The sequence below is a fragment of the Vicia villosa genome, linkage group LG4, assembly GCF_029867415.1.
Source record: "Vicia villosa cultivar HV-30 ecotype Madison, WI linkage group LG4, Vvil1.0, whole genome shotgun sequence".
Lineage (NCBI taxonomy): Eukaryota > Viridiplantae > Streptophyta > Magnoliopsida > Fabales > Fabaceae > Vicia > Vicia villosa.
The window spans coordinates 146,285,261-146,428,831 of record NC_081183.1 but is presented as its reverse complement, the minus strand read 5'-3'; the positions used below and the strand labels follow the sequence as shown (position 1 = coordinate 146,428,831).

The window sequence follows — 143,571 nt, the reverse complement described above, 5'->3', positions numbered from 1 at the left end:
TCAAACCTCTTGAAGAGAAAATTGATACTATGCAAAAAGATTTCGATATTGAAAAGAAACAATATGTTGATAAAGAAAAACAAAAATCTACATGTAATAATTGTGAATCTCTTTCTTTTCAAATTGTCCAATTAAAGAGAGTCCTAGAAAGATATAAAAAATGATAAATTGGTTTAGAGGGTGTCCTTAGTCAACAAAGATATTCTAATGATAAAAGTGGGCTTGGTTATTCAAAGTTCTCAAAACCAAGTTCTAACAAAACTGTTAATGTTAAGGCTAGTGACCAAACATCCCATGAGAAAGTTAACAAGCCTAAAGTGTTTCATCACCATCCTAAGAAAAGATTTCCAAAAAAGAAACTTTATGTTCCTAGATATAGAAGTAATTTTGTTCCTACATGTTTTTATTGTGGTATAAGTGGCCAAACACCTAATGCTTGCTATGTTAGAAATTTTAGTGTGGCAAGTGGTCATTATGTGTGGGTTAAGAAAGAAACTAACTATGATGGACCCAAAGCACATTGGGTACCAAATCAAACTTAATTGGTTTTGTAGGTTTGCTTGAGGACCACTTAAAATCTATGGTGTTTTTTGGTAAGTGGTGGTTCTAAGCATTTGATGGGAGACATAAACTAACTTTCAAATCTAGTTCTATAATTCCAAGGGTTATTTCATACGGAGAGTACCTTAAAGGAAGAAATCTTGGCATTGGCAAAGTTGGAGTACTAACTTTCACATCCATTTGAAGATGTACTTGATGTTGAAAGACTAAAGAAAAATCTTCTAAGCAAAACCCAACTTTGTGACAAAGGCTTCAAAATCATATTCACCAAAGATGAATGTTTTGACGAAGTCATTCATGAGGTAAAACTCATAGGTAAAAATTGTTTTTATTATCGTAAATTTCTCTACATTTAAAAAAAAGTCTTTTCCCATCCTTTTTGCCGAAAGAAAGATACAAAATCTATATGAATTAAGGGAGACCTTTGATCAAGGGGGGTTATCAAAGATAGGGGAGCGTTCAGATAAGAGATTCAAATTATTCAAGAGATCCAAGCACTTCAAATTTCAATAGTTTGTCATCATCATAAAGGGGGAGAATGTGAAGCCAAGACACTCAATCTATTTTGTTTTGATGAAGACAAAGTAATAATCAAATGATCATGATAAAAGTATGGAAAAATTCTCAAGTGCATTTAATCAAATCAAGTACTCAAAATTGATCATGTGTGAAAGCTAGCATCAAAGAAATTATATTTTGAAGAATAACATTTATCTTGATTTATTAAGGTATAAGCATGCAATTATATTGATAATTTTAGTGCTCAAATTATTCTCCAAAAAAATCACTTGCATGCATTGGTCATTTGTGTTCAAAATCACTTTCAAATATTTTTTTTAATCATATTTGAATCATGTTAAATCTCTTTTAAATATAATTTTTTTTTATGTTTGAACCTTGGTAAATCACTTTAAATTATAATATATTGACTTCAATAAATCAATGGATGTTGCATTAGGATGGTTCAAATATTTAGACAATTATTTAAATTTTTTTTTTCAAACATGTAGTTTTTGGTAAATTATGGCGTTTTTAACAGCCGTAACAGCACAAAAACCGCCACAATTTACAATGATCAGAACCAGTTTTTTTTATATTTGCAATTTGAAAAATGCTGCTGTTATACCCCAAAATTTGCCCACTTCTTTTTTCAGGAAAGTTTCAATATGAAAATTAAGAGTCTCATATAAACATGGATTTTTTCAAAATATCCTGACATATGAAGAACTTGGTTTTCAGAATTTTTCTTACACAGTAACTTGGCTTACAGTGGAATTTATTCTTACGCAAACGCCAAATACTGTTCTTTACTTCACAAATACTATTTATTTATTTTACAGATAAATAGTACTAACACAGTTCATGCAGGGTTAAATCTTTTTGCAGGCGCAAAAGCAGGAAACTCACACTGTACTGGTAACAATTGTTTTTGTTTTCCCACTAACTTTTGTGCTATATTCCATTATTTTCAAAATCTTTTCAAATCTATCCTTTCAAATTCAAATCTCAACTTTATTCTATCCATCTCTCTTTTCCCAACAATACCTTACACTTTCTTTCAAATCTCACTACCACTCAAATTTCCTTTTGTACGGAATCACATCATTCCCCAACGTCTCTATCATCTTTCCATTCTATAAATACCTCTCATTCTTCCCACAAATCTCACATCAAATTCTAAATCATCTTTCAAATTCCTACCTCATAATCCATCATTTCTTCTTCCCTAGCAAAAATGGCAAAATGGATAGAAACACTGCTTCTTACAGTCGTCACCATTGCTACGGTGATCACAACTTTCTTCTGCCTACACAGTCCTGAGAAGTGTGGACCTGCAATGGTTGCACTCCCACTCCTCTACATGTTATTAATCATAGCATGGTTCGTCAACCGTCATTTTTAAAATTTGTCGTGTTTCTTATTTTCTTAAACGTACCGTTTATTCGTCGTACTTTTCAATATAGTATGTAATATTTATACTGTCAGTATTAAATGTTGTACTAGTTGTCATAATATTGCTTAATTACTAAGATAATATTCTGTGTATTTTCTGCCAGTCAAATATTTCTATTTCTGTGCATTAAATAATTTCAGGTTATTATCGGTAATTTTGCCCGCATACCGTAAATATCAGTTATTTATTATGTTTCTGTTTTCTAACAAGTCATGTAAATAAATTTTCATGCTTCACACCAAACAAAAACAAAAATAACAACAAAAAAAAAAGAAAATTAACTTTGACGGTTGATTTTTCACTTTAACTGCTGCTTCAGTACACGAACAGTCGGTTGACAGACAAACTGCAGACAGTACAATTCACAGTGATTTGTACAATCAATCAAATCAATCATTCACAATTCAAATTTCCAAGATTTTTGTGTTAGAAGTCTTCTGAATATCACATGATTAGCAGAAACTCAACACTGCACAAAAATCAGGTACGCTTAACTGCCTCCTATACAGACAGTCCCTAATCAGGGTTTTTCTTGTTTTAACAGGAGCAACAAGTTTTGAGAGCTCAAATGGATTTCATATACATCCATACATCTCAAAGTACCATCATACAAATTTTCAAACTTCAATTCACTCAGACGCACCGTCAGCAGCTCAAACAGTCAACAGACGACCCGTTTGACCAAAAAAGTCAACTGACAGTCAAAAATGAAATTTTTTGTCAAAGTCCATATTTTGTCAAAGGATTCAACATTTGATCATTGGATGATCACAATTCATCAAGGAAAGATCAAAAATCAACAAAACCCTAAGATTCAAAATTAGGGTTTTTGCCTGAAAAGTCAACTCAACTTTGACTGATCATAACTCTCTCATCCTTCATCCAAAAAATGTCAACCAAAGCTCATTTTGAAGGAAATTCAATTATCTTTCAAATGCAATTGATCCCATGGTCATAGCATTCACCATTTGAAAAATATGGCCAAAGACATTACAGGTCATTTTCAAAGTCAACAAAAAGACACTTTTTTCAAATGAACACACAAGGAGAACCAAAAATCATTTTGATATGAGACCAAAGACATTGGTTAGAGGACTCTTTGAGGTTTCCAAAAAGTGCAAGATCTCCTTCATATGACAAAAATTGAAGGATTTACACCTTGTTGAAGTTGGCTAAATTTTGGGAAAATGCATGAAATCAACATTGCTCAAAAATGTTTTTTTTCCAAATGAGTCCAAGTTTTTATGGTCCAAACATCTTTGCCATGTTACTATGGGCCTCCCACGACCAAGACAAAGCCCACATCTTTATTGGCCATTTTTTGCATAATTTTATCTTACTTTAAGATTAAAATTAAAAGGAAAATGCATGGATAATGGTTGCTTGGCCTCCAAGTATGACTCACTTCAAGGAATCTTCATTTTTTCTGCAAGAATTGAAGAGCAAGACAAGAGCATTGAATGGAGTCAAGCTTGGTCAACAATTCAAAGATTTTTAATATTTTAAAAATCAAACTTTCAACAAAGACAACAAAGCTTCTTAGCTTGAGTTCCAAGCAACTTTGGGCTATAAAAGAAGCATCATACTTCAGCAAAAGAAGGGACACACGAAATAGGGCAAGAGTATAGCAAGAAATATCACAAAAATTCTCAAAATTTGCATATACTTTGTAATTTTCAAACTCAAATTTCCAATCAATATCAATACCAATAAACACTTCTAATCATCTCCTCAAACATTATAGAGTAAGATTGAGCTCTAAATATAGACATATGAGAGTCGTATAAAGCACTTAAAGCTCTTCATGTACATATGAGTTTTATTTTCGTTTTTGTATATGCAACTAATTTCACTGCAAACTAACCACCCTAACATCCTTATGGGGACCTATATGTGTGATCTGGGCCTTAGCATGAGTGTTCCAACGTGAGGATCAGGCTCCACCATTAAAACGAGTCCATGAGTGTTTAAGCTTCATCTTCTTCGTATCCATAGCTAGGAGCTTCAAACCTTAAAACAAATGACATATTTGGATTCAGGACACTCTAATTAGTGGATCTGGGTCACTTGTTTCTATTGCTAACTCGTATTTTTTGCAGGTTCATAGGTTGTTAAAAAACTGGAATTTTAACGTCCAAATAGGGGAGGTTAAAAACCCCCGCTATTTGAAGCTGAAAACCTCACTTCTGGAGGTTGAAGACGACCACGCGTCCAAGCGTGGTTCGTCTGACTTTTCAGCGCGCCAAGGTGGCCCTTCCCTCAAATCTTATTCGCTGGTCAATCCAGCGTGGGCCCCTGCAAAGACTTTGAATCCCCTTGGATTCAGTGTACACCATCATACCATGCACCTACAAATCTGTGCCCTTGGATCAATCTCAAAGCCAATCCAACGCCTCACACATGCAAGCTCACCATGCTCCTTCATTAATTGCCACACCAGATCAGTATCCTTATATTTTTAATTTTATTTTCTATTTTTATTTTAGTTTCTTTGATAAATTAATTAAAAATAGTTAAAAACTTCCAAAAATTCCACAAAAAATATTTTAAACTTCTAAAATAATATATTATTTTATGAAACAAAAATATTTTATTTTTCTTCAAAATTTCAATATTTTTCATAATTAATTAGTATGTATTTGTATATTTGCTTATTAATTATTTTAATTAGTCAAAAAATCATAAAAAAAAAATTGTTCTTTGTGTTAAATATTGTTTATATATCATAAACTAATTTTGTACATATTTAGGATAATTTTCTCTTTAAGTTTTAATTATTTGTGTAATTATTTGCATAATTATGTTTTGATTAACTTAAAATATCCAAAAACAAATTTCAAAAATTCCAAAAAAATTAGTTTTGTTCTAAAATCAATTAACAAACATTTTGTACATATTTTTAAACTTATTTGCTAGGTTTAATCATATTTCCATCTTTTCTTTATTTTAAATTAATTAATAATGCATTAATTATATTTAAAATAAATCACAAAAATACAAAAATATGCCTTTTATTTCTTGCAATTTAAAATTCCTAGATAAATGTATAGGATGTCAAATTCATGTAAATAGGCTAGTTTACATTTCCCGCACAATCGATGTAATAGCGTAGATTTACTTTCTGCACTTTACATTTCCGCATTTTAATTTCCAGCACCCATATAAACTGCGTGTATGTCAAAGATAAAACTGAACCGTCAGATCACTAACTTCAAAAATAAATATCTGAATTCAATCACAATCACATTTGCACCTCCTAGGGTAACCCCTTTTCACTCTTTTCAAAATCAAAGTTACATTTCTACTGTTTCGAGTACAAAATCGAACCTTTTGTTTATATCCGACGAATGGATAGATTTTTAAAGGGAACAAGGATAAAGACCTCCTAACTCAGGGTAGACCTCCTAGTTTGCTTGCTCAAAATCAAAACAAACGAAATTCTCATACACTGTTGTTTTTTTAAAACGAATTTTCCAAAAGACAATATTTTGTATACATCCAAACACGGATCATTACAAAATTAACGATCTTTTCAAAACATCTTTCGAAAGATAAACAAGCATTTGTATATATCCGCACAAGGATCATTACAAATTCTATTTGCAAAGGTATTTCAAAAACACAGGTAAAGCATTCCGAATCAATTGAAAAGTAAAGCAAATGAGCTAAGCAAACTAAAGAGCCCATGGATAACCATGGATACAAAGGGTGCTAACACCTTCCCTTTGTATAACCTACCCCCTTACCCAGAATCTCTCAAAGGTCTTTTTTCTGTTTCTTTTATAAACCTTTCCTTCATTGGATAAAATAAAAGGTCGGTGGCGACTCTGTAAACTTTTTCAAAAGTGACGCGAAAGCGTCCGATCGACAAAAAAGAGTCAGTTCACGTATCCCACCCACGGAGGGGTATGGCCCGAAAGGACGGTCCACAGAACTGGCGACTCTGCTGGGGAATACAAATTCAAAATGTTTTCAAAAGGGGTTACCTTTAGAGTATAGATCATTTCGATGTTTTCAATTGTTTGATCTGATTGCTTTACTTTTCACAGGTTTGCTTGGGTACTTTGCTTGTGTGAAAGATTCTAACCCGAATCTCGAGATACCTTAAGTATATGACAATAGACCAAGGAAACTGTACGGCATGTACCGATACGGTTGATCTGGTAGTCATCGTTAGTGTGATACTTTGGTTTATACTGATGTCCCTTGAAAGCGATCAAGGAGTATATTAGGCTTCCGAAGTGTCATTAACACTAATTTGTCTTAGAACCTTTTAGTTGAACTTGACTTGTGGCCTATTAAGTGGCTAGCTTTGAAATTGATCGAAGCTAGTTATCCTCGAGGAATATTCTTGATCGGCCGTCCGAGCGCCGTATTGAGATGTTGTCTCCAAGGATCATAGAACCCGAATACTATTCTAGGACAGGTTTTCAACCAACTCAACTTCAGAGGGGAGGGTATCACCTATCAACCTCATGCAAGCCTTTAAACCTAAGGCTATTGTTTGATTTGTTTTTGTGTGCCACATGTTTGCATCATAAACACATCATTTTTCACTACACATTTCAAGGATCAAAGAGTTTACTTTTGTTTTTGCAGGTAATGGCTCCCGCCACCAGAGATTACATCCGAATCAATATCTCAACGGTGCCATCTGAACTCAAAGTCTTGGTAGCAGAATTCCCCAGGAATGCTCAATTCACTGAAAAGCATGGTCACCTACTCCATTTGGTTACCTCAAAATTTGAAGAAGACATGATACGGGTCCTGTTCCAGTTCTTCGACCCTGAACATCATTGCTTCACATTTCCTGATTACCAGTTGGTACCCACTTTGGAAGAATTCTCTGAATTAATTGGATTACCAATCCGAGATCAATTACCTTTCACTGGTTTAGAAAGAAAACCAAAACCTGAAGTCATTGCTGCTGCTTTACATCTGCAAAAGTCAGAAATCAAATCCAATTGGGAAACAAAGAGTGGAGTTGAGGGTTTGCTTGCCAAATTCTTACTGGAAAAGGCTCGACTACTGCTAGAAAACAAAAGTTATCCAGCTTTTGAAGAAGTTATGGCTCTTTTGATCTATGGGTTGGTTTTGTTCCCTAATTCCGACCAGTTCATAAGTGTACACATCATCAACCTTTTCCTAATTCGCAACCCGGTACCAACATTGCTGGGAGACATCCTACACTCTCTACACACTCGTACCACGAAGAAGCGAGGAACTCTCATGTGCTGTATACCACTGCTGGCTAGGTGGTTTACATGTCATCTTCCCCGATCAGTACTGAGAAATGAACAAAGAGCACAATGGTCTTACAGAATCATGTCTTTATCTCATTCAGATATCCGATGGAACAACTTCTTTCAAAGAGACATTACTATCATTGATCATTGTGGAGAATACCCTAATGTGCCACTCCTTGGCATTAAAGGAGGTATCACTTACAATCCCTCTCTAGCTCTACGCCAATTCGGATATGCAAGAAGCAACGGTCCTCATGACATGATTATCCGTGGCATTGTGTTTGATTACGAGAATGATTCTCACAGACACCGACGAAGATTCATACAGGCTTGGGACAGTGTCTATAGAATAGAAAGCAAAACTCTGGGGCAATGGAATTCTATTCCTATGGAACTTTACCTCAGATGGGTGCGTACTCATGCTCAAAAACTCATGATGCCCTATCCCGCTGTTCTACCTGTGACTATCGAATCAGAAGTCGAAGGTTACGAACCTCAAGTTATTCTACACCCGGATATGCCAACTGACTTGGAAGAGTTGCAAAAATCCTGGGTTCAACTCAAAGAGGAAAGAGACACCTTCAAAGAACACTGTCAGGACTATGAGAGAAGGCTATTCGAGCTCACCAGACAGCTTCAAGAAGAACAAAGAATCAACGCATTCCTGGGGACAAAGAAAAAGCGCCCACGGGAGACCTGAAAGATCATTTATTTTATTTTCTGTCTTGTAAGCCCAAATGAGGCAAATAAAAAAGAAGCAAAAAAAAAAAGAAGCAGAAAAAGAAAAAAGAAATAAATTGATTAACTAACGTTTGTTTCTTCTTTAACAAATCTAAACTCTAAGATCCTTGAAACATTGCACACACATTTCACTTCATGCATTGCATATACATTTCATACATTGCATTCATATACATTGCACATACATTTCATACATTGCATACACATGGCATCCAGTCATACACATTTCATAACAGGTTCACATGACGGGTTTCTCATCTCTTCGCTGTTTATTTCAGTCAGAAGAGATGGAATCTGAGGCAAGCATCAAGAATCTCGAAGTACAGAATGCCCAAGTTCAAGTGGCAATTCTGGAACTGGCAAAGGGGCAACAAGAGCTGAAAGCCCTGATACTCAAGAAGAAGAAGAAGCCCAAAGAATCTGCAGGCTTGAGTTACCTGAGAAGGAAGATCAAGATCCCTGTCAAAAAGATCAAAAAGCCACCAATCCCTGAAATAGTCGGTGATGGTGAACAAGAAGATAATCAAAGCAACCAGGGTTCTGCTAAACCCTCTCTCTCTTCAAATGAAGAAGAAGATCATTCTGGAGACGAACAGGATGATGACAAATACCAACAGTTGGAGGATCGTATGAAAGCTATGGAAATACAAAAAATACCTGGCTTAGATTTCAATGATCTGGGACTCGTGTCGGATGTTGTCATCCCTCCAAAATTCAAAGTTCCAACCTTTGCAAAGTATGATGGAGTTTCTTGTCCAAAACTACATTTGAGATCTTATGTGAGGAAGATACAACCTCATACAACAGATAACAAATTGTGGATTCACTTTTTCCAAGAAAGTCTGTCAGGTACACAACTCGAATGGTACTACCAGCTAGAAAATACCAAGGTTCATACTTGGGAAGAATTAGCTGCTGCTTTTTACAAACAGTACCAATACAATGCTGATCTTACACCCACTCGTACTCAATTGCGAGGCATGTCTATGGGACCAAAAGAAAGTTTCAAAGAGTATGCACAAAAGTGGAGAGATATGGCTGGAAGGGTTCAACCACCCTTATCTGATCGCGAACTAGTCGACATGTTCATGGGCACTTTAACTGGCCCATTCTATAGCCATTTGCTGGGAAGTTCATCATCAGGTTTCACTGACCTAATACTGACCGGAGAACGTGTCGAAAGTGGCATTCGAAATGGAAAAATTCAAGTAGGATCCTCCTCTGGTACTACAAAAAGGCCCATCAGAAATGAGGTCAATACAGCGCAAATTCAGACAAGTCACAAAAGTGATCAGCATCAATCTGTAGGGGCAGTTATGATCTCCGCATCTGCACCTCAAAAAGATCAACAGCCAAAATATACGCATCGACCAGATGCACCAAGAAGAACTTTCACCAAAATCAACATGCCAATCTCTCAGGCATTGCAGCACTTGCTTAAAGCGGATCTGATCACATTAAGGGGTCCTCCGAAGAATGTCAATACTTCTTCTCTGAATTATCGCCCTGATGCAACATGTGCCTATCATTCAAACTGTCCAGGACATGACGCAGATCACTGCTGGGCCCTGAAAAATAAAATCCAAGACATGATAGATGCTGGAGAAATTGAGTTCGATCCTCCAGAAACTCCAAATGTCATCACAGCACCTATGCCAAAGCATGACGAAACTGTTAATGCTATCATAGACACAGTTTACATTTATGATGTGAACGAAGTATCAATTCCACTCCTCGAAGTCAAAAGAAAGTTCATCCAAGCTGGTTACTTTCCAGGTTGTGATCCCGACTGCTTTTATTGCTCACGCCAACCCAATGGTTGTGAAAATCTAAAGATGGGAATTCAAAAACACATGGATCGCTGTATCATTATGTTTGAGAGGCTCCCTTCTATGGACATGTTGGGCAAAGTCTTTGCCAACGGGATAAGAATGGAAGACGTCTCAGTGATCTCCAGCTTACCATTCAAAATCTCTACCAAGGCTCCATTCAAACTTTCTGCTACACTCAAAGTGGCATCAGTAGTCATTGCTAGACCAACTCCATTTCCATACTCCTCAGACAAAGCTGTCCCATGGGGATATGACACTAATGTTTACATTCATGGAGTTAAGCAGGATCCCTCGACTAAAGAGGACGCAACACTAACTACTTCAGCTGTAAGTAACATTGCAGGCACTAGCAAGATCACGAGAAGTGGAAGAATCTTTTCACCAGAAATTTCTCCAAATATTGCTGCTAGTCCAATCCAGGTTCCAATTCCTATTCCAGATATCAACACTCGAGGCAAAGAGCCACTGATCGAACCAGTTCAAAATCCGGTAGAGATCACTGCTGAGGATCCATCAAAGCAAGAGATGGACGAAATATTGAAAATCATCTGCAAAAGTGATTACAATATTGTCGAACAACTGGGGCATACTGCTTCAAAAATCTCAATGTTATCTCTGCTAAAATATTCAGAAGCTCATGCTAAAGCTCTAATGAAGTTCCTTCAAGCTGCGCATGTGCCTCAAGAAATCCCAATCGACCAATTTGAGAATTGTGTCGCCAGTCTTACAGTGCCCAATGGTCTTGGTTTCTCTGATGTGGATCTAACTCCTGCTGGAAGAAATCACAACAAGGCCCTGCACATCTCTATCGAATGCAACGGCACCACTCTGTCTCATGTGCTAATAGACAATGGTTCCTCTCTAAACGTGTTACCAAAGGTAATACTGGAAAAACTTGACTTCAAAGGAGTTGTGCTACAACCAAGTGATGTGGTTGTAAGAGCCTTCGATGGGTCAACAAGAACGGTGTACGGAGAAGTTAAGCTCCCAATCAGAGTGGGCTCTCAAACTTTCGATGTTATCTTTTCCGTAATAGACGTTCTTCCAACATACTCCTGTTTACTAGGACGCCCTTGGATACATGGGGCAAACGCTGTAACTTCTACCCTGCATCAGAAGTTAAAATACCCAGTAAAAGGAAAGGTTGTCACAGTCTATGGCGAAGAAGAATATATGGTCAGTCACTTGAGCAACGACAAGTATGTTGAGATGGAGGGCGAATCCATCGAAACTCCGTATCAAGCTTTTGAGGTTGTATCTCCAGATATCTCTACCACCAAGCATATTCCTGCTACTCCAGCTACAACTATGGCTTCTCTCAAAGATGCCAAAGCCATGATTGAACAGGGTGATCGCACAGTGTGGGGACAACTCCCTGATATACCCTACAAGTCCGACAAGCTAGGTCTGGGCTATAATGGTGAAAATCAAAAGAATGATCAAAATCCTCGCTCTGAAGGGTTAATATCACACTTCGCCAGCCAAGAAGTAAACGCCATTGATGATGAAGGGACATACTTGAACCACATCATTCAGCCATATCCAGACGAAATTCCACCCATTACCATGGGAATGTGGGATGCTGTGGGAGGACCAAATGACGGTTACAACTACCAGTATATCACACCTCAGAATTCTTACATTGCTCTGGAAGATCTTACTCCAACAGAAGAGGGTAATCAAAATGACGGAAGTATCACAAGTCCCGTCACTCAGCAATATCAAAATCCACCCAAAGAAGTATGGGACACGCTAGGAGAACCCAGCGGCAAATACGACTATATGGTGAAATATTCCGCTCCTCCGAGCTTTTCAACTCCCATCAAAGACATTGTCCCGACTGGATGGGACGAACAGTACGACGACAACTTCGCTCTTGAAGAAGCCAGGAAGATGCCAAACAACGAAGGTTATTTTCTGTCACAGTACACTCCTTATCAGGATGCACAAGTCTCTATTCAAAACATCATTCCTACTGCATGGGACGGCCTTATCGAGCATCTCGCTCAGCCAATAGAGGGACCTCCACCTGGATTCTCATATCCAACAAATCATCCAACTTATCCTGAGGAATTACCTACGCATTTTCCCACTAGCGGAATCAATGCTACGGAAGACGAAAAGAACAACTGCAACTGGAACAGCTGGGTGCTCCCTGCTAACAACGGTGGATTGAACAACTGGAAAGCAGAGGATGTGATCTCCTTTGATCAGGAGTAAATGCCATTTCCTGTTTTCTTTGTGTATATTGTGCAAAGATAAAAGTGGTTCCTGAACAATCGAACCATGAGCTTGAAAGCCGTGTGCCTTAGCACAACGGTCCTTCTATAAAAAGGGTTTGTCATATCATGATTATGTGCATTCAATAAAATCATGGGATGCTTGCATGTTCAAAATTTTGTGATCCTTTTTCTTTCTTTATTCGCTTTCAAATAGCTATGTTTTTCTCTTCATACACACTCACATATCTACCATGCAGATTCACATACACGCTGGATCCAGTCAATAACGACTCTGCTATTGCCCGTCATGACTTTGAAAATCCGATCTACCAAACTGAGGACGAAAGTGAGGAAGATTGTGAAGTGCCAAGAGAAATTGCAAGACTTCTAGAACAAGAAGAAAAAGCCATACAGCCTCATGAGGAGCCGATTGAGGTCATCAACTTGGGCAGTGACGAAGAAAAGAAAGAGGTCAGAATTGGGGCTGACTTAGAAAACAGTGTCAAGCAAAGACTGATTCAATTGTTGCAAGACTACGCCGAGATATTCGCCTGGTCTTATCAAGATATGCCTGGCCTTGACACGGACATTGTAGTTCATCGCCTGCCAATCAAAGAAGGAAGCACTCCGGTCAAACAGAGACTGCGAAGGAGTAAGCCTGATATGTCAAAAAAGATCAAAGACGAGGTTGAAAAACAATTCAATGCCGGATTCCTAAAAGTTGTAAGTTATCCTCCTTGGATAGCTAACATCGTGCCTGTACCCAAAAAAGACGGGAAAGTCAGAATGTGTGTAGACTACAGAGATCTGAACCGGGCAAGCCCTAAAGATGATTTCCCTTTACCGCACATCGATGTACTAGTTGACAATACCGCACAATGCAAGGTATTCTCCTTTATGGACGGATTCTCAGGGTACAATCAAATCAAGATGGCACCCGAAGACATGGAAAAAACAACCTTCACAACTCCCTGGGGAACCTTTTGTTACAAAGTAATGCCCTTTGGTCTAAAAAATGCTGGAGCTACCTACCAACGAGCAATGGTAACACTATTTCATGATATGATTCATCAGGAAATAGAGGTGTATGTCGATGACATGATCGCAAAATCCAACACCGAAGAAGAACATTTGAGTCATTTACACAAGCTGTTTGACAGACTCAAGAAATACAGATTGCGACTGAACCCGAACAAGTGTACCTTTGGAGTAAGATCCGGTAAACTCTTAGGTTTCATCGTCAGCAGTAAAGGTATTGAGGTTGATCCTGCCAAGGTCAAAGCCATTCAAGAAATGCCTATACCCCGTACCGAGAAACAAGTCAGAGGATTCTTGGGACGTCTAAACTACATAGCCAGATTCATTGCCCATATGACTCCTACTTGTGTGCCAATCTTCAAATTACTGAAGAAAGATCAAGTGGAAAGATGGAATGACAAATGCCAGTTAGCCTTTGATAAAATCAAAGAATACCTTCAAAAACCGCCAATCTTGTTACCTCCTGTGGAAGGCAGACCTCTGATAATGTACCTAACTGTGTTAGAAGATTCAATGGGGTGTGTACTCGGACAACATGACGATTCCGGTCGAAAGGAGCACGCAATCTACTATCTTAGCAAAAAGTTTACCGATTGTGAAACAAGATACTCACTACTCGAAAAAACTTGCTGTGCCTTAGCATGGGCGGCTCGCCGACTAAGACAGTATATGCTAAATCACACCACTTTCCTGATCTCCAAGATGGATCCAATCAAATACGTGTTCGAAAAACCTGCTCTCTCTGGAAGGATTGCAAGATGGCAAATGATCCTAACAGAATATGACATTCAATACACTTCGCAAAAAGCAATCAAAGGAAGTGTGGTAGCTGATCATTTAGCTCATCAAGCAGTAGATGATTATCAGGCATTGAACTTTGACTTCCCAGACGAAGACATTATGCTAGTCAATGACTACAAACAACCAGGATCCCGATGGACTATGGTTTTTGACGGAGCTTCTAATGCGCTCGGCAATGGCATCGGAGCTGTGATCATTTCCCCCACAGGAGGTCATACACCCTTCACCGCCAGATTGTGTTTCAATTGCACCAACAATATAGCCGAATACGAAGCATGCATTCTGGGTCTCAAAGCTGCAATTGATCTAAAAATCAAATTCCTTGAAGTCTACGGAGACTCGGCCTTGGTAATCTACCAAGTCAAAGGGGAATGGGACACAAAGCACCCAAATCTAATTCCATACAAAGAACATGTGTTGAGTTTGATTCCTTACTTCGAGGAGATCACTTTCGAACACATCCCACGCGAAGAAAATCAACTAGCTGATGCCTTAGCTACCATGTCATCCATGTTCAAAGTCAATTGGGACGACGAAGCTCCTATGATCACCATTTACAGGCAAGACGAACCAGCCTATTGCAATGAGATCGATACCAAACAAATGGAAGACAAATCATGGTTCCATGAAATACAAAGGTATCTCGAAACCCAGGAGTACCCTGAAGGGGCATCTATTAACGACAGAAAGTTTCTAAGGAGATTTGCCTCCAAATTCTTCCTAAGCAATGGAACTTTGTACAAGCGCAACCATGACTCGACTTTACTTCGTTGCGTAAACAAGAAGGAAGCAGAACAAATCATGGAAGACATACACAATGGTACCTTCGGTACTCATTCCAACGGACATACAATGGCTAAAAAGATCTTGAGAGCAGGTTACTACTGGTCTACCATGGAGACAGATTGCCATCATCATTCCAAAACTTGTCACAAATGCCAGATATATGCCGACAAAGTGCATGTACCTCCAGTTCCATTAAACGTTCTGACGGCTCCTTGGCCTTTCGCAATGTGGGGTATTGATATGATTGGAGAAATCAAACCTACTGCTTCCAACGGACATCGCTTTATCCTGGTCGCTATTGACTACTTCACAAAGTGGGTAGAGGCAGCTTCATATGCTTCTGTCACCAAGAATGTGGTAGCCAGGTTTATCAAGCACAATCTCATTTGTCGGTACGGCATCCCCGAAAGGATCATCACTGACAATGGCACGAATCTAAACAACAAAATGATTACTGAACTCTGCACGCAGTTCCAGATCAAACATCATAATTCTTCTCCATATCGACCAAAGATGAACGGCGCTGTCGAAGCCGCCAACAAAAACATCAAGAAAATCATACAAAAGATGACAGTAACCTACAAAGACTGGCATGAGATGTTACCTTTTGCTCTTCATGGTTATCGCACATCTGCGCGTACTTCAACAGGGGCAACTCCATTCTCGTTAGTCTACGGTATGGAAGCAGTTCTCCCAATCGAAATCCAGATTCCTTCCTTAAGGATCATGAAAGAAGCCGATCTAGACGAAGACGATTGGATTCAAACTCGATTCGACCAAATACACTTGATCGATGAGAAAAGACTTGCAGCTATCTGTCATGGCCAGCTATACCAAAAGCGCATGATCAAAGCATTCAACAAGAAAGTCAAAAGTCAAGCATACCAAACTGGTGGCTTGGTTATCAAACGCATCATCTTACCACAAGGTGATCCCAGAGGCAAATGGACCCCCACCTACGAGGGACCATTCATAATCAAGAAAATATTCTCCGGCGGTGCCATGTTGCTTACCACCATGGATGGCGAGGATTTCCCACACCCTGTGAATGCGGACATAGTCAAAAAGTACTTTGCTTAAAAAAAAAAAATACAGCTCGCTAAGTTGAAAACCTGAAAGGGCAACTTAGGCAAAAATGAGCGTCTCGGTGGATTGAAAACCCGAAAGGGCGATCCAGGCAAAAATTAGAGACAAAACAAATACAATCCCGGTAGGCTGAAAACCTGAAAGGGCAGCCTAGGCAAAAATTAGGGAATAAAGCATACAACTATGTCCCGCTCAGCTGCCTACTCACCGACAAGGTTCAACACCTCAAAGACACCGATCAGTCCAATCACTTTCTTCCAACAAGTGAGGGATGAGATGCTCGAAGACAGATTGGCAATAGCAGAATTGAAACTTGACTGGATCGTTCTCACATAGCTATTTCTTTTCATAAATACTTTTCAAAACTTTCTGACAATTTCCTACTTCTAGGATTGTTGTCTCCCTATACTAATCCGCCTATCACGGCACCTTTTCAAAAATCAATGCAGCTTATAACTAACATTTTCATTTTTTCTGTTTTGAATACGCGAGCATCCCAATGATATTTTGAATGAACATATGCATTTGAATATGATTGATGTTTACCAGGAAAAACAGGAATAGCATTCCGGACATGTCCCAATTATTTGGACATTATCCTAAACCAGCATCAGAAGGAAGTTTCCCCAATGGAGACACATTCCTCAACAAATCCCTCAAAAAGATTTTTCTTTCGAAAGAAGTCTTATTCCCCAGCAGGGTTGTTCCAGATTACTGTCTTCAGAAGGTGTGATCTCCGCACCCAAACTTGGTCAGATAGTGCATCGGAGGATTATGCATCTTCCTCATTCCCACTCCAAAGGGCGTCACAGTCCGAACTCTCAAAACTACTGTTCATCCCCGAGCAGTAATCAAAGATCCTTCAATAGAACATCCTGGTTCTCAAAGAATTTCCCCAACCCAGGGTACTCAAGCGAGACAGAAGATCATCAACAACCACGATGCCTTCACTTCCAAATGGCTAGCAGGGATTTATTTTCCCAATCACAATGCCTTCATTTCTTGACGACTAAGCTGGGATTTATTTTCCCAATCAGGAGCTTGACACGCTCTAAGCTGCATAAACCATGCATCACATTCACACTCATATTCACATTCACAATCATGCATCATACGCATATTCATACACAACATAACTTGCATATTTCTCCTCTAGCTCGAGGATCTCATATCATACATGCATCATAGACATCGCATATTATTAACTTGATTTTTCAGGTAGACAGATGTCTTCAGCAAAGATGTTCTCACTCACATGCAGTGTTCATCCTGAATCTTATTCAGACAAGCAGTCCTTTCAGATACAATCAAACCAAAGATTCACTCTGAAGAACTCTCATTCTCAACTCATTTATCATCTAACATTGCTAGTCTAAGGCGATACCTCAGACGGTTCCAGAACGATCTAGCATTTCAGATCTAAGGCGATACCTCCGACGGTTCCAGAACGATCTAGCATTTCAGATCTAAGGCGAAACCTCAGACGGTTCCAGAACGATCTAACATTGCAGATCTAAAGTGATACCTCAAACGGTTCCACAATGATCAACTTTCAAATCCTTCATCAAGATATAATCAACAGATTCATTCTGATGAACAAACCATCAACACATTGTCCAGGTGGCATCCGAAAGCCCATCTCAGGTAATGTTTCAATCTGCCAACAACATTTCACAGACAACATTCAAATGCAACTTCCAACATCTCTGCTGATCAAGGTAAGTGCAAATTTTCAGGGCATCTATTTATTCAATCATCTTCTACCCTCAGATTTCAGACAATCTCTTCAGGTTTAAGAAGATTGAATAGGGGCAACTGTTATACCCCAAAATTTGCCCACTTCTTTTTTCAGGAAAGTTTCAATATGAAAATTAAGAGTCTCATATAAACATGGATTTTTTCAAAATATCCTGACATATGAAGAACTTGGTTTTCAGAATTTTTCTTACACAGTAACTTGGCTTACAGTGGAATTTATTCTTACGCAAACGCCAAATACTGTTCTTTACTTCACAAATACTATTTATTTATTTTACAGATAAATAGTACTAACACAGTTCATGCAGGGTTAAATCTTTTTGCAGGCGCAAAAGCAGGAAACTCACACTGTACTGGTAACAATTGTTTTTGTTTTCCCACTAACTTTTGTGCTATATTCCATTATTTTCAAAATCTTTTCAAATCTATCCTTTCAAATTCAAATCTCAACTTTATTCTATCCATCTCTCTTTTTCCAACACTATCATACACTTTCTTTCAAATCTTACTTCCACTCAAATTTTCCTTTTGTACGGAATCACATCATTCCCCAACGTCTCTTTCCTTCTTTCCATTCTATAAATACCTCTCATTCTTCCCACAAATCTCACATCAAATTCTAAATCATCTTTCAAATTCCTATCTCATAATCCATCATTTCTTCTTCCCTAGCAAAAATGGCAAAATGGATAGAAACACTGCTTCTTACAGTCGTCACCATTGCTACGGTGATCACAACTTTCTTCTGCCTACACAGTCCTGAGAAGTGTGGACCTGCAATGGTTGCACTCCCACTCCTCTACATGTTATTAATCATAGCATGGTTCGTCAACCGTCATTTTTAAAATTTGTCGTGTTTCTTATTTTCTTAAACGTACCGTTTATTCGTCGTACTTTTCAATATAGTATGTAATATTTATACTGTCAGTATTAAATGTTGTACTAGTTGTCATAATATTGCTTAATTACTAAGATAATATTTTGTGTATTTTCTGCCAGTCAAATATTTCTATTTCTGTGCATTAAATAATTTTCAGGTTATTATCGGTAATTTTGCCCGCATACCGTAAATATCAGTTATTTATTATGTTTCTGTTTTCTAACAAGTCATGTAAATAAATTTTCATGCTTCACACCAAACAAAAACAAAAATAACAACAAAAAAAAAAAAAGAAAATTAACTTTGACGGTTGATTTTTCACTTTAACTGCTGCTTCAGTACACGAACAGTCGGTTGACAGACAAACTGCAGACAGTACAATTCACAGTGATTTGTACAATCAATCAAATCAATCATTCACAATTCAAATTTCCAAGATTTTTGTGTTAGAAGTCTTCTGAATATCACATGATTAGCAGAAACTCAACACTGCACAAAAATCAGGTACGCTTAACTGCCTCCTATACAGACAGTCCCTAATCAGGGTTTTTCTTGTTTTAACAGGAGCAACAAGTTTTGAGAGCTCAAATGGATTTCATATACATCCATACATCTCAAAGTACCATCATACAAATTTTCAAACTTCAATTCACTCAGACGCACCGTCAGCAGCTCGAACAGTCAACAGACGACCCGTTTGACCAAAAAAGTCAACTGACAGTCAAAAATGAAATTTTTTGTCAAAGTCCATATTTTGTCAAAGGATTCAACATTTGATCATTGGATGATCACAATTCATCAAGGAAAGATCAAAAATCAACAAAACCCTAAGATTCAAAATTAGGGTTTTTGCCTGAAAAGTCAACTCAACTTTGACTGATCATAACTCTCTCATCCTTCATCCAAAAAATGTCAACCAAAGCTCATTTTGAAGGAAATTCAATTATCTTTCAAATGCAATTGATCCCATGGTCATAGCATTCACCATTTGAAAAATATGGCCAAAGACATTACAGGTCATTTTCAAAGTCAACAAAAAGACACTTTTTTCAAATGGACACACAAGGAGAACCAAAAATCATTTTGATATGAGACCAAAGACATTGGTTAGAGGACTCTTTGAGGTTTCCAAAAAGTGCAAGATCTCCTTCATATGACAAAAATTGAAGGATTTACACCTTGTTGAAGTTGGCTAAATTTTGGGAAAATGCATGAAATCAACATTGCTCAAAAATGTTTTTTTTCCAAATGAGTCCAAGTTTTTATGGTCCAAACATCTTTGCCATGTTACTATGGGCCTCCCACGACCAAGACAAAGCCCACATCTTTATTGGCCATTTTTTGCATAATTTTATCTTACTTTAAGATTAAAATTAAAAGGAAAATGCATGGATAATGGTTGCTTGGCCTCCAAGTATGACTCACTTCAAGGAATCTTCATTTTTTCTGCAAGAATTGAAGAGCAAGACAAGAGCATTGAATGGAGTCAAGCTTGGTCAACAATTCAAAGATTTTTAATATTTTAAAAATCAAACTTTCAACAAAGACAACAAAGCTTCTTAGCTTGAGTTCCAAGCAACTTTGGGCTATAAAAGAAGCATCATACTTCAGCAAAAGAGGGACACACGAAGAGATAGCAAGAGAATAGCCACAAACCTCTCAAAATTCTCAAAAAAATCTCCATACTTTGTAATTTTCAAAATCAATTTTCCAATCAATATTAATACAAACCAAGCATTCTAATCATCTTCTCAAAGATAATAGAGTAAGATTGAACTTTAAACACAGGCCCATGAGAGTCGTATAAAGCATATAATACTCTTCATGTACATATGAATTTTATTTTCGTTTTTGTATATGCAACTGATTTCAATGCTAACCAACCATCCTATCATGCTCATAAGGTCCTATGCAAATGATCTGGGCCTTAACATGCCAACTCCCACGTGAGGATAGCCATATGCCATTAACATAAGCTTATGAGTGTTCATACTTTAACATCTTCGAACCTATAGCTATGAGCATCAAACCACGAAACTAATGACATATTTGGATTCAGGGCATCATGTTTAGTGGATCTGGGTTGTTTTCATATGTTGCTAACGTGTGTTCTTGCAGGTTTGGGAAGCTACCGAAAATAACGTTTTTGTATCGTGAAATAGAGGGGGTTAAAAACCCCCGCTATCTGTCTGAAAAAGTGCATGGGACGGAGGTTGAAGACGACCACGCGTCCGAGCGTGGTTCGTCAGTCAACTTTTCAACCTTCTCTCCTCTGTTTCCATTGGTCCATGCAGGCGAGGGTGGGGACCAGTCTGACTTTGGTCTCCCACTAATCCCATGCCTTGCTTTAATCATGTGCTTCATGTGACCTCAGATCTGAACCCTTGGATCAATTCAATCTCCAATCCAACGCCTCACACACGCAGCTACACCATGCTCCCTCAGTCAACTTCCACACTGAATAAGTATCCTTTTTTATTTTCTATTTTATTTTAATTTCTTTGATAAATTAATTAAAAATAGTTTAAAAATTCAAAAAATTCCCCAAAAAATATTTTAAACTTCTAAAATAATATATTATTTTCTGAAATAAAAATATTTTATTTTTCTTCAAAATTTCAATATTTTTCATAATTAATTAGTATGTATTTATATATTTGCTTATTAATTATTTTAATTAGTCAAAAAATCATAAAAAAATTGTTCTTTGTGTTAAATATTGTTTATATATCATAAACTAATTTTGTACATATTTAGGATAATTTTCTCTTTAAGTTTTAATTATTTGTGTAATTATTTGCATAATTATGTTTTGATTAACTTAAAATATCCAAAAACAAATTTCAAAAATTCCAAAAAAAATTAGTTTTGTTCTAAAATCAATTAACAAACATTTTGTACATATTTTTAAACTTATTTGCTAGGTTTAATCATATTTCCATCTTTTCTTTATTTTAAATTAATTAATAATGCATTAATTATATTTAAAATAAATCACAAAAATACAAAAATATGCCTTTTATTTCTTGCAATTTAAAATTCCTAGATAAATGTATAGGATGTCAAATTCATGTAAATAGGCTAGTTTACATTTCCCGCACAATCGATGTAATAGCGTAGATTTACTTTCTGCACTTTACATTTCCGCATTTTAATTTCCAGCACCCATATAAACTGCGTGTATGTCAAAGATAAAACTGAACCGTCAGATCACTAACTTCAAAGATAAATATCTGAATTCAATCACAATCACATTTGCACCTCCTAGGGTAACCCCTTTTCACTCTTTTCAAAATCAAAGTTACATTTCTACTGTTTCGAGTACAAAATCGAACCTTTTGTTTATATCCGACGAATGGATAGATTTTTAAAGGGAACAAGGATAAAGACCTCCTAACTCAGGGTAGACCTCCTAGTTTGCTTGCTCAAAATCAAAACAAACAAAATTCTCATACACTGTTGTTTTTTTAAAACGAATTTTCCAAAAGACAATATTTTGTATACATCCAAACACGGATCATTACAAAATTAACGATCTTTTCAAAACATCTTTCGAAAGATAAACAAGCATTTGTATATATCCGCACAAGGATCATTACAAATTCTATTTGCAAAGGTATTTCAAAAACACAGGTAAAGCATTCCGAATCAATTGAAAAGTAAAGCAAATGAGCTAAGCAAACTAAAGAGCCCATGGATAACCATGGATACAAAGGGTGCTAACACCTTCCCTTTGTATAACCTACCCCCTTACCCAGAATCTCTCAAAGGTCTTTTTTCTGTTTCTTTTATAAACCTTTCCTTCATTGGATAAAATAAAAGGTCGGTGGCGACTCTGTAAACTTTTTCAAAAGTGACGCGAAAGCGTCCGATCGACAAAAAAGAGTCAGTTCACGTATCCCACCCACGGAGGGGTATGGCCCGAAAGGACGGTCCACACCCTCCACACAAGCTTGGATGCCCGACAAGAGAGAAGAATATGAAACAAAGATTCATTCTCAATCTCACAAAAAATGCATAAAGAAGAATTGGGAAAAGACAAACCTCTAGCTTCCAATATATCCATAGTTGGCAATCTATTCAAGAAACATCTCCATCTAAAACATTTAATTTTAAGAGGAACCAAAGTTTTCCATAGAAGAGAAAAAGCATCCGAAAACTCCACACGAGGACCAACCGGAATATGAAATTTACCATACAAAGAGTAGCAGCTCTGAACCGAAAAAACTCCCTCCTCCCCACCGATCCAAGACACAGAATCCCTGCACCAACGCTGCCCCTGCTGCAGCCTCACCGAAGTCAGCCGCAAGTGCAGCTGCTGCACTTCCAGCCCCGCCTCCACATCACAATTCATGCTAATCCCCAAGTCCCCCCACTTCCACTCATTATTTACCCACCCTCCCATACAAGCAATAGACACGAATTTCATTTCCGATAACAAATAAGCCACCGGAAAAACATCCTTTAAAGTGATGTCCTCTAGCCAACAAGAATGCCAAAAAGAAATATGATAACCATCTCCAACCTTGAACTTGCAATTATTAATAAACACCTTGTCTTTGTACTCATTATCAACCGAAAGCATATCCCTCCACCAAAAAGAAAAATTAGACTTTTTAGAATAAGAATCCACCTCTCCCATCACTTGAAGATTAATATCACCATATCTAGCTTTTAAAACATCATACCAAAGCGATTCCAAACCTTCAAGAATCCGCCAACGCCATTTGTGGAGAAGAGCTAAATTGAAATCCCCAATTCTTCTTAAACCGAGGCCTCCTTCATCAATTCGATAGCAACACTTCCTCCAACTCACCCAATGAACTTTCTTCCTATCTCCTCCTCCCCCCCAAAGAAAGTTACTTTGAATCCTAGTTATCTCCTTTAGAATCTTCTTCGGCGCTTTATAAAAAGATAGCATAAAAATAGCTAAACTACTAAGAACGGACTTTAGAAGAGTTAGTCTACCCCCCATAGATAAAAACCTAGCCTTCCAATCCAATAACTTCAACTTGATTTTGCCAAGAATAGTTTTCCAAGAAGAGATCCTTCTAGGATTAATACCTATGGGGATTCCAAGGAAAACAAAAGAACTATCCTCTCTTCTACAAGACAAAAAGTGAGAAGCACAATCCAAGAAGTGATTTTCTATATTGATTCCAATTAGCTTGCTTTTATGGTAGTTTATCCCAAGCCTGGAAACTAATTCAAAACCTCTTAAAATTGCCTTTATAGTCCACACTTGTTTCCAAGTCCCTTCCCCGAAAAGAAGTGTATCATCGGCGAATTGGAGGATGTCTACCGAACAAGACCTTTTCAATTTAAAACCAACATAATCACCCGATGCAACCGCCCTCGCCACCAACCGCCTCAAACCCTCCGCCACAATCACAAAGAGGAACGGGGATAAAGGATCGCCTTGTCTTAAACCCTTCTCCACCTCAAACTCCTTCGTAGGACTACCATTCACTAGAACCGACATCTTACTAGAGAAAATCAACGCCTCCATCCACTTCATCCAAATGATCCCGAATCCCATTCTCCTTAACAAGTATCGAAGAAAATTCCAAGACACCTTATCATAGGCCTTTTCAAAATCAACCTTAAAGAGAAGACACCCTTGCCCTTCTCTCTTAGCCATATCCACCACCTCATTAGCAACTAATACACCGTCGAGAAGTTGCCTACCCGGAACGAAAGCACTTTGGCAATTTGACACTATGGAACCCAAGACCAATTTCAACCTAGAAGCCAACAATTTGGAAATAGCTTTGTAGACGCAACCCACCAAACATATCGGTCTATAATCGTCCAAACCCAAAGGATTGGAAGACTTCGGAATCAAAGATAAGAAAGAGGATGTGATCGCTCTAGACAATAACGCTTCCCTATGGAAACTCCGGAAACAATTGAAGAAATCCCCTTGCATAAAATCCCAACAATTCTTAATGAAAAAGAAAGAGTAACCATCGGGGCCCGAACTCTTCAAACCGTCGCAATCCCAAATTGCCGCTTTAATTTCCCAATCCTCAAAGGGCTTCTCTAAAAAAGCCTTATCCTCCTCTCCCAAAACATCAAAAGATATTCCATCTAACATCGGCCTTGACCTAACCTCCCCTATAAACTTCCTCTTAAAATGATTCTTCACCTCCTCCTTAATCTCCATAACCGAGTTTAAAATGGCATCCTCGGTCACAAGAGATCCAATATGATTATGGGTTCTTCTAGCTTTCATAACCCCATGAAAAAATTTACTATTAGCATCACCGTCATTTAACCACTTCAACCTTGATTTTTGAATTAACATATTTTCTTTGATTCTCAAATTCAACCAAATATCCTTTGAAGCCTTCTCTTCCTATCCAACACCTCATTAGTCTCTATAAAATCATCCTCCCCAACTTCCGTGTCTCCTTCGTTCAAAATGCGGACGTTCTCCTTCACCTCCAAATCAAACTTACCAAAAATATTAACGTTCCACCATCTCAACTTTTCTTTAAGAATTCTCAATTTCTCCTTAAGAATAAAATCACCCCTACCACACACTTTAATAGAGAGCCATTCTTTTTTCACGAAAGGAATGAAATCTTTATTCGAAAACCACTCCTTATTAACTTTGAAAGGCTTAGGTCCCCAGTTAGATTTGTCACAAACTAACCACACCGGGAAATGATCTGAAATATCACGATCCCCCACTCTTTGGCCCACCACCCCCCAATCTCTAACAATATTGCTAGACACCAAAAAACGATCAATCCTACTCTTCGATCTCCCATTACCTCCGAACCACGTATATTTTTTGCCCTTACAAGGAACATCCTCCACTTCACTCTCCCTGATGAACTCCTCAAACTCCGACCACTCCTTGCTCGAATTCAAGACCGAATCACCAAATCTCTCCCTCCTATTACAGACTGCGTTAAAATCCCCACCCAAGACCCACTCCCCATCAAGAAAAATGGTTTTCAAGAACAGTAACATCTTCCAAAGAATCCTCTTCTCAGCCAGAGACGAAGGCGAATAAATATTCACTGCATAATATTGTTTCTCCCTCCAAACAACCTTCAGACCTAAATAACCCCTTCCACCAAAACTAAAAAGGACCCTCACAGTGTTAGAATCCCAGAGAGACATAATACCACCCGCTGCCCCAATTGAAGAAAAAAAAGAAAATTCCACACCTGGTTTCTTCCAAAAACTACTAGCCAAGGAAACAGAAATGTTCTCCATCTTAGTCTCTTGAATAAAAAAGATATCAGGATTACCTCTACTAATAATGTTGTTGATTCTTCTTCTTTTAGCACTGCTACCACCCCCTCTTATGTTTAGAGTTCCTATAATCATGGGCACTAATTGAAATGCTCCTTCCTACCTTCCTTGTTGACACTATCATTCCTCTCCAGATCTTCTAACTCCACGCAACAGTCTTCTGGATCCGCAGGTCTCTCCACCCCCAATTCTGAAAGAAGCTTCCAAATCTTCTTACCCACTGAGGAGCCAAAATTCTCCTTCAATCTGATGTTATTTCTGCCGATAAGAGAATCTTCCGATTGCATCCCATAGGCCGCGCCGGAACTTTGCTGATCTTCTTTATTCTCACCTCTCGAGTTTTCTACAGAGAAATTGGATATAGGGTCCGAAATTGAGGGACCCTCAGCCACTTCTCCCTTCCGCTGCAAAATAGATTTTACCCCTCGTTTTGGTTTTCCTTTTGTCTTATGCAAAAAGCCTCTTTTGCCCCCGATCATTTTATATTTTATTTTCTTTCTCCTTCCATTAGCCAGCTCACAAGTGGGCCCCTCTTTTAACTTATCCCCCAAGACTGGGCCAATGACAGACTCATTAAAACCAAAACCACCTTTTTCCAAAGCAGCCGCATAATCCGTCTGATTCTTACTCCCCATGCACTCAACAGATGAACAAAACTTCCCTTTTGCTGCAATCACCGCCTGGTCAAACGATAAAGGTACCTTCCCCTTTTCATCATTCCCTGAAGTAACCTTACACAGTCTCGAAACTCCCTCCTCTCCTTTGTCCGCTGAACAAACCTCCTTACCGTCAACGTTTGCTCTTACGTTTCCGGAACCTCCCTCTCCCGGCTCCTCCCTCAGAGTTTCGCCAACCCTGACCTCACCTCCGTCACCGTCTTCCTCCTCACCTTCCTCCGAACTACATGAAACACCCCCCATGGATACCGAATCCTCTGATTCAGATTCATCCGCTATTACCACCTTGCTGCTCACCTTACATAAAGAAGTGAACTCTTCTCTTAGTCTCAATCTATAGAACACACCATCCACCTTGACTTTTATGAAAACTGGCACCACGTAATCCACCGGAGTCCTGATCAACACTCTAGCTACGTCCAGACCGGTTCTATTTTGAATGGATTCATCAGAGCATATATACGACCCGAAAGAATTCGCAAGATTCTCAAAGAAATCAATACTCCAAGCGTGACAGGGAACGCCAAAGAAACGAATCCACGCCGTCCTATCTTTATCCACGTCCATCTCGTTCCATGGTCTAAGCACAACAAGCCACTGCCTCCACCATGATTCAGCCTCATTAATCAACGCCTCAATCTCCCCTTCCTCCGCTTCTTCTAATAGGCACATGTTTGCCCCCATCGGAGTAACTTTGATCTGAAAGTATCCCTCAGAGAAGAAGTGATCTTGAATATTGTAAGTGGTTCCTGGATTCGCAACGAAACCGACATAAGCTCTTTTCAATGACTCTTCCATCGCACTAGGCCTCACTACCACCTCCGCAAAGGATAATCCCACCGAACCTCTGCTCCCGCTGCCTCCTTCCTTTCTCTGCTGAGACTTATCGCCCTCCTTGACCAAAGGAGAAAACGAACCTGCCACAGCAACGTCCCCCTCCAATCTTCCATAAGGCTTTCTCTCAAACCTGGGAATATTTGCATGAATCTTCACACCATCAATCTGAATCGCGTTCAATCTCAACGCAAGCAACCTCACATCGCCATCTTCACGAAACCTCCCGAAACCAAAACGTTTCCCCCACTTGTTCCTCCTAGGAGAGATAGCAACCTCCACACACTTGCCTACACACCCAAACAGACGAAACAAATCTTCCGCTTTCACTCTCTCTGAAAAATTGGAACAAAACACCGACACCACACTGCTAGCTTCATCCTTCTTCGACCTCCAGTTGAAAGGGAAGGTATCCCATTTAGGTTGGATACTCTTGAAGTGCTTCCTTTGAACTTGCTCCCAAGACATTGCCCTAGAAAAAAAACTAGAGAGAGAGGCTCTCCCTTCTCTCTAATAAGATTTTTTTATCCGATTATGTCGAATTTTTTCTCTCTATGTATATTGTATGTATAAGGAAAAATGCTTAATATAGAGCTCGTTTGTTTTGGGTTTTTTAAAAAATAATTTTTAAAGTGTAACATAATTTTGTGGAAAAAAAATTATAAAAATTTTTTTTATAAAATTTTCAAATAAAAATTTAGTTTGAATAGTTATTCTTAAAATGTTATTTTAGATATTTCATCATTTTAATAAAAAAAATTTGGATATCAAAATTTCAAAAAATCACTTAAAATTGAAATTATTGCAAAAAAAATTCATAAAAATCATTTTTAAATTACAATTTTTTTTTAAAATATTGTCATTTTGACTATGTTTAATCTTCAATAATATATATTTATGTTATAAGATGTCAAAATTAATCTTTCAATTAAAAAAAAACAAATATAAATAACTTATAATATTTTAATAACAATTTTATAAAACTAATTGTTAAAAAATAGAAAGAATAAAATTCATTTTTTCAAAGCGGAAACAAACATACTCATAGTTGTTTGGAATTGTAAAAAAAATCTATAACACTCTAATTAGTACTTTGAAATTGCAAAACTTGGACAATTGTATCATCTAACTTTACAAAGACAATTTCGTATTTAAAGTGAAAATCAATTTAATTATTCTTTGTCTGTTAAGATGATTTAAACTACTAATAAAAATAGTGGAAAGAGATGCAATATTGGTAGGAATGAGAATAAGATAGTCTAATTAACACGGATCTATGGTCTAATTTATATAGGTCAAGAGTAAGTCAGACTTTTTTTAAATAAAAAATGTCTAAACATTTTTATATAAGCCTATTTAGTAGGTTAGACCACAAGCCTATTTTACTGACCTATTTTAATAAATATTAATAAAGTTTATTAAAAAAATAAATATTAATAAATTTATTACTTTTATATTATATTTTTTATTTTATATTAAAATATAAAAGTAAAGTTTATATATTTTAGAGAATTTGTGAAAATATTTTTTTTTTTTTAATAACGTCCTATGTTATTTTCATAAATTTTTCTAAACAAATAATCTCACAAAATTCATGCTATTATATAAGCTCAAACAATATATATATATATATATATATATATATATATATATATATATATATATATATATATATATATATATATATATATATATATATATATATATATATATATATATATATAGTATTTTATGATTTAAATTGAATTAAGTATTTGCTCAACTAAATTAGTCATCTTTTTATACAGAATTACTAAATAATCATATATGAAAAATGAATGTGTTTATAAGCATCCATTAGATAATTAGTGGTTTACTTGTGAAACAAATGTTAAATAACTGATTATATGTATCACATGATAAATTGATAATTTCAAACATTACAAAATGCATCCATTAGAAAGTATTATAGTCATATCCGACCATAACATTATTCAACAAGCACAAAACAAACACCACAAATATGCTTAAAGAAGAAAATCAAACATGCATCACTCTTATAACTATAAGTTACATCAAAAACCTTTGAGTAACATTAACCTTAAATCCATATTTCATACGAAGCACAATAGCAACACTAGGAGTAACAGAATGACCTTCCACCACTTGTATATGAAAGTTCCTTAACACTGAAGCTGCAACCATTTTCATTAGAACCAAGGTTATATCTTTCCCAATACAAGTTCTAGAACCTGAATTAAATGTTATGAATTTGTAAGATGGAACATGAATAATCTCTCCTCTATCTGTTATCCATCTCTCAGGCTTAAATTCCATGCAATCTTTTCCCCATATTTGTTCCATCCTTCCCATTGCATACAAAGAATATATCAACTTTTTATTCGGACTAACATGGTCTCCACTAGGAAGTATATCAGACTTTATTGCACACTTTTGTTCAAATGGTACAGGAGGATATAACCTTAATGATTCACATATAGCTCCATGAACGTAAACTAGGTTATCGAGATCTTCGCCGCGTAAAAAGTTATCTTTCATCTCTTGAATAATTCTAGCATCCACAATAGGATGAGTTGCAATAAGCCAAAAGAACCAACTGAGACCTGCACCAACTGTTCCATTACCTGCAGCCAAGAGATTGAGTGCAGTGTCTCTAATATACTTGTCAGATTTTTCTTGCTTCATTAGATACTTTACAAGGAAAGAATGTGATTCATCAGCATATTCCTTGCTTTTCAATATACATTTGTCTAAGACTTGGTGTAAATTTACTTCTGCTGCTTTGGTGTTCTTCTCTTGACCAAATTGTAGCCATTTTTGTAGCTTCCAGATACATTTTGGAATATAGTGTCTGGACAATAAAACTTCTTCAATGATAGAAATAGCTTTTATAGCAATATCTGTAAACTCATTTGTTATTAGGCCCAATAGAATTAAAGTCAAGCCTATGTGGATGAAAGACTATGTGACAAAATAAGTCTAGTTTTTATTTGTAATTTTCGTTTTTGGGCTAGGCCCAATTATGGGAACAACCTTTAGGTCTAAGAAACCCTAGAGTATTTAAAGGGTTGTCTTCCTCTTTGAGAAAAAAAGAAAATTTTCACAATCTATTTCTTTATTGTTGCTGCAAATCTATTGTCTTATGTTTGTTCTTAGTTACCTTAAATTTTAGATTTATTAGTTGCTGAATTTCTCTTTATCAAATTGGTGCTTTCATCTTGAATTCATGGCTCCTCCAAAACCACCCAACCCCAAAGAAATTGTGGATGAAGCTGTCCAAACAGCCCACCTCCATCTTGACACTGCTATGCAAGAAACTCAACAACAAATGGATGAACGATTTCTTAAGGCTCATTGCGAAATGGAGGATCTTCATACTAGATTGGACAAGGAAAAACAACTTTCAGACTCTAGGTATGAGAATATGATGAGTTTGCTTACAAAGTTAGCTTCACAAAGTGAAAAACAACCCGCTAACACTACCCCAGCCGCTACTGTTCACGGATCTGCCACCCACAGCGGTACTGTTCACGGATCTACAAACCCTACCGCTACTGTTCATGGCAAAACAACCCTTTCACCTTCTGCTGTATCTGCTGCTACTGTTCACAGCGGGTATCTCTCCTCCGCAAACTCAGGTACAACCCAAATCCCTCTTTTCACTACTGCTACTCATAACCCTCACTCATCCCCACAAACACGTTTCACCCAACCTCTTTCTTTTACTCACACCCCTTCCCCCCACAGCCAAACCCCCGTTCCCTCATTATCCTTCCAAACGGCTTTTTCTCCCTACCAAAGAATGTTTACAACCTCCCAATACATGGATCCACCTTTCTATACAGCACCCCCAGTTTACACTACCATACCCCCTTTCTCTATTGCTCAAACTCCCCACACTCTTTACCCCCAACAGCCCACTACTTCCACACTTCCAGCTTTCCGCACCCCCAAATTAGAACTTGCATTGTTTGACGGATCTCAACCGTTGGAATGGTTGTTCCAAGCGGAACAATTCTTTACTTTTTACAATGTACTGCCTGAAAACCGCTTAGCTATGATGTTTTTTTACATGAAGGGTGAAGCCCTAGCTTGGTTTAAGTGGATGCATAAAAGTCATGAATTAGTGGATTGGACATCTTTTACAAGGGCATTAGAGTTACGTTTTGGGCCTTCCACGTATGCTAATCACCAAGCAGAATTATTTAAACTTAAACAATCTGCTTCTGTTGTTGAGTACCAGGCCCAATTTGAGAAGTTGGGAAATCTGGTGGTGGGCCTTTCTAAAGAAGCAATCCTGAATTGTTTTCTTTCAGGGTTAATTCCGGAAATTCAGAACGAATTAGCTATTCTAAAGCCCACTTCAATATCTCAAGCTATCGGGCTTGCAAAGCTTGTGGAATCCAAATTAAGGGATGCTAAGCCTAAATTTCATAAAACCTTTTCCCACCCCACCCGATCCACACCCATTTCTCCCACCAACCCGAATCCCACCCTCCCCACAAAACCACAAAATCCCGCTCAACCTACCAAACTTCCCATTCGGAAGTTGTCCAATAGTCAACTACAAGAACGTCGTGCCCAAGGCTTGTGTTTCAATTGCGATGAAAAATTTATTCCGGGGCATAAATGCACCACAGGCAAGTTCCTACTTTTGGTGGAAGATGAGGAGACACAAGTATTGGACTATGTTGATACGGGTGACGAAGAAGAGACTCCTTGTGAAAAAAATGACACTTACTTCCAACTTTCACCACAGGCTGCCAATGGGTACTTTTCTCCCAAAACTCTAAAATTCAAAGGTTCCATAAATGGACTTGCTGTTGCGGTTTTGATTGACACGGGTAGTACACACAATATTCTACAACCACGCATTGCCCAGCACCTCAAAATCCCAACCCACCCTATCCCAAATTTTTCAGTCATGGTTGGCAACGGTTCAAAATTAGACTGTTCCGGTATCTGCCCGAAAGTTCCCATCAAACTCCAAAATACTTCTTTTTCCATACCTTTTCACTTATTTCCAATAGAAGGGGCAGACGTTGTACTCGGAATGGAATGGCTACGAACCTTAGGACCTATTGTTGCTGATTTTTCTATCCCTAGGATCTCATTTACCTACCAAAATAATGAAATTACGATCACCGGCGACACAAAAACTCTTATCACACACTCAACTTTCAACAATGTCTGCCACCTCATTCAAACAGATTATGTTGCCTCAATCCACCTTTTACTTTGCCAACCATCCAATGACCCTCCTCCAAAATCCCAAACACACCCTAATTCTACCCTTGAATCTTTACCAAGCTCAATTCCTCATCAGATTTCCTCCCTTATAAAAACCTATTCCAAAATTTTCCAAACACCCCAAGGCCTACCCCCAGCCCGCGCCCATGACCATCATATCCCTTTACTACCTAACACTCCACCAATCAACGTTAAACCATACCGTTACCCACACTCTCAAAAAGACGCCATGACTACAATTATCAAAGATATGCTACTTGAGGGGATCATTAAACCTAGTAACAGCCCTTATTCCTCTCCGGTTCTTTTGGTTAGAAAAAAAGATGGCTCTTGGAGATTTTGTGTGGACTATCGAGCCCTTAATGCAGTTACCGTCCGTGACCGTTTCCCTATACCAACTATTGATGAACTTTTTGATGAATTGGGTTCAGCAACTATTTTTTCTAAGATTGATTTGCGATCCGGTTACCACCAGATCCGGGTGACACCACAGGACACTCATAAGACTGCGTTCAGAACGTTTGATGGACACTATGAGTTCTTAGTGATGCCCTTTGGCTTAACTAACGCTCCTAGTTCTTTTCAATCGGCTATGAACGATTTGCTGCGACCATATCTGAGACAGTTTGTGTTAGTTTTCTTTGATGATATACTTATTTATAGTTCTTCATTATCTGATCATGCTCATCATTTAAAATTGATTTTAGACTTGCTTTTATCTAACCAGTTTTATGCCAAGCTTTCAAAATGTGTGTTTGCTGTCCCTAGTGTTGATTATCTAGGTCATATTATCTCATGTGATGGTGTAACCCCAGATCCAGAGAAGATTCAAGCTATCCTAGATTGGCCGAAACCTTTGATGGTACTTGAAGTGGCTGATGCTCTAAGCAGAATACAATCGGACGACGACTCCTTGCTGTTATCCATCTCCTCACCAGTTCCCGTCCTCATAAAACAATTAAAACAATACTATATGTCAGATCCAGAAGGGAAACGTTTGATGGTCAAGATTCAGACAGAGCCAACGGGTTGCACAAAATTTCAGAACAAAGATGGCTTGATTTATTTCAAAGACAGAATTTTCTTACCTGAACATAGCACCTGGCGAAATCAAATCATCACAGAATTCCACTGCTCTCCAGAAGGCGGCCATTCGGGGCTGCAACCAACACTTGCTCGCTTGTCCTCTTCATTCTTGTGGCCAGGAGCTTACAACGACGTCAAACACTTTGTGAAAGCTTGTACAACCTGCCAGCAAAACAAATATATGACAAACCGAAAACAGGGCCTCCTTCAACCCCTCCCTACACCTACTGAAGTTTGGAATGATTTGAGTATGGATTTCATTACCCACTTACCAAATTCAAAGGGTCACACCACGATCTGGGTCGTATGTGACAGACTATCAAAGTTTTCCCACTTCATAGCGCTTCCCTCCAAGTTCTCCGCCAAAGATCTCGCCATCCGCTTCTCTGTGGAAATCTGCCGCTTACATGGTATCCCAAAATCCATAGTTTCAGATCGAGATCCCTTGTTTCTCAGCGCCTTCTGGAAAGAGTTGTTCCGTGTCCAAGGTACAACTTTGAAATACAGCACCGCCTATCATCCTGAAACGGACGGTCAAACCGAAGTCATCAACAGATGTCTTGAAACGTACTTAAGATGTTATACGAGTGATAATCCAAAAAGATGGTTTCAGTACTTACATTTGGCTGAGTTTTGGTACAACTCTAGTTATCACTCAGCTCTGCAAATGTCGCCGTTCGAAGCCCTTTATGGCCGCTCTCCCCCTGCTTTTCCAAACTACACCTCTGGATCTGCCACCATTCCGACTATCGAGGAGTCCTTGCAAAAGAGAGAAGACTTAAGACAAACTTTGCAACGGAATCTGTTGAAAGCGAAAAAGAAAATGGAAATCCATAGTAACAAAAGAAGAACAGACTGTACCTTTGCCGAAGGCGACTTTGTGTGGCTCAAACTGAAACCGTATCGTCAACTATCGGTGGTCCGACGATCTTCGCAGAAACTGGCAAAGAGGTATTTTGGCCCTTTTAAGATCTTGCAACGCATCGGTAACACAGCTTACAGGTTAGATCTTCCACCCTCGTCGCGAATCCACCCGGTTATCCACGTTTCCCAGCTTCGAGCTTTTTATGGAACACCACCATCTCATTTGTTATCCCCGATTCCGGCGGACGTCGAACCACCTGAAGATCCGGAACCTGCAGAAAATACCGATGGGCTATCAGATTCGAGAACTATGCTTAAGAACACATCAACCATACCTTTATCCCTTACCCCAATCGTTCGCACACCGGTGGAAAAACAGATCGAACAATCAAAACCTCATGGCGGCGAGGCATCAAAGGAGAGGCGCACAACTTCAGCTCAGGATGAGGCAAATGCAAAAGGGAAGACTGAAGTTTCAAAAGAAGAGGAGACAGAAGTGTTTCAAAGAAAAGCGAGAGAAGTTTCTGAAGAGTCAAAACAAGTGAAACAAGGTTGCTTTTATAGCAATATCTGTAAACTCATTGCACTTGTAAGGAAGGGAATTAGGATCGAATCCGAATAAAAAAGTGCAAGTAACATCAAAGGTGAACCGCAGCATAATATCGTGTAAATCAATTACTTGTATACCTTTGGATGCATGATCAAGATATGGTAATAGGCAATTCTCTAGCTTCTTCTGAATGTTTTCTTGATGGAATATCTCCATGTTTTTCATTTTGAGCAATGACTGGAGGAGTGATCTTTCTTGTTTCCATTCACTGGCATCCAAATTGAAAATACCAACACCAAGAATTTCAAAAATGTCATGAAAACCAGACCCTTTACCATAGTTTTTGAAATTCCTGCTAAGAATGTAGTTCACATTCATGGTATCAGTAGTGATGATAAAGTTGGCAATGTTTGTGAACCAAAGTCCTTTGCAATGAAAAGTACCTCCATAATGTTTCAAAAGTAGGGTTGCATAATCATGAATATTGTTTTGGTGATAAATAATTGATGGTAGCATGCCAACTATTGGCCAGTTTGGTATAACTATTTTTTGTGGCGTCTCCATATATGGTAGAATATGAACAAGAGAATGGCTAGAAATAATGTAATATACTGAAACAAAATTATACTGTGATATAGAAATTGGCCTGAAATGAAATAGTTACCTTCTTTGCGGCAATGAGCTCTATTCCACGGCATCCACACGACAAACTGCAGCTTTCAACAGCTCCTCTTTCTCAGCACTAGGTTCGTCTTGTGTCCACTTTCTTAGCACTACGTACGTTCAGAAACACAATTGTGTTTTGCATGTTTATATATAGTACAAATTATACAAGCTGTTTTGCATGTTTATATTGAATGCTATATAGTAAATGAAAGTGAGAGAGTTGTTGAAGCTTCACCATGTTGTGTTCTCATATTTTCTTTTAATATTTTGTTACAAGATTGTTTGGTTTTAAAGTATTGTAATTTGTAAACATGGGTATATGGAAGCAGACATTGTAATGTAGGTAGGTCATTGGTGTAGGAGAAATGGTGGGTAGCAGAATGTAGTCCCACATCAATTAGTAGAGAGAAATAAATGTTTATAAACAAATGTAAAATTTTGGCTACTGTATTGATAACAATAGTAGAGTATGTGGATGACATTTGAATCTAAATAGGTAGAGGCTCATATGTAATATTTTGATAACTTCTGAAAAATATTAATTAAATCATTTTTAAAAAATATTAATAAAATTAAACTAGAAAAATGAAAAAGGAAACTAATAAAAAGAGGTAACAAAATATAATATATAAATTTTTTTTAAAAGTAAATAAATAAAAATTAAATTCTACGTGGCAATTAAAAATTAATTTAACAATAAAAAAATTATGCTGGACTGCCACCTAATCGCACAGTCAGCCAAACAATGAAATAGGGTGTTCTGCAAAGGAAATCTTTGTTTTATAGAGGGCGGATCACAAAATAATTCTTAAAGGAGGACTCTATATTTAACTTAAATATTACATTGATATTCTAAAAGGATAAATAATTTGAGATAAATAAAAAAGAACACCTATTGTAAGACAGAAGGAGTATATAGTATATAATTTATAAATATATTTTATAATATAAAATATTTTATTTAATTAAATTTAATATAGGAATAGATATACAACTTTGTATATATATATATATATATATATATATATATATATATATATATATATATATATATATATATATATATATATATATACACACTTTTTTCTTTCACTTTTCTATAACTTTCACTCATACTAAACAACTAAATAATATTTTATTTATTTTTATTCACTTTCATTTCTTTCATATTCTTTTCTTTTACTTTAACTTTCATTTTCTTTATTTTTATTTTCTTTTCAAATAAAAAATCATAAATGGATTATTTTCCCTCAGTATTACAATTTACAAGTCCATGTCAAACACCATATATTGATTGGTTGGACTTCGTTTACCAACCAATTAATGTCAATCATTTATTCAATTAGTACTGTGCATGAGGAATATATATAAATTAATGTAATGCAACCATGTTGCTCCAATCAATTTTTATAATGATCAATATTCTTTTAAATTTAACTAAATAATCATTGCTCAAGTCACGGAGGAATATATTATGATCATGATAACCATAACATGGTTACTTTAATATAGGTCGCAAAAAATTTGATTGAAATCTTCACATAATAATTGTTCTTTCTTACTACCATAATATCACCGTTCCATTTATTACTTTATTTCTCCATTGACCTATACTATATTCCAACTAAATTTTTAGAGTTCAGATCTTCTCCATTTCTTAAAAGAAATGGAGGAAACAAGTACTCCTAATGTTTTCATGAAATACATGTTAAATTATATAAAATATATGTCACACATTTTTAGTTGTAAAGTGGTGGACCTAATTTGGAAAGATATAGCGTTGTGGTTAGGTAAACCGGTAGGAAAGGAGGAGGATTGTTTAGCTAATTTTTCGGATTGGTATAGTTTTTGTAAAGTCAACAAAGTTAGGAAGGGAAAGTGGGGGCTTTTTTGGATGGCAACCACGTGGTCCATTTGGTTAATTCGGAACGGCATTTGTTTCCGGAATGACGGTTGGAGTGTTGATAACACGGTGTGGAATGTAAAGTTTCTTGTTTGGAAGTGGTCTTTTTTGGGAGAAAATCACAAGTCCAATTATAGTTTCTATGACTTCATTAAGGATCCCTTATTGTTCCTTAAATAGCTAGAATTGGTTGGTATTTTCTTTTTTCTCTTTTTTGGGAGGCTTTGTCCACTTTTGTGTAAAAAGGATTGGAGAACCCTTTGTTCTTCCTTTTATTGATTCTTGATTACTCAAAAAAAAAAAAATATGTCACACATTTCAATAATATATGCATTTATACACAAATATTTTAGTACTTGTGTTCTCCATTTCTTTTGAGAAATGGAGAGGATCTTCACTCAAATTTTTATCATTTCTTATTAATCCCTTATTCTCAATAATAACTAAACGTGTATTAAAAAATAGGGATAAATATCTGTTACCTCCTTGCCATTAGGGCGAATTTTGGTTTTCCTCTTTATTAATTATTATTTTTTGAATTACCTCCTTAAAATATGAAAAGTTCTATGATTTACCCCCTAGACCCCCTGTAAACTTGTTTTTTTTGATTTACCCCCTGAGTTTTTACTGTTTTTTACACGCTTAGAGGGTACCCTAAAAATACAGGGGTAATCCAAAAAAAATAATTAATAGGAGGAAAACTAAAACCCTAATAGCAAGGGTAAATGTCAATTATCCTTAAAAAATATTAGGAAATTTATTTATAATTATGGAGTTTTGTTGGGCACTATTACTTTATATGTAAAACTACGTTGGTGCAACCAATTAATGAAAACCGGAGCATCAATACGTCATGGCATCTTCAAATCTAATCTTTGTTTAGGTCAATATTAGGTGCTGTCATGTTGGCTTAGACTTCCTTCATTACAAAATTTAAATGATTTCATTGAGTCTAAACACGGCGGAGAACATTAATAGAATATATTTTCCATAATTTTCCCTTTATGCATTCCCAATCCTACATCAGGTTAATTCTCAAAAAAGAAATCCTACATTAGGTTAGTTCAAAAAAGTAATCCTACATTAGGTTAGCTCAACAAAAAAATTCCTAAATTTGGATTAAATATAGGTGAAACCAAAGTTCGTAGTACTACTTTTTAATTACAGCCACTCCTTATCCAATAAGTTAATCAAATTTAAATAACAATTCTGACATTTCTTTAATAGGTTTTTATCATTCTTTTTTACAAACCACCTACCAAAGTTATATATATTTTTTATAAACAAAAGAATTATATTGATAAGAGTATCAGGGGTGCTCAACCCAATAAATAAGAGGGAGAGAAAAAAATATAATCGAGGCTAACTCGATAAGACTTATATAAACAGGCAGATGAATTAACATTCCAATCCTCCCACGAGAATTCAATCCTACCGTTATTATTAATGCTCAACCAATCTCACAAAATAGACTTAACTCGAACATTAAAGGAACATCCAACATATGATTTTTAAATATAATTGCATTCCTAGCTAGTCAGCTAAATACTCCAAGTCACTGCAAACCACAAGATTCTCCAGAGTTTATTCTCGATCTTTCATAACAAGAGAGAATCAAAAGCTTCGAAACTCTCCAAAATAGGCCGCAACATAGGTAATGCCGGAATACCCAACTAAGTTAACAAACCCGACCAAATTTGAACCGAAATACTACAATGTAAGAAAAGATGAACAACCGATTCTTCTTCTACTAAGCAAAGAGGGCAGTCTAAGCCACTAGAATTGAAAACACCTCTTTTGCAAAGCTGAGTACGCATAGGAAGATGATCGATAAATAATCTCAAACTGAAAAAACAAATATTAGAAGGAACGAGGACTTTTCATAACTTAGAAAACAAATGAGGATGAGTGGAAACTTGCTATGACCCTGTCGACCTCAAATAATTCAGCCTCAAATATGCCGCTTTAATCGAAAATCCAAGCGGATCCCTCCAACAAATGAAAGTGACCGACTCCCGCGGAAAAGGATGCAAATCTACCAAAATACACAAAAGCTGACGCAACTCATAAGACGCAACTATCGACAACGTAACGACACCGAAATCTAAATTCCATGACCATTTTCCCTCAAACCAATAACCCAACGATACTATGTTGGCTGCAGAATTCAGAACAACCCCAAATAGAGCATGAAAGGTAAATTTCAGTGCTTGCACTCCTACCCAACGATAACTCTAAAAGTCAATCAAATTTCCGTTTCCCAGCTTACAAGAGATACTTTTACCGAACCAATTCTCATCAACACGCCAACGACCCATTATTTCCTTCAAGTCCCTCCACCATAAAGATGATTTTATCGAAGAAGAAGAAGACTGGGAAGGCTCGAGCATAATACTTCTAGTATCATGCGAAAAGTAAGAATATAAACCCATATAATAGAATTATCTGAACAAAGTTTCCAAGCCCGTTTTACCAACAACGCCTGTTGAATAACTCACAGTCTTTAATTCCCCACACTCCATTAGATCCTGATTAACAGATATCCACCCATGAAACCTAGTTAATCCTACGCTTGTGCTCCTCCATTTACCAAAGGAAATCCCTCTGGATATTAATAATCTCCTACAAAATAAATTTCGAAACTCTAAAGAAAGAGAAGAAATACAGTGGAATGAAGTTAAGAACCACGTTAACAATACCAAACGACCATAATAAGATATATGGTTTCCTCTCCACAAAGAGAACCTGCTATTGAGCTTCACTAAAATTGGATCCCAAGTGACTCTCCTTCACGGACTTGCACCAATTGGAATGCCCAAAAAGATAAAGGGAATATGTGCTATAGTGCAGGAAAGAAAAGCTGAAGTCGAATCAGAAAACTATCCTCCAAATTCAACCCAATGACCTTACTCTTATAGAAATTCACTCTCAAACCAGAGACTAATTCGAAACTCCGAAGCAGAAGTTTTACAACCAAAATATTGTCTCAATTTACATCCCCTAATATCATCGTATTGTCTGCAAACTGAAGCAAGCTAAACTTAAGATCTTTTGAAAGCTTAAAAGGATGAAAAGTCGAACTAGAAATAACATTCTTTATCAAACCAACAAATCCTTACGCCGCAGTGATGAAAACCAATAGCGATAGAGGATCACCCTGACGTAATCCTCTTTCCATTCTAAACTCCTGAGTATGGCTTCCACTAACCATAACTGACAACATACCCGAATTTTGAAAAAAAAAACTTATTTAGGGTCTTTATCATTCATCAAGTAATATATTGATTTATACTTCTTTAGGATTTTAGAAAAAGGGACAAATATTTTTGAAAAAAATGAATGATTGAGAGAAAAACATAGAGAAATTCAAGTGGAGAGAGTTTTGAGACTTAAATTTATTCATACTATAAAATTTTAATAATTTGAAGGAACTAAAAATGTATTGGAGGAGAAGTTAGGAAAATTTTAGAGGACTAATATAAACTTTTTAATTAAAATATATGCTGTAATAATATATTAAAAATTAAAAATTTATTAATAATAAACATTCATTTATCATTCTATACAAAATTATTCTTTAAAAAAGTATCATATTATAATTTTTTCCTTGTGTTTCTTCTAATTTCTTTCTTATGAAATCATCTATTTTCTTTCCTTCATAATTCGCAAATAGAGTTTTAGATGTTAAAGTGTTTGCAAGTAAATTCTACCGTCACCGTCTTTTATAAGGATTACACCCCAAACATTTATTAACTAGTGTTTTCTTCCTTCAATTCTAAAATACTTTAAAATCTTCTATCTTTACTCATAAATTTGAGATCTTGATTAGAACAATAGTTATGCTTTTTTAATATATTTTTTTATCAGTTTAAACATATCATAGTTTCTTATCAAAAGAAAAAATATGTGATAATTTTCAAGCTAGATTTTTTAGAAGAAAAAAATTGTGACAAAGCAATGGAGCTTGACCAATATGGCAATTATCGTCAAGCTAAAATTATTGTTTTGTAATAGTTTATAGTCTTTTGAGCATGAGATGTACATTGACGTGTAATTCAAGTTTAGATTGTGTTAATTAAGTTACTTGTTACACGGGTAACTAACTAATTAGGTTGATTATATTGTCGACTCTTGTTAGTGTTTGTAAGTTCAAGTAGTGATGTATAAATAACCATCATTATTGAATGTACACAAGAAGATAATAAATCAATGTGAATGTGAAGTGCAATATACACAAATTACTTTAATTTTCTCCATTTCTCTTTTATGTGGGAGTATAGTTCTAACAAGTGGTATATAAAGCCTCAAGCTCTTGGGTTCTTTAGTTATCAATATCTGGTGTCCATTCTACTTATTCATAAAGAGAACATGACAAGTTCTTTTGAGAATTTGGATGCAATTTCGGTAGGAAACTACTCGTTCTTGACATAAAAAATTGGTATATTTGGAAAAAGCAAATGAAGACAATCTTTGGGTTCTAAGATGTGTTGGAAATAGTGCAAAAAACTCTGAACGATCTTCTCAATGATGCATTATATGTTCAGGTTGTTTCTTATAAAGAATCGAAGAAGAAATATTTCAAGAAGATGTTCTTCATCCTTCAATGTGTTGATACTATCAATTTCAAGAAAATTGAGAGAACTCTTCATTGAAGAAAGCATTGGATGTTCTTTAAAAAGGTCATGTTGGAGATGACAAATTCAAGAAAGTTATCTTTCAAACTTTGATAAGATAAATCGAGTTGTTATAAATGGAGAATAATTATAAGGTTGCTGAGTATTTTAACAAGATTACAACAATCCGTAATGAGATGAAGAGATATGGTGAAGCTATTTCTAATCAAACCATCATGAACAACAAAGTGATGTACACTTTCTCCTTTAAATTTGATTATATTACACATGAATTTGAGTAATCAAATGATCTATATATAAAGAGGGATGAGAAATTGCAGTGTTACTTGGAAGCACATGAATGGACGATGCTTGAAAGAACCAAAGGAAGAATGCCTCAACCAATTGAAACATCCAAAAAAGACTGTGGTTCAAACTTAAAAGGAAATGAAAAAATCAAGAAAGCAAGGTCTCAGCAAAATAACTCTAAAAAAAATTATTAACCTGAACCTTCTTCAAAAAATAACAATACTCATTAAGATAGAAAATGAAAGGAAAGAAACCAATGAACAAGAAGAATACTAATTGTTATAATTGCCAACAATTTGGATACTTTGCATATGAGTGTAAAACAAAATGTGTTCCCAGAGCCAAAGGCAGTGCAAATAATGAGGCACACATGGCTCATGATGAGAGTCACTTAGATTCATACTCCATCCTTCTGATGGCGACAAAAAATGATAAACTGTGAAGCATAGACAAGTGGTATCCGGATACATGTTGTTCAAATCATAGAGAATGACTAGTAAACTTTGATGATTCAAGAAATACATAGATAAGATTTACGAATATCATAACCATTCCATCAGAAGTTGGTAATATTTTGTTAAAAGGAAGGAAAAGAAATCAAGCACTCATCATTGTTATGTTCTTCTAAGCATGATGAGTAACTTGTTCAACATAAGTCAATTTCTTCATAAAGGATTTTCCATGCACCTTGCAAACTATTCCGTTTTGAAACTAGAAATAGAGAGAGATGCAGAAGTTGCGACAGAGTAGAGCTTCCAACATGCACTCCTCAACATAAAGGTATTTTTGATATTAGAAACAAAGATATTATGAATATGACCATACATCTGCTAATAGAAAAGCAACGTCCACATAGATTTTTGGTGGTGAAGCTGTCAAAATTGCATGTTGCATGCTCAAAAAGAGTCCAACAAAGATATTAAACATGGTCCTAGAGGAAATATGGCCATGTCACACTCCATTTGTCAAACACTTGAGGGTTTTTTCACTCTTCATATTTCCAACTCATCTCCGACCAAAGAAGAAAGAAGCATGAAAATAAGAGTGAAGTAATGATTCTTATATGATACCATATTGTAGGTTCTTAAAAGTTATACAATCTTGTTACCTAGAGGATTAAGCAAGAGTATGTGTTACAATGAATAAACATGAATATTGGAATTGGGAAATTCAAGATGTTATATCATCTTTAAAAATGTTGTTTACTTTCCATGATGACCAAAATGAGTGTTATTTATAAACAAAAGGTGTTGTATATGTAGATCAAGCAAGAAGATCCCATAGGATTATATTCCTAACTAAAAGTCTCCAAGAATATGATTTCATTCTATATCAGAGGATCACACTAGAGGGAGATCTAATGCACCTAATTTTATTTATCAATAACGAGCCACTCAATTTTGTAGAAACACTTATATTCTCTCTGTGGATTATTGCAATGGAGGAAGAAATTAAGGCAATAAAGAAGAATGAAATATGTATTCTAATGGTATATGTGGCTAAATTTTTGCAATAGAATCTTGTTCAACTAAATGTCAAGTTTACATCTTGATCACCTGATTGAAGAGCCTTGGAGATTCATTGTCAAAAGTGAACAAGGTAACTGGCCTAATTGTTTTAGCTTTAAAAGAAATCGATTTTTTCGTTGTATTTTCAAAATATTACAAGTTTTCTTATATTCATTTTTTTTTCAAATTGAAAGACTAATTTTGATATTCTATAACATAAACATACATTATTGAAGATCAAGACATAGTCAAAATCGCAAACATATATCTAGAAAGTTGTGTCTAAAAAATGATTTTTTGAAAAGATATTTTAAATAGCTTCAAAATTAAGTGACTTTTTGAAATTTTATATCAAATTTTTTTTCAATAAAATGATAAAATATCTAAAATAACATTTTAAGAATAACTATTCAAACCAAATTTTTATTTGAAACTTATATGAAAAGTTTCTTTGTAAATTTTTTTACACAAAAATATGTAACACTATAAAAAACATTCTTAAAAAAATGGTGAAACAAACGGTCCCAAAGTCTAGATGCTTAATAGGGCTCTATGGCTGAAATATTCTCCAAGAGCCTCGTATAAAAGGATTAATGAGTTCGTAAAGTAGATTGGATATTCCAAGCGTACAATAGAACATTAAATCTATGTGAAAGAATTGAATTACGACAATCTTAGCATAATATATCTATTTTTGAATGACCTACCCATCATAGGAAGCAATCACAATCGAATTGAGAATCTTACATTCAACATGAAAATTGAATTTAATATGGACTGACTTAGGTGGCCTAGGTTACTTTCTTAGCCTTGAATTTTCTGCAACCATGAAAGGATTGGTAATTCATAAGAGGATATACATTAGCAATATCCTTAAGAGATTTAATACGAAGAACAACAACTTAGTAATTACTTCTATAGAAGCAAATTCAAAATTAAGCAAATATGAAGATACAAAGGTTGTTGCTAGCACTTTATACTAGCAAATGGTTTAACTTTTTAGATACACTTGCAATTTGAGATCCGATGTAAGTCACAGTGTAGGAGTGATGAGCATATTTATGCCAAAATTTAAGTTATCACATGTGCAGGTAAAATAAAGGATCATAAGATATCTTGAAGGCATAGTAGGCATTAGAATTGTATTTCCAAAACTGATGGCTGGAGGGATAAGTTGACAAGTTTTTGTGACTCTTATTGGTATGTACACAAGGTGGAAAAAAAAAGAAAAATGGAATATGTGTTCAAGATATTCAGTTTTCATATTTTATGATGCTCCAAGAAGAAAACAATAGCGACATTGTCTTCTTATGAAGTTGAGTATATCTCATCATTCAACGTAACATGTCAAAGAGTATGGTGAAGGGATAGATACGAAGTATGCTCCATGCAATAAATGTAAAGACTTTAAATTAAGATGGATTGTTGTGTAATTCAAGTGTATAAGGTGTTAGCTAAGTTACTTGTTACATAAGTAATAACTAACTTAATTGGTTAGGTTGTTAGTTTTTGTTAGAGTTTGTAAGTCCAATTAGAGTTATATAAATAATTACCATTGGTTCATTAGTGAATGCATACATATGTAAATCCTTAACTTTGTAATCCACTATACGGTTTGGTTGAGGCTAGAAGGAGATATTGGCTTCCACTTCAATCGTATCCAAAAGGATATGATGAAACGAATCCGGAATGAACTTCTGAAGTTGAGACACATGGTAAACATCATGAGTTCTGGATAGTGAGGGAAGGAACCTAACTGGTACGCCACTTTGCCTATCCGTCTTATGATTTTCTAGAGTTTGATGTATCTCAGGCTTAACTTTATCATCTTAAATTGTTTGTTTAACCTTAACTTTGAGGTAACCTTCAAGAATACGTGAACTCTCTCTTCAAAGTCCAACGACCTTCACTGTTGACCCACATAACTCTTTTGGCATATTGAGCTTTATTCATCTGATCTCAGATCATTCTTACCTTCTTGATGGTTTCTTGGATAATCTCAGGTCCAAGAACCCCTTTATCTCCAACTTCCACCCTACACATAGGAGTTATACATCTTCTTCCATACAAGGCTCCATATAGAGCCAAACCGATGCTTGCATGGTAACTATTGTTGTAGGAGAATTAAATAAAGGGTAAATGATCTTTTCAATTTCCCTCGCTATCTAAAACACATGTCCGTAAAATATCCTTCAAGGTTTGAATCATCCTCTCGGTTTGTTCATCCGATTGAAGATGATCTAACGAGCTTAGGTCCATAATCGTCCCCATCGCATGATGAATCCTTCCTAAAATCTCAAAGTAAATGGGTTGGTTTGGTTAACCTATCCATAATCACGCACATCAAGTCGTGACCACCAAGTGTACGAGGTATCCCTACCACGGAGTCTATCAACACGCTTTCCTATTTCCATTCAAGAGTCTCCAACGATTGCAGCAACCCACCTGGCCTCTAGTGTTCAATATTTACCTATTGGCACACTACACCAGTGGCCACATATTCAACAATATCCTTCTTCATCCCATATCAGCAATAATTCTTCTTCATATCTTGATACATCTTTGAAGAATCAGGATGAATACTGAACCCACTCTTGTGCGCTTCCTCTAGGACTGATCTCCTCAATTTCAAGTTATTCGGTACACAAGTTATCTGATTAAATAGGATAGTTCCATCCATATCTCGAACGAAACCAAGATGACCAACCCTAGGCTGTAGCTCTAAATTTGACAACTGACTCTACCGAATTCTCTCCCTCAGATTAGATACAATACTCATGTTGTCAATCAGAACACCAGCCCGAGTCCATGAAAATTAAAGATGAAAATTCAAAAAATTCTCCAACATATCATACTCTTATACCATTAACTCAGTTGTGCGCACCTCCCTCTGACTTAACGCATCTTTCACCCTATTTGCTTTTCTTGGATGGTACTTCAACTCGAAGACAAAATCCTTCAGATATTCCATCCATCTCCTTTGCCGCATGTTCAGTTTCTTCTGATCAAAGAGATATTTTAGGCTTTTATGATTACTGAACATTTCAAAATGCTCCACACAAATAATATCGCCACATTTTGAGTAAAAAACTATAACAACTAACTCAAGTTCACACGTCAGATAGTTCTCTTCATGAGGTTTCAATGGCCAAGATGCATACATTACACCTTGTCCATCCTGCATTAGGACACCTCCTAACCCTTTCTTCGATGTATCGCATAATACTTCATAAGAACAATTAGGATCCAAAATTATTAAAACGAGAATGATGGTTAATTTCTCCTTTAATTTAACAAAATCCTGCTCACACTCTAAATCCCAATGGAATGAGACTTCCTTCCGAGTGAGTCTCGTTGATCACATAGTGAGTGAATGTGATGTGCAATACTTCGACTTTCTCTCTATGTGTATTGTATGTATAAGAACAAAATGATTGATACTCCCCCGTCCTACAATGAGTGACTCATTTGGAATAAAGTAGTGTTCTAAAATGAATGATCAATTTCAATTTTCAATACACTTTTCTAATTCTTTATCATTTCCAATACATGATAAAGGATACTATAGTAAAAATATTATTCTCTCTCTTATTTTTATACATTTTTATTAATAGGTGTGAAATGACTCATTAAGTCACTCATTGTGGGAGTGCTGGAATATAATTGTTTGGGATTGCAAAAAAATATATAACACTCTAATTAGTACTTTGAAATTGTAAAACTTGGACAATTGTAACTAGGGCTGTTCAAAAAAACCGTCGAACTGAACCGAACTGTCGAACCGAACCGAACTGGAGTTAAATTACCTGAACCGAACTGGAGTTAAATTAACTGAACCGAACTGGATTTAAATTAACTGAACCATTATTAATGGTTAGTGAACCTAACCTATATTTTTTATTAATGGTTCTAGAACCGAACCGATAAGCAATTAACCATTTTGAATTTAATTCCGAACCGAACCATTAAAACTTTAGTTTCAAAATTCTAACTTCTAATAACTTCAAAACACTTAAGCCTGTACCGTGAAACTTTCTAAATCTGGTGTAGAACCCTAAACCCCCAAATTGGTGAAGAACCTTAAACCCCTAAATTGGTGAATATTCCAAATCGTCAGACCCAAAATTGGTGAAAGAACTAGGTTACTCTCTCTAGATTCCAAATCGTCTTCTGAATCTGCATTCTTCCTAAGCTTATTCATAAGTGCTTATTTTTATAAGCACTTGTGCTATAAGTTGTTTATCCAAACAACCCTAAATATTGTCAAAATTGACTAATTTGTGATTTTTTTAATGAGTTTGGTAATTTTGAATTAATTTAAATTTTGATTATGAATGTAGATTAAAAAAAAATTAAGTTAAAAATTATGTATAATAGTGTATTAAAAAAGTTTATAAAAAAAATGCTAAAGATAAATTTAAGTAGATTTTTTATTACAAAAATTCAAAACTAAATATAATGGTTCGGTTCTTTAGCAAATGGTTCGGTTTGGAAAAATTGTTTTCTAATGGTTTGGTATGGTTCGAAATTTCGAACCATTATGTCAAACCAAAACTTTTGGTTCAGTTCGGTTCTAAAAAAATTGAAAAGATTCGGTTCGATTCAAATGTCTTTATATAATGGTTTGGTTCGGTTCAATTTTCTGAACCATGAACAGCCCTAATTGAAACATCTAAGTTTACAAAATGACAGATTCGTGTTTAAAGGAAAAAACGCTAATCAGTTTGATTATTATTTGTTTGTTAAAATTTGGAGTGAGGAGATGGTTGAAACTACTAATAAAAATAGTGGAAAGAGTTGAAACATAGGTAATAACTAACAATAAACAATTAAATGCATTCAATAAAATATACTTCAACTAAAAAACATCTCCTACAACATTGAACCAATTCAACATTTTTGTTTTATTTTGACACTAAATTAACACACAATGACAATATATATCTCGATCTATATCCCTCTTTTACTTTTATATATTTCATAATTTCATTGAATAAAAAAAGATAATTTACTCTTGTGTTGATTTTTATTTTATTTTGAAACTCTTGTGTTGACGATGGAGTGTAATGAAACTAAAGTGTGTTCAAGAAAAAAAGAAAAGATTATTCTCCAAGTCCTTCGCCGCAAGAATGCAAATGGCATTTGGCCAAAACCTTGGTTGCTGTGCCGCCTTCAATGGCTTTTGACTTTGAGAATGCCGGCAACAAAGCTACGACACCCATATACAAACAAGTTAAAAAAAATATATATTATATATTATTTTATTTTAAAATTTGTTGGAGATAGACAAGAAATACGTATAAATAAATAAAGAATTTTTATTATAAAAAAAGTGCTACTAAATATATTTTTATGTTAATAAACTAAATATTAAAATTAAAAAATTTTGTAATTAATATTTTATAAATATAAATTATTTTTATATCTAAACAAATATCATTTTTAAAATTTATTGAATAACTAAATCAAATATATCATTCATACAAGAATTTTAAAAATTAATATTTACTTATATATAAAAATGGGGAGGAAGTATTTTTAACTTTTTTTTATTATTCCATTTCAAAAGAAAGATATGTTTGCAAGATCTAATACAAAGAATTCAAGACAAGAAATAAAATTGTCCGACTAAAAACTTTTTCTTTATACACAGTTTTATTAATAAATCTTGAGAATGTCAAAAATAATTAAACTTTCGAGAAACAACATATCCTTGCATAAACATTAAGATATTAGGTATGCAAATAATCTCACTTTTATAGGGTTTAACCTCTATTTTTTTTTTTTTTTATGAAATGCGAGACTTTTAACTCACATTTGTATTACAATGATCTCCCTTTAAGTGTGAGTCATTCACTTATAAGTTCACTCTGAAACATAAACTTTTTCATCAACATATACACTTGTACCATCGCTGACAATCTTACCTCGTCACAAATACTCCAACATGACACACACTTGACCGCCACTTTGTCAAGAAGATATTGTTAAACTGATACGACACTTTCATATATTTCAATTGTATATTACAAAGGGAAATATGTTATATTTATATACACAGAAAACCATATTTCTAATTATAATTAAATTAGGATAATTATAACCAAATAAGGGTAATTAACAATTAATAACTATATTCCTATTATAGTTCCTACAATCTTGTTGACAGCTAACGCCAACACTCCCCCTCAAGTTGGTGCATAGATATCTCGAATGCCCAACTTGTCAAGTGCGTTGTAGAAGTCTCTACTACATATAGCTTTTGTGAGTATATCAGCTAATTGATCTTCAGATTTAACAAACGGAAATTGAATTATCTTTGTCTCCAAATTTCGCTTAATAAAGTGTCGATCTACTTCCACGTGTTTTGTTCGATCATGTTGAACCGGATTATGAGCAATTTCAATTGCATACTTGTTGTCACAAAAAAAGATTCATCGCACTATTCGGAGCAAAGCCAATTTCAATTAACAGTCTTCGAAGCCAGAGAAGCTCACAAAGACCTTTAGCCATCCCTCGAAACTCTGCTTCAGCACTTGATAATGCTACAACCTTTTATTTCTTACTTTTCCATGTAACCATATTTCCTCCAACAAAGGTAAAATAGCCTGAGGTGGATTTTCTGTTGGTGATATCTCTTGCCCAGTCAGCGTCTGTATAGCCTTCAACTTGTACATGATTATTCTTTGTGAACATCAAGCCTTTTCCAGACGATGACTTTAAGTACTGCATGATTCGAATTACTGTGTCCATGTGATCTTTACTCGGGTTGTGCATAAATTGGCTTACTACACTTACCGCATACGCTATATCAGGTCGTGTATGAGATAAGTAAATAAGTTTGCCAACCAATCTCTAGTACCTTTCTTTGTTTGTTGGCACTTGGTCTGGATATTCTCCAAGTTGGTGGTTCTGGACAATTGGAGTATCTACGGGTTTACAGTCTAGTAGCCCAACTTCTGATAAAAGATCTAAGATATATTTTCGTTGAGATAAAAAAATGCCTTTCTTCAACCTAGCAACTTTAATACCTAGAAAATATTTGAGTCCACCTAGATTTTTCATCTCAAATTCGGTTGCCAGTTGTTTCTGAAGTTTTGCTATTTCCTCTCAGAGTGATCTCCTGTAATAATCATATCATCTACATACACAATCAAAGTTGTGACCTTACCTTGACGGTGTTTCAAAAACAGCGTATGATCTGTGTTGCTTTGTTGGAACTTGGAAGCCATATTTTTCATTGCCAGGTTCAATATCCCAAACCACACTCTAGGAAATTGCTTCAAGCCATACAAACTGTGTTGCAATTTACACACCACCTTAGTCTCATAATTTGTCATGTATCCCGGAGGGATATCCATATATATACATATATATATATATATATATATATATATATATATATATATATATATATATATATATATATATATATATATATATATATATATATTTCTTCTTTCAAGTGCCCCTGGAGAAAGGCGCTCTTCACGTCTAACTGATGCAATGGCCAATCAAGATTTACTGCAAGAGATAAAAGAACTCTGACAGTGCTCAACTTGGCAACAGGAGAAAATTTTTCTTGATAGTCTACGCCATATGTTTATGTAAAGCCTTTAGCTACTAGTCTTGCTTTGTACCTTTCAATAGACCCATCAGCTTTGTATTTGATAGAGAAAACCCATTTACACCCTACTGGTTTCTTTCCTTTTGGTAAAGGGACAAGAGTCCATGTCGCATTCTTGTTTAATGCCTCCATTTCTTCATTCATAGCTTGAACCCATCTAGGGTCTTCAATGGCCTCTTCAACGTTGCAAGGTACACTTTATGAAGATATCTCATTTGAAAATTTCTTAAGGGATTCAGATATTTCATAGAGACATAATTAGCAATTGGATACCTCGATCTATGATCCTCTTCTTCAAGAGAGTAACGCTTTGGTGGTTTTCCCTGATTATGTCTGTGAGGTAATTCATAGCTAACAAAGATATCACCATTATTATTATCAGGAGATATAGGAGATCTTACCTCAATGATATTCTCAGGAGATGGATCGTTGAGTACTAGAAAGGGGGGACTCCGATACTTCAACTTCGGGACTCATATGGTATGTTTCAGTTTGACAAGAATCACCAAAAACTTCAGTTAATGGTATATCAATATCTTTGAACCAATCAAATGTCGACCAATTCGACTCTTCTTCTGGTGTCTCTCCTTGAAGAGAAGAATTGGGTGATGCCGAGGAGTAGAAATGGTCAAATTCCAAGAATGTAACATCCATATTTACATAAATGCGTCGAGTAGTAGGGTCATAGCAATGATACCTTTTCCGGTGTACACCATATCCCGAAAATAGGCAGCGAATGGCACACGGATCAAGCTTTGTTCGCTGGTTTTTATGTAGGTGAACAAACGCAACACACCCAAATACACAAGGTGGCAACATTTGTATTGTAGGCAGCGGTACATATGTGGAGAAGGTCTGCAGCTGAGTTTTAAATTCAAGAACTGTAGACTACATTCGATTGATGAGATATACTGCTATAGTAAAGGCATCAGTTCAATGGTGGTGAGGCACATGTGCTCCATGTAAAAGAGCGCGAGCACTTTCAAGGATATGGCAATTTTTCTGTTCTCCAATACTATTTTGTTGTGGAATTTGTGGACACGTGGTTTCGTGAATGAGTCTGTGTTTTTTGAAATACTCATGGAATTGGTGATTTACAAACTCCCCACCATTATCAGAGCGAAGGATCATAATCTTCTTTGAATATTGAGTCTGAATCATTTTATGAAATTGTTGAAATATGTGTACCACTTCATTTTTTTGTTTCAACAAATAAATCCAAGTCATTCGAGTGCAATCATCAACAAATATCACAAACCACTGATAACCAGAGATAAAAGGTTTTGGGGATGGACCCCATACATCAGAATGGATTAAAGCAAAAGGAACATTACTTTTATTCATACTTAATGTAAAAGTGACTCAATGACTCTTGGCTAAAATACAAGCTTCACATTTGAAGTTCAACAAGGATGTATCTGAAAATAAATTTGGGGACACATGCTTCAGATAGGCAAACGAAGGATGGCCTAATCGACGATGCCAAAGTAAGACTTTCTCCATTATGTTGTTTCTTGGATAATGCATGTGATGCGCTCGGCCTACACTAAAATCCTCCATATAGTAAAGTCCCCCTCTTTTGGTACCACGCCCAATGATCACCTTCGTGAGAGTATCCTGAAGGAAACAGAAAGAAGGATAAATTAGCACAACACAGTTCAAGTATTTTGTAACTTGACTCACAGACAACAACTTATGAGATAGAGAGGGAACAAGTAGTATATTTGAAAGCAAAAGGGTTGGTGATAACATCATGGTTCCAGACCCTGTTACCGCTAATAAACCACCATTTTCATTGGCAATACTTGAGCGCCGAGGGGTTGAACGTTCAGAAAAATCAGCAGCATTAAACGTCATATGATCGGTAGCTCCGGAATCAAGTATCCATGCATTAGAGTCATCATCATGATTAGAGCAAATTAGAACATTACCTTCAGTGGTGTGGGAACTTGATTTCAGAATGAGGGAAAGATGTGGTTCAGCAGTAGCTACTGCAGCTTTTCCCGGGTTGTTCTCAGTTGTTTCACGATGCTTTTGAGCCTGAAAGTCTGGCCACCAGACTGGATAGCCATGAAGCTTAAAACATGTCTCACTGGTATGTTTGTTACCTCCACAATGAGAGCACTTAGTGCCATTAGATGGTTCTTTTTGTTTAGATTGAGAAAATATCTTACTGTTCTGTAATTTGAGGCCCTTAGATGCGAGAACTGCTCCAGATAATTCATTGGAGTTGTCTGTCATCACTGCCTAACGAAGAGCTTCCCTCCTAACATGTGCATATGCTTGCTCCATTGTTGGAATTAGTTTCATTTGTAAAACATTGCTTCTGATATTATCTAAGCGGTCATCAAGTCCATCCAAAAACACATACACTCGTTCTTCTTGGACAAGTGTATTGTAGTGTTGGATATCAACTTGACATGTCATCGGATTTGGACAACGAAAATCTATCTCATGCCAAAGTCCTTGGAGATCGTTATAATATTTTTCAAGAGAACCACCAGCTTGTTTAAGACGTGTCACCCGTCACCGAAGGTCATACACCTAGGAGGTATCATAGCCAGCAAAGTACGTGGTCGCAATTGCATCCCACACCAGCTTGGCAGTGGAGAATCGAATAAATTTGTTGATTAGAGAAGAGTCCATTGAGTTGATTATCCACCCCTTAACAATCGCGTTGTCAGTCCGCCAACGTCGAAATGTAGGATCTGTTTGAGTGGGTTGCGGGAGATCTCTGTTGATATATTCCACTTTGTCTTTGCTCGAGATATACATCTCGACCACTTGGGACCAAAGGGGATAGTTGCTGCCATCTAACTTGATGCCAATCGGTGCCACCGTATGGTCAGAGCCAATTTGTGACGGGGCTGAAGCACAGTTCAGAACTTCCATCATTTTCGTCGTCAACTCAGCAAGAATAGAAGACGATGTAGCCTCATCGGAGTTTGAATCCCATTCGACCATGGAAGAAGGATGGAAAGTGTTACCGTATGTCTGGATTAAGACCTGGCGGCTGATACCATGTTAAACTAATACGACGCTTTCATATATTTCAATTGCATATTACAGAGGAAAATAGGTTATATTTATATACACAGAAAACCCTATTTCTAATTATAATTAAATCAGGATAATTATAACCAAATCAGGGTAATTAACAATTAATAATTATATTCCTATTATAGTTCCTACAATCTTGTTGACAGCTAATGTCAACACATACAAGGATCAAACCACTTAGTTCAACCATCAACTCTATACTACTAATGGAAAAGTTACTATAGAAATTGAAAAACTCAACTACAATATCTAGATGAAAAATTGTAATTTCTCTCAACAATAATTTTTCATCAAAAAGTTACAAACCTTCCCAACCATAACTTTTAACGGAAAAATTGTAAATCCTCTCTAAACACATAACTGTCCAAGCTCCAATATCTCTCAAATACCAAAATTGTTATGGTAAATAAACTCAAATTAACTCTTCGTATTTATAAGAACATTCCACTTCTTTTTTCTTCATATTATTCAATGTGAGACTTGGATGAGTACTCACTTTAAGACAACATATCTCTACATTCATTTAAAGTTTCACATCTCTTCACTTCGTAGTCTCCTCCATCCTTACAAAATAAAAAATTGTCTTCATAACTAATCATGTTTGCATAAAGAACGATCTTCAATTGCTCAGTCTTCTTCTTTATGCTACGCAAATCATATGTGGATTAAGGGCATCTAACTTTTATGTCACCAAATTATTGTCAATAATGAAATTTGAAAAAACTCATATCTATTGGTTGAAAAATTCTATAATGTTGATCACCATAGTTCTTTTCTTGTACTTCTTTGACTATTAGTATTTGATTGTCTTTGGGAGATTAATCAATACCCGTAATTTGTTGAATCTCCTTTAATAATTTCACAATTTCATCTAAATATAGTGTGCTATTTCCTTCTAACATTAATTGTACTAGTGATCTGTAAGATTCGAATAGTGAAGCCAACAGAAATAACACTTGCTCTTCATCTTTAATATATTTCCATGCATTCATGATTCTAAATAACGAATCATTAAAATTATTAATATGATAAAAAAACATTACATTCATCTTCTATCGTGAAGGAGTATAAGCTTATTTTTTTTCATCAATCAATTGGTTAATGTGATTGATGCAAATTTGCTTTCTAACAAATCTCACATTGTCCTTAAAGACATTTATTTCAAGAGACTCACTTTAATCTATAGAGCAAGTGTCAATCAAATTATGTTAACGTACTTTTTTTTTATTGTATTCCAATATGATTTTTCATCTCACTTGAGTTTTTCATTTTCAAAGGACAATCAAAATTCGATTGTACTAAATAATTTTAGATTGTGCGTTGTATATAAATCTTTACCCTCATATTTTTAGTAGTATATTTTATTTTATTTTTCATATATTAATTTTATCGAGTGTGCAATTTTGTTATATAAATTACTATTAAATTATAAATATACTCCCTCCGGTTTCAAATATAAGAAAAAAAATTCATGGTCTGAAATATAAGCAAAAAAAATCAATATCTATTACATTCAATGTCACTATTCCAAATATACCCCTACAATTTTTTACATTTTAAATGTTTGCAACAATTTCCAAAGCAAAATATAGGTGTAAAATTAGAAAGAAGTTAAGAATTAAATGCATTGAAACATTTTCCTTAAAAGATAATTTTTTTTGTAAATTTATTTATATTTGAAACCGGAGGGAGTACATTGTAACGGAATTTCAGACCTTATATCTAATTAATGTGATAGGTTAACTTTTGCCCTAGACCCAATTTATGTTAGTGTTCTTAATATTTTTATGCTTGAATCTATTATAATATATAAAAAGTAAAGTACCTGATAATTACACTTTAAGCCCTCTGACTAAATAACTAAAACCGTTCAAATTCCATGGTTAAATTCGTCTTTTTGATAAATAAAGCCACCATATTCATTTGACATTAAATGCTATCTATTGTGTCACTTTTTGATTGGTGGATTTTATTTTAATTTATTTGGTTTTTCCTTTTTTTAATTCTTATTATTATATAATGGATTATTTTATATTATAATAGATTATAGGTGCAATAATCTATTCAGCTGCATTGAGAATATAATTGGGTTTAAATATCCAAGCAAACCCATTATTACTCCCCTGGCCACAAAAAAGCCACAAAATCTGGCTTGGAAAACACAGAACTCCATTACTTCAATTACTGCAACCTTTCATTGTTCAATAAACCTTTTGTGTTCCATAGGCTGCATAAAACATGAACAAATGCATAACCATGTCAATTCTGCTGCATCTCAATACCCTCCGATTTTCGCTCCTCCTCCATCTCAAGACAAATCCTTCGTCTCCATCACCTCCGCCGCGATTTTCACTCCTACTTCATCTCAAGACCCTACCTTCGTCTCCATCACCTCCGTCTCTAACTTCTGTTTAACACTGTTTACATTCATCTCCATTTGATTCATCTTTGATGATTAACTGATATCTCTACTCTTCTTGTAGTGTTTTTATGTGAAACATGTCTCGCCCAATTGAGCCATTGAAAGAGATCAATGATTCCAAAGATTTGTGGAAGATCGCAGTTAGATGCAAACATCTATGGACTGTCACAAGTTATTCAAACAAAGAACACATGGAGATGGTTTTGGTTGATTCTAAGGTACTGTAGTAAGATATGGTTCCCCACTGATTACTTATAAATGTTTTTTGTTGATTAACCACTAATGATGAAATGTTGATTTCTTGCAGCGTGATATGATTCAGGCTGTTGTCCCTGCTTATTTGCTTTCGAAATTCAAATATGAAATTGAAACAGGAAACTCTTATATCATGCAAAATTTTAAAGTTGGGAAGAATGATTTTGCTTTTAAGTCGACAAATCATACATACAAATTGGTTTTTTGTGGGTCAACTTCTGTTAAGAAAGCAGAATTTCCTGACATCCCTCATAACTACCTTAACATTATTGGTTTGAATTTCATAGTTGAAGGAAGGTTTCAATCAAATGTTTTGGTTGGTAAGTTCCCTACACCCTAATTTCATGTGTTATAATTTTTTTTTGTTGAAAAACTTTAACCAATCCATCTTTTTCCTTAGATTTGATTGGAGGAATCACTGATATCACTCAAACCCAAGTTAACAGTGACAACAGCAAGAACAGAATAGTTTTTTCAATTGTAGATGCCAGCAAAACAGTTGTACAATGTACTCTTTGGGGGCAACTTGCAGTTCAGCTATGTGAGTATTATAAGAATAATAAGCAAGCCTCTGATGTTGTCATTGTGCTAATCAATGCAAGGGTTAAAGAGGCTCAAGGTAATTATGCATGATACAATAGTTTACATGTAACTGCATATTTTCTTTTATATCCAACAGTTGTAACTGTTTCTTCAATTTCTTGTGATTCAGGAGGATTTCCAGTTAGTGTTTCCAACACATGGAATGGAACGAAATTGTTGATTAATGACCTTGCTATTGAGGAAGTCAAGAATCTAAAAGAAAGGTACTAAAGCATGTGTTTGTTTCTTTATTATATGGTTTGGAATGCTTATTGCTCTTCTTCTTAACTGTCTTGCAAAAGATAAATTTAACTTGATGTTAATTTGAATTGAATTAAATATTGTGTTTACATTTTTTCAGACTTGGTGTTGATTTGCCTTTGTTATCATCTTCAAGTGTACAAGTTGAGGCAACGCAAAACTCATTTTATTCTGACTATGACAAATTTGTTTTGAAGGCTGAAATAATGAGTCTCTCTGAAATAACAAATCTGCAGCATGTAAGAAAGATTGATTGTTTCCTTATATTGTTATCATTCTTAAAGCCTCATATAACTGTAGTTTATATTGGCCAACTTTGTAGGAAACAACCTGTGTTACAGTTGCTACCCTCAATAAGTTTGATGCTGGGCAGATGGGATGGTACTATGATGGATGTGTGGAATGCACAAGGAGTGTAACTGCCAAGGATGGAAAGCTGAAGTGTTTTAAGGACCATATTAGCCCAGAACCTGTGCCACGATATACTTTATATTCATTTTCCATTTCCAACTGGTAGTGTCTATATTCTCTTACAAACAGTGAAGATTGATGTGTTCTCCTGTATGCCATGAATCATTTAGGTATAAGCTTGATAATTATAACAGCTGTTGACGGCAGTTCGAAGGTAAAGTTCGTCTTTTGGGACACAGACTGCGTGAAGTTAATTGGGAAGTCTGCTCTTCAAATGAAGATGGATTTAACACAGGTATGTAAATATTGCATACAACAATATTTGAATCAATTTTTTTAAGGTGTCTAATACTTTTTATTCTCATAGTCTAGTGATTACGATCCACTTGAATTCCCTTACGAACTTGACTCAATACTAAAAAATGAATTGGCAATTAGAGCTGTTTATCAGCCTAAAAATGGACGACTTTCTGTCATTGGCTTCAAAACTGATGAAGATGTGCGTAATAAAATTAAGGACAATTTCAAATTTGAAGAGCTAACCTTTGTAATCTTCGTTTGATGCGTGCTTAGTTTTCTTAGGTTGTACAATAACTGTTTGTTATTTTCCCCAGACCTCAAAACTTCGAGCACCAGAACCTAAGCCCCAGGATGATATGAATAGCATTTCTGTATGTATTTTTTACATGTGATATTCTTTTTTTGCTGAGCAACATAACAACTGTGACATAATTATAAATCTTATGGTTGCCTTTCTTTATTCATGATAGGAACCTGTATCTGCATCTGCAGAAAATGACCTGACCATTGAAAATTCAGGACTCACTCCATGTAAGAGACTTATATATGATGCAATAGAAGATAATGATAGTGTACAACAATCATCAACCAAGATGGCCAAAGATATTAAACAGGAGAAATTGTTAGCTTCAAATTTTCTAAGTTTTAAATTTACATTGCCTTATGATCAAGACAATTACTTTATTTAAGTTGTTGAATGATGTTTTTGTTTTGTTGTTATGATACTGAGTTTATTTCTATTGTTGAAATTGAGGTTTTATAAAGACAGAGTTTTTCGCAATTTGAATTGCTCCATTTAGTTATGATATAGACATGGGTTTCCTGTATTTGAGTTTATCATGATGTGCATTATTTCAAATATACCCCTGTTTGAAATGTTTCTAATGAATTTAAAATTGAATTGCTTAAACTCTAATTGATTTTAACTTAAACTAATCTAATAATTAAGGACAAATTAGTCTATTTGTTAAATACTGCAATATGGTTGATTGTAATCTTAATTTTGCTGACATGACATCACTACAAAAAACTGCACGATTAATTTTTCCTAGTCTTCAATTTCCTTTTTTTTATTATTCCACATTGCATGCATTGAGAATTACAAAAGATAATGATGGTAATATGGTTGTGCTTCTGATTAATGCTCGGATAAAGGAGGCTCAAGGTATATGCTTTTGAATTCTTGTAAATTAGTGTGATATCGATATATGTAAAAAAACTATATTATCTGATATTAATTAAAATAATTTTGTAGGAAACTTTCCTTTAAACGTATCAAATGCGTGGAATGGCACAAAACTGATCATTAATGATATTAGCTTTGAACAAGTTTCCAAACTAAATGAAAGGTACTTGCATCATGCACTTTGAAAGAATGATTTTCGTGCATTATCCTTTATCTTATTAACCGCTTGATAGAAAATATAATTCTAAATTGCATTATCACATTATTGATGCAGTTTTAAAGGTGATTTCCAAAGTTGTCAGATTCAAGTGTGCAAGTTACTGCATCACAAAATTCATACTACTCAGACTTTGATAGATTTGTATGGAAAGCTGATATATTAAGTCTTGCAGAAATAGGGAGTTTGCAACAGGCAAGAGATTACATAATTTAAATGTATATTATTAATTTTGTACCGCTCATCAGTAAATCTATATTGGTTTTATTTGTTAGGAAACTACATGTGTAACTGTTGCGACGCTGGATAAATTTGATGTTGGCCAAGCTGGATGGTATTACGATGGATGTGTTGAATGCACAAAAAGTGTGACTCTGAGGGATGGAAAACTTGAGTGCTATGCAAAACACATAAGTCCACGTCCCGTGCCCAGGTATTATTAAAGATTTTGCTGTAGTTTTTTATTTGTTTTGTATATTTTATTATGGCTTATGAGATTATAACTGTTGTAGGTTTAAACTCGAAATATTGGTTGTTGACGGTAAATGCAAGGCAAAGTTTATTTTTTGGGACGTCGATTGTGTTAAGTTGGTTGGCAAATCCGCTGCTGAGATGATAAATGGTCAAAAAAAGGTACATGAGCCGGCTTCATCATTCTATCCGTCTATAATTCAAAAAATATTATTCTAACATTTATTTTTTTGAAACAAGGCTGGTGAATATGATCCGCTTGAATTCCCTTACGAACTTGATTCAATATTGAAGCGGGAGTTGGCTATCAGAGCTGTATTCTAGCCCAAAAATGGACGCCTCTCCGTGATTGGTTTCAGAGATGACCAAGAAACCCGTAATAGAGTTAAGGAAAATTTTAGAGCAGAAGAGGTAAATGTCGTTTTTTGTATTTTATATCTTGACATTTAATTAAAGTGTTAAATACTAAAACATTGTTATTTCTCATGCAACCTACATCTAGGCTTCGCATAATGGAACCTTCATCGCAGGACGATTTCCCAAGTGTTTCGGTAAGTTTTTCATAATGCACACTCTGATTATAGCTAATTGTTATCGTCCGTAAATGTTGATCTTGATTTGAATGTTTTTTCCATGCGCATAACTTCAGGAACCTCTGTCTGTCTCAGCCGATTATGACCCTTCTGTTTCAAATACTAATCTGACACCTTCTAAGAGAATTTTAAGTGATGCTGTTGAGGAAATTGAAGGTGTCCAGCTTTCGTCGACAAAGTTACTCAAAGATATCAAGAATGAGGAATAGTTGAAGGCTTATTTTTTAAATTGTGTTGTACCCAGCTTTGTAGGATATTTTCTTTTGGTTGAAGATTTTATTTTGCTTTATTTTCTGTGATTCTTATATTATGGGACAAATTAAGTGTTTAATTTTAAGCTATTGTATTTCCTGCTAATTTCGGTACGAACTATGTTTATGTGGTATTTTCTTTATGAAATACTATTTTTTGAGCTGTCTGAAAATTATTGTCTATTTATAAATTGGTTTAATATATATATATATATATATATATATATATATATATATATATATATATATATATATATATATATATATATATATATATATATATATATATATATATACACACATATATATATATATGGAGAGAGAGAGAGAGAGAGAGAGAGAGTAGTTTCATTATGCTTATTGTGTGAAGACTCATTCTATAATAAACTTTTCAAGATGGATAAAAAAAGATAGAAGTATTTTTTCTTTGTAGCACATGAACTAATTTCTTAAATATACATTGTTTGCTGTCGACGTCTAAAAACCTTCCCTTGCAACAATTCATTCTCTTAGTCATATTGGATGATCAATTTGTCTCAAACGAGTAGTTTCTTCTCCTTTGCAAAACGATACCATCTCATTCCTAAGTACATTTACACTGAGATCCTTTTTTTTCCGAATGATTTTACATTCATATGCATTACGCGTCTCAAGATGCATCATGTTGCAAGAGGTAATGTCAGGACGAAGTGCCTTCGGATAACTTATGCTGGAAAATGTTGCATGTAAAAAATGATAAAACAAGCAATAGTTACTTCATGTAAGTATTGGGTATAAATATGTTAAACATAAAATTGGATGTTTTATTACCATAACTTGAATGCCTTTTTTTGCTGTTTTAGTTATTTCTTTTTTCCCATGCAATGTGTTTGTGCAGGCCACCAAGCATGGTATCATCAATTTTACTCAGATCCAAGACGAAGTCAACAAAAGATGTCAACAACGACCGAGGTTTACAGCATATGGATTTTTATTGTAATTTTTAAATGGTATTGAAAATTATGTTTATTTCATTGGTGTATTTGTTTTTTTGTAGACTTTGTAATGTTTAATCAATTAGCAATTAGCTTCATTGTGTCTTTTTAATCATTTTGACCTTGCACTTGCACTTATCTGGGAATTACTCAAATTTGGATTGTATCCTGGAGATTGAAGAAATATTGAAGTAAAGGCAAACTATAATATACAACAAGGCTTTAAAAAGGTTGCCCTGTATTATATTAGATATCTTATATAGATGGTTGATGCACTTTTGTGAATCCTTACATGGGTAGCTCTAAAACATACGTGAATCACAATCTCCTTCGATGTGGGAAAATTGTATTTGTTGCGAAATAAACTGGAGTTTACTCTAAGTTTTTCTTTTATCCTAATGCTTGGCATAATTGGTCCAGTAACAGCTTGGTAGAGTACGTCTAATCTATACTGGTATATGGTAAAAGACTAATGTTTGCATAAATAAGATAACAAACATGAGGTCTGTAACAGCCCGAATTTTATTATTTGACTAATTAAATTAAATAAGGATTTATTTACTTAATTCGAACGAAGTTTGATAATTAATTGGATCGTCGGTGTTATTGAGAAACGTGTTCGGATTATTAAGTGAAGTTGGGATTTATTCGGTTAATCGAAGAATTAATAAAGTGGAATATGTAGAGAAATAATATTATTGTTGGATTTTTATTTATTTGAGACAAAGTCGGATTTAATTGGATTAATCGGAAAATAATATTAAGGGTAATAATATTATTTGTTGGAACATAATTATTTATTTGACTACTCTATTTTATCAATTGGGCCTAATTAGTTAGGAAGTGGAATTATTTGGGTAAGCCCAATATGAATAATATAGTAAGGGTTGGAAGAGTAGAGGTATCATAATTTTCATTTGCAAAAGAAGGGGAGAAAGGAGACTAAGAGAAGAAGAAAGGGGAAGAGCAACAAGGGGCAAAAGCTAGGGTTTGAAGCACATTGAAGAGGTAAGGGGGAGAATCCATAATCATTGTGGGCTAGTATAATGGGGTAATTGGTAGATTAATATATTTGTCTTTGTTCATAGCTGAATCGTATAGAAATTTATGTTTCAATTCGTCCGTATGATTTCTGTTTGAAATAATTGGAAGTTGAAAATGAAGTTCATACATTGTTGTTCCGTATTCTTATGATTCTGGAAAATGAAACTGGGTGTGGTGCATAGTAGGGCCGAGTGATATCCCTGCGTGACACTCCTTTCCATTCCCTCACCTATGACGAGTGTCATTGCCAGCCACTTCTTTTCTTTTCATTTCCGTTTCTGTTTTGTTTCTTGTAGAATGCCCTGTTCATACTCTTTCTGTTTTGGTTTGGTTTGGCTACCGTTAGTGAATCCGTTGTCAATTTAAATGGGCATACTATACTACTTAAGTACTTGAATTACATGCAGTTAAATATATGTGTAAAGTAATTGGTAAATGAGTATAATTTATGGAATTGAATTGGTATTAAAACTGTAGGTTCCTAATGGCATTGATATATGAATATAATAGTACTTACATATATGATAGCATATATATGTAAGAGTTATAAGAATGAAATAGATTAGTATTAAAAACAAAACGTGAAATTAAATTATATTGGAAACAGTAATATGCTAGAATGGAAATAAAACAGTCCCGTTTGATCGAAATAGTCGAATTAAGCGGTATAATTACTTATCCGGAATTTGATGAAAATTTACGTGGTAGCTAAGTTTAATTAGTAGATTAACGTGGTGGTGTTATTTTGTTGAAATTGTGATTTTTACGAATCGAGTGAAATTGTGTTTTATTTAAATATTCTTTATAAATAAATTATAACAATTTAATAGAATTGTCAATAGAGTTGTTAGGGTTGTCAATAGAGTTGTTAGAGTTGAAAATAAGTTGTCAGAGTTGTTTTAAGTTATTAGGAGTCGTACTTTTATTTGTTTTACGTAATTTTGACATGTTTAGAGTTGTTAGTTTATGATGTCGGTGTTTGCTTTTCGTTGAAACTTTAACAATTCATATCTTTTGAACCGTAACTCCGTTTGAGTCTCCGTTCGAAGCGTTAGAAAGCTAGCGCGATATCCTTTTCAATAAAAAAGGTCTTGAGCAATAGAGTGCTAGAAAGTGGAAATGGAATAGAAATAGAAGTGAATTAAATTAATATAGTTTGATATTAATTGGTTAAATTAATAGTTAAATTAATTGCAATGAGTTTAATTGATTGAAATATACTTGAAGTTGGATCAATTATTCGGTTTGTCGGTAAATTACGGTATTTTGAGGATTCGTCCGTAATTGTGTTTTGGCTTGAATATGTATGTTGAGAATAATATACGTATATGCCATGATGTTGTGTTAATATTGATTCTCTGTGGTTAGTTGGTTAGCATTAAATTAATGATTAATTACTTGATGTTGAAAGTGTGTGTTTATGTATAATTGGCAAAAATGAGAATTAACATGAGATAGTATGGTTACTAGTGTTAATTGGATTGTGTGAATCGTAAATGATTAATTGGCCTCTTATATGTTAATGATGTGTGTGTGTTGCGAATGTTGTGTACAATTGGTGGATAATTCATAGAGTTGAATTATTGTGATATGCGGAAAGTTAAGATGGTAGAGATGATCTTAATTGCATATATTTGTGATATTGTACATACATTCATATCATAGTGTGCCTTGAAACACAGGTGGATTTGCTTTGAAACACAAGCGGGCTTGGATTCTAGAGTGAATCGGAAGCCGTAAACTATATGTTTACAATTGGTGGACTTTGGTCTTGTCCGGATCGGAAGTGTGGCTTAGATTCTAGAGTTATGAATCGGAGGCCGGTGAAACTTAGAATTTCACATTGGTACCACATGCATAGTGTCACATGTTTCATTGAGTCACATTAGAGTTATGTGATAGTTGATTATGTGAATTATGTTGTTATGATATGTGCTTGAATGTGATAATTGATTATGTGCATTATGTTGTTGTGGTAAGTGTACGAGTGAACAATTGATTATGTGCATTGATGTCGTGATGCTATGTGTGTGAGTTTGGTAATTGATTATGTACACTTGGTGTTGTAGTGAAAATCGTATTAGTTGATAATTGGGAAGGGGTGATGTTTGAATACGTAATTGGTTAAATGCGAGGATATGTGATAATTATGGCTATGTGTATAATTGAGAATATAGTATTGAGGTATTATACTCTTATACTTGGTGTATGTTTAATATATGTGAATTATTATTAGTATTAATTTCATGATTAGGCAAGTGTATGCATTCCTATAATTGTTGATTTAACCATTGTATCTCATTATACTTTCTTCATAATGGTTCGTATTCTCACCCTTCTGTTTTAATGTTGCCCTCGTTTGGCGACATGCAGGTTTTGACGATTAGTGGCTGGCGTGTGATCTAGTCTGAGTTTCTTCCGAGTTGCTTGGTAATTAAGTAGCGAGTCGATGCTCTGGTCATGTAACACTGGGTAGCTTAGAAGTTGAACTCATGTTCTACTTGTTTATGTATTTTGGTTATAACTTGTGAACATGTTTAATTGGTTACTTGTTGTTGAGAGGCTTTAAGCCAAATATTATGATTATGGTTATCTTATGAGTTGTTTATGGAAATATGATCATGGTATGGGACATGTATCATTTATATGAAACACATGAGTATTACTTTCCGCTGTTAAGGCATATTCTAGATGAATTATGATTATATGTTAGGTGTTATTTAAAATGACCAGGTGTACCGTGTCGTGTAGATAAATGCTGTCAGTTTTTTTAAAAAGGTTTTTAGTTCTTCTAAAAACATCGATGTGACGCCCTTTTGAATTATATGCATGCTATTCTCTGATTATATGTTAAATATTTTGGGGTATAAAAGGGGTGTTACATTAGTGGTATCAGAGCATGGTCGACCAGTTGGTCAAGGTTATTAATGTCTTTTATACTGTTGTAATTGATTCGTGTATCTGACACGATCGATACTGTTTTGTCTGATTGTTTGGTTGTTTAGGACGATGGCTGCAAGAAGGAATGTTGACATTAATGTTGGGGCAATGATGAGGTGGACTAGTGCGATTGGACAAGCGTCGCAAGAGAAAGTCGGTTATGAAGGAAAGGATGAGTTCCGTGCTTTTGGAGACTTTCGAAGGTGCAACCCGCCGATCTTTGATGGAGGGTATGGACCGGACAAAGCGCACGCATGGATGAGAGAAATTGAGAAGATATTTCGAGTCGTGAGTTGTACTGATGTACAGAAGGTACAGTTTGGTACTCACATGCTGACAAAAGAAGCTGACGTTTGGTGGAGTAATACTGTGCGGAGACTTGAAATAGAAGATATTGAAGTTACTTGGACTCTTTTCCGTGATGCATTTTTGGGAAACTATTTTCCAGAAGATGTGCGTGGAAAGAAAGAAGTGAGGTTTCTACAGTTGAAACGAGGAGGAGAACAGTTCCATGGGAAATCGTATGATGATATGAGGGAACAATCTGGTCTTGGCAAGAAGCCAAGTGGGGGAGGAGCTTCTATTCCGATTAAGTGTTACAGGTGTGGCGAGACGGGTCACAAAACTGTTGATTGTGGAGTTGGTTCGAGTAGGACTTGCTACAGTTGTGGTGAGCAAGGACACAATTGTGCCATGGGCGATAAGCCAAAGAAGGATCAAGCGAAAGGAAAAGTGTTTGCGTTGTCTGGTGCTGAGACTACTTCTATGGATAAGTTAATCTGAGGTACGTGCTTTATTATTGATAATGGTGCAACGCATTATTTCATTTTTTGGATTGTGCTATAAGATTGGATCATGTTTTATCTGTTATGCATCAAAGTGTAGTTATTGATACAACTGCGGTGGCTTTGTTTCTATTTCTTTTACGTGTTTGAGTTATCCTTTGAGCATCTTGGTAGAGATTTTGGGATTGATTTAGTTTGTTTTCCGCTAGACTAATTTGATGAGAATTTTGGTATGAACTGGTTGGAGTTGAAGCAAGTAATTATAACTTTAAGAGAGATTTTGGGTATTGGTGTTTTAAGTGATTTCGAGTGCGAGTTCTGAAGGAACACTATTATGGTTTAGTAACGGTGGTTTATGTTTCATTATGATTGTCGACTGTCTATTGACAAATTGAGGACTTGATCACCCTTAATCTATTGTTGATAGAAGACGAGATCGTATTGGACGAGATAGACTTGTCTTACTAACTTGGTAGCGTGTAAAGCGACTAAGGAGAAGTTGAAGAGTAGATTTAAAGAATTGTTTGAGAAGAAGTTCATTGTCTGAGTGTATAGTCGTAGAGTTACCCCTGTTCGTCGAGTAAGAAGAAAGAAGGTTCTATGAGGTAATGTTTCTTGAGGATATTTGATTCAAAGAGCGACGATGATCATGTTTAACATTTAAGGATTGTGTTATCGGTGCTGAAAGAGAAGAAGGTTATGTAAAGCTTTCTGAATGTGAGTTTTGGTTGGAAGAAGTGAATTTTCTTGGATATGGGATTTCTAGTTGAGGTGTGTTGATGCAGATATCGATAAGTAGTAGCTTACGCTTCAAGGTAACTTAAATTTCATAAGAGGAATTATTCGATGTATGTATTGGAGTTGTTTATCGCTGTGTTTGTTTTGGAATGTAAGAGGCATTGTTTGTGTGGATCAAGGTTTGATGTGTTGAGTGATCACAAGAGTTGAATATGAGGTAAACAAGACGAGTAGAATTTCGAAGGATTTTAATCTTTGGTTTGAATTACCACCCTGGAAAAGTGAAGGTTGTGGCCGATGCATTGAGTAGGAAATAATTTTATATAAGTTATGTTGAGAATTTAAGAATTGGAAATCGTTGGAACGATTTAGAGGGTTGAGTTTGGTTGTGAAGCGACGTCTTCGTGTGTTAAGTCGGTATGTTGAAGCCTACTTGGAATATTTTGACAAGATTTGAGAAGGTTAGAAATTGGATTTTTCAATTAGTGGACAAGATGATATTGATTAATCAAGGAAACAAAATTAGTAACTTTTTGATTGTCGAGAATGGTGTCGTGAGATGTTGTGATCGAGTTTGTATTCCTGATGGTTAGAATTCGGACAAAGAGAATTTTGGATGAGGAACATCGTAATGATTTGAGTATTAATCATGGTGTTAATGATGTATCGAGATTTGAGGAAATGTGTAATGGTAAAGTATGAAGAGGGATATACCGGAATTGTGTATTTCAGTTGGATTTGTCAGGAACCGTTTCATTTGGTGCAACAGTTATCTATTTTCGAGTGGAAGTGAGATAGTATCTCTATGGATTTTGTTTCGAAATTGCCGAGACATCGAGTAATTGTGAAGTGAGTTGGGTCAGTGTGGATAGTTGACGAAATGTGCTCGTTTTATTCCAATGAAGATGGACCATTCGATAAGAGACTTTCTAAGTTGTGCATCGAAAGGATTGTGTGTTTGCATAGTATTTTCTTCGGATGTTGGAATGACATCTTTTGAAGCTTTGTGTGGTCGTAAGTGTAGAACGTCTTGTATCGGTATGAATCGAGAGAGGGAGTGGATGTGGTTTTGGTGTTGAGATGGTTGTGTCGACTGAATTTTCGAGGATGAAAATATTTTAAGTGGGGGAGAGTTGTAACAGCCCGAATTTTATTATTTGACTAATTAAATTAAATAAGGATTTATTTACTTAATTCGAACGAAGTTTGATAATTAATTGGATCGTCGGTGTTATTGAGAAACGTGTTCGGATTATTAAGTGAAGTTGGGATTTATTCGGTTAATCGAAGAATTAATAAAGTGGAATATATAGAGAAATAATATTAGAAATAATATTATTGTTGGATTTTTATTTATTTGAGACAAAGTCGGATTTAATTGGATTAATCGGAAAATAATATTAAGGGTAATAATATTATTTGTTGGAACATAATTATTTATTTGACTACTCTATTTTATCAATTGGGCCTAATTAGTTAGGAAGTGGAATTATTTGGGTAAGCCCAATATGAATAATATAGTAAGGGTTGGAAGAGTAGAGGTATCATAATTTTCATTTGCAAAAGAAGGGGAGAAAGGAGACTAAGAGAAGAAGAAAGGGGAAGAGCAACAAGGGGCAAAAGCTAGGGTTTGAAGCACATTGAAGAGGTAAGGGGGAGAATCCATAATCATTGTGGGCTAGTATAATGGGGTAATTGGTAGATTAATATATTTGTCTTTATTCATAGCTGAATCGTATAGAAATTTATGTTTCAATTCGTCCGTATGATTTCTGTTTGAAATAATTGGAAGTTGAAAATGAAGTTCATACATTGTTGTTCCGTATTCTTATGATTCTGGAAAATGAAACTGGGTGTGGTGCATAGTAGGGCCGAGTGATATCCCTGTGTGACACTCCTTTCCATTCCCTCACCTATGACGAGTGTCATTGCCAGCCACTTCTTTTCTTTTCATTTCCGTTTCTGTTTTGTTTCTTGTAGAATGCCCTGTTCATACTCTTTCTGTTTTGGTTTGGTTTGGCTACCGTTAGTGAATCCGTTGTCAATTTAAATGGGCATACTATACTACTTAAGTACTTGAATTACATGCAGTTAAATATATGTGTAAAGTAATTGGTAAATGAGTATAATTTATGGAATTGAATTGGTATTAAAACTGTAGGTTCCTAATGGCATTGATATATGAATATAATAGTACTTACATATATGATAGCATATATATGTAAGAGTTATAAGAATGAAATAGATTAGTATTAAAAACAAAACGTGAAATTAAATTATATTGGAAACAGTAATATGCTAGAATGGAAATAAAACAGTCCCGTTTGATCGAAATAGTCGAATTAAGCGGTATAATTACTTATCCGGAATTTGATGAAAATTTACGTGGTAGCTAAGTTTAATTAGTAGATTAACGTGGTGGTGTTATTTTGTTGAAATTGTGATTTTTACGAATCGAGTGAAATTGTGTTTTATTTAAATATTCTTTATAAATAAATTATAACAATTTAATAGAATTGTCAATAGAGTTGTTAGGGTTGTCAATAGAGTTGTTAGAGTTGAAAATAAGTTGTCAGAGTTGTTTTAAGTTATTAGGAGTCGTACTTTTATTTGTTTTACGTAATTTTGACATGTTTAGAGTTGTTAGTTTATGATGTCGGTGTTTGCTTTTCGTTGAAACTTTAACAATTCATATCTTTTGAACCGTAACTCCGTTTGAGTCTCCGTTCGAAGCGTTAGAAAGCTAGCGCGATATCCTTTTCAATAAAAAAGGTCTTGAGCAATAGAGTGCTAGAAAGTGGAAATGGAATAGAAATAGAAGTGAATTAAATTAATATAGTTTGATATTAATTGGTTAAATTAATAGTTAAATTAATTGCAATGAGTTTAATTGATTGAAATATACTTGAAGTTGGATCAATTATTCGGTTTGTCGGTAAATTACGGTATTTTGAGGATTCGTCCGTAATTGTGTTTTGGCTTGAATATGTATGTTGAGAATAATATACGTATATGCCATGATGTTGTGCTAATATTGATTCTCTGTGGTTAGTTGGTTAGCATTAAATTAATGATTAATTACTTGATGTTGAAAGTGTGTGTTTATGTATAATTGGCAAAAATGAGAATTAACATGAGATAGTATGGTTACTAGTGTTAATTGGATTGTGTGAATCGTAAATGATTAATTGGCCTCTTATATGTTAATGATGCGTGTGTGTTGCGAATGTTGTGTACAATTGGTGGATAATTAATAGAGTTGAATTATTGTGATATGCGGAAAGTTAAGATGGTAGAGATGATCTTAATTGCATATATTTGTGATATTGTACATACATTCATATCATAGTGTGCCTTGAAACACAGGTGGATTTGCTTTGAAACACAAGCGGGCTTGGATTCTAGAGTGAATCGGAAGCCGTAAACTATATGTTTACAATTGGTGGACTTTGGTCTTGTCCGGATCGGAAGTGTGGCTTAGATTCTAGAGTTATGAATCGAAGGCCGGTGAAACTTAGAATTTCACATTGGTACCACATGCATAGTGTCACATGTTTCATTGAGTCACATTAGAGTTATGTGATAGTTGATTATGTGAATTATGTTGTTATGATATGTGCTTGAATGTGATAATTGATTATGTGCATTATGTTGTTGTGGTAAGTGTACGAGTGAACAATTGATTATGTGCATTGATATCGTGATGCTATGTGTATGAGTTTGGTAATTGATTATGTACACTTGGTGTTGTAGTGAAAATCGTATTAGTTGATAATTGGGAAGGGGTGATGTTTGAATACGTAATTGGTTAAATGCGAGGATATGTGATAATTATGGCTATGTGTATAATTGAGAATATAGTATTGAGGTATTATACTCTTATACTTGGTGTATGTTTAATATATGTGAATTATTATTAGTATTAATTTCATGATTAGGCAAGTGTATGCATTCCTATAATTGTTGATTTAACCATTGTATCTCATTATACTTTCTTCATAATGGTTCGTATTCTCACCCTTCTGTTTTAATGTTGCCCTCGTTTGGCGACATGCAGGTTTTGACGATTAGTGGCTGGCGTGTGATCTAGTCTGAGTTTCTTCCGAGTTGCTTGGTAATTAAGTAGCGAGTCGATGCTCTGGTCATGTAACACTGGGTAGCTTAGAAGTTGAACTCATGTTCTACTTGTTTATGTATTTTGGTTATAACTTGTGAACATGTTTAATTGGTTACTTGTTGTTGAGAGGCTTTAAGCCAAATATTATGATTATGGTTATCTTATGAGTTGTTTATGGAAATATGATCATGGTATGGGATATGTATCATTTATATGAAACACATGAGTATTACTTTCCGCTGTTAAGGCATATTCTAGATGAATTATGATTATATGTTAGGTGCTATTTAAAATGACCAGGTGTACCGTGTCGTGTAGATAAATGCTGTCAGTTTTTTTAAAAAGGTTTTTAGTTCTTCTAAAAACATCGATGTGACGCCCTTTTGAATTATATGCATGCTATTCTCTGATTATATGTTAAATATTTTGGGGTATAAAAGGGGTGTTACATTAGTGGTATCAGAGCATGGTCGACCAGTTGGTCAAGGTTATTAATGTCTTTTATACTGTTGTAATTGATTCGTGTATCTGACACGATCGATACTGTTTTGTCTGATTGTTTGGTTGTTTAGGACGATGGCTGCAAGAAGGAATGTTGACATTAATGTTGGGGCAATGATGAGGTGGACTAGTGCGATTGGACAAGCGTCGCAAGAGAATGTCGGTTATGGAGGAAAGGATGAGTTCCGTGCTTTTGGAGACTTTCGAAGGTGCAACCCGCCGATCTTTGATGGAGGGTATGGACCGGACAAAGCGCACGCATGGATGAGAGAAATTGAGAAGATCTTTCGAGTCGTGAGTTGTACTGATGTACAGAAGGTACAGTTTGGTACTCACATGCTGACAAAAGAAGCTGACGTTTGGTGGAGTAATACTGTGCGGAGACTTGAAATAGAAGATATTGAAGTTACTTGGACTCTTTTCCGTGATGCATTTTTGGGAAACTATTTTCCAGAAGATGTGCGTGGAAAGAAAGAAGTGAGGTTTCTACAGTTGAAACGAGGAGGAGAACAGTTCCATGGGAAATCGTATGATGATATGAGGGAACAATCTGGTCTTGGCAAGAAGCCAAGTGGGGGAGGAGCTTCTATTCCGATTAAGTGTTACAGGTGTGGCGAGACGGGTCACAAAACTGTTGATTGTGGAGTTGGTTCGAGTAGGACTTGCTACAGTTGTGGTGAGCAAGGACACAATTGTGCCATGGGCGATAAGCCAAAGAAGGATCAAGCGAAAGGAAAAGTGTTTGCGTTGTCTGGTGCTGAGACTACTTCTATGGATAAGTTAATCTGAGGTACGTGCTTTATTATTGATAATGGTGCAACGCATTATTTCATTTTTTGGATTGTGCTATAAGATTGGATCATGTTTTATCTGTTATGCATCAAAGTGTAGTTATTGATACAACTGCGGTGGCTTTGTTTCTATTTCTTTTACGTGTTTGAGTTATCCTTTGAGCATCTTGGTAGAGATTTTGGGATTGATTTAGTTTGTTTTCCGCTAGACTAATTTGATGAGAATTTTGGTATGAACTGGTTGGAGTTGAAGCAAGTAATTATAACTTTAAGAGAGATTTTGGGTATTGGTGTTTTAAGTGATTTCGAGTGCGAGTTCTGAAGGAACACTATTATGGTTTAGTAACGATGGTTTATGTTTCATTATGATTGTCGACTTTCTATTGACAAATTGAGGACTTGATCACCCTTAATCTATTGTTGATAGAAGACGAGATCGTATTGGACGAGATAGACTTGTCTTACTAACTTGGTAGCGTGTAAAGCGACTAAGGAGAAGTTGAAGAGTAGATTTAAAGAATTGTTTGAGAAGAAGTTCATTGTCTGAGTGTATAGTCGTAGAGTTACCCCTGTTCGTCGAGTAAGAAGAAAGAAGGTTCTATGAGGTAATGTTTCTTGAGGATATTTGATTCAAAGAGCGACGATGATCATGTTTAACATTTAAGGATTGTGTTATCGGTGCTGAAAGAGAAGAAGGTTATGTAAAGCTTTCTGAATGTGAGTTTTGGTTGGAAGAAGTGAATTTTCTTGGATATGGGATTTCTAGTTGAGGTGTGTTGATGCAGATATCGATAAGTAGTAGCTTACGCTTCAAGGTAACTTAAATTTCATAAGAGGAATTATTCGATGTATGTATTGGAGTTGTTTATCGCTGTGTTTGTTTTGGAATGTAAGAGGCATTGTTTGTGTGGATCAAGGTTTGATGTGTTGAGTGATCACAAGAGTTGAATATGAGGTAAACAAGACGAGTAGAATTTCGAAGGATTTTAATCTTTGGTTTGAATTACCACCCTGGAAAAGTGAAGGTTGTGGCCGATGCATTGAGTAGGAAATAATTTTATATAAGTTATGTTGAGAATTTAAGAATTGGAAATCGTTGGAACGATTTAGAGGGTTGAGTTTGGTTGTGAAGCGACGTCTTCGTGTGTTAAGTCGGTATGTTGAAGCCTACTTGGAATATTTTGACAAGATTTGAGAAGGTTAGAAATTGGATTTTTCAATTAGTGGACAAGATGATATTGATTAATCAAGGAAACAAAATTAGTAACTTTTTGATTGTCGAGAATGGTGTCGTGAGATGTTGTGATCGAGTTTGTATTCCTGATGGTTAGAATTCGGACAAAGAGAATTTTGGATGAGGAACATCGTAATGATTTGAGTATTAATCATGGTGTTAATGATGTATCGAGATTTGAGGAAATGTGTAATGGTAAAGTATGAAGAGGGATATACCGGAATTGTGTATTTCAGTTGGATTTGTCAGGAACCGTTTCATTTGGTGCAACAGTTATCTATTTTCGAGTGGAAGTGAGATAGTATCTCTATGGATTTTGTTTCGAAATTGCCGAGACATCGAGTAATTGTGAAGTGAGTTGGGTCAGTGTGGATAGTTGACGAAATGTGCTCGTTTTATTCCAATGAAGATGGACCATTCGATAAGAGACTTTCTAAGTTGTGCATCGAAAGGATTGTGTGTTTGCATAGTATTTTCTTCGGATGTTGGAATGACATCTTTTGAAGCTTTGTGTGGTCGTAAGTGCAGAACGTCTTGTATCGGTATGAATCGAGAGAGGGAGTGGATGTGGTTTTGGTGTTGAGATGGTTGTGTCGACTGAATTTTCGAGGACGAAAATATTTTAAGTGGGGGAGAGTTGTAACAGCCCGAATTTTATTATTTGACTAATTAAATTAAATAAGGATTTATTTACTTAATTCGAACGAAGTTTGATAATTAATTGGATCGTCGGTGTTATTGAGAAACGTGTTCGGATTATTAAGTGAAGTTGGGATTTATTCGGTTAATCGAAGAATTAATAAAGTGGAATATATAGAGAAATAATATTAGAAATAATATTATTGTTGGATTTTTATTTATTTGAGACAACGTCGGATTTAATTGGATTAATCGGAAAATAATATTAAGGGTAATAATATTATTTGTTGGAACATAATTATTTATTTGACTACTCTATTTTATCAATTGGGCCTAATTAGTTAGGAAGTGGAATTATTTGGGTAAGCCCAATATGAATAATATAGTAAGGGTTGGAAGAGTAGAGGTATCATAATTTTCATTTGCAAAAGAAGGGGAGAAAGGAGACTAAGAGAAGAAGAAAGGGGAAGAGCAACAAGGGGCAAAAGCTAGGGTTTGAAGCACATTGAAGAGGTAAGGGGGAGAATCCATAATCATTGTGGGCTAGTATAATGGGGTAATTGGTAGATTAATATATTTGTCTTTGTTCATAGCTGAATCGTATAGAAATTTATGTTTCAATCCGTCCGTATGATTTCTGTTTGAAATAATTGGAAGTTGAAAATGAAGTTCATACATTGTTGTTCCGTATTCTTATGATTCTGGAAAATGAAACTGGGTGTGGTGCATAGTAGGGCCGAGTGATATCCCTGCGTGACACTCCTTTCCATTCCCTCACCTATGACGAGTGTCATTGCCAGCCACTTCTTTTCTTTTCATTTCCGTTTCTGTTTTGTTTCTTGTAGAATGCCCTGTTCATACTCTTTCTGTTTTGGTTTGGTTTGGCTACCGTTAGTGAATCCGTTGTCAATTTAAATGGGCATACTATACTACTTAAGTACTTGAATTACATGCAGTTAAATATATGTGTAAAGTAATTGGTAAATGAGTATAATTTATGGAATTGAATTGGTATTAAAACTGTAGGTTCCTAATGGCATTGATATATGAATATAATAGTACTTACATATATGATAGCATATATATGTAAGAGTTATAAGAATGAAATAGATTAGTATTAAAAACAAAACGTGAAATTAAATTATATTGGAAACAGTAATATGCTAGAATGGAAATAAAACAGTCCCGTTTGATCGAAATAGTCGAATTAAGCGGTATAATTACTTATCCGGAATTTGATGAAAATTTACGTGGTAGCTAAGTTTAATTAGTAGATTAACGTGGTGGTGTTATTTTGTTGAAATTGTGATTTTTACGAATCGAGTGAAATTGTGTTTTATTTAAATATTCTTTATAAATAAATTATAACAATTTAATAGAATTGTCAATAGAGTTGTTAGGGTTGTCAATAGAGTTGTTAGAGTTGAAAATAAGTTGTCAGAGTTGTTTTAAGTTATTAGGAGTCGTACTTTTATTTGTTTTACGTAATTTTGACATGTTTAGAGTTGTTAGTTTATGATGTCGGTGTTTGCTTTTCGTTGAAACTTTAACAATTCATATCTTTTGAACCGTAACTCCGTTTGAGTCTCCGTTCGAAGCGTTAGAAAGCTAGCGCGATATCCTTTTCAATAAAAATGGTCTTGAGCAATAGAGTGCTAGAAAGTGGAAATGGAATAGAAATAGAAGTGAATTAAATTAATATAGTTTGATATTAATTGGTTAAATTAATAGTTAAATTAATTGCAATGAGTTTAATTGATTGAAATATACTTGAAGTTGGATCAATTATTCGGTTTGTCGGTAAATTACGGTATTTTGAGGATTCGTCCGTAATTGTGTTTTGGCTTGAATATGTATGTTGAGAATAATATACGTATATGCCATGATGTTGTGCTAATATTGATTCTCTGTGGTTAGTTGGTTAGCGTTAAATTAATGATTAATTACTTGATGTTGAAAGTGTGTGTTTATGTATAATTGGCAAAAATGAGAATTAACATGAGATAGTATGGTTACTAGTGTTAATTGGATTGTGTGAATCGTAATTGATTAATTAGCCTCTTATATGTTAATGATGTGTGTGTGTTGCGAATGTTGTGTACAATTGGTGGATAATTCATAGAGTTGAATTATTGGGATATGCGGAAAGTTAAGATGGTAGAGATGATCTTAATTGCATATATTTGTGATATTGTACATACATTCATATCATAGTGTGCCTTGAAACACAGGTGGATTTGCTTTGAAACACAAGCGGGCTTGGATTCTAGAGTGAATCGGAAGCCGTAAACTATATGTTTACAATTGGTGGACTTTGGTCTTGTCCGGATCGGAAGTGTGGCTTAGATTCTAGAGTTATGAATCGGAGGCCGGTGAAACTTAGAATTTCACATTGGTACCACATGCATAGTGTCACATGTTTCATTGAGTCACATTAGAGTTATGTGATAGTTGATTATGTGAATTATGTTGTTATGATATGTGCTTGAATGTGATAATTGATTATGTGCATTATGTTGTTGTGGTAAGTGTACGATTGAACAATTGATTATGTGCATTGATGTCGTGATGCTATGTGTATGAGTTTGGTAATTGATTATGTACACTTGGTGTTGTAGTGAAAATCGTATTAGTTGATAATTGGGAAGGGGTGATGTTTGAATACGTAATTGGTTAAATGCGAGGATATGTGATAATTATGGCTATGTGTATAATTGAGAATATAGTATTGAGGTATTATACTCTTATACTTGGTGTATGTTTAATATATGTGAATTATTATTAGTATTAATTTCATGATTAGGCAAGTGTATGCATTCCTATAATTGTTGATTTAACCATTGTATCTCATTATACTTTCTTCATAATGGTTCGTATTCTCACCCTTCTGTTTTAATGTTGCCCTCGTTTGGCGACATGCAGGTTTTGACGATTAGTGGCTGGCGTGTGATCTAGTCTGAGTTTCTTCCGAGTTGCTTGGTAATTAAGTAGCGAGTCGATGCTCTAGTCATGTAACACTGGGTAGCTTAGACGTTGAACTCATGTTCTACTTGTTTATGTATTTTGGTTATAACTTGTGAACATGTTTAATTGGTTACTTGTTGTTGAGAGGCTTTAAGCCAAATATTATGATTATGGTTATCTTATGAGTTGTTTATGGAAATATGATCATGGTATGGGACATGTATCATTTATATGAAACACATGAGTATTACTTTCCGCTGTTAAGGCATATTCTAGATGAATTATGATTATATGTTAGGTGTTATTTAAAATGACCAGGTGTACCGTGTCGTGTAGATAAATGCTGTCAGTTTTTTTAAAAAGGTTTTTAGTTCTTCTAAAAACATCGATGTGACGCCCTTTTGAATTATATGCATGCTATTCTCTGATTATATGTTAAATATTTTGGGGTATAAAAGGGGTGTTACATTAGTGGTATCAGAGCATGGTCGACCAGTTGGTCAAGGTTATTAATGTCTTTTATACTGTTGTAATTGATTCGTGTATCTGACACGATCGATACTGTTTTGTCTGATTGTTTGGTTGTTTAGGACGATGGCTGCAAGAAGGAATGTTGACATTAATGTTGGGGCAATGATGAGGTGGACTAGTGCGATTGGACAAGCGTCGCAAGAGAATGTCGGTTATGGAGGAAAGGATGAGTTCCGTGCTTTTGGAGACTTTCGAAGGTTCAACCCGCCGATCTTTGATGGAGGGTATGGACCGGACAAAGCGCACGCATGGATGAGAGAAATTGAGAAGATCTTTCGAGTCGTGAGTTGTACTGATGTACAGAAGGTACAGTTTGGTACTCACATGCTGACAAAAGAAGCTGACGTTTGGTGGAGTAATACTGTGCGGAGACTTGAAATAGAAGATATTGAAGTTACTTGGACTCTTTTCCGTGATGCATTTTTGGGAAACTATTTTCCAGAAGATGTGCGTGGAAAGAAAGAAGTGAGGTTTCTACAATTGAAACGAGGAGGAGAACAGTTCCATGGGAAATCGTATGATGATATGAGGGAACAATCTGGTCTTGGCAAGAAGCCAAGTGGGGGAGGAGCTTCTATTCCGATTAAGTGTTACAGGTGTGGCGAGACGGGTCACAAAACTGTTGATTGTGGAGTTGGTTCGAGTAGGACTTGCTACAGTTGTGGTGAGCAAGGACACAATTGTGCCATGGGCGATAAGCCAAAGAAGGATCAAGCGAAAGGAAAAGTGTTTGCGTTGTCTGGTGCTGAGACTACTTCTATGGATAAGTTAATCTGAGGTACGTGCTTTATTATTGATAATGGTGCAACGCATTATTTCATTTTTTGGATTGTGCTATAAGATTGGATCATGTTTTATCTGTTATGCATCAAAGTGTAGTTATTGATACAACTGCGGTGGCTTTGTTTCTATTTCTTTTACGTGTTTGAGTTATCCTTTGAGCATCTTGGTAGAGATTTTGGGATTGATTTAGTTTGTTTTCCGCTAGACTAATTTGATGAGAATTTTGGTATGAACTGGTTGGAGTTGAAGCAAGTAATTATAACTTTAAGAGAGATTTTGGGTATTGGTGTTTTAAGTGATTTCGAGTGCGAGTTCTGAAGGAACACTATTATGGTTTAGTAACGATGGTTTATGTTTCATTATGATTGTCGACTGTCTATTGACAAATTGAGGACTTGATCACCCTTAATCTATTGTTGATAGAAGACGAGATCGTATTGGACGAGATAGACTTGTCTTACTAACTTGGTAGCGTGTAAAGCGACTAAGGAGAAGTTGAAGAGTAGATTTAAAGAATTGTTTGAGAAGAAGTTCATTGTCTGAGTGTATAGTCGTAGAGTTACCCCTGTTCGTCGAGTAAGAAGAAAGAAGGTTCTATGAGGTAATGTTTCTTGAGGATATTTGATTCAAAGAGCGACGATGATCATGTTTAACATTTAAGGATTGTGTTATCGGTGCTGAAAGAGAAGAAGGTTATGTAAAGCTTTCTGAATGTGAGTTTTGGTTGGAAGAAGTGAATTTTCTTGGATATGGGATTTCTAGTTGAGGTGTGTTGATGCAGATATCGATAAGTAGTAGCTTACGCTTCAAGGTAACTTAAATTTCATAAGAGGAATTATTCGATGTATGTATTGGAGTTGTTTATCGCTGTGTTTGTTTTGGAATGTAAGAGGCATTGTTTGTGTGGATCAAGGTTTGATGTGTTGAGTGATCACAAGAGTTGAATATGAGGTAAACAAGACGAGTAGAATTTCGAAGGATTTTAATCTTTGGTTTGAATTACCACCCTGGAAAAGTGAAGGTTGTGGCCGATGCATTGAGTAGGAAATAATTTTATATAAGTTATGTTGAGAATTTAAGAATTGGAAATCGTTGGAACGATTTAGAGGGTTGAGTTTGGTTGTGAAGCGACGTCTTCGTGTGTTAAGTCGGTATGTTGAAGCCTACTTTGAATATTTTGACAAGATTTGAGAAGGTTAGAAATTGGATTTTTCAATTAGTGGACAAGATGATATTGATTAATCAAGGAAACAAAATTAGTAACTTTTTGATTGTCGAGAATGGTGTCGTGAGATGTTGTGATCGAGTTTGTATTCCTGATGGTTAGAATTCGGACAAAGAGAATTTTGGATGAGGAACATCGTAATGATTTGAGTATTAATCATGGTGTTAATGATGTATCGAGATTTGAGGAAATGTGTAATGGTAAAGTATGAAGAGGGATATACCGGAATTGTGTATTTCAGTTGGATTTGTCAGGAACCGTTTCATTTGGTGCAACAGTTATCTATTTTCGAGTGGAAGTGAGATAGTATCTCTATGGATTTTGTTTCGAAATTGCCGAGACATCGAGTAATTGTGAAGTGAGTTGGGTCAGTGTGGATAGTTGACGAAATGTGCTCGTTTTATTCCAATGAAGATGGACCATTCGATAAGAGACTTTCTAAGTTGTGCATCGAAAGGATTGTGTGTTTGCATAGTATTTTCTTCGGATGTTGGAATGACATCTTTTGAAGCTTTGTGTGGTCGTAAGTGTAGAACGTCTTGTATCGGTATGAATCGAGAGAGGGAGTGGATGTGGTTTTGGTGTTGAGATGGTTGTGTCGACTGAATTTTCGAGGACGAAAATATTTTAAGTGGGGGAGAGTTGTAACAGCCCGAATTTTATTATTTGACTAATTAAATTAAATAAGGATTTATTTACTTAATTCGAACGAAGTTTGATAATTAATTGGATCGTCGGTGTTATTGAGAAACGTGTTCGGATTATTAAGTGAAGTTGGGATTTATTCGGTTAATCGAAGAATTAATAAAGTGGAATATATAGAGAAATAATATTAGAAATAATATTATTGTTGGATTTTTATTTATTTGAGACAAAGTCGGATTTAATTGGATTAATCGGAAAATAATATTAAGGGTAATAATATTATTTGTTGGAACATAATTATTTATTTGACTACTCTATTTTATCAATTGGGCCTAATTAGTTAGGAAGTGGAATTATTTGGGTAAGCCCAATATGAATAATATAGTAAGGGTTGGAAGAGTAGAGGTATCATAATTTTCATTTGCAAAAGAAGGGGAGAAAGGAGACTAAGAGAAGAAGAAAGGGGAAGAGCAACAAGGGGCAAAAGCTAGGGTTTGAAGCACATTGAAGAGGTAAGGGGGAGAATCCATAATCATTGTGAGCTAGTATAATGGGGTAATTGGTAGATTAATATATTTGTCTTTGTTCATAGCTGAATCGTATAGAAATTTATGTTTCAATCCGTCCGTATGATTTCTGTTTGAAATAATTGGAAGTTGAAAATGAAGTTCATACATTGTTGTTCCGTATTCTTATGATTATGGAAAATGAAACTGGGTGTGGTGCATAGTAGGGCCGAGTGATATCCCTGCGTGACACTCCTTTCCATTCCCTCACCTATGACGAGTGTCATTGCCAGCCACTTCTTTTCTTTTCATTTCCGTTTCTGTTTTGTTTCTTGTAGAATGCCATGTTCATACTCTTTCTGTTTTGGTTTGGTTTGGCTACCGTTAGTGAATCCGTTGTCAGTTTAAATGGGCATACTATACTACTTAAGTACTTGAATTACATGCAGTTAAATATATGTGTAAAGTAATTGGTAAATGAGTATAATTTATGGAATTGAATTGGTATTAAAACTGTAGGTTCCTAATGGCATTGATATATGAATATAATAGTACTTACATATATGATAGCATATATATGTAAGAGTTATAAGAATGAAATAGATTAGTATTAAAAACAAAACGTGAAATTAAATTATATTGGAAACAGTAATATGCTAGAATGGAAGTAAAACAGTCCCGTTTGATCGAAATAGTCGAATTAAGCGGTATAATTACTTATCCGGAATTTGATGAAAATTTACGTGGTAGCTAAGTTTAATTAGTAGATTAACGTGGTGGTGTTATTTTGTTGAAATTGTGATTTTTACGAATCGAGTGAAATTGTGTTTTATTTAAATATTCTTTATAAATAAATTATAACAATTTAATAGAATTGTCAATAGAGTTGTTAGGGTTGTCAATAGAGTTGTTAGAGTTGAAAATAAGTTGTCAGAGTTGTTTTAAGTTATTAGGAGTCGTACTTTTATTTGTTTTACGTAATTTTGACATGTTTAGAGTTGTTAGTTTATGATGTCGGTGTTTGCTTTTCGTTGAAACTTTAACAATTCATATCTTTTGAACCGTAACTCCGTTTGAGTCTCCGTTCGAAGCGTTAGAAAGCTAGCGCGATATCCTTTTCAATAAAAATGGTCTTGAGCAATAGAGTGCTAGAAAGTGGAAATGGAATAGAAATAGAAGTGAATTAAATTAATATAGTTTGATATTAATTGGTTAAATTAATAGTTAAATTAATTGCAATGAGTTTAATTGATTGAAATATATTTGAAGTTGGATCAATTATTCGATTTGTCGGTAAATTACGGTATTTTGAGGATTCGTCCGTAATTGTGTTTTGGCTTGAATATGTATGTTGAGAATAATATACGTATATGCCATGATGTTGTGCTAATATTGATTCTCTGTGGTTAGTTGGTTAGCGTTAAATTAATGATTAATTACTTGATGTTGAAAGTGTGTGTTTATGTATAATTGGCAAAAATGAGAATTAACATGAGATAGTATGGTTACTAGTGTTAATTGGATTGTGTGAATCGTAAATGATTAATTGGCCTCTTATATGTTAAGGGTGAGAATGTGTGTGTTGCGAATATGTTAATGATGTGTGTGTGTGTTGCGAATGGTGGACTTTGGTCTTGTCCGGATCGGAAGTGTGGCTTAGATTCTAGAGTTCTGAATCGGAGGCCGGTGAAACTTAGAATTTCACATTGGTACCACATGCATAGTGTCACATGTTTCATTGAGTCACATTAGAGTTATGTGATAGTTGATTATGTGAATTATGTTGTTATGATATGTGCTTGAATGTGATAATTGATTATGTGCATTATGTTGTTGTGGTAAGTGTACGAGTGAACAATTGATTATGTGCATTGATGTCGTGATGCTATGTGTATGAGTTTGGTAATTGATTATGTACACTTGGTGTTGTAGTGAAAATCGTATTAGTTGATAATTGGGAAGGGGTGATGTTTGAATACGTAATTGGTTAAATGTGAGGATATGTGATAATTATGGCTATGTGTATAATTGAGAATATAGTATTGAGGTATTATACTCTTATACTTGGTGTATGTTTAATATATGTGAATTATTATTAGTATTAATTTCATGATTAGGCAAGTGTATGCATTCCTATAATTGTTGATTTAACCATTGTATCTCATTATACTTTCTTCATAATGGTTCGTATTCTCACCCTTCTGTTTTAATGTTGCCCTCGTTTGGCGACATGCAGGTTTTGACGATTAGTGGCTGGCGTGTGATCTAGTCTGAGTTTCTTCCGAGTTGCTTGGTAATTAAGTAGCGAGTCGATGCTCTGGTCATGTAACACTGGGTAGCTTAGACGTTGAACTCATGTTCTACTTGTTTATGTATTTTGGTTATAACTTGTGAACATGTTTAATTGGTTACTTGTTGTTGAGAGGCTTTAAGCCAAATATTATGATTATGGTTATCTTATGAGTTGTTTATGGAAATATGATCATGGTATGGGACATGTATCATTTATATGAAACACATGAGTACTACTTTCCGCTGTTAAGGCATATTCTAGATGAATTATGATTATATGTTAGGTGTTATTTAAAATGACCAGGTGTACCGTGTCGTGTAGATAAATGCTGTCAGTTTTTTTAAAAAGGTTTTTAGTTCTTCTAAAAACATCGATGTGACGCCCTTTTGAATTATATGCATGCTATTCTCTGATTATATGTTAAATATTTTGGGGTATAAAGGGGGTGTTACAAGGTCCCTGGTGCACTGCATACACAGGCTTTCAATATCATGCATCTAACTAATTAGCTATGATATGGGACTGAAAATCCTTACAAATAGCATAAAGATAATGAGAAATTAATCACCTTGATGGATACCTATAAAGGGAGCAGAGTTATCAAGTTTGTCCCTATTGCATACAATTTTGAAGGAATATGAGGAAATACAATGACATTGAGAAAATCAAGTAGTGCACGATTGTGATATCCATAATTTTGAAGTAATATGAGAAAATATAATGAGAAAGAGATGATCAAGCTGAGCATAATTATTCTGATACAATGAAACAATATAAAAAACTTATTTTGGTACAAACAATTTATTGTTATACTTTGTAAGCTCACAATTAAAAGCAAAACCAATTCAAATATGTTGTTTTGTCATGCATTATATCAATTAAACTAGATATATATATATATATATATATATATATATATATATATATATATATATATATATATATATATATATATATATATGCTATCATTTTTTGAAAGGTCACCATGTAAAAACATTCAAGCATACAAACATTGTACTATAAGAAACAACACTATAAACATGTCAAAGGGAACCAAATGAGGAACAATTGAAGCAGCCATACATTACAATTCTTAGAGAGCAACAGAAAATAACTCAATTCAATATATACACGATGTCAATTAGAAGAATACTAGATCTGTGAAATCACACAGATCCATATATAGCACCCACCAATATATTGTAGCAATAAATCCAGAAATCATTACAGTCCAATACCAATCCTAAATTATAATTAAAACAAACTTCAAATAAGGAAATAAACTAATGAGAATGCAAAATTCAACATCTCCTGAAAACAGATGAATGCTAAGCTTCAGTCCTACAAACATTCTCAAAAGCTAGACTAACAAAACACTGACACTATATTTTTTCCTCATCAAAAATTCCTGCATTGGACAACCATAAAAACGTTAAAAAATGGCAGTTTCTTACATATCACCAAATTAAATTTTGAATGTCAAGGTTATACCATAATTACACTGAAACACATATCACATACCAATTTTACATGTTGGTAACCAATTCTGACCAGACCTTCCATTCACTATCATACAGACTACAAAGTTAATTACAACATGAATTTAGAAGAACACAATCTAAGAAAAGATGTAAATATTAGTATATCTAATTAAAATAATGGCATACCTTTCATCTTCTAAATTGATATACACGATAGACAGTCCTTCACACACATCCACGACTCTGTGATTCACATCAAGCCCCGCGCTGATCATAACATCTGCCACAGATTGAACATCTTCAACTACAGCAAACCCTAGACCAAGCTTCTTTGCCTCATGCTTTCCCCTCCACTTGATTTCAGTCATCTTTCGTTGCCACACACCTGCGATATTCCTCAGCTTCCTCTCCCTTTCCCATATGCATGCATCGCTGTCTGATACCCTTAAGCCCAAACGCACGCACAATTTGGTCACCTGATCTTTCTTCCATTTCAAGGACCTACGGAGATCGTGAGACGAACGTTTGATCTTCCTTTTGACCGCAAATCTCTCCCAGCGATCATCAACCACAATGTATTTTAAACTCCTACATAGCGAGAAAGAGGTCTAAATCAAATTAAAACTATTGAAGAAAAAACAGAAAGAATAAGATTGCTGATGGAAGACAAATTTTTCATCTGCATGCTTTGGCTATTTGGGATAAGCGTGACATTTTCAGATGACCAAGGATGGATGTTTTCGCTACTGTCTATCGGAAAGCACTATGGAGTATATATTTGTGGGCTACAACGCTTATCCCAATGATACAACTTCTGCAAACGTGATGTATTTGTTCCTTGGAACCCGTTCAGCTTCGTCTTCATAATTGCATTGGTTATTAATTGACACCACTTTTCCAAATACGAGTGACATATTAGGTAAACGTGCAACTGTTGAGATCTCCTAAATATATTCACCCATGTTTAAAAACTATTCAAACAGTATTTAAATAACACTTCAAACTTACTTTGTATTAATAGATTAATATAATCTCCCACCATTTTCGTTAATGTTTAATTGAATCTATTAATTGACTAACTATATAAAATATTGACTTATGACTATTAATTAAATAATGTAATATAATCTTTTTATTATTTTATTGATATGTTATTCAAAGTATATCAACAATAGTTAATTGATTGTATCAAAATTTTATTTCTAAATTATCTTTTTTTAAAAATAAATGTTATCTTTAACTAAATTTTTAGTAACAAGGATTTCTTATATGTTTCCTATTTTATTTAAAAAATAACTACCACCCCTATATATCAATTTATTTATTACAAACATCGTATGATTATAAATATATTATAATTGTTAATAATTTATCATAACAAAGCCATATATTGAATATATATATATATATATATATATATATGGGGACGACTCAAGTGAGAACACTTGGTTATTATGAGAAATGAGAACAGTGAATCACGACCATTAAATTTTGATTTTTTTATTTTAATGGACTAGATTGATTTCTCTTTCTATGATCCTTAATATTTATTTTAAATCAACCTAGAAAGAGAAACCAATCCAGTTCATTAAAATTAACAAATCAAAATTTAATGGTCGTGATTCATTGTTCTCATTTCTCACAATAACTAAGTGTTCTCACTTGAGTCGTCCCATATATATATATATATATATATATATATATATATATATATATATAGAGAGAGAGAGAGAGAGAGAGAGAGAGAGAGAGCATATCATATGAGAATGACATATTTATATGAGAATGTGAGAATGAATCTAAACCATTGAATTTTAAAATAAATGGTGGAGATTATGAGTGAATCTTTTTTTTCTCTCTCCTGTATCTTGAAATAAATGAAGTAGGAGAGAGAAAAAAAATCCACCCATAATCTTGACCATTTGTTTTAAAATCCAATGGTTCAGATTCATTCTCACATTCTCATATAAATATGTCATTCTCATATGATATGCCCTCATATATATATATATATATATATATATATATATATATATATATATATATATATATATATATATATATATATATATATATACATATATATATATATATATATATATATATATATATATATATATATATGAGGGCATATCATATGAGAATGACATATATATATATATATATATATATATGAGGGCATATCATATGAGAATGACATATTTATATGAGAATGTGAGAATGAATCTGAACCATTGGATTTTAAAATAAATGGTGGAGATTATGAGTGAATCTTTTTTTCTTTCTCCTACATTTTGAAATAAATGATGTAGGAGAGAGAAAAAAAATTCACCTATAATCTCCATCATTTATTTTAAAATCCAATGGTTCAGATTCATTCTCACTTTCTCATATAAATATGTCATTCTCATATGATATGCCATATATATATATATATATATATATATATATATATATATATATATATATATATATATATATATATATATATATTATTGTTATATGCATGGTTTTGAATTACCAAATCCATATATGATAACTTTGTAATCTATAGAAAATACAGTGTTATAAAATAACTTTGTAATCTATTGCTTATATCCCATAACTTTTTTTTTTCAATAATTAAAAGGTCTTTTTTATTTATTTAACAATTATTATTATTCTTATATGTATTGTTTTTAATGACCAAATTCATACACGTTAAACTTATAATTTTAAACAATATATATGTATATATATTTTATTGCTGTATCTTATTTAACATACTACATGTTTAAATTTATTACAGATATTCATCCAATTAATATGTGTATTGTTTAAATATATACGGAATAACTTCATAAGACATATCTTATCCACGTAATATTAAACCCAAACGGCCCCGTGCGATAGCACGGGTATCCCGCTAGTGTAATTTAAAAGTTTAGTCTCTTAAATATATTTTAAAACTTTTTTCTCTCACATCTTAAATATATTTATGCTTAAATATATATTTTAAAAGTTTGACCAATTAAAGAATTAAAAGAATAGCATTAATTTATTTCAAACTAATTGTTAAAAGCACTAATTTATTTTAAATAATAAAGAGATAAAAATGCATTTAAAGCTATTTTTTTGTGAAAAAAAGAAATGCACTGACAGTGTAAAATATTTTTATACTGTCAATCAATGAGAGATATATATCAGAATAAATCTAATTTTTAATTTTAAAAATTGAAATTACATTGCAAATTAAAATATTTCGATTGGTTGTGTGTAAAACTGTTTTACACTGACAATTTTTTTTTAAAACTTATTTGATGTTTGAGAAATTAAACTCGAGGAGCGTGCTCATTCTGACATAAAAAAATAGGTGAATTCTTATCTATCCAACTCAAAAAGTTGTGTAAAGTTACCTTCTTTGTAAAATACTTTGAAAACAATAAATATTTATAATATTTTAATAAATAATTAAATATTTTAAATGAGATGAAATCATGTGATTGGTGGGAGGTACACTAAGTTTGTTCCTTAACAAATAAACGTAGTAGTAGTAGTAATAGACGCTCCGTTACCTAAAGGTTCTTAACAATACAAATATCTTAACAATACAAATATCATAAAGAAAATCACACACATACACACTCACACTCCAGTAAAAATAAAAATAAAAACCCGTTCCTCCATCTTTTACTTCCATTTTGTCTTTGTCCACTTCTTTTCATTTCACACCCAATCAATCAATTACCCTTTTCTTTAATATTCAACCTTCCAATGCGTGCTAATCCCAATTAATATACTTTATTAATTCAACCCGCATTTCCATTCGCCTAACTCACTTCCCTTTCACCTAAAAACCCGTTTCGTTTCTTGTTCCCTTTTAAATGCCCTCTCACTTCGATAACCTCTCCGCTTGAGAGAGAGAGAGAGATGAGTCAGCTCGGTTTGTTATTGCAGGAGACTCGGGCTGAGTCAAGAACGATTCTCGGTTTGTTAAACGAACAAATGGACGGTGTTGATGGAGTTCCTCGGAGGAGACGTAGCTTCAAGGAACGGTTTGGATTCATCGGGATAGGTTGCTGTGGAGCCACACGTGGATTCCGTTCTTCTTCTTCTTCATCATCATCTCAATTACCTCAGCAACAAATTTCTGATACGGATCCGGTTCAGGATCCGAGCGTCTGCGTTGGCCCGAATCCAACTGCTTCCAGTTCGAGTACAGGTTCGAGTTCGTCTAATATGAATCTTGCGGCGGCGTTAGCGGCGGAGCGACAACTCCGAAGACCGCCGGTGGAAACAAACATCGTCGGAGGGGGTAGGACTTCGGGGACACCGTGGAGAGTGTCGTTGATGAGGCTTTTAGAGGAGACGGAAAATGGTGACACGGTGGCTGAAAAAGCTGTGAGTGAGGTGAAAGTAGGTGGTGTGGCGGGGAATGATTCGGTGTGTTGCGTGTGCATGGGAAGGAATAAAGGCGCGGCGTTTATTCCGTGTGGACACACTTTTTGCAGAGTCTGCTCTAGGGAGCTGTGGCTGAACAGAGGCTCCTGCCCACTTTGTAACCGTTCGATTATTGAGATTCTTGATATTTTCTAGAAAGTTCTTCAATGAGGTGATGAGGATCTTTGTCTTTTCAACGATCTCAGTCTTTTTCACGTGTAATATGAATTTCGTTTGCAAGATTTTTTTACGGATTGTATATACTGTCTATGATGATTGATTATGAACATCCATTAGACAAAAAAAGTTGGCTCCACTATTTAGTTTTGAATTATTTTACTTTTTATTTGTGGATTTATTTGAATACTAAATTAACTTGTGTTTAATCATACACTAATTTTATAATGGAGTGCAGCTAATGATGCTTTTTTTCTTTGTTGTTTTCTTCAACACTAATCCCATCACGAAGTTGACTTGATCCAATTGTTTTTCTATTCCTAGAAAATCAAAACAATCATTAGTAGAAGAATAACTAAATATGTAATTCATATCATTGGTTATTTTGTGAATAGACAAAAAATTAAAACTGAGTTGGGGAATTATTTATTCCGATATGAAGATTCTTTAATTGTGTTCACTGTTCAATCAACAATATGAAAAAGAACAAAAATTCATTCTTAGATGTCCTTCGTGTGTTGTAGAAAGGTTGATAGATTTCACAGTATTTTGGATTTTTATCCCTAACTGTCATGATATTTTTGAAAAATCTTTGCATAAACTTTCCTATGTAAACTCAAAATTGATATTAAGCAAAAGCAAACATAAGGAGAATAGTTTAGCAAAATTATACCAAGCATTTTTGCATGAGAAATTCCTCAATGTGAAAGAAAAAATCACATGATTTTGTTTTATAAAATGTCTTCATTGCAACAAAAAAAAAATAGAACTACAAATTATCTTGATACAAAACAACTAACTATCTATCAACTCTCATCAAACTATGATGTAAATAAAATTCTCTTTCTCTCTTAAAAGACTAAAACTCTATTTTTCATTATCACTATTAGATTATTATTTTTAGAGTGGTTGTTAGAATGCCTCATATTTATAGAAAAATGATATGATTTAGAAATTTCAAAAAGGACAATGGATAGTCGGTCAATAATAGATCTCATCTTTATTTTTCACCAGTTTGAATGTTTAGTTTCATTACAAGGTTCAAAACTTAAATAATTTTTGTGAATATTCTGTCAAAATTGAATGAAAATATGTGAGATGAGAGGCAGGTTGAGTACTTGTATGTTTGAAAGAATTTTTCCGAATCACTTGAATTGAAGAAGGGAACGGAAGTGTTGATCAACAAAAATAAGAAAGGTGACGTTCATTGGTAATAGTAAGCATTTTAATTCTAATGAGATGTTCAGTGTGCAGACAAGTTACTTGAGAACAAGCAACATAGTAAATTTGGGGTTGTGATGACGGTCGGTCATTACGCAATATTTACAAGCAATATCAAATGAAATCAGTGGAATAATGAATAAAAGTCATGCCGAAGTTTGAAGAAGTGAGTAAAAATCTATAAAGAGGAAGAAATGCGGACTTAGTGAAAATATTGAAGAAAAAGAAAGAAAATAAAAGCATCCAGCCTCTGGATTTCACGCGGCCGCGATGTTGACATTGTGGGCGCGATGATGTCATATCGCGGACGAAATGCTTATCAGTAATTGCTATAAATAGGTCTTTTTGACTATTTTTTGAGAGGTTCCAAATTTGAAAGAGAAAGTGACGACTTTGAGTTCTACAACAAGGATTTTGAAGATTTTGGAAGCCATTGAAGACATTGAATTTCATATTTTCTTCATCTAAACTCATGGTAATTGTTACATGCACTATGAGTAGCTAGATTCCTTAGAATAGGTCTTTTTGAGACAAACCTATTTGTATCTTGTTGGATCATATGGGTATTTGATTTTGATTGAATTCTTTTATGTTTTTATTATTATTTAATTGTTCTTGATTTTAGTGTTTTTTATGTATTGATGAATTAATCGATATCAGATGGGTAAGGATTATTGATTGTAAGTCTATCGATATGATTTTGGGTAATAGTTCAACTTAGTAATTAACTAGGAATAGATAATTATAAGTTATGGATTTCGAATAAGCGAACGTAGAACACCTAATTTAACTCTTGATTGGTCTAAGGAATTAGGAAACTATAGTGTAGATTAGTGAGTTGTACACCAAGAAATTGGGTGCATTGGTCTTGTTAATTTGCTGTAAGACTTTAATATATTAGAAATCAGGGCCGGCCCTGTGGGTGTGCGACAAGTGGCACCGCACAGGGCCACAAATATTTAGGGGCCTCATAATTTAAAATATAATATTATATATATTGAATAAATGGTATTTCACACCACTACCAAAAGTGTTGAGTGGCCAAGCGGTTGTTGTTGAGAGTATAGGATGCATAACTAGAGGAAGGATCCGCCTTGGTTTGATTCTCGCTTATCATTATTTTAACAAGGGTCATGCTAACATGTGCCCTAAGGGCACATGTTAAGGATACTATAATTAGAAAAAGTTAAATATAATTAAATGCAATAAAGTCATATTTAAAGTTTCGATACATTGAATGCACAAATTCCAAGAAAAAATTTCTATAAATATCTCATTAACTTGTGCCCTTAGGGCAAATTAATTCTTTTACTTCGGTAACAAAGAAAGTGGCAAGTTAATTCTCTTACTTCTGTAACAAAGAAAGAAAGGGCACACTTCGAGATAATTAAAGTATAGTTTATTTTAACTCTTAAATTATTTTATTATTATGTTATAATTTATTTAGAATTTAAAGTATTACTAAGTTAAATTTATTTTAGATAAAGTTTTATAAGAAAGATTACTTTTGAGGTATATTTAAAATATTTAATGATAAAATTTTGGATAATTAGATGTAAAAAATATGTTTTAATTATAAAATGTAATTGAAAATAACGTCTAGTATTTTAAAAATTCTAATAATTTTTTAAAAAATATTATTATTTTTAAATATATAACAAACAATGTCTTAGTTAAACTTCACATATGATTTTTTGTCTATTTTTAATAGAGGTTATGACAACAAATATTTGTTATTTTTCGTCCATACACATTTAATTTTAGTTTAGTTTTTTTAATTAATTTTTTGAATAATAATTTTTTAACAAATAATATTATTAAATATTTTATGATTCAATTGTTATGATTTTTTTATGATAAAATATAATGTAATGTTGGATATGGCTTAATCTATTATTTTTTAAAATATAAATTATTCATTTTTTTAATATATTAAAAATTAAAGATATATATTATTATCTATATGAAAAAATATATTTTTAAAATTCGAACAGGGCCTCTAAAATGTTCGGGCTGGCCCTGTTAGAAATTGAGTTAATGCACAACTCATCAACAATTATAAGTAGGAGGTGGAAAGAAAGATCTAATCGCCTTTAACTATTGAATTGTATTCAAACTATTTTCTCGTTTTATTCTCGAACCGAATCAATCTTAAAACTCCCCTTTTATTTACTTTAATTCGCACCATTGTTACCTTGCTTAAATTTGCAATCCATGTGGAGACGAATTATTTTATTACTTCGACAATACTAGTACACTTGCTAGTATTGTCATCAAGTTTTTGACGCCATTGTTGGGGTTGTTGATAATTTTAACAAGGCAATATCATGCGATGTTTTTTTTTAATTATTTTTTCATTTTAATTCGCAATTTGTTTTGTTTTGTTTAATTTTTGCATTCTAATTTTATTTTAATTTTTATGCTCTTATTTTGTTTGGTTTGGTGTGGAGCTACTAAGGTATTGTTTTGTTGATTTATGCGAGGTACAAATTCGACGCTGATACCAATTGATCTCGAGCTTACACAAAAAAAAACCAATTGATCTCGAAATTGAAAGAACTACACACACAATTCATAGAGCAAAACGAGAAGCATTGCAAAGTACTGAAGAAGTAAAAGAAGAAAAAATATAGATGGTTGTTCCACCACGACAAACGTGGGGGGACTATTGCAGGAGAACTGATGTTGGACAAATATCTTTAGGATTTCAACCGGAAAATCATGTCATTTTTTATATTAAAAATTATGTACTTTCAGTTTGAAAGAGAACCCGTTCAACGAGGAAGCAATCAAAGATCCTTGGGAGCATCTCGCTAAATTCTATGAGACATGCTTGATGTGTTAATCAAGTGATGACATCAGTGACGATCAAGTAAAATTAAGTTTGTTTGGTTTTTCTTTGTTAGGTCGTGCTAAGAATTGACTGCAATGCATCCCAAATGGTACTAATCATACTTGGAAAGAATTTGAAGATAGATTTCTAGAAAGGTATTACTCAAATTCTCAATTTACAGAAAGAAAAACCACAATTCCCAACTTCGATTAGGAAGAGTAAGAATCATTATCTAATGTATGGAAAAGGTTCAAGTTGTTACTTCGTAAGTGTCCGAATCATAATATGATTGCTATGAAACAAATGTCGCTCTTCATCAATGGACTTGGAGTACAAATGAGAATGATTCTCGACGCCTCATTTGAAGGTACGTTAAGAGCCAAGACAAATGAAGAGTTAAAAACACTAATAGATAATATGTGTCTGTTAGCTGGAGATTTCGACGGGAGAATATGTTTCTCGAAGAATTAGAGTTCGAAGAAAAAATGGCTTTCAATGGCCATTCCCGAGAATAAATGGCTTTCAATGGCCATTTCCGAGAATGTTATTTATGGTGAAGATGCCTAAAATCGAAGCTGAATCGAGATAGGTTGTCTTCAGGACTTAAACGTTTTTTGAAATACGAGGGTACTGAAGCTTGCAGTATTTCGTTGCATTCTCACTAAAGAACACATTGCCACGTATCGAAAGAGGATTCAGGCGGGAGGATTTGAATTTCGAAATATTTTGTGTAACCCAACGAGGACAGATGGCGCCCTAGGGATTCGAAACGCATGCATGTGAGCAACGTGGCATTTCGTTAGCGTAGGACCGTTAGGGTCGAATTAGTATAAATAAGGGTCTTAGTATCAGGATCCAGGGTCTTCATTTTGTAAAAATCACTCACAAATCACTCAAGTATCAAGTGTTAAGAGAAAGAGTTCGCTGAGAAATGTACGTATGACACCATGTTTTAAATATGTTTGTATTTCTGTTTACAGAATCAAAGTATCTTTAAATTTCCTTTACTTTTTCGCCTAGTCTTTCCTTTAATTCAAGTTTCTTTATTTTCTTCGATAAGTATTTACATTCTTGCACTTTACATCTCTGAAATTTACATTTCTTTTACACTTTCGTCAAAGTTATATTTATGTTCATAACCATTTTAATTTTAGTTGTGTACTTTGTTAGTTTATTTCGCAAGTTATTTATATGTTCATACCATAAACAAGTTTTCGAAGCAAAACAAGAGACCAACAAACATGAACCAAATTATCTCGAAAGACAACTATCTGACTATGTCCTAGGATCAATCTAGTCGATCCTGCGAGTAACCAAAGTATATTTATAGTTTGGAGGACTAGCGGTTGTTTACCGGAAATCACCGTAAACAAATTGGCACACCTGGTGGGACTGTGTCAAACAGTTTGTCATTAATTTGTTGTTTGTTTTTGTTTAGAATATATCAAGACGTTGTATGAACCTTAGGAGCGGTAAATTAACCAACAGTGCACAACCGATTCCTAAACGAAGGTACAACAATAAAATGGTCAATTCGACCAGTGGAAGGGGAAACCAAGATCCCCCACAAGGGTCAAGAACAGTAACAACAAGTACTACACATGTTTCGACTTCTATGCCAGAAGCACAGGAGATACCCACTTCGACAGGGTCTGCGGCCATAAGTAATTCTCAGGCCATTCCCGAAAATACATCAGTGCCAAAAGGGACAATGCCAGTCTCTACACTACGCCAAAATTAAGCTACTAAAGCGCAGCTACTAAAGCGCTTTTACATAAAAGCGCTCTCGTAGGTTTCGCTAAAAACAAAATTAATAAACAAAGGGAAAATGATGAAAAAAGCGCTCTGGTAGGGGGGGGTATGAGAGCGCTTTTGAAAAGCGCTCTGGTAGGGGGTGTATGAGAGCGCTTTTAAAAAGCGCTTTGGTAAGGGGGGGTATGAGAGCGCTTTTCAAAAGCGCTTTGGTAAGGGGGGCTATGAGAGCGCTTTTCTAAGCGCTGCTATAGGGGGGTTTAATGAGAGCGCTTTTTAGTCAAAAGCGCTGGTATAGACCAGGCTATGAGAGCGCTTTTCAGAAGCGCTTTAGTAGCCTTTATTACTAAAAATTAAAACCAAAAACACGCGTTACTGTTTCTCACTTTCTCTCTTTCGTTTTCTGTTCTAGAACCCTTCCGTCCACCACTGTTCTTCATCCACTGCACGCGAACCCTTCCGTCCACCACCATCGGCCACCACCGTCGGCGTCCCTCCGTCGGCTTCTCCTCCGTCACTCGTTTTCTCCACCGCCGGTGAGTTTTAGGCGTCACTTATTTTAATTTTCAGTGAAAATTTTATTTGGTATCAAAGATTGAACTTCTGCCTGCAACTTGTTTGATGAAATGCCTGAAAGAAATGATTTGAGTTGATAATTGTTGAAATGATTTGAGTTGTATAGCTACTGTTTTCAAGGTTGTTTATTTTCATTTTATTATTAGTTACAATTGTGAGAGCCATTTGATTCTTCTTCAACCAAAGTGTTGCTGTGGGAGATAACACTCGGAACTGCGTATTTCTTGGGGCTCAAACGAACTTACAAGCTCGCTCTCAAGATTCAACGGAAACTCGTTAGCCCTAAGTACCCGAAAACCCGTCGATTTCTTCACAGGTTCGTTTCTTCTCGTTTTTCATCAACTTTTCGGTTATGGGTTATGTGATATTGTTGTCGAGATTCTTGATTCTCTTGCGAAATGATTGTTTCGTTGTGATTTTTGCTGAATAGAACTTCTTGAGGTTAAATATTATTAGTTTTAGATTATTAGTTTTTGATTCTCTTGCTGAATAGACAAGTCTGTATACAAATTTATTGTCATATTTCTTCATAGCTAAATACTATACAGCAATGTACCAGCTCCTTTGAATTATTTTGTACTCAAACTTAAAAAACAGACAAACTAACATATGTAATGCCAATTTTGCTTCTGAATTAAGGACTTGTTGATTCATGAATCTTTGAATCTTTGAATTGGTCATCTTAGCAAGATTCATATATTATTCAATTGTATTAAGTATCTAAGGTAGTAGTAATGTATTCTATTATACGATGACTTATGATTGTCTCTTTGTATCTGCAGAATCTGAATCTCTAAAAGAAAATTGCTTAACCTTGATCCCAATATATCACCACTCTTCTTTCTCCTTAGTTCAGGTTTGTGCTCTTAACTATACTTAAGTATACTTAATTTAGGTTGTTATGCTTCAGGTTTTGTTGACTTATTGGAACAATGTTTCGTGAGGTTTTATATAAAAGTATAAGTTTTGAAGTTCTACTGTTATTTTGATTACATGAAAACTTTGGCATACTATTTCGTGAGGTATATTTATATATTTACTTATTTGTGGGATTGAGAATGAAAATGCTATCTTTATTCTAAACCATGATCGTTGTGCACTATGAGCATGTTTGAATGTAATACAAACATTTCAACTCTTCCTCTTGCTATTTTGTAAATTGAAAAAGGTGTCTTAGTTTGGTCTTGGATTTAATGTATGAGTTCATATTGATGTCTCTACTTTATTGCAACTTGGTTTATGGAATTCTACAAGTTTTGAAATGGATTGAACTATATTAAAACATGCTCATATATTAAATTGACTTTAAGAGATAAGAAGGAAATATCTATATTTATTTCTGAAATGAAATGAGATGGGAAACATTCACATTATTCTCTTTCAAATTTTACATTATTCTCTTTCAAATTTTTACTAGTGATTTCATTTTCAACCAGTTTTTTGGTTTGTGGACTTATATTACCTTGAAATAAGGTAATGTCTTCTTTAAGAAATCGGGTATTCTGATTAGGTATTCTATTATGATGATAGCTATTTATTATCTTGACAGAATTCATTAGTACCTGATAGAGAAACCAAGAAGCATTTGTTTAGCTTAATTAAGACATGGATAAGACATGGATGAATTCAAACCGATTGTCGAAACAGTACGAGAAAGGGGTATGGGAATTCGTTGAGTTTGCGGTTAAGCACTCCGAAGACCCGCTTCGAATGCCGTGTCCTTGCTTGGGTTGCTGTTATGGGGGTAAGGTTGACGGGGAACAGTTGGGATCCCATTTACTACGGTTTGGAATTGATAGAAGTTATACATGTTGGACAATGCATGGTGAGAAAAGTAACGGGAATGCTGAGTCGAGGTGTAATAGGAAGTATGCTTCAAACGACGATTGCACAGACACATACGATTGCGATCGAGTCGAAGAGATTGCAGAAGCGCTTGAAGAAGATCTTGCGGATTATCCCAAAATGTTTGAGAGGTTGGTAAGCGATGCAGAGAAACCGTTGTATGATGGTTGTTCAAAATTCACAAGATTGTCTGCGGTGTTAAAGTTGTACAACTTAAAGGCGGACAATGGATGGTCGGATAAAAGTTTCACAGAGTTATTAGCCCTTATGAAAGATATGCTACCAGAGGATAATGTTCTTCCCAATCGAACGTATGAAGCCAAAAAGATGTTGTCCTCTATTGGCATGAGCTATGATAAGATACATGCATGTCCAAACGATTGCGTTTTGTTTCGAAACGAGTATGCAGCGTTGAATGAGTGTCCTAAATGTGGTGCCCCTCGATATAAGAAAAAGTTGTCTCCTGCTAAAGTCTTATGGTATTTTCCTATAATTCCGAGATTTAGACGCATGTATCGTAGTGAGACCGATTCAAGACACTTGACTTGGCATGCATATGAAAGAATTATTGATGGAAAGTTGCGACATCCGGCAGACTCACCACAATGGATGAAAGTTGATACTGATTATCCTGAATTTGGAAAAGAAGCAAGAAACCTTCGGTTGTCATTGTCTAGTGATGGAATGAACCCGCATGGTATTCAAAGTATCTCGCATAGCACATGGCCTGTGATTCTTATGATCTATAACCTACCTCCGTGGCTATGTATGAAGCGTAAGTACATGATGTTATCTATGCTAATTTCTGGGCCTAAACAACCAGGGAATGACATAGACGTATACTTGGCACCGTTAATCGAAGATTTAAAGTTTTTGTGGGACAACGATGTGGAGGTTTACGATGGGTATAGGAAGGAAAGTTTCAACTTGAGGGCGATGTTGTTTGGAACAATTAATGATTTTCCAGCATACGGAAATCTATCCGGGTACAACAATAAAGGTCAAAAGGCGTGTCCCGTTTGTGAAGATGAAACCGATACGACACGATTGGAGCTTTGTCAGAAGAATGTCTTTCTCGGCCATCGTAGATTCTTAAATTCTAATCATCACTACCGTGGGTGGAGAAAAGCATTCAACGGAAAGGCCGAACATGGTACAACCCCGCCTTTTTTGTCAGGTGATCAAATTTTTGAAAAGGTGAAAGATGTGAGCACTCAGTTTGGCAAGCCTTTTGCACATTCACTTGTCAAGGGTGGGTGGAAGAAGAAGTCCATTTTTTTTGAACTTCCATATTGGAAGTCGTTGTACGTAAGACATTTCCTGGATGTTATGCATATTGAAAAAAATGTATTTGACAGCGTCATAGGTACGTTACTCAATATACAAGGAAAGTCTAAGGATGGCCTTAACATAAGGAAGGACATGGTAAACATGGGGATGAGAACTGAATTGGGACCCGTGACGAAAGGAAGACGAACATATCTGCCACCTGCTGTTTCCACCGGCAATACAGAAAGTCTGCATCTTTGGGCGTATAATACCCGACCAGTAGGGTTAGTTTCTCATTCTTTGTTCATCTAATCTCTGTTTCTTTTGTGTATAGCAAAATTTTCATATAACCTATTGTTTTAATTTATAGAGCACACTGGTTGCTGCTTGCTATCAACCCTATAAGGGAAGTCGTGTATTATCTGAATTCGGTAAATGGTGAATGGACCAATTATCCGGCCATGAAGGACATCGTTGATTTGTAAGTGGGATCGTTCTAAATATATATTCGTGTATATTTATATATTTACTTATTTGTGGGATTGATCTAAACATATGCTTTTATATATTTGTTAATTAGATCAATACAAGTGTTCCGAAGTCAACGGGACGCACAGGTATCCCGAACTAAATCTAACAACATTACTTGGATCCAAGTGCAGGTACATTATTTTTCACAATGTTGCTTATAATATATTTATGCTACTTGATAAAACAAGACAACTATATAATCTTATTTGTTTTTCTATGTAGTGTCCGCAACAGCGAAACAGTTACGATTGCGGATACTTTGTTTTGAGGTATATGAAAGAAATCCTTCAGGCGAATCAATTAGAGATTCCGCTCACGGTATGAATTTATAACTTAAGATAATTTCATATAATTTATTACATTTAACTAAATATATCATTCATATTATGTTTTTGTTTTGTAGTACCTTGACGAATTCCGTGCTGCTGCGTACCCGAAGCTTAAGTTGGAAGAAATCAAAGAAGATTTGTGTCAATTTTATATTAAGCGCTTTTTCATGTAGGATTTGTGTCGATTTGAACTATAATATTATTGATGTTGTAATGATGTATATATATAATTTTGGATATTATAATGGTATTATATTAGTATATATATATTGTCTTACTGATGGCTGAAATAATATCGTCGAAAATAAATTACAGGTCGAATATATTACAGGTTGAAAACATATTACAGGTCGAAAATATTACAGGTCGACCGGGAGGATTAAATTACAGGCTGCACATTAAAATACCTCATTTAGCAACGAAAGCGCTTTTGAAAAGCGCTCTTAAAGGCCCACCTACTAAAGCGCTTCTTTGTAAAAGCGCTGCCAAAGATTAATAAAAAAGCAAAAAAAAAAAAAAAAGCAACATACTAAAGCGCTTTTGGAAAAGCGCTCTTATAGGGGGGGCTATCAGAGCGCTTTTTCCAGAAAAAGCGCTCTTAAAGCCCACCCTATAAGAGCGCTTTTCCAAAAGCGCTTTAGTATGTTGCGTTTTTTTTTTTTTTTTTTTACTCTCACAGGGGGGCCTATCACAACGCTTTTCTGGAAAAAGCGCACTTAAAGGGGGGCCTACCAGAGCGCTTTTTCCAGAAAAGCGCTCTTAAAGGGGGGCCTACAAGAGCGCTTTTTCAAGAAAAGCGCTCTTATAGGGGGGGCCTACCAGAGCGCTTTCAGAAGCGCTTTTGTTAGCTACGCCAGCGCCACCTTTCACAGCGCTTTTAAGCGCTTTTAAAGGCTATAAAAAGCGCTTTTAAAGCCCTTCCTCGTTGTAGTGCTAGTTCGACTACCGTGCCTCCCTTTACAGGCACAACAGAAATACCACATTTTTCGACAAATTCTGCAAGTCAATTACATACCCCAAGGCCATCATCATCATTCGAGAGTTGGAGACCTTGGTTCCCTTATGGAATGCCACCATCATATATGGCAGGATTACAAGGGGCAGGACCCACTTACACTCAACCTGGTACAGCGACATTTTCGCCTAACGCCGGTTCAGTAGGTCGAAGTGTACAAAATCCAGACCCATCAGGCCAAATGCCCCTTAACTACAAATAATCAAGCATTTTTAGGAACGAAATGGATGCTAGCAATCATGATATGGTGGGTATCCTCGCTCGAGAAATGGGTTCGATTTTTTCTCCCTTAATAACAAACATTGCCAGGACTAACCAGGATAATGTAGAAACATACCAAAAGATATCTTCACAGATAGGTCGTATGGCAGATTTCTTTGGAGCCCCTCAAACATCTACTAGGCGAAGAAATAACCAGGCTACTGTCATACCCCAAAATTTGCCCGTCTTATTTCATCTTCAAGGGTTCAAGGCTCAATGGTTAAACTCAAGTCACTCTCTCCTACTCAAAGGTTCAAATTAGGGTTTTTATAGGAGAAAGTCAACACAACTTTGACTAGTCATAACTTCCACATGGAGCATCAAAAATTCCCCAACCAAAGCCTATTCTCAAGGAAATTTCATCCTCTACAACTTTGATGTTGGGCCCGAAATCAAGAAAGCCACCATTTGGGAGATATGGATGAAAACATTATAGGTCCTCCAAAAAGTCAACAAGAGACACCTTTTGGGTCAAGGCTCATAACTTGAGCATGGAAGCTCTAATTGAGGTGAAACCAAAAGGAGGTTTTAAAGGACTCTTTGGGCTTTCCAAAAAGTCATAGAACACCCTCATATAACAAAAGTTGAAAGAGTTATGACTTGTTGAAATCGGCAAATTTTGAAGGAATGCACAAGGGTTATATGGAATAAACTTGAATCTTTCACTAAATGGGCCTAGGGTTTTGTTTCCAAACATTCTTGTGACAATATTTAGGGCCCATAAACTAATTCTTATCTATTTTATATTTTTTATTGAATTTATTCTTGAATTTATTTATTTAAATTCAACTTAAATCAAAGAAAATTATATTTTAATAGAAAAAGATTATGTGGTCAAATTTCCAAATTCTATGATCAATTCTAATCCATCTCAAGGGCTGAGAGCACGTGAAAGTAGGCTGAAAATAAACTTTAACCAAGAATAGAAGGTTTTGATATAACTTGTAAATCAAATTTTCCCTTAGTCAAGAGAATGGATTCTTTCTATTTTTTTCTTTCCCTAATATGTTCATATAAATAATGGCAACATACTGAATGCAGGGGGGGACGAAATCCGCAGCTTGAAGGTCTCGATCGAAAAAAACAACATTAAGGAAATCGTCGAAATCGTTTCGGTGATTGGAGGTTGTTTCAAACCGGTTCAAACATCGCAATAGCTTCATGTTGTTTCTTTGAGTCATCCCATGACCTTCACCTTCGGTTGAGGCTGTCGGAATCGACAAATTTCGCTCACAGTTCACTGGTTTATTTTCGGTCTCGATCTCAGAGATTCGTTTGTGTTTAACAAGATTTGATAGCCTATTTATGTTCACGCTGATGATTACAAACTTTCTGGACAATTAATTGGGGTTTGGTTATGGTTTGAAGAATTCCCCATGGTTAGGGTTTAAGATTCGAAAATTGGGGTTATTGTTTCTGGACAAAATCCGGCCGAGATAGAGATACCATGGTGCTCAAGATGTTGACTTTGATTGAACCATGTCCTTTGTTTACGTTATTATGGCTTGTGTTGTTGTTTTTCAGGTCGCAGGGGCTATGGCCATGGAGAATGTTTGTAGGTGAAAGTCACGGTCTAAAACGATGGAGAGGTGGGGAAGATGACCCTGTGGCGGAAGCTTATTGGCCAAATTCAAGAATCCTTCCTGCGTGCGTTTATCATCCAAAGGTTATATTTTCGTACATCATGCTACGCTCCCACTTAATGTGTAACAAACGCACTTGGATCAGATGGCTAGGGAAATGTTTTGCGACAAGTGGAGCGCCGGTTCAATCCTTGGCTCTTACAAGTATTTTTGTTTGGAGTGGTTTGCTACTAGATCTGATGCTTGCAAAGGCGCCTACACCCACCATGCACCTTCAGCAAATCACCCTTGGATCTTCAGCTTTACAGATCCAACGTCTAAAGACTAAAGACATACCATACTCCTTCCAAGGCCAGACATACAAAATCCTGTCCAGGTTTCTTTTATATATATTATTTACATGGTATTTATATAATTGTTTAATTGTGTATATATATTAATATGTGTATAGTTTATTTTAATTAGGATTAGAATAAATTAGGATTAAAACTAGGATTAGGGGTAGGAGTACAATATTTTCCCGATTATTTTGATTACTTGATTACTCGAGTTAATTAATTTAATTAATTTTAATTAATATTAAATCATAAAAAACCCTAGGAGCGTGTAACCAAAATATTAGGGTTTGCCCGATCCCATTACCGTTTGGCGAAACATTAATCTTAATATTAATTTTCTCCCTGAACCGACTATACCTATTAGTCACAGTAGGCGAGAAACAATTTTGATTAATTTAATTTATTAATAATGATTTAATTAATTCTTTATTTAATTCTCTTCTCGACCCGACTAAATCTATTACTCGCATTAGACGAGAGATGAAAATAATAAAACATTAACATTAATTCTCTTCTCGACCCGACTAAATCTATTAGTCGCATTAGACAAGAGATAAAAAAACATAAAATTAAAATACATTTTAATTTGCTGCCCACGACGATCAATCTATCGATCTGAGTAACCAGCAATGCCCCATAATCCGTTAGCTATACTGACCAAATCTATTGGTCATCGCATCTAACGGTGCCATATCAAATCAGGGTTGTACGCCCAAAATATTCAAAACACTTCAAATCAAACTACGAATTTTCATCCTTATTCAAAACTACGACAGGCCATTCAAAAAGCCTTCAAACCACTCAAATTCAAATTCTAAGGCGTACAACCCTGTGCCCGAACTACGTTGACTCTGATTCTCCATAAGGAGATACGTAGGCACTTGGATAACCAAGGCGAGTCCCCTTCCCTCTAAATCTCATCTTTTCCCGATTCATTTCCCTTAATTATTTAACCCTCGAAAGCATAAACCTTACCTTAATACTCTTAGCCATAAAACTGTTGACCTAATATTCAAAGCCAAAGGAAAGGGTTGAGGGTGCCTAACACCTTCCCTCGACCTGAATATAGTATCTTACCCTGATCTCTATACTGCGTAGGGTTTCCTATTCGCCCTTCAGAATAGGTGGCGACTCTAAAATCTTTAATTTTTAGGGCAGGTTGCTACAGCTGGCGACTCTGCTGGGGAGACACTTAATGGTGAATTATTATGCTCCTATAGGTTTTGACAGGGTTTAGGTTTGTAGTCAATGGTTTACGTTTTGGCGAATTTTAGGATTTGGCAAATTTTGCCATTTTTAGGGTTTCGGATTATGGTTTATGGTTTATTGTAAATATTTAAATTTTATTTATTTATTTACTGGCAATTTATTTATTTACTTGCTATTTCATTTATTCAGCAATTTCATTAAATATTTGTTCATGTGAATATTTGTGTTTTATCATATTCTGTGGAATATATAAATTGCTGTTAAGCCTAAGCGTGGGAATTATAATAATGACCAGAGGGGAATTACATCGCCTACGAGTCTTATTATAGTTCCACTCAGAGTGGGTTGAATATCCGGGAAGGTCTGATACGAGGCTTGACCTTGTTGAGGGCTGGACTTGGTATTTGGCTGATCTCTCTGGGAACCTACCCCTAAAACTCGAACCTCATGGATAAATGAGTTGTTCTAAAATCCAAAGAGACAAAAAGTCTCGGCGGCTACGAACGATCCCATGAGACCTTCTAGAACATACCAATGGGAAGGGTAGGCATGTAAATGCAAGCTTCTCAAGCATAGTTTGTTTTGATGAAGACAATATGGACATCAAGCTTTCATAAAAGGATGTGCAAAAAGTAGTTCAAGTTTCAAGCAAGAAACACACCATTTCAGAGTCTTGAAGAAACAATAAAGATTCAAGGATCAAGCTAAAACGGCAAAGGTACAAACAATACTCACTTTGACATATAATTGTTCACAAATATATTTTCATGCATATCATAAAAATACTAAAAAGTGTCATCCCTCAAAAGTTTTTTTAAAACCTTTTTCAAAGTTAAAAATTAAAATAAAGGTTTTAGGAACCGGGTTGTCCCTATGGGGGAACCGGTTCCCAGCATTCTCAGTTTTCAGCATTCTGTGGTTTACTATGGGGAACCGGGTTGTCCCTAGGCAGGAACCGGTTCCTCAGTTCAAAATTTGAATTTTTCTGCTGTAACGTTCAGCAGGAACCGGGTTGTCCCAGGCAGGAACCGGTTCTTACTGAACCAGTGTGTTTTTCCATTGCATGATTTCATTCAAACGAATTTGTTTTCATACCACTTAATCAATGCATTGCTTCATGGAAAAATAACCATTCAAAGAGGTGTTTAGCACATTATATATACTACATCTTTCATAATCATTAATCACCTTCTTCATTAATAATTCATAACTTTCATAAATCTTCATCTTTCAATATTTCCAAGTGTTCATCAAATTCTTACTTTCAAGTGAAACTTTCTATACACATTTTCATTGAAAATTCATTCAAAGTTTCATGCATACATTGTGAACACTTATATCCATTTTGAGAATTGTTTATTTGAAGAAGAAGATCAATCCAAGATTGATAGTGCTATACAAACTTCATCTAAATCTCTTGTAAAAATTCAAAGAAAATTATTTCCTTACTATCCAGGATTGTTGGAAGTAAGTGGTGTGTTTGAAGAGGATTGTTCTTCATCCACATTAGTGTTGATTGATTTTAAAGGTGTTAAGAACCTTTGATCACCCTATAGGTTAGATAGTAGGCATAGGCTTGTACAATAATTCTAACTATAGTGAAATCTCTTTCGTGTTTGAAAGGGGACTGGAGTACTCTCGGATTGTGAGGGGAACCAGTATATATCATTGTGTTCTTTATCTTTTCGCTTTTACCGCTTTCATCACCATTACCAAGAAAAAGATAAAAACCATCAAAAGCCTTCAAACACTTAACCAAAAATCAGAAGACTTTCTCATAAAATCGATTAAATTTTTGAATACCTAATTCACCCCCCCTCTTAGGCGCACTTCATACTTACATTTGGCATCAGAGCAAGTTATAGGTAACTTGTTCCTAAAGATCCAGAATGGCTTCCGCAAACCAAAATCCAGTTTTCAGAGATGGTGGTTCTAACAACAAGCCTCCATTGTTTTGTGGTGAATACTTTGACTTTTGGAAAATCCGAATGAAGGCTCATCTAGAAGCACAAGGAGAAGAAGTATGGGAGGCTGTCCTACAAGGTCCTCATGTTCCTGTAACTGTCGTTAACGGTGTTGGATCGGATAAACCTAAAGCGTCATGGGATGATAACGATAGAAAGAGGGTTCTTGCTGACAAAAAGGCGGTCAATCTCCTTCAAGGTGCTCTTAGTATGGATGAATTTTTCCGAGTATCGGCATGTACAACAGCAAAGGAAATATGGGATACTCTTGTAGAAACTCATGAAGGTACCACTGAAGTTAAAAGATCAAGATTGAATACTTTAAGCCAAGAGTACAAACTGTTTAGAATGAAGCCCGAAGAAACTATTCTCGATTTGCAAAAACGATTCGTACATTTGACAAATCACTTGAAGGCACTTGGTAAGACTCTTACTACCGAAGAACTTAATCTTAAAGTACTCAGATCTTTGACAAGGGAGTGGCAACCAAAAGTGACGGCGATATCCGAAAAGAAAAATTTATCAAAATTTACTTCCGCAACACTATTTGGAAAACTTCAAGAATATGAGACGGAACTTGGAAGATTGGAAAAGCATGAGAACTTAGAGAAGAAATCCAAAGGCATTGCATTAAAGGTAGATTCAAAAGAAAGCAAAATGAAAGATGCATCGGATGAAGATGAAAATTTCTTGCTTCTTGTAAAAAGGTTAGGCAAATTTTTTGGTAATAAAAATAATATTGATAATACTAACTATGTCAAAAGAAAGAAATTCTCAAAGCATAAGGACAAAGAAGCATCCACTTCATCACAAGAAGTTACATGCTATGAATGTGGGAAACAAGGACACATAAAGCCGGAATGTCCAAAGCTTTCGAAGAAGAATGGATTCAAAGGCAAAAAGGAGTTCAAAAATAAAAAGGCCTACATAGCATGGGAAGATAATGAAGTAAGTTCATCATCGGACTCCGATAGTGACGAAAGTGCAAACCTAGCACTAATGGCATCACACCACTCCGACGATGAAGAAGGCGAGGTTAGTTATGATGATTCTCTTTTTGATAATGGTGCACAAGGTGCAATAGATGAATTATTAAAAGAATGCAAAATTCTCTATAAAACTATCTCATCTCAAAAGAAAATAATATCATCTTTGGAAGAGAAGGTTAAGATAATTGAAGTAGAACATAAAGATGACAAAGAAAAAATGGTTAGTGTTCAAGAAGATAATGTTGCATGCAAGAATTGTGAATCACTTTCCTTCCAAATTGTCCAATTAAAACGTGTTTTAGAAAGATATGAAAAAGGGCAAATTGGATTGGAAAATGTTCTTAGCACACAAAGATACTCCAATGATAAGAGCGGACTTGGTTTCTCTAAATTTGATAAACCAAGATCCAACAAGACTATCTTTGTCAAGGCTAGTAACCAACCAATTCAAGAGAAAGTGATCAAGCCTAAAGTAATGCAACATTATCCTAAAAGGAAGAATTTTGTTAAAAAGAAATCTTATCCTCCTAGATATAGAAGTAACTTTGAACCTACTTGTTTTTATTGTGGTATTATTGGTCACACACCCAATGCTTGTTATGTAAGGAACTTTAGTGTTCCTAGTGGACATTATGTATGGGTGAAGAAAGGAACTAACTATGATGGACCCAAAGCCATTTGGGTACCTAACAAAACTTAATTTGTTTTGTAGGCATGCTTGAAGACCACCTCAAACATATGGTATCTAGATAGTGGTTGTTCAAAGCATATGACGGGTGACCTAAACCAATTTTCAGATCTAAGGTTAAAGGCCAAGGGTTTTGTAACTTATGGAGACAACAATAAGGGAAGAATTCTTGGCAAAGGCAAAGTTGGTGCACCACCTTTCACATCCATTGAAGATGTTCTTTATGTTGAAGGACTAAAGCATAATCTTCTAAGCATTAGCCAACTTTGTGACAAAGGCTTCAAGATCAAATTCACTAAGGAGGAATGCTTGATCATCGATGAAGTCACCAATGAGGTAAAACTCAAAGGTACAAGAATTAATAACATTTTTATGATTTCTTTAAATGATTTATCTTTGAAAGTAAAATGTCTTTTGGTAAACAATAATGAATCATGGTTATGGCATAAAAGAGCAGCCCATATTCATATGGATCATTTAAATAAGTTAACCAAACATGATCTTGTTATTGGCTTACCTAAGATAAAGTTTGTCAAAGATAAACTATGTGATGCTTGTCAAAAGGGAAAGCAAACCAAATCATCTTTCAAACCAAAGAATGTGGTGACTACAACAAGACCACTTCAATTTTTGCATATGGATTTATTTGGTCCATCAAGGACAAGAAGCTTCGGAGGTAATGTATACGCTTTAGTTATTGTTGATGATTATTCTAGATATTCTTGGACTTTGTTTCTTGTGCAGAAAAGTGATGCTTTTAAAGCCTTTAAGAAGTATGCAAAACAAATCCAAAATGAAAAATCATTAAAGATTGTATCCATAAGAAGTGATCATGGTGGAGAGTTTCAAAATGCATCATTTGAAGAATTTTGTGAAGAACATAGTATCTCTCATAATTTTTCAGCACCAAGAACTCCACAACAAAATGGAGTAGTTGAAAGGAAAAATAGGTTTCTAGTAGAACTTGCAAGAACAATGCTTAGTGATGCAAATCTTCCTAAATATTTTTGGGCGGATGCGGTTAGTACGGCATGTTATGTTGGAAATCGAGTAATCATTAGACCTATCTTAAAAAAGACTCCATATGAACTATTCAAAGGAAGAAAGCCAAACATTGCTCACTTTCACATTTTTGGATGCAAGTGCTTTGTTCTCAACAATGACAAAGACAATCTTGGTAAGTTTGATGAGAAATCCGACGAAGGTATATTTCTTGGTTATTCTCTTTCTAGTAAAGGATATAGAATTTATAATAAAAGAACTTTAACTATTGAAGAATCCATGCATGTATCCTTTGATGAGACTAACACCTCCAAAGAGGAAATAGTTGTTTGTGATGATGATGATCCTTTAGATTTACCCTCGGAAGAACTTTCAAATGATACAATTGTGAAGGCACCGGAAGTTCAACAAGAAAGTGTTCAACAAGAAAGTGTACCACAAGAAACTAACACCAACGATCTACCAAAAGAATGGATAACTCATAGAGATCATCCTATTGATAAAGTTATTGGTGATATTAGCCAAGGAGTTGCAACAAGATTAAATCTTAAAGATGCTTGCTTACACATGGCTTTTGTTTCTCAAATTGAACCTTCCAAAGTTGATGAAGCCTTAGGAGACGATCAATGGATAAATGCAATGCAAGAAGAATTAAATCAATTCGAGAGAAATCAAGTTTGGGAACTTGTTCCTAGACCAAGTAATAAACACATCATAGGTACTCGATGGGTGTTTAAAAACAAACTTGATGAGAATGGTATAATTGTTCGAAACAAAGCAAGATTGGTGGCCCAAGGTTACAATCAAGAAGAAGGAATCGACTTTGAAGAAACATTTGCTCCGGTTGCAAGGTTAGAAGCTATTCGTCTTTTACTTGCTTATGCATGTTCATTAAATTTTCAGCTTTATCAAATGGACGTCAAGAGCGCATTCTTGAATGGCTACATCAATGAAGAAGTCTATGTCAAACAACCCCCAGGATTTGAAGACTTCAAGAATCCTTTGTTAGAACAAGATTTGTTCTGATCAATTATCTTAGTTTTGATGATAACAATAATATGAATTTTGCTTAAGATAATATGGTACTCTAATCCAATGCAATTTCCTTTTCAGGAAATATATAAAGAGTATGCATAATTCAGCGCTCAGAAGCTTTGTCTCAAAGGGTTCAGCATGCAACATCAGAACATGGTCTGGCAAGACATCAGAAGATGGTCGAAGCAGAATCAGAACATGGGTCTATGGAAGCATCAGAAGAACATGAGATCAGAAGCACTGAAGTTCTGATGGTATCACGCTCAGAAGCACTTCAAGGTCAGAAGATCAGAAGATGCTTTGCACCAAGCTGTTTGACTCTGATGATATTCAAACGTTGTATTCACAAACATCAGATCAGAAGGAAGTACATGTGGCAGGCTACGCTGACTGACAAAAGGAACGTTAGAAGCTATTAAAGGCAACGTCAGTAGACACAGCGTGAACAAGGCTCGAGGTAGTTGACAAAAGCGTATAACATTAAATGCGATGCTGTACGGAACACGCAAAGCATTAAATGCACTCAACGGTCATCTTCTCCAACGCCTATAAATATGAAGTTCTGATGAGAAGCAAGGTTAACGATTCTGAACAAAACAACTCATATTAACTTGCTGAAACTCTGTTCTATTCAAAGCTCAGAATCTTCATCTTCATCAAAGCTCACTACATTGCTGTTGTAATATATTAGTGAGAATAAACTTAAACGTTAAGAGAAATATCACAGTTTGTGATTATAGCTTTTAAGAAGCAATTGTAATACTCTTAGAATTGATTACATTAAGTTGTAAGGAACTAGAGTGATCGTGTGGATCAGAATACTCTAGGAAGTCTTAGAGGTTATCTAAGCAGGTTGTAACTAGAGTGATCGTGTGGATCAGAATACTCTAGAAAGTCTTAGAGGGTATCTAAGCAGTTGTTCCTGGAGTGATCAGTGTGTGATCAGAAGACTCTGGAAGACTTAGTTGCTGACTAAGTGGAGAACCATTGTAATCCGTGCGATTAGTGGATTAAATCCTCAGTTGAGGTAAATCATCTCTGCGGGGGTGGACTGGAGTAGTTTAGTTAACAACGAACCAGGATAAAAATAACTGTGCAATTTATTTTTATCGGTCAAGTTTTTAAAGCTACACTTATTCAAACCCCCCCTTTCTAAGTGTTTTTCTATCCTTCATCCTTCACATGTCTTTAAGTTGAGAAAGGCTCTTTATGGATTAAAGCAAGCACCTAGAGCATGGTATGATAGACTTAGCAATTTTTTGTGTGAAAAAGGTTTCGAAAAGGGTAAGGTTGATAAAACTTTGTTCATTAAGAAAATCAAAAGTAACACTTTATTGGTTCAAGTCTATGTTGATGATATCATTTTTGGATCGACTAACAAAGAAATGTGTGAGGAATTCTCATTGATGATGCAAGGAGAATTCGAGATGTCTATGATGGGAAAGATGAACTACTTTCTTGGACTACAAATTAAGCAACTCAAAGATGGAATCTTTATCAATCAATCTAAATATTGTAAAGAACTATTGAAAAAGTTTGATATGGACAATTGTAAAGCGATGAATACTCCAATGGGCTCCGGTACATATGTTGATCAAGATGAATCCGGTACTCCAATTGATATTACCAAGTATCGAGGTATGATTGGTTCTTTATTGTATTTGACGGCAAGCCGTCCTGACATAATGTTTAGTGTTTGTGTTTGTGCTCGCTTTCAAGCAAATCCAAAGGAATCACATCTTATGGCAGTTAAAAGGATCATGAAGTATCTCAAAGGAACGACCAACGTTGGCTTATGGTATCCTAAAGGTAGTGTTTGCAATTTAATTGGTTATTCTGACGCGGATTATGCAGGATGTAAAACTGATCGTAAAAGCACAAGTGGTACTTGTCACATTCTTGGAAATGCATTAGTATCATGGGCTTGTAAAAAACAAGCATGTGTTGCTCTTAGTACGGCCGAAGCGGAATACATAGCAGCAGGTAGTTGTTGTGCAAAAATTCTTTGGCTTAAGCAACAACTTCGTGACTACGGACTTGATCTCGGATGCATTCCTCTTCGATGCGACAATACAAGTGCTATAAATATCACAAAGAATCCGGTCATGCATTCAAGAACCAAACACATAGACATTCGACATCATTTTCTTCGCGATCATGTGCTTAAAGGAGATGTTGAAGTCACTTTTGTAGATACACATAATCAACTTGCAGATATCTTCACCAAGCCTCTCCCAAAAGAATCATTTTACAAAATTCGACGAGAGCTTGAAATTTTAGATGAAGGTGATGTTTAAATTCGTTCGTCATTATCATAAAATCAAAGGTACACGTTTCTAACACTTTATGTGTTAAAAAGTGCTTTATAAATGCTCATATATTATGACTTGGTATTTATGAATAATATGTATGCTTTATATTTCATAAAATTAAAGATTTTGGACTTTTTTAGTCCAGGAACCGGTTCCCATGTGGGACGAACCGGTTCCCCATACTAATTTCCAGAAGCGCTGTTTTTCTGTGCTACAGGAACCGGTTCCCATGTAGGGACGAACCGGTTCCCACGTACATTTTTTTTTCCAGATTTTTGCTTATCTTTTAGCTGTTACGAAAATGTTATGTGTGGCTAGTATTGATTTGTATTTTTTATTTTATATCTTATTTTTATTCAATACACATTATATCACTTCACACCACACATTTACACTCATTCACTCACATTTACTCTCATTCAACATTCATCTTCATCTTCTTCAACCTTCCACCTCCATTGTCAACCCAATTCAAAGCTCCACTATCTCACCATAACTCTCAAAATTAAAACACCCACTACCTCAAAACTCTATATAATCCTCCATTCTTACACATATCTCACTCAAATCCTCCTCCACTCACCAAATCCGAAAATCCCAACTTAAACCCTAACTCTCAACTTCTTTCAACAATGGCACCCAAAGTTTCAAGAAGTGCAAAGGGAAAGAATAAGATTGGAGAGACAAGTGAAGATCCTCAAGAGTTCCAACCAACTGTCAAGAGTCGGAGACTCACATTCAACATTCGTAGTCGGAAACTCCTTCCGGCTAAGTACGGTAAACTTCATGATTTCCCAACTCATAGCTTTAATTTAAATGCTAGGTTAGCTAATGCCGGTGTTGCAAATTTTGTGAGTGATCATGGAGACTATTACCCGGATTTGGTTAGGGAATTTTACCATAACCTTAAGATAGTGACCAATGATTTTGATGAGTTCACTTTGGTATCCGAAGTTTCAAGAAAAGAGATTTGCTTAGATGTTGAGGATTTTGGGAAACTATTAGGAATTCCATATGAGGGTTTAGTGCTCCTTCAAGGTAACATTCCGGAGGATTGGAAACCGTATAGTAAGATTGATGTTTTTGTGGATATGTGCCGACCAACTCAACGCGACACAGTTCGCCAACAGCTTGCTACCAAGTTTAACATGTTCGGTTCAAGCTTATCGGTGAGTGATAGGATGCTCTATCTTATCATTGCTTATGTTTTATTTCCAAAGAATTCTAACCATTCCAGGGTCAATGAGTTCGAGTTGATGGTTTTGCTTGCTCTAAGACGTGGCATTGAAGTCAATTGGGCGCTTTCAATTATGCGCCACATGCAGCTCATGGCTTCCCTTAAAGGAGGCTTACCTTATGCAAGGGCCATCTCTCATATTGTTCGGAATGCTGGTGTTCTCCTCCAAAGGGAACCGAAGAAAAATATGGATGAACAAGAGTGTGCTATCACCACCGCTACCGCTCTTAAAAATACAGGAATTGTTACGGATCGTGAAGGTAGATTTTTCTACAAAGTTGATTTCGAACCGGCCGTGCCTCAAATCCCTCAACCTCCCGAAGGTGGATATACAATGGAGATGATGTTTGACAAGCTTTGCTCCATTCAAACATCTATTGATAACAACAAGCGGGAGAACAACTATGAGCATAACCTTATGAGAAGACAAATGCGGGAAATTCAACGGACTCAAAGGCGGATCTTGGCTCATTATGAGGGAGAGGAAGAAAGTGAAGAAGATGATGAACAAGATGATGATGATGAAGAGCAAATGGATGAAAGTGATTGAATTATGTGCTCTTTATTATTATTATGCTCTCTTTTATTGTTGGTTTTTCTTTATGTTTTAGACATTGTTCCCTTTATGTTTCGTGATGTTTAGGATTATTTATGTTTATGTTGTACTCGTAAAAAACTACGTTTCGTATTGTTTAATCGTGTTATGTTTATTTCGATTTGTGTTATATTTGTGATATTTCACCTTGTGTTTTTATTTCCTATCAACTTTCTCTTTTTCCCCATCCTTTTTGATAATAACAAAGGGGGAGAAGAATATGCATGTGTTTTGTGTTGTTTTGTTTCAAAAAAAAAATGCAGGCCATTGTTAACATTAACAAAAGAAACTCATCACCATAAATCAAAAGAAGGAATCATGGATTTAGGGGGAGTCTCTAACATAGGGGGAGTCTTGCATTGTTCAACATAATTTCAAAAGCACAAAACAACTTTTTCAAAACATTTTCAAGACTTGGTTGTCATCATCAAAAAGGGGGAGAATGTAAATGCAAGCTTCTCAAGCATAGTTTGTTTTGATGAAGACAATATGGACATCAAGCTTTCATAAAAGGATGTGCAAAAAGTAGTTCAAGTTTCAAGCAAGAAACACATCATTTCAGAGTCTTGAAGAAACAATAAAGATTCAAGGATCAAGCTAAAACGGCAAAGGTACAAACAATACTCACTTTGACATATAATTGTTCACAAATATATTTTCATGCATATCATAAAAATACTACAAAGTGTCATCCCTCAAAAGTTTTTTTAAAACCTTTTTCAAAGTTAAAAATCAAAATAAAGGTTTTAGGAACCGGGTTGTCCCTATGGGGGAACCGGTTCCCAGCATTCTCAGTTTTCAGCATTCTGTGGTTTACTATGGGGAACCGGGTTGTCCCTAGGCAGGAACCAGTTCCTCAGTTCAAAATTTGAATTTTTCTGCTGTAACGTTCAGCAGGAACCGGGTTGTCCCAGGCAGGAACCGGTTCCTACTGAACCAGTGTGTTTTTCCATTGCATGATTTCATTCAAACGAATTTGTTTTCATACCACTTAATCAATGCATTGCTTCATGGAAAAATAACCATTCAAAGAGGTGTTTAGCACATTATATATACTACATCTTTCATAATCATTAATCACCTTCTTCATTAACAATTCATAACTTTCATAAATCTTCATCTTTCAATATTTCCAAGTGTTCATCAAATTCTTACTTTCAAGTGAAACTTTCTATACACATTTTTATTGAAAATTCATTCAAAGTTTCATGCATACATTGTGAACACTTATATCCATTTTGAGAATTGTTTATTTGAAGAAGAAGATCAATCCAAGATTGATAGTGCTATACAAACTTCATCTAAATCTCTTGTAAAAATTCAAAGAAAATTATTTCCTTACTATCCAGGATTGTTGGAAGTAAGTGGTGTGTTTGAAGAGGATTGTTCTTCATCCACATTAGTGTTGATTGATTTTAAAGGTGTTAAGAACCTTTGATCACCCTATAGGTTAGATAGTAGGCATAGGCTTGTACAATAATTCTAACTATAGTGAAATCTCTTTCGTGTTTGAAAGGGGACTGGAGTACTCTCGGATTGTGAGGGGAACCAGTATATATCGTTGTGTTCTTTATCTTTTCGCTTTTACCGCTTTCATCACCATTACCAAGAAAAAGATAAAAACCATCAAAAGCCTTAAAACACTTAACCAAAAATCAGAAGACTTTCTCATAAAACCGATTAAATTTTTGAATACCTAATTCACCCCCCCCCCCCCCCCCCCCCCCCTCTTAGGCGCACTTCATACTTACAAGGCACCCTAAGCCGTTACGTCGAACCTATGAACCTAGGGCTTATGTGCTTACGTGCTTATTATATATGTAATTTATATACTGTGAATGTCTTGCGTGTCAATTTTGCAGGTACCCCTACGCGTTCCCTGGCCTGCAGGGATTCTATATCCAAGACCATGTCCTCCCCACGAAGGGCATCTACATTTATGCACGTTGATTGGCCTCTCGATGGCCATGAGACCTAGCGACTGTCGTGAACGGTCACTCCACGCTGCATCTACACACTCCCTAGCCTGTAGGGGGTTTCCTTTCATATCTTTGTATTTCTACAACTACGTGTCCTTCCCACGAAGGACATATTCGTTTACGCACGTCGATTGGCCTCTCGATGGCCATGCGATCCAGTGACTACTTTGAACAGTCACCATGTGCTTACATCTACGCGTTCCCTAGCCAATAGGGATTATATTTCTAAAAATGCATCCCTCATACGAAGGACATATTTGTTAGCATACGTCAATTGGCCTCTCGATGGCCATGCGATTCAGTGACTGTCTTGAACGGTCACCCCGTGCTTGCTTCTACGCATTCCCTAGCCTGTAGGGATTTTCTTTTACATCCATGTGTTTTCACAACGACGCGTCCTTCCCCAAAGGACAACTTCATTAGCACGCGTTCGATTGGCATCTCGATGGCTATGAGATCTAGTGACTGTCCTGAACGGTCACTCTGTGCTTATTCCCGCACACCCTCTAGCTTGTAGGGTTTTAGATTCCCATCTATACATCTTTCATCCCTAGCCTGTAGGGATTTCACTTCGTCTGTCTGATATCGTCCTTATATAGATTGTGTTCCGCATAGAGAACCTTCCCACTAAGGACAACTTCGTTGGTACAAGTCGAATGGCCTCTCGATGGCCATGAGACTTGGTGACTGTCTGGAACGGTCACCAGCCGCTACCTTCTGCATATTCCCTAATCTAAGGGATTTCCATTGACGTGTCGTAACATCTATCTCGCAAGAATATCAATAGGGTCTAATGTCGCCTCTAAGGCTATCCCTAGGACTACTTGTCACCCGCCTGCATTGCATACAAGGGGTTATAATACAAGGAGTCTCTCGCATATCCATGCATTTGCATTTTCATGCATTCATACATTTACATTCGCATCTACGCCTGCATCCACACTTACCGTGCTAGCCGATTTCCTGAGACTCATGGAGAAAAATCAAAGGATCATAAACTATGGAGAAAGGAGGGTGAATTATCGAGAACGAACTTGGTCTCCCAAGAAAAAAAAGGGATGTCTTTCACCACGCCTTCCGCATGCCCATGCCTTATCATAACAGGATCGTAAATACAACAAAGGTTATCACCGAGCAAGGATTAGTTCAACAAAAGAGTTCCCTCATAGATGCACTCAAGGGGTATCTAGTCATAAAGGGGTTCGTCTTAGAACATATCAAATTTACAAGGATGCTCTACGATAACCTGGGGGCAAGGGTCAGTCCAATTGGGGCAATTCCTTGAACAAAGATGCCTATTTACAATGGAGGAAAGGCGACATATGTTAACTCCCCACCAAGGGACAAAAGGGTCATAGGTGATAATATCCTTAGGGAAAGCAAAAGAGGTTCAGTCAAAGGAAACTCATGAAGTTCCGATACGACGAAAACCCACCGCTAACAATTTATTCCCGACAAGTTTGACATGTCCAAGGAGAACTCAAGGTTACCCTTCACTTCTACAAATACATCAACGAAGGAGTAAAACAAGGTCGATGGATCTACAGAAGAGGTTGTCCCTAGGATCAATAGGTGTTTACCATGCTTAGAGTTTCAACCCCTACGATCGCTAAGTGTCACTCAGGATAACAGTTGTATCTTCGGATTAGCAATCCTAATGGGATGACCATGCAGGTTTTGGAGTCAATTCATTCGCTCACTACAACTATTTTCAATTTCAAATTTAGGGTTATTAACAAACTGAAGGGAGAATGATGAATACAAATAACTAAGTCCAGTTAAACATATGCTTTCGAGGTAAGACCGAGCCGAGGATGTACAAGCATTGTTTCAATTCCCAAACAGTGGAGAAATAAGGATGTTAATCCCTCGCTACCCCATCGAGGCAGAAGTTGGAGTTTGTTTCTACTTTTCAAATAAACCTTGATTTTAACCAGGGGCAGGGTAGATTTCAATTAATTCAACGGTGTACTTTGGTTGTCAAGAGAATCAATCAATCCAAGCAAGGATTCAAGCAAAGGTTCGAGCATAAGGTTCAAGCATATCTTCTTCCTCGTGTTCATCCAAGATCGAAGAAGTAATGGAGATAACATTCACAACAATATTCTTCCTCATTACACCATTCAAGATCGAGGAAGTATCAAAGGCGAAGCTTGCAAATCAAAATCGACATAGCAGTCACAACATTCAATATCCAAGGATCAAATCTCAAAGGAGTATTCAAAAAAAAAAGGAGGAAAGCGCCCGCTAAGTCAAAAAATGGAAAATTCCATGAAAGAAAATAAAAATGACTTAGGCAAAAAAATTAACGCATCCCGATGGATCAAATTCAAAGGAGTTGGTTCATGCAAAAATAAGGGATAAAGACAAAAACAAAGGTGAAATACAAAGGATAATCTTGTGACTGCTAAACCATCAAAAGCTTCACGTCAATGCTTGGATCTTTACAACATTTTTTCATCGGTGCTTGGACCGCTACTAAATCTTTGCTCAACATCAAAACTGAAAGGATTCTCTTACATACAAAGCACATCCATTGGATTAGGAGAATTTCTAGGATTTGGAGAACATCAAGGAGAAAGGGGTGGGTTAAATAAATTTCGAGCCTTATATCCGTTGTTTCTTAAAACCGTGAACCAGGCCAAGTTACAACATTCAAAAGTCCTAATTGAGGCAAGGTTAACCACGAAAGCATATCAAGCAGGATTTTGTTATACTGACTCCTGAAGTTTGTTAAAACTATTTCTAACCGCTATGCTTTTTCAAGCATTCATTTCTAATCATCCAGTCCTAATTCATAACGGACTTCGATTTCAAAACTTGCATACGCATCGTATTAGAGTTACTTCTCAAAGGGTACAACGTCATCTACGAGTATACACTTAGCATCCAGGAGATCTCGAAACTGGTTAATCAAAGGTGATCCTTTCTAATAAAGACTCTGGAATGGGGTAACCACATCTAAGGGGTTCTCCTAAACAGGGGCGAAATCTTAAGAATCACAGGGGCATGCAATCAAACATCCTATTAACTAGGGGCAATCTTCCTAAAGGTTCAACCGACCTGGGGTCACATCTCGAAGCAAAAGCAATCAGGGGCATGTCAAAACATGGGAAGAATTCAAATTCAGAAGGATAGAAGACTATGGATAACCTTCCATAATCTGGAAATCAAGGGCATACCCTTTAATCTAAATGTTGAGGCACACAACAAGGTCGTTTCTCGGGGCACTTCCTTCATAGCTTGGAGATCATAGGAAATCTTTTCCACTAAACAGTGGGGCATGGGATATCAAACCCATAAGGTGAATAGTTCAACGGTTAAAGGCACGGAGAACCTCAAAAGGTTAAAAGCAGGGAGAATCTCGAAAGGTGTGGAGAATTCCAAAAAAAAAAAGAGGTGAAGGTGTGGAGAATTACATAAGGTGAATAATTCAAAATTTAAAGGCGCGGAGAACCTCAAAAGGTTAAAAGCAGGGAGAATCTCGAAAGGTGTGGAGAATCCCGGAAGGTTAAAGGTGTGGAAAACCTCGAGAGGTTAAAGGTGTGAAGAACCTCCAAAGGTTAAAGGTGTAGTGATCCTCGAAAAGGTTAAAGGTACGAATTGCAAAAAGGTGAAAAACATGGAGGACTTCGAAAATTCAAATGTGTGGAGTAATTCAAAAGAGCCAAACTGGGGCAAGACGCACGACAAAAGGAAAAGGAGTTCTCACACCTTACAACCTCGAACCAATCTCTCTCCTAACTACGGTCATCAAAGTTCAAAAGCAGGTAGTGGGAAATCGCGCTAGCATCCAACAAACTTACAACTTTAGCAAGCTATATACGCTCTTGGTTACCAACAACCTAGCATTGGAGCATCATGCAAATACATAAATCATGCATTACATACATGGGTTGATACATTACACCTCTTCAGGTAGTCTTCTTTAAGACATTCTCTTGCCAAAAACCTCTTCAGGTAGTCTTCTTTAAGACAGTCTTTTTCTAAGAACCTTTCTAGGTAGCCTTTGCTAAGACGAGCGTCGTCATTTCCAAAAATCTTTTCAGATAGTCTTCTTTAAGACAAACATTCACATCCATTCCAAAAACCTTTTCAGGTAGTCTTACAGAAGACATTACTTCGTTCCACTCAACATATACATGAGCATAAGCATTACCCCATACATCAAGACATCCAATTCAAAACTCTGGTGCTAAGCTATACTATCCACCTGCTTCCCGGTAACCTTACCGATGACAGTAACCCTACTGTTGGTGTATTTCCAATCACCTGATTGATGCCTTCCGGTAACCTTACCGATGACAGTAACCTTACTGTTGGTTTATTTCCAATCACCTGATTGATGCTTCCGGTAACCTTACCGATTCCAGTAACCTTACTGAGATATTCTTCCCAATCACCTGATTGATGTTTCCGGTAACCTTACCGATGCCAGTAACCTTACTGATGATAACAACCTTACAGAGATATTCACCCGATCACCTGATTGACGTATCCTGGTAACCTTACCGGTGATAGCAACCTTTTTGTTTCATTTCACTCATAAATAAACTACGCATATGCATAAGCATAAGCATTACATAAACAGTACAAAGCCAGCATAAACATAGTCATGGTATAGGTGCAAGCATGGTTTAAACAAGTTCAATGGGCTTAAGGAGATATTCTTAGGATTGCATCAGCATACATACATAAGCATTAGCATATGCATATCACCTAGTGAATTCACATACTACAAAAGCCCAGTTTCCAACCCTCGTGTTGTGATAGGTGTGTTTTCCGACCCTCGAGTCGTAAATTTCCAACCCTCGTGTTGTGATAGGTTGTTTTCCGACCCTCGAGTCGTGAATATTTGACATGCTATCTTCTCCGACCCTCAAGTCGTGAGTCTCCGAACAGGTGAATCTTTTCCATGGCAGGTAATTCCTTCGATACAGGTAAGCTTGTCCGAACAAGGACAAGTGACTCCTAAGGGTGCAGGTGAAATTTGTCCGAACTAGGGCAAATGATCCAAATGGTGCAGGTGAAATTTGTCCGAACTAGGGCAAATGATCCAAATGGTGCAGGTGAGTTTGCTATAAGCATAGCAAATTATCCTAAATGGTGCAGGTGAGTTTGCTATAAGTATAGCAAATTATCCTAAATGGTGCAGGTGAAGTTGCTATAAGCATAGCAAATTATCCTAAATGGTGCAGGTGAGTTTGCTATAAGCATAGCAAATTATCCTAAATGGTGCAGGTGAGTTTGCTATAAGTATAGCAAATTATCCTAAATGGTGCAGGTGAAGTTGCTATAAGCATAGCAAATTATCCTAAATGGTGCAGGTGAGTTTGCTATAAGCATAGCAAATTATCCTAAATGGTGCAGGTGAGTTTGCTATAAGCATAGCAAATTATCCTAAATGGTGCAGGTGAGTTTGCTATAAGCATAGCAAATTATCCTAAATGGTGCAGGTGAAGTTTGCGATAACCCTCGCGAATGACCCTATTGGTGCAGGAGCCTTTCCAGGCAGTCTTCTTTAAGACGTATTCCATCCTTTCTAGGAGCTTTTCCAGGCAAACAGGGTTTTACAAAGGATTTTACAACGAGGATCTACAAAAGGGTTTCTTCAATTGGGTTTATCACGTTAGTCCCTCGGCAGTGATCCTCTCCAAAACATCATCAATAACACGCAAAGGTTTTATCTTTCTTTTCAGAATTACTAACATACTCCAACTAACATAATTGACAAACATGCATCATTCAACTAACTTACTGCATTCATACATAATGCATATATATACATTGCTCTCGCCTATTTTGAGAAGCTCATTGCATCATACATTACATGCATCATAACATTGCATAAAATTCAGGTTGCCTTTTTAGGCCGTGCTACAACCAAAACGTAATGGTCCCTTTCGAAAGCGTTTGCTCCATACTCTGAAAAATGGTATTCACCTCGGGTGGCATCTGTAAGCCCGTCTCCTCCAGAACTTCTTCCCAACAAGTGCACATTTCGGGGCATTCAATATTCAATCCTCTTCTACCTTTAGATCACGATAGGCAGACGTGCCTATCTGCCTCTTCAGGTTTAAGAAGATTGAATAGGGGCAACTGTCATACCCCAAAATTTGCCCGTCTTATTTCATCTTCAAGGGTTCAAGGCTCAATGGTTAAACTCAAGTCACTCTCTCCTACTCAAAGGTTCAAATTAGGGTTTTTATAGGAGAAAGTCAACACAACTTTGACTGGTCATAACTTCCACATGGAGCATCAAAAATTCCCCAACCAAAGCCTATTCTCAAGGAAATTTCATCCTCTACAACTTTGATGTTGGGCCCGAAATCAAGAAAGCCACCATTTGGGAGATATGGATGAAAACATTAGAGGTCCTCCAAAAAGTCAACAAGAGACACCTTTTGGGTCAAGGCTCATAACTTGAGCATGGAAGCTCTAATTGAGGTGAAACCAAAAGGAGGTTTTAAAGGACTCTTTGGGCTTTCCAAAAAGTCATAGAACACCCTCATATAACAAAAGTTGAAAGAGTTATGACTTGTTGAAATCGGCAAATTTTGAAGGAATGCACAAGGGTTATATGGAATAAACTTGAATCTTTCACTAAATGGGCCTAGGGTTTTGTTTCCAAACATTCTTGTGACAATATTTAGGGCCCATAAACTAATTCTTATCTATTTTATATTTTTTATTGAATTTATTCTTGAATTTATTTATTTAAATTCAACTTAAATCAAAGAAAATTATATTTTAATAGAAAAAGATTATGTGGTCAAATTTCCAAATTCTATGATCAATTCTAATCCATCTCAAGGGCTGAGAGCACGTGAAAGTAGGCTGAAAATAAACTTGAACCAAGAATAGAAGGTTTTGATATAACTTGTAAATCAAATTTTCCCTTAGTCAAGAGAATGGATTCTTTCTATTTTTTTCTTGCCCTAATATGTTCATATAAATAATGGCAACATACTGAATGCAGGGGGGGACGAAATCCGCAGCTTGAAGGTCTCGATCGAAAAAAACAACATTAAGGAAAACGTCGAAATCATTTCGGTGATTGGAGGTTGTTTCAAACCGGTTCAAACATCCCAATAGCTTCATGTTGTTTCTTTGAGTCATCCCATGACCTTCACCTTCGGTTGAGGCTGCCGGAATCGACAAATTTCGCTCACAGTTCACTGGTTTATTTTCGGTCTCGATCTCAGATTCGTTTGTGTTTAACAAGATTTGATAGCATATTTATGTTCACGCTGATGATTACAAACTTTCTGGACAATTAATTGGGGTTTGGTTATGGTTTGAAGAATTCCCCATGGTTAGGGTTTAAGATTCAAAAATTGGGGTTATTGTTTCTGGACAAAATCCGGCCGAGATAGAGATACCATGGTGCTCAGGATGTTGACTTTGATTGAACCATGTCCTTTGTTTACGTTATTATGGCTTGTGTTGTTGTTTTTCAGGTCGCAAGGGCTATGGCCATGGAGAATGTTTGTAGGTGAAAGTCACGGTCTAAAACGATGGAGAGGTGGGGAAGATGACCCTGTGGCGGAAGCTTATTGGCCAAATTCTAGAATCCTTCCTGCGCGCGTTTATCATCCAAAGGTTATATTTTCGTACATCATGCTACGCTCCCACTTAATGTGCAACAAACGCACTTGGATCAGATGGCTAGGGAAATGTTTTGCGACCAGTGGAGCGCCGGTTCAATCCTTGGCTCTTACAAGTATTTTTGTTTGGAGTGATTTGCTACTAGATCTGATGCTTGCAAAGGCGCCTACACCCACCATGCACCTTCAGCAAATCACCCTTGGATCTTCAGCTTTACAGATCCAACGTCTAAAGACTAAAGACATACCATACTCCTTCCAAGGCCAGACATACAGGATCCTGTCCAGGTTTCTTTTATATATATATTATTTACATGGTATTTATATAATTGTTTAATTGTGTATATATATTAATATGTGTATAGTTTATTTTAATTAGGATTAGAATAAATTAGGATTAAAACTAGGATTAGGGGTAGGAGTACAATATTTTCCCGATTATTTTGATTACTTGATTACTCGAGTTAATTAATTTAATTAATTTTAATTAATATTAAATCATAAAAAACCCTAGGAGTGTGTAACCAAAATATTAGGGTTTGCCCGATCCCATTACCATTTGGCGAAACATTAATCTTAATATTAATTTTCTCCCTGAACCGACTATACCTATTAGTCGCAGTAGGCGAGAAACAATTTTGATTAATTTAATTTATTAATAATGATTTAATTAATTCTTTATTTAATTCTCTTCTCGACCTGACTAAATTTATTAGTCGCATTAGACGAGAGATAAAAATAATAAAACATTAACATTAATTCTCTTCTCGACCCGACTAAATCTATTAGTCGCATTAGACAAGAGATAAAAAAACATAAAATTAAAATACATTTTAATTTGCTGCCCACGACGATCAATCTATCGATCTGAGTAACCAGCAATGCCCCATAATCCGTTAGCTATACTGACCAAATCTATTGGTCATCGCATCTAACGGTGCCATATCAAATCAGGGTTGTACGCCCAAAATATTCAAAACACTTCAAATCAAACTACGGATTTTCATCCTTATTCAAAACTACGACAGGCCATTCAAAAAGCCTTCAAACCACTCAAATTCAAATTCTAAGGCGTACAACCCTGTGCCCGAACTACGTTGACTCTGATTCTCCATAAGGAGATACGTAGGCACTTGGATAACCAAGGCGAGTCCCCTTCCCTCTAAATCTCATCTTTTCCCGATTCATTTCCCTTAATTATTTAACCCTCGAAAGCATAAACCTTACCTTAATACTCTTAGCCATAAAACTGTTGACCTTAGATTCAAAGCCATAGGAAAGGGTTGAGGGTGCCTAACACCTTCCCTCGACCTGAATATAGTATCTTACCCTGATCTCTATACTGCGTAGCTATCCTATTCGCCCTTCAGAATAGGTGGCGACTCTAAAATCTTTAATTTTTAGGGCAGGTTGCTACAGCTACCTTTCGAGAAGGCGAACCAGTATTAGAACCTGTTCAAGATTTAGTTCAGCCACCTAGGCAAAGGCACGTCGAAAGAAACCAAGTGATAGATTTAGAAAATCAGAATCGAAGGACCAATGCTGGTCAACAAGAGGTTCTCGAAGAACAGCCTAGTTTAGTTGTAGTTAATAGGGATGAACATCCAGATCAAGTCTCACACAGGGTTAGGAGAGACAATATGGCGACAGAAAATAACCTAACCACTCTGATAGAAAGAATTATGGCCAATAATGGCCTTAATACTGGACTCCGACGTCCAAATTACACTTCTCCTATAGCGGAGTATATTCTGCAGACTGAATTACCAAGGGGTACCAAGTACCCAAATTTACAAAAATTTTAGGGGATACTAGTGAATCGACTGTGGAGCACATAGCCCGATATTTGACAGAGGCTGGTGATTTAGCGGGCAACGAGAATTTGAGAATTAAATATTTCTCTAGTCCGCTAACAAAAAATTCTTTCACATGGTTCACCACCTTATCTCCAAATTCCATAGACGCTTGGGCACACTTGGAGAGGATGTTCCATGAACAATTCTACATGGGACAAACCAAGATTAGTTTGAAAGAATTGGCTAGCATTAAGAGAAAATTCACGGAACCCATAGATGACTACTTGAATAGGTTCTGTTTGCTGAAGTGAAGTTGCTTCACAGTTGTTCCAGAACATGAATTAGTCGAAATGGCTGCAGGCGGTTTAGACTATTCAATTAGAAAGAAATTGGATACTCAATATTTGAGGGATATGACCCAGCTGGCAGATAGGGTTCGACAAGTCGAACGATTAAAAGCTGAAAAGGCCAGAGCAAACAAGAATTACAAGAAGAAGAGAGTAGCATATATTGAGGCTGAAGATGCTGAAGGTGAAGCCTTCAAAGATTCATACAGTTTCGAAGAGGTCGAAATAGACTTAGCTGAATTAAAAGAAGCACCCCCATACTCTTGTAAACTGGTCACCCCTTCGAATGGGAAAAATCCTGTCAAAAATGACAAGAATGATAAATTCCCAAAGAAAACTTACACTTTTGACGTCACTAAATGTGACGAAATATTTGATTTATTAGTAAAAGATGGCCAGATGATAGTGCCTCCCAATTCCAAAGTTCCTCCATTGGAGCAACGGAAGAAAAGAGGTTTTTGCAAATATCATGGTTTTTTAAGCCATAAAACCTCACAGTGCTTTCTTTTCAGGGATCTAATTCAAAATGTTATCAAGGATGGACGTTTGAAGTTCGCTGATAAAGGAAAGAATCATATGAAGGTCGATGTTGATCCCCTCAATGTCGCTGACACCAATTATGCTGAACCAGTCGACATCAATATGGTGGATGTGTCTGAAGTTGACATTACAGAATGGGAGATGATTTCGATAGGAAAGCAGGCTACTGAGAGCCTAAGCAACAATTCAATCTTCAATACTGATGTTGAAGAGTCATTCGAGACAAAGATCACTAAAGGTCTTAAGGAGAAGACTAGTGAGGCCACTGAAGACCTCAGGGTGAAACTCCAACAGATAAGGATTTCGGAAGTTCCCCCAGCAGGCGTCAATATGGTGAACGTTGGGCAACCTTTATCTGAAATCGAGGAACTAGAGAAGTGTCTGGTGAAAGAAAAAGAAAAAGGAAACTATGGAAATCCACGGGAAAATGAAAGCTTGAAAGATTATCTCTGGAGGTGTCACGAGAAAAATGCTGGACGTATGCTAATGTGCCCAAGGTGCTCGATTATGCTGAATCGAAGGGTCCAAGCTAACTATGAAAGGGCCCAATGAAACAAGATGCAGGGGCATTGGAGGCAAGGAAACCAGCTGCTGAAGGTTTACCCCAGGCCTGGAGAAAGTCTTGTAAGTTTCCTGGTTCGATGTCATAAGGAAAATACAGAAATCATTATGTGTCCCAGGTGTGGGGCAATATATGATAATCTGATGGCGGAATCATTCGAAATAATATCATTCTCTTCAGGTTGGGATGTTCAAGGAGTCAATCCTAACATGTACGTGTTTGACAATCGAACACAATCAAGAAGGCCTGATAGCCCTCATCCCAAGGCTCGCAGAGTGACATTCAAACTCTCCGCATAAGTACCCATGGATAGATGGACACAAGCTGGCGCAGGGAACAACAAATAGCGAAGTTGGGACCAAGGTGGACGAACTGCAATGGCTTATAGAAAGCAGTTCCAGACGTCAAATCGAGAGATGTACAGGCTTGAGAATTACAAAGGTAGGAATCCAATGTCCAGATCTCAATGGAGGAGACACCAGAGAGTGAAGAAAGCCCAGAAGGAATCCAAGGCGAAGGATGTTGGAGAATCCAGCAGCACTAAAGTCCCAATGCAGGGGGCAAAGTCAAGCAAACCTCCGGTAGAACTCAAATTGTTCAGTTCTAAAAATGAAAAGGAAGAAGAAAAGATGCAGTCTAGTCCTTGGAAAGAAGATGATAGGATGACTAATGATTTCGATTCAGACGGAGTGTCATCCATAAACTTCAACTGCAATGTGGTGTCAATTCTTCTTCACGAATTTTACCAAGAGACGGAAGTTGAAGATTGCGAGGAAGCTGACGAAGAAGAAATGGCGAAACACAGACCTGTGTGTTACTATGTGCTAAATAATGGGGCTATCGAAGAGCGGAACGCATTCTTCGAAAGACCTGACCAAGGTATGAGGAATCATCTGAAACCCCTTTACATAAGAGCCAAAATTGAAAATATGGGCATTAACAAAGTCCTAGTTGATGGAGGGGCGGCAGTAAATCTAATGCCCCAATATATGCTCAAAAGGATTGGTATGTTCGACACTGACATAAGGCCACATAATATGGTTTTGTCCAACTATGAAGGAAAAGTAGGACATACCTTGGGAGTTATCCAAGTGAACCTAACTGTGGGTTTAGTCACAAGGCCAACTATGTTCATGGTTATACCAGCAAAGGCGAATTATAACCTTTTGTTGGGAAGAGAATGGATCCTTGGGGTTGCTGCCGTACCTTCGACAATGCATCAAAGGTTAACTATCTGGAGAGAAGATGGTATAGTCGAAAACATAGAAGGAGATCAAAGTTACTATATGGCTGAAGTGAATCAAGTCAACAAAACCAGTTTCGACAGAAGTTTAGCCAACATAGGGCCATGCAATGCAGCAGAAGATATATACTCTCCAAATAAAAATGCAATGTATTATTTATCCTTACAGCCCAATGGATTCCAGTGGAACAGAGAAATAATGGAAGGCCCAGAAGAGATAGAATCCATCGAAGGATTACCAAGAATACGTCCAACTGGTGTTAGGAGTGAATTAATGGTATTTTCCTGTGTTAAATTAACTACCTTTTTATCTAAAAGTGAATATATCTTGTGATTTTTACGGATTTTATAGTTAGAAGTGAACTTTCGAGGTTCAATGTTAATTGTAGAACGACTTGCATCACTTTGGGTGTTATTTGTGCAGATATTGAAGTTAAGAAGCAAAGACGAAGGAACACGCAAGCGTAGAAGCTCTTAAGAAGAGGAATCACAAAGAATTGGGTTAAAGCAAGTGGCGAGCCGCGCCAATCAGAGACGAGACGCCCGAAACCTTCTGTCTTGGGTTCGCGCCGCGCCAGCCCGTGTCGCGCCGCGATGATTGCTTTATAAAGAAAAAAGCTATAAATACAAGCCCTAATCCTCATAAACCAGAACTTGGGAAGAGAGACTTTTTGTGAGCGAAATTCAGAGAGCAATCCTAATCCAGAACAGCAAACAACATCCGACGGAGAATTCAACATCAATTGAAGACATTCCCTTGATGAAGATGAATCCATCCATGAAACCTTGTTTGTTCTTCATGTCTATGGAGAGCTAAATCCTTCTTGTTGAGTTTAAGGTAGTAGTTAACTTATGAATATACAATACCGTTGATTAATTCTTATGAACAATTGTTTGAATTTATTATCAATAAGAAACCTTGTTTTTATCTTAAATCATCGTGGAGTCTTTGATCGAAAGAAAGGATTCTAACTTTTGCTCTAGGTTACTATATTGATTCAATCTCAATTTGCAGAGATGGAATTGTGATTGGGTTTTCATAATTATCGTTCTTTATTACTATTATCGATATTGATATTTGGAGAGATCGAATCTCATACCGGTAAAAGTTTATCTAATTTGATTTGCAGACATGGAATCATATTTGAGGATAAGTGAAGATAATAAGTCAAATGATTGTTCGAATAAGGATTAATTAATAAATTGTATAGGAATAGGTTGATGAATCCTAGAACTCAACATATTCGTTTACCATTGTTAATCATCTTTAAGCTTTTTATCAGTCAATTATTATTCTGTTAGATGCAATTTGAGAACAAACCAACAAACTCAACTATTTTTCTCACTCAAAAAACAACTATAGAACGGCAGTAATATTAAACCAATCTCTGTGGATACGATATATACCGAAAATATTTACCCAAAAATACTTTCAACAAATTGGCGCCGTTGTCGGGGATTGGTGTCAATATTGCACGCATTGCAATAGTTTTTTATTTTGAGTTATTTCCTTATTTTTAGTTATATTATTTTTGTTTAGTTACTTATTTTTAGATTTTTTGTTTAGTTACTTAATTTTAGATTTTTAGTTTAGTTCCTTTATTTTATATTTTTAGTTAGTTACTTTATTTTAGATTTTGTTATTGCAATAGTTTTTTTTTTATTATTATTATAATTTTTTATCTTGTTATTTCACTCGTTTGCTAGTTTTGTAGAGGTTTGTTTATCGGAATGTTTGACCCAAATATAAATGTTGAGATTCATGCTCAAAACGAGATCCTATTTCAACAAATGGAGTATCTCCTTCAAAGTGTGTCACAGTTCACACCTCAAGCTAATGAGTTTCATGATCTCGGATGGTGCACACCGGAAGATGCGATGGAGTATCATATGGCTAACCATGAATACCAACAACAAGGGTTTTCACACTATAATCAAGGTTATCAAAGAGGACCCACTGAGTTAGAGGAAACCATGAATCAATTCATGCAATTCTCTTTAGCCATTCAACAAAACCGGGAAACGCAAGATGTTCAACTTACCAAATTCTTCACCGAGCAAAACGTAAGTCAGGCCTCAACTTTTCAAAACCCTATGACTTATGTAGAAACCTGCAATGCTACTTCTATAAGGAGTGTGAAAGTGGTTGATGAGGAAGTTGAAAACAAGGATGTTGGAAAGAAGAGGGTGGAGGAGGAAGTTGATGACAAGGAAGATGTTGTTGAAAAGGATAATATAGAGTATGTAAACATCAAGAAAAATATAGAAGTTGAGTATGAGCTTTCAATGAAGCTACCTTATCCAAGACCTCCTAAAAAAGGAGATGATGTGTTTGTCGAAGGAACAAAAAAGGAGGATATAATCAAAGAAGTCGTGAATGAGTTAGAAACTTCAAAAGTTGAAACTTTTTCAAAAGAGAATATGGTGGACTTAGAGTTAAAGAAGAGTAGTAATGCAAAGGAGCATAAACTATCATTGGAATTACTTCCTCTACAGGTTCCTAATAAAGAAGGGAATGAGAGTCATTACTTTCGGCCAATGGAAATTTTTAGCCGTTTGCAAATCACCATCCCATCTTTAGAAGGTTTAAAGTTAAAGCCAAAATTTGTCAAATTCATCAAGGATAGGTTCTCACCGACGAAGAAATTAACGGATAAGGAGGTTATCTCTGTTGAGGAGAGGAAAAAACAAATGAAGGAAGAGAGATTGCGAGTTGAAGTGATAAGAATTAAGGATGAAGAAACCAAGCATGCAAACTTTAAATACCTTTGGGGTTTCACATTGGTAAGAAAAGTACCAAGGAAAAGAGACAATGGTTGATGATTCAACCATGAACCGTCAAGCTATGTGACGTTAAACGAGGAACTTCGTGGGAGGTAACCCACACTTCTAATGTTTTATTTTGTTTTGTTTATTTTTATTTCAGGAAATAATAAAGGGACCTTTCTGGTGAAAGCTAGGAAGAAGCAATTGATATGGCAATACCCTTGTGAGTCAACCCTCTCGGGCTTGTTCTGAAACATTGAGGTCAATGTTTAGTTCAAGTTTGGGGGTGGATTTACTCTTTTTGCATTTTTCAATTTTATGCTTTTATGTTTGTTATTTGTCCCCAGTTTAGAATGAGTAGTTCCACAGCATAATGAAAATCTCAAGCAAAGTATCAACAATGGAGCAACATGTGTGAAAATGGTAGTGAGTGAATGTTCAAAAATTTCAGTTTTCACTTTCTTTTTCAATAAGTAACAAGTCGAGTATGAATTTTCAAACTCAAACTCCTAGTGTGTGCATGAAACGTAGGTTGTTAGTAAATACGTGGCAGAAGTTCTTTATGGTACACTATTTTTGTTGGATCAGCTTAGCCTTAACCATTGTGAGGAAAGCTTTCCATTGTTTACTATATGCAGGAGACCATCGATTATTTTAACTTGTTTGTATCATGCTAAACCATCTGTCGCATCGTTTGTGGAAATCTGTGGAAGTGATTTAGGCATTTGTTTGAATCTGAGAGTTTCTTTGAGCCGATTCCATCTTAAAACTTATTTTCTTCTGTGAGAGTGTGATCCTTTGTTAACCATTCTTTGAGCCTGAGGTCAAGGTAAATTTCATCATATGCACCAAGGAAAAACCTGGTGAGTTTTGATCTCAATAAAAAATTTTGTTGTGGACCATCAACCAAAAAATTTGGTGATGTGTTTTCTCTTTGACCTTCATAGAAAGTAGGGGAGCATTCATATAATCTAAATACAGGTTGATCTCCAAGTTGGGGAGAGTCATAATCAAAAGAAGAGTAAGTCTGCAGGTGGTGATTTGCAAAGAACGAAAGAGATTCGTAGCTTGAAACAAAAAACAAAAGAAAAATAATGTTTGAAAGAAAACAATTGTTGAAAAAAAAAGAAAAAAGAGAAACAGCGAGCTACGAATGAAAAAGAAGAAGGGGTGAAAAAAGTTGAAGGTATAAAGGAAAAGGAAAGGAGTTATGATTCAGATGCTTCCTTAGAATAGGAACAACCCTCGTTTGCCTTCTTTTCTTTGAATCTTAAACCACACTACAACCTTGGAAAGACCTTCTGATTCTCAGATTCCACAGGACTTGATGCTAACAATATGGTGAACGTATGATATGGATTTTTGTTGATTTAATTGTTTGGATGAGTGTTTAACCCCTCTATTATTCATCATACTTTTTGATGAGAGTGATTAGTGCTGATTCAATTGCAATTGTGTAGTGTTTTGAACTTTTGGAGGTAATTTTCTTTCAAAATCTGTTTCATGTATGTGTTCTGAGTTTGCAAGGAGATGAGGGATATCTGATTTGACTGCTGAATTGAGCCATTTAAAAAACCTTTTTGAAAAACTTGTGGCATGATTGTTGGTATGTTTTTTTTGTTTCGTTGAGGTAAGTAATTTTGTTTAGGGACAAACAAAACTCTAAGTTGGGGAGAGTTTGTTAGGAGTGAATTAATGGTATTTTCCTGTGTTAAAATAACTACCTTTTGAGCTAAAAGTGAATATATCTTGTGATTTTTACGGATTTTATAATTAGAAGTGAACTTTCGAGGTTCAATGTTAATTGTAGAACGACTTGCATCACTTTGGGTGTTATTTGTGCAGATATTGAAGTTAAGAAGAAAAGACGAAGGAACACGCAAGCGTAGAAGCTCTGAAGAAGAGGAATCACAGAGAATTGGGTTAAAGCAAGTGGCGAGCCGCGCCAATCAGAGACGAGACGCGCGAAACCTTCTGTCTTGGGTTCGCGCCGCGCCAACCCGTGTCGCGCCGCGGTGATTGCGTTATAAAGAAAAAAGCTATAAATACAAGCCCTAATCCTCATAAACCAGAACTTGGGAAGAGAGACTTTTTGTGAGCGAAATTCAGAGAGCAATCCTAATCCAGAACAGCAAACAACATCCGACGGAGAATTCAACATCAATTGAAGACATTCCCTTGATGAAGATGAATCCATCCATGAAACCTTGTTTGTTCTTCATGTCTATGGAGAGCTAAATCCTTCTTGTTGAGTTTAAGGTAGTAGTTAACTTATGAATATACAATACCGTTGATTAATTCTTATGAACAATTGTTTGAATTTATTATCAATAAGAAACCTTGTTTTTATCTTAAATCATCGTGGAGTCTTTGATCGAAAGAAAGGATTCTAACTTTTGCTCTAGGTTACTATACTGATTCAATCTCAATTTGCAGAGATGGAATTGTGATTGGGTTTTCATAATTATCGTTCTTTATTACTATTATCGATATTGATATTTGGAGAGATCAAATCTCATACCGGTAAAAGTTTATCTAATTTGATTTGCAGACATGGAATCATATTTGAGGATAAGTGAAGATAATAAGTCAAATGATTGTTCGAATAAGGATTAATTAATAAATTGTATAGGAATAGGTTGATGAACCCTAGAACTCAACATATTTGTTTACCATTGTTAATCATCTTTAAGCTTTTTATCAGTCAATTATTATTCTGTTAGATGCAATTTGAGAACAAACCAACAAACTCAACTATTTTTCTCACTCAAAATAAACAACTATAGAACGGCAGTAATATTAAACCAATCTCTGTGGATACGATATATACCGAAAATATTTACCCAAAAATACTTTCAACAACTGGCTGGGACAAAGACGTTGATTATGTCTGAGTCATATTTCTTTGAAAAGATTTCGGCTTACATAGCCGAAAATAAAAGGAAAGCGGCTCTTGAAGCCGAACTATCAAACATGGCTGTCGAAGCCACACAAAAAGAATCAGAAGTACCAGGCTCTGGGATACACTTTATCCCACAACCACCTAACGATGCAATTCATGACAAACAAGTTTCAGGCAAAGAAGCATGCCAAAGAATAGACGCGGTCTATGATGAAGAACCTTTGGGGTTTGAAAAAGATCCAATGGCATCAAATATAAATATGTTAGCTCAAGACCCACTCGAAGAAGTAAATCTTGGAGACGAGAATCGAAAAAGAGTAACATACATCAGCGAAAAGTTGGAGCCAGCCCTAAAGTCAAAAGTCATTGCGCTACTAAAAGAAAATAAAGATTGTTTCGCCTAGGACTATGATGAAATTCCTGGTTTAGGGAGGGACTTGGTCGAATTGAGGTTGCCCATAAAAGAAGGGAAGAAGCCCATCAAGCAAACTCCTAAAAGATTCGTACCAGAAATCCTCTCGAAGATTAAAGCGGAGGTCGAAAGACTTCTTCGTTGCAAATTCATTAGGACTACGAGGTATGTCAAATGGATTGATAATATTGTACCTGTTATTAAAAAGAATGGTTCTTTAAGGGTATGTATAGATTTTCGTGATCTAAATGCAGCGACCCTGAAAGATGAATATCCTATGCCTGTGGCAGAGATGTTAGTAGACTCAGCCGCAGGCTTCAAATCTCTAAGTATGCTAGATGGATATTCAGGATACAATCAAATTTTCATTGCAGAAGAAGATGTGTCCAAAACAGCTTTTTGTTGTCCTGGGGCAATAAGTACCTATGAGTGGGTTGTTATGCCTTTTGGCTAGAAAAATGTTGGGGTAACTTATCAGAGAGCAATGAATTCTATATTTCACGATTTTATAGAAACATTCATGCAGGTGTACATAGATGATATTGTTATAAAATCTGTTTCAGATGACAGTCATCTTGATCATCTTAGCCAATCGTTCGAAAGAATGAGAAAACATGGCTTAAAGATGAATCCCCTTAAGTGTGCTTTCTTTGTGCAGGATGGAGATTTCCTAGGCTTCGTAGTCCACAAAAAGGGAATAGAAATTAATCAGAATAAAACGAAGGCTATTATGGAAACAAAGCCTCCATCCACGAAGAAAGAGTTGCAGTCAATATTGGGAAAGATAAACTTCTTAAGAAGATTTATCTCTAATTTGAGTGGGCGTACGCAAGCTTTCTCCCCCTTACTTCGCCTAAAGCAAGGAAGGTTTGAATGGCACGCTGAACATCAAGAAGCTTTTGAGAAAATCAAGCAATATTTGATGCACCCACCTATCTTGTCCCCCCCAAATGGAAAGAAGCATATGCGCCTTTACATCTCAGCTTCTGATACTACAATAGGTAGCATGTTAGCACAAGAAGATGAAAAGGGCATCGAAAGAGCCATTTATTATTTAAGTAGAGTACTCAATGATGCAGAGACTAGGTATAGTGCCATAGAAAAACTCTGCCTTTATTTATATTTCTCTTGTATAAAACTCAAGTATTATATAAAGCCAGTTGATGTTTACGTTTCATCTAATTTTGATGTTATTAAACACATGCTATCCAAACCAATATTGCATAGTCGAATTGGCAAATAGGCTTTGGTCCTTACTGAGTACTCTTTAATCTTTCAACCTCTTACGGCAATGAAGGGACATGTTGTATCCGATTTCATTGTAGATCATGCAGTGGTTGAGAACCCTCAGCAATATGTTGATTTGAAGCCCTGGAAGTTGTACTTCGATGGTTCCACACACAAAGAGGGAAGTGGAGTTGGTATTCTTATAATTTCTCCTGAAGGAATTCCAACAAAGCTCAAGTACAAAATTGAAGGCCCTCTATGTTCCAACAATGAAGCCGAGTATGAAGCATTGCTTGCAGGACTTGAAGCCTTGTTGGAATTGAGGGCAACTAGAGTCAAAATTAAAGGAGACTCAGAATTAGTAATAAAGCAACTGACAAAAGAGTACAAATGCATCAAAGAGAATTTGATCATGTATTTTGTCATGACAAATAGGTTGCTCAAAAAATTCGAATATGTGGATTTAAAACACATCTCAAGAGTAAATAATCAAGAAGCAAATGATTTGGCACAATTAGCCTCAGGATACAAAGTATTAAAGGAAAATTAGAAGAGTTGATCGAGGTAAGAGGAAAGGCAATGGCCACAAAATTGTCTCCAAGTGATTTGGAGAATTCACAATTAGGCTTCGCCAACAAAGAGGAATTCGAAGTATTAAATATAGATTCCTTAGCAGATACAGATTGGAGGAGTCCAATTGTAAACTACTTGAGGGATCCTTCGACAGATACAGATAGAAAGGTAAAATATAGAGCCTTATCATACTTCTTGATGGGAAATGAATTGTTTAAGAAAACCCCTAAGGGAGTCTTACTAAAATGTCTGGGCGAAGCCGAAGCTTACTTGGCACTCTCGAATGTGCACAGTGGGGCATGTGGTGCTCATCAAGCGGGGCACAAAATGAAATGGATTTTGTTTCGTTATGGAATGTATTGGCCCACTATGCTAAAAGATTGCATAGAGTTCGCCAAGGGTTGTCAGGAATGTCAGGAACACGCAAGTATTCAACATGCACTTGCAAACGAATTGAGTTCAATCATAAAACCATGGCCTTTCAGAGGTTGGACATTAGACTTAATTAGAGAAATTCGTCCCACATCATCCAAAGGCCAGAGATATATATTAGTAGGAATAGACTATTTCACAAAGTGGGTTGAAGCAATACCACTAGCCAATGTAGACCAAGATGCTGTGATTGAGTTTATTCAAAAACATATATTGTATAGGTTTGGAATCCCTAAAAGCATAACCACAGACTAGGGATCAGTGTTTACTGGTCGAAAGATGCACGATTTTGCGAAAGAAATGAGATTCAAGTTGTTCACTTCTACACCTTATTATGCTCAAGCAAATGGACAAGTCGAGGCAGCTAATAAAGTAATAATTGGGTTGATAAAGAAGCACGTAAGGAAGAAACCTAAGAATTGGCACAAGACTTTGGACCAGGCACTTTGGGCTTGTCGAACGTCTCCAAAAGAAGCTACTAATACTACACCATTCCAATTGATGTTTGGACATGATGCCGTGCTTCCAGTCGAAATATACCTGCAGTCAATCAGGATCCAGAGACAGGAAGAAATTCCCCCAAATGTATATTGGGAAATGATGATGAATGAGCTAGTTGATCTGGACGAAGAAAGGCTTCGAGCATTGGAGATGATAAAAAGGCAAAAAGAAAGGGTATCAAGAGCATATAACAAAAAGGTGAAAGGTAAAGTATTTGTTAATAATGATTTAGTTTGGAAATTTATTTTGCCTATAGATCGAAAGAACCAAGCTTTAGGCAAATGGTCTCCGCACTAGGAAGGCCCTTTTCGAATCTTAAAGGTATTCTCAAATAATGCTTATGAGATAGAAGAACTGGCAGAAAATCGTAGGATCCTAAGAGTAAACGGAAAGTATCTGAAAAGATACAAGCCAGTCATGCACGAAGTAAAGATTGCAAAAACGTAGATATTAAAATATATGTCGTGGGCCAAAATGGCAAAAGTTTGTCAAAATGGCTTTATCTTTGGACAAGGCCTGTAATGTAAAGTAGGAAGAGAAACGATGTCAAAATATGTTTCATTACTGCAAATAACCAGAGATACATGCATTCAAAATAGGTTTCATTATATGCAAACCAAAAATTACAATAAGTACTACTAAACAAAATAAGTACTAAATATTAAGGATAAGAAGACAAAAGAACAAGCCCACGAAATCATCAAACACCCTTCATTTAACTCTACACTGCAAATCCTCTAATCTTAGCAAGGGCAGGCTTTCCGCCTCGAACGAGTCAAGGGATCCATCCTTGCGCAACTTTTATACTATCCCTAGTTTGACAAACATATGAGACAGCAGTCTTCCGTAAGGAGGACAAAAGGGTTTGCCTTGGCGAGAAATGGCAACAGCTTCGGTGAGATGTTTGAAGATCATCAGTGGAATGTTGATTTTCCTTTTCTGGAGAGCATAGAGCATGAACTCCAGATCCCACACCATAATGCTTTCTTGATCTTCCTTTCGTGGGCGAAAGTTACCCACCAGGAATTGATGCCAGATTCTACATAGGAGTGCGTTGAAAGGATCATTAGCGAAAATACTCGCTAAAACATTAGAGGTACTCCTGGCAAAAGAGTCGTCACAAACAATACCGGTGTTATCATATCTCATCACTTCAGAAATAAGTGTTGGAGAAATGATAATGCGAGACTCGTAGACTCGGGAAACGATTGTAGTTTTCCCTTCTGGGTCCATCTGGATAGATGCAAACATCCAGAAATCAGCCAGCATGTACGGATAGATAGACCCTTCTAAGATTCCAAGATAGACCTTTAAGTTTTGGGTGGCAAATAGTTCATCATGATCAATGCCATGTTGGTGAAACTCTTCAGCACAAGGTTTAAACTCTTTCTGGATGGCAGAGATAATGTTGTTATAAGTTAGAGGCGTCATCGTTGCAAGAGAGAATTATAAGAAAGATGAAACCTTGATAAAAAATGTGGAAGAGGATGAAGAAATGGTAGAAAATGGTAAGGTTTATATAGAGGGTGATTGTCTTGAAGAGTGGTTACGCTTTGAAATCTGATTGGACCGCGTGTGGGATCCCCGAGGGAAGATATGGAGTCCGCCGTTTCTAGTCTTGGAAGTTGAAGTGTAATTATGATAGAAACTGATACACGCACGTCTTAATTAGACGTTTTGGAAAAAGTGAGGTCATGATTAACCGACTGTTACAGCTAGTAGAGTGGAAACGTCAAGTCAAAAACTAAGTGGCTGCGAAGAGTAATCATGTCACGTGTATAAGCTATCGAGGTCATTATGATGGTTGAAAGAATAGGTTTTGACAATTTAAAAAATTGTTAAAAAACATTATTTGTGGCATCACATGGTAGAATATATGTGTAGTAAAAAAACAAATAATATATATATATATATATATATATATATTCATTAGCTAGTTCGATTACAAAAGCAAGGCAAATGAAAAAATGAAAAGAAGCGTTAAAAAGACTATCATAATTAATCAAAGTCTTCAGGAAGATTGTTTTTCATTATGGAATATTGAGAGGCCCATGATGACAAGCGGCATTCGATTGTGGCATGTTGCTTCTTCAACTCTTCGATCTCTGGCACCAATTTTTGCGCCATTTCGATGTGTTGAATCCCCGCTTGTACCACTTCATCCAATTCTTTTTGCTTTGATTGCTTGATTTCTTCCTGGAGAGACTTGACAGCTTTCACTTTCTCTTGGAGGCGTTCAATTTCTTTTTCCCAAGATTTGATATTCGCCCCGCAAGTTTCATACTCTTTTTGGCGTTTTGCACGCTCAAGCTCAAGGGCACCAACTCTGGCAGTTGATTCGTTAGCAGCTTTCCATGAAAAGCTATGAGAAGCTACTTTTGTGTTGAGTTTTTGGTCAACTTCTTGCTTTCGAAGGTTATCAGTTTGAAGCTGATCAAGTAAAGAACTTAGTGAAACAATCACTTGTGAGGTTTCGTTAGAGACTTGGAGTAGATCCACCTTCTTTAAAAGATTTTTTAGCCCAAAGCAGCTGGTAGAATCTTTACTTAGAACTTCGATAAGGTCAGTCTCAAAGAACTTCTCCTTTATCTGGTGAAGAAGGTTTGGAGCATCGATTCCCGTACCACTTTCCACCAAGATGTTCGAGGAAGTTTCAACCATGATGGGCGAAACACTTTTGGCATTCATCATGGCTTTGAGGAAGCTTACAGGATCAGTATTCTTAAGTTGCTCTAATTCCGCTGGAGTGAGTTCAGAAGAAGTTTTGGTCAAAGTGATTGCAGGAGCAACAATAGTACCAAAGGTCAAAGTTTCAATATTGCCTGATTTATGTAAACTAGAGACTTCGTCCATAGCTTCATTCCCAAGGTTAGTGTCCTCATTCCTGGTAGATTACTCAGATACCTCACCAGTGTTAGAATGTTGAGGAATATCCTCCATATCTTCGTCCTGATTGATAACGAGGGATGCATCATTCGAATGAGAATCTTCAGTATGCTCAGGGGAAGCAGCTTTGGTGTTAGGTTCATCATCCTCGAGAATTGGAGAAAGGATGGGAGATTTTCGTTGAGGAATACCTATTAAAAAATCACGGTATGTTAAGATAAAAGCTATGAAAGAATTATTGGTAGATTCGAGGCATATAAGCGTATACCTTGGAGATTATCAAGGTCAAGGTTGAGATCTGAAGCTTTGAGATCAGAAGTAGCTGTGCCTGCATCATCCTACAAATGCAAGGTAAGATGTAAACTTAGCATGAAAAGTTAAGCATAATGGATTGCTAAAGTCCAAGATTCGATACCTAGGGTGAGACATTATCTGGGCTCGAATTATGACTTTCGACAACAGGGGCATTACTAGTGGTCTTCAAAGGTTGTTCGTCAGAGAGTACTTTATCGCTTGATGACGTGGGTTTTGAAGTCCCAGATCCTTTTCCCTTAGCTGAAGAAATGGTGGCCTTCTGTCTTTTCTTCGCGGCTTGTCTGGTATGAGGAGGAGATCTATCTTCATCATCTGAAGTACTAGTATTCGAAGGTTTCCGTTTCGGAGTTGGTGGGGGTTTCGAACTCTTAAAATATTTATAACAAGGAACTTGAGTAATGTCCAGAATACAAGCACAAATTAAAGTGTGAAAGTATATACCATTGGTTTTTTGCCAGTGTTAACAGAGTCATCCCCACTTGCCTTGTTGCTTCTCGAAGCTTCAACATCCTTTTGTGCAGCCGCCTCCTTGATAACTTTCTTTCTACCCAGAGCTGTGAATAAAACAAAATTAGTATACCGACGAAGAAAGGGTTGTAATCGAAAGATTACCCAATCCCCAACCTTCAGGTATTGGAGTCAGAACACAAATGTGCTCGAGACTTATATGAAGATGTCCTTTGAAATTATCCAAGGTATGCTTAGTCGGAACCACTCGTTCAACGCATTTTTTGGATTGTTCGCAAAGGATTTTAGGGACATTCCCACATACAAACTAGTCTGGAAAAGGAGGGCTTAGAGCCACACCAAAGTCAGCACTAGGTAATGGAGGGAATTTTGGAGGATAGAGCTTGAAAGCCACTTCATAACGTTGTTCAGGTCGAACATACGTGGGCAATTTCAGTTTATCCAGTTTATTGGAAAATTTTTCACGCAAAGTGACCGCAGCTACACGAACGGTCCGACTAAGGTCATCAGGCCTGTAGATAGTTTCAAAGAACTTTTGAAAGGCTTGAATTTCTTTAATATGGGTTGAAGTACCTTTTTTGAAGTTCACCTACACATCAGCAAAAGCTTCACTTAGTTCTTGCAAAAGACTATCCGCGTCGGAGATTTGCTTGTTATAATATTCTGTCCACCACTGATGGAAATCTATAGTAGAATTGAAAGTAGGTTTGAAGGAAATGGGAGAGAGGGTCGTGATGCCAACATATTTAGAGATCTTAGACTCATAATCTTCTTCAGATGAGAGCATAGTGTGCAGACACATATGATTTCTCTTTTCGTACATACATTTTGGTTTGAGTTGAACCAACCCAAATTGTCTTGATACGAGATTAGGTTGGTAACAAAGAAGACACCAGGGACTCTTTGGAGACCGTAGTCGATGGTACAACAGTTTAGGCGTTAAGAAAGCCTCCTAGATAACCATGGATTCAGCCTGTTGGTCTGGAGAGGTTGCAGGAAATTCTCGTGTGAACCATTCAGGACCCACCTCTCTTTTCACAAATGGAGCCATAGAAGGACTGAAGTAATAACGTTTTGCAAACATCATCATGTATGCTCGAAAAGTTTCACGTAGTTTTCCTGTTTATTCTATGGGAGTTAGATGGGTTAGCCTAGTCCCTTCGACTGTTCGATTTCGAATGGCTGTATCTTCTTCATCAACAACGCCTTTACGTGGAAGGTAAGATTCGAAGGTGGCGTTGAGTCATAGCTGTAGTAGCCAGAAGGGTCCAGCGAAGAGAAGAGATCCAGTTTTGTAATCTTTGACGAGATCTGTTGCTTCACCAAGATTTTCATAAAGGTACCCTAAAATTAGCTGGCTTAAATTCAATTTCTTTCCAGCATTTATTTGGTTAGCCATACAAAGGTACCTCTTTGCCACTTGGAGAGATCTAGAACAAAAAACACATCTTGAGAGCCAAAGTGCCAGGAATGCAATATGTTCTTCATCTGTTACTTCATCAGTAGTGGTGTCATGATGCTTCAGGATGAATGGAGTATAAGTGGCTTTGATTTTATCAAATTGAATGGTATCG

At 35.7% G+C, this 143,571-nt stretch overlaps 3 protein-coding genes, 1 long non-coding RNA gene and 1 pseudogene across 4 annotated transcripts; 3 read left to right on the top strand and 2 right to left on the bottom strand.

Annotated features, from left to right (window-relative positions):
• Nucleotides 1-25,232: 25,232 nt before the first annotated feature.
• On the bottom strand, nt 25,233-26,249 carry LOC131598027 (uncharacterized). Its single transcript, XM_058870675.1, has one exon. It carries the CDS (start codon nt 26,247-26,249, stop codon nt 25,233-25,235), a length of 1,017 nt encoding a protein of 338 aa, XP_058726658.1.
• A 3,485-nt stretch (nt 26,250-29,734) lies between these two features.
• On the bottom strand, nt 29,735-36,268 carry LOC131598026 (alkane hydroxylase MAH1-like; annotated as a pseudogene).
• Nucleotides 36,269-57,620: 21,352 nt separating this feature from the next.
• Nucleotides 57,621-58,611, top strand: LOC131598025 (uncharacterized). The gene is made up of 4 exons (XM_058870674.1): nt 57,621-57,761; nt 57,851-58,118; nt 58,199-58,417; nt 58,511-58,611. Exons 1-4 carry the CDS (start codon nt 57,621-57,623, stop codon nt 58,609-58,611), a joined length of 729 nt encoding a protein of 242 aa, XP_058726657.1.
• A 31,342-nt stretch (nt 58,612-89,953) lies between these two features.
• Nucleotides 89,954-91,313, top strand: LOC131599880 (uncharacterized). Its single transcript, XM_058872122.1, has one exon. The coding sequence runs from the start codon at nt 90,171-90,173 to the stop codon at nt 90,834-90,836; it is 666 nt and encodes a 221-aa protein (XP_058728105.1). The 5' UTR covers nt 89,954-90,170; the 3' UTR covers nt 90,837-91,313.
• Nucleotides 91,314-100,706: 9,393 nt separating this feature from the next.
• Nucleotides 100,707-101,468, top strand: LOC131599879 (uncharacterized). The gene is made up of 3 exons (XR_009282944.1): nt 100,707-101,015; nt 101,107-101,202; nt 101,288-101,468. It is a non-coding gene; the product is annotated as an uncharacterized LOC131599879 (long non-coding RNA).
• Nucleotides 101,469-143,571: the final 42,103 nt, after the last annotated feature.

Coding starts and splice junctions, on each gene's coding strand:
- LOC131598027 (XM_058870675.1), bottom strand. CDS start 26,249: ATGATTATAGGAACTCTAAACATAAGAGGGGGTGGTAGCAGTGCTAAA.
- LOC131598025 (XM_058870674.1), top strand. CDS start 57,621: ATGTCTCGCCCAATTGAGCCATTGAAAGAGATCAATGATTCCAAAGAT. Junction 57,762..57,850: donor TGGTTTTGGTTGATTCTAAG/GTACTGTAGTAA, acceptor GATTTCTTGCAG/CGTGATATGATTCAGGCTGT. Junction 58,119..58,198: donor TCAATCAAATGTTTTGGTTG/GTAAGTTCCCTA, acceptor CTTTTTCCTTAG/ATTTGATTGGAGGAATCACT.
- LOC131599880 (XM_058872122.1), top strand. CDS start 90,171: ATGAGTCAGCTCGGTTTGTTATTGCAGGAGACTCGGGCTGAGTCAAGA.